This window comes from Silene latifolia, chromosome 6, assembly GCF_048544455.1.
Source record: "Silene latifolia isolate original U9 population chromosome 6, ASM4854445v1, whole genome shotgun sequence".
Taxonomy (NCBI): domain Eukaryota; kingdom Viridiplantae; phylum Streptophyta; class Magnoliopsida; order Caryophyllales; family Caryophyllaceae; genus Silene; species Silene latifolia.
In genome coordinates, this window is record NC_133531.1 from 104,914,074 (window position 1) to 105,058,252 (window position 144,179).

The 144,179-nt window shown below is 37.6% G+C and overlaps 1 protein-coding gene and 2 non-coding genes across 3 annotated transcripts; 1 reads left to right on the forward strand and 2 right to left on the reverse strand.

The window, feature by feature from the left end:
- Positions 1-56,406: 56,406 nt before the first annotated feature.
- On the forward strand, positions 56,407-56,513 carry LOC141589211 (small nucleolar RNA R71). Its single transcript, XR_012520161.1, has one exon. It is a non-coding gene; the product is annotated as a small nucleolar RNA R71 (small nucleolar RNA).
- Positions 56,514-65,704: 9,191 nt separating this feature from the next.
- LOC141588427 (uncharacterized) lies at positions 65,705-69,252 on the reverse strand. The gene is made up of 2 exons (XM_074409870.1): positions 69,146-69,252; positions 65,705-66,587 (listed from the first exon to the last, which is right to left on the reverse strand). Exons 1-2 carry the CDS (start codon positions 69,250-69,252, stop codon positions 65,705-65,707), a joined length of 990 nt encoding a protein of 329 aa, XP_074265971.1.
- Positions 69,253-96,398: 27,146 nt separating this feature from the next.
- On the reverse strand, positions 96,399-96,505 carry LOC141589510 (small nucleolar RNA R71). Its single transcript, XR_012520445.1, has one exon. It is a non-coding gene; the product is annotated as a small nucleolar RNA R71 (small nucleolar RNA).
- Between the last annotated feature and the right edge of the window lie 47,674 nt (positions 96,506-144,179).

Consider the following 144,179-nt stretch of genomic DNA (forward strand, 5'->3'; position numbering starts at 1 on the left):
TTGTTATGATCTCAACTCATGCACATGTTATGTTTGATGAAATGCTAAGCCTATGAATCCTTGCATTTACTACCATCTCTTATCTTTTCAATGAGACTTGTAAGACATAACCCAACTCGAGCCTCATTAGACCATGCATGTTGTTGAGTAGGGGAGATTAAGTCGACTTGTAGGTGTTGTACAATCTAATCGATTCGGCTCCGGGGCCCAAACTTTCCTAGGATTGTAAGATATAACCCAACTCAATCCATCACAACAATAATTGCTTGCTTATAATTTGAGAACATGTTTGTATGATCATATCCCATGATTCCCCTATGATCCCATGACACCCTAGCATTTTTAATCAATTGTTTACATCTTTCCTTTTGTTGCTTGTTTATTGCTTTTATTAGATTAGAATCATCAACCCATTATAATTGTGACAACCCCAAGCATAACCATAATTAGATTGAATAATTTGAGTAACCACCGTCCCATGGATCGACCTCGACTTACCACTAACTAGTTGTATGTTGAGTATTATAAATGTGTTTGATTGGATGTGACCCGACGACATCACCCATCAAAATGGCGCCGTTGCCGGGGACGGTGTTGTTTATTTGAATTGTTCTTTTGTCTAGTTTTAGTTGTGCTTCTTTTTCTTGAGTTTTATTGTACTTGTTCTTTTTCACATGCTCAACATGTCTACATTCACTTTTTGGCAATATGAAAATGAATCATTTGATAAATATGTTGCAAGATTTGAAGATTATATGACTCATGCTTGGCATCATGGTTTTACTCTTTCAAATTATGAAGCATGTTGTGTTGTTTATAATGGCATGAACCTTGAAACCCGCAACTTGGCATTTCACTTGAGTGGTGGTAAGATTTGTGAGATGAGTTGTGAGGAATTTTGGGAATTTGTTGAGTTCATGACCATCCATTGTCTTAAGCAAATTGTACATGACATCTTTGAGAGTGCCAAGGAAGGTATGGAAGCGATAAAAGCCACATTTCAAAACTTCATTGAGGAAAACTATGAAAATGAGACTTGTGAGGATGAGAAACCTTCATATAACCTTGAGCCAACCCACTATGCCCACAAAATTACCCCACCTTGGGATGATGGAGTGCTAGATGAGGAGAGTGATGATGAGGAGGAGTACATTCTTGATTGTGAAACTAATGCTTGGATGCCGTCATCCTACTCTTCTTGTGTTTCAATGAAATCAACCTCCATGGAATTTGATGATTATGGGCAAAGTGAGAATGATATGGATATGAGCTTGAGTGAAAACTCACCCTTTGAGGATGATATATTTGAGGGAGACAATTGTGTTGAACTTGGTGAGCCTTGTTACGACAACCCCTTTGTTAATGGACCTTGTTGGGATGAGGAATATGATGAGGACATTTGGGAACCCCAAATAGACACCCTTAAAATCACCTTGGATGATAATGAGAGTACTTGCATTGAATGTGGTAATTTTGACTATTTGGAGGATGAGTTGAGTGAATTGCCAACCAACTACCCATTTCATGTTCCTTCCATCCATCATTTCTCTTATAATTTTTGTCATAATGTTCTTGACATGCTTGTTCGGTCTTTTACTTGGGCATTATTTCATTGCATAATCTTGTGTTGTTATCCATGCCTATTTATTTCTCACTCCCAAGAATTTGACCGACTTCTACGTGCTTTGAGTGCTAGTGATGATTTTCCATGAAATTGTTAATTAATAATCTTTGGTTTAATGGAGTTCCTCAATAACCGTTAGTTTGTATATATGCATTTAGTATAGTTTGCATTGTAATATATCTCACATGATTCATGTAGTTATTTGCATATAGACTAGAATTCATGCATAGTCACTAATGGCCCAACCTATTCATTTCTACACTAGAAATAGTGTTTAAATCGGTTTGGGGAGGTTTGATCATAAGCGACTTAAGCATTTATCATGCATCATATACTATAGTTTAGATTGCATTCATTTGTTATATATGTCATATAGAATTGCATTTAGTTAGAGCATGCATTCATTCATACCATATCATTGCATTTGTACTTCAATTTCCATAAAATCAAAAATTCAAAAACATGTTTTCCTTTTTATCCCTACTCCTACATGTACATTGAGGACAATGTCCAAAATAAAGTGAGGGATGGGAATTTATATTCCAAAAACACATAAAAATTGAAAAATTTTGAAAAATACAAAAATATGTCTCTTAATTTCATAAAAACAAAATCCATAAAAATTTGAAAATTGAAAAATCCAAAAACATGTTCATTTCCTTTGTAGTATAGTCTTGTATATATATTGTTTGTATATATTGTGTTTGTTCATCCTTTTTCACATTGATTGACTACGCCACATCCGAGACACGAGGATATTGAAGACCGCATGGTATGATCTTTCCAATCTCCTTTTTCCTCTTTATGTTAATGACTATGTGGCTTTATTTTGATTGATGCGGTACAACAATGTGAATTTAGGATTGCATTTAGTTTATTTGGCATACTAGATGGTAGAAGCATATGCATTAGGATGTATATATGTTAGTTGCATCATGGCATGTAGTTGCATGTTAGAAAAACTTTGAGAAACCGTCTATTTGGGAAGCTTGACAAGTGTATATAGGCCCTAGTAGATGCTTTTTGTTCTTAAGACTTTGCTTGTTAGAATACTTGTAAAACACCCTAGGATGTGTCATGCTAGTATCCTTTGACCCATGGATTAAGGCCTAGTCAAGAGTACATTGTGGTGTGATAACTCCTTGGCTACCGTTTATTCCAAGGTGACCCTTGAAACCATGCATCCATCCATCCATCCTTCATCCATGTTCTACCACATTTTTGTCACAAAAGGGAATGGGCACAAAAAGAAATCAATTTGAGTTCAATGAAATGAAAAGTGAAAGAAAGTTTGCAAAAATGCATCAAATGAAAAGAGGAGCAAAAATAGACTCCTAAAGCTTCAAAAATAAGGCACCCTCCCTACATATGGGGTGACTTTGAAAATGTTCAAAAGAAATGCAAAGAAAAGAAAGTTGTCAAGTATTGAAAAGCCAAAAATCAAAGAAATGGCAAAAAGAAAGTGTTCTCAAATGTCAAATGCCACAAGAAATTGGGGGGAAAAACAACAACAAAAAGCAAACTCCCAAATGAAACTCAAATACTATCGATCCCTTTATCCATCGTATCCATTTTTGTGCATGGTAGAGAGGGGACGACCCTTCTTCTTGTCTAGGCAAGAGGGGGAATTCCGCGATCCTCCAGTGTTTCTAACACCATAGGGAGTCTACTCTTGACAAAAGCATCTAACGATTGAGGACAAAGGTACCCTAGCTTGACACAACTTGGAGGTGATTTATTGGTATCCTTCTAGGCTTAGTAGTTTGAAGAAACCGCATCTATGAAGGAATGTGTACCCTTGAATTGCTTCCCTTGTAGATAATTTCCACCACTTAGATGAGGAAAGTGGCTATTCTTTTGTAGATGCATCCATTACTTGATTTTGTGTGCTTTAATGTTTGGATGTGTCGCCATTTTGGCAAGACCCACCTTGCCTTGCAAGAAGGCATCCTACCTCATGGTTGTCTTGTTGTGAGTTGAAGGGGCGGAGTGAGACCCGCAAATTGTCTCATATCGGCTATGTTAGTAGGATAGTTTAAATAAAGGTCTAGTTTTAGTCACCTCTTTACTCGGGACGAGTAAAGGTTCGGTTTGGGGATATTTGATGTGACCATAATTAGCGCACATTTAGTCCCCTAATTGAGCCTATTTTGCATACTATTATAGCATTTCATGGCCATTTTATCCGTCAAAACCTTCCTATTTGCTTTTCTATCGCATTTCATATGTTTTGTAGAAAAGAAGATAATAAGGCGGAAATTCCCGTCTTTCGTGCATATTTGGAAGCTTATTGATGATATTAGATGGACTAGTATGAAGAGGAGGCAAGAATGATGACCAATGATGTAGGAATAAAGAGTATATGGAAGGGTCATAAGGTTTAAAGCAAGGAAGCCATTCATGAAGAAAATTGCTCGGAACGCAAACCAAGAGTTGCTCCTTTGGCTCTGAAAATATGCTAGATGGAACGGCGTCGAAAAAACAAGCGATCTAGGCTTTTGAATCACTCCAATAGGAGTCCGGATGAGAAAATGACGTCCGTTTTACAATCCGAGCTCAAACAAAGAAGCTGTACAGCAATCCGCGCGTCTTACGCTGAAGACGCTCGTCCCCTATAATCCGCTCGGATTGCTCCAAATCCGCTCGGATTCCCTTGGTACAATCCGAGCGTCTTGCTCCAAATCCGCTCGGATTCCCCTGCTACAATCCGCCCGTCCCGACACCAATCCGCCCGGATTCCTTTACAGCAATTTTCGTGTTCTTCAAGCTCCGTGAAAGACGCCCTTCCTTCGAAAAATACCGGCTCCTCCCTGCTCAAAACTCAAAAGTGTAATTACTAGTTTAGCCCTTAGTTAACCCTAATGCATCCACCTAATTTCCACTATAAATACCCCATTTGTAATAATCAAACCATCAAGTTTTCATTAGGTTAAATCAATCCTTCCTTAGATTAGATTAGTAGTAGATTAGAATAGATTATCATTTAATCTTTCCACAAATTACACATTAATCTTTCCTTTAATCATTGTTCAAGTTTATTATTGAGTAATTCAAGTTTATTATTGGGTAATTAGAAGATTATTGGGTTTATTGGGAGATTGACAACCTTCCATCAATCATCAAGTTCTTCTTTTATTCTTTGCATTATTATTTTGGAATCTCCATAGGTATAATTCTCTTAATCCTTGCTTTAATTATTGTTAATCTTTCTTACTTGTTCATCATGTTTGGCTTTGTTAGTATGATTGACAACCTTATTAACATGTTAAACTTGATCATGAGTGAGTAGTTACTTAGCTAGGATTAATGGGTAATTAAGGAAAATAAACATGGGGAATGATTCATGCTTAAATTAATATGCTTTCATGGTTTATTTGCTTGCTTGTTATGATCTCAACTCATGCACATGTTATGTTTGATGAAATGCTAAGCCTATGAATCCTTGCATTTACTACCATCTCTTATCTTTTCAATGAGACTTGTAAGACATAACCCAACTCGAGCCTCATTAGACCATGCATGTTGTTGAGTAGGGGAGATTAAGTCGACTTGTAGGTGTTGTACAATCTAATCGATTCGGCTCCGGGGCCCAAACTTTCCTAGGATTGTAAGATATAACCCAACTCAATCCATCACAACAATAATTGCTTGCTTATAATTTGAGAACATGTTTGTATGATCATATCCCATGATTCCCCTATGATCCCATGACACCCTAGCATTTTTAATCAATTGTTTACATCTTTCCTTTTGTTGCTTGTTTATTGCTTTTATTAGATTAGAATCATCAACCCATTATAATTGTGACAACCCCAAGCATAACCATAATTAGATTGAATAATTTGAGTAACCACCGTCCCATGGATCGACCTCGACTTACCACTAACTAGTTGTATTTTGAGTATTATAAATGTGTTTGATTGGATGTGACCCGACGACATCACCCATAAAAAATGCTAAGGCCAGCGAATTCTAATCAGTGATCCCATTAGCAGCTCGATCCAGGTCTCGGTACCTCTCCCTTGCAGCATCACGAAGAGAGAATATGAACATAGTCTCCTTCACCTGGTCCTGGGTCACACCGGTTGGTGGGGGTATGGAACAGCAATAATCAATGAATGTCTCTATATGTTTGGCTGCATCTTCATTTGCAGCTCCCCCAAATTGGTTCCTCTCAACCAAGTTGATGTAAGACGGTTTTGGCTCGAATTTCCTGTTCGTCCCTGGTAATGCGAATCCCTTATAGAGATTCTCATTGTGTCACTCAGTGTGATCGGGCTATAATTGCTTCTTCAGCCATGTCTGGAGATGTGACGGTCTCAGCTGAGGAAGTAGAAATAGGTGACGAAGGTGGATCCTCCTCAAACAGCTCGTTCTCGTAGTAACTAGACAGAGTACTCAGCTCTTCCTCTGTCGGCAATATTCTAGATGATCGTCTCAACTCACGCAAAGTCTTCTCAATCTCAGGATTGAACGGTAGTAATTCACCACCCTGTGACCTGCCCATAAGAAGAAACTACAAGTAGAATATGAGAATAGTTTAAGTAACAGATGTCCCTTAAACTAAGAGAAAGACTAAAATAGAAACAACTAAAAATTTTAAACAATTGCCTCCCAAGAACGGCGCCAAAATTTGATGCCTGTCGTTGTATGCACCAAAAATAATATTTATAGTCCAAACTACTACTATAGCTAGTGGCAGTCAGGGTCGAACCACAGAGAGGCGATGCAATTAATAGTTGTTTTATTTAAGTCTAAAGTAACAAATGTGAGGGGGATTTGATTTGAGTTGTTCTATAACTAAAGGCAGTAAATGAAAAGTAAACTAAATAAACGGATAAAATCAAATATTAAAAGGGTGCTAAGATGGTCGGTTCACTATAGATTCGGCGGCAGTGTCCTAGGTAAGTCTGAAATAAACACATGAGACGGGAAAATAAGAAGTCCTCTCGGTCCTTTCTTAACAGGTAGCATCTTTCGATCTCGCTACAGGTCCCTAATATCACTAATGCTAACTTTCGTCCTGAAAAGTGATTAAAAAGGCTAAATTAACTTATCTCTCAATCTTATTAAATTAGTCGTCTTAATTAGGCAGTCTATTCCCCTCCCCTATCTTTCGATCTTATCGGGTCGGTCAATTCCTAAACATTCAACTAGTCGCGTGCACTCGATTCGTCAAATATAGCAATTAAATTAATTAAAACGAAGCTAACCTCACGTGGCCAGTCGATCGACCATGGCGCGTTCTAGGTCTTCCTATTCTAATGCCGCCTATACTACAGATTCCCTACATCCTAGCACAAGGGGTTTAGCTACTCATACAGGAAATAATAACAACAATAAACTTAACAATTAAAACATTCGAATTCATGCTTAAATTAACTGAACAAAAGACTAGCATAAAACGATAATTTGGCTTCGGGAGATCTAACCTAGCAATTCTATACTATGAATGAACAAAGTAACGAAACTGAACTAAAGAACAGAAAAATACCGAATGGAAGTAAGGAGAATCGGAAAGCACGAACAAAAATTAAATTGTATTGAATGAATGTAAACTTGAATGCAAACCCTAATTATTTCCCTAAAGTGTTCTATGACAAAAATCTGATAAAAACTTGATAATGTCAGGTTACGTTATATAGGAATATAACATAACCTTATTCCTAAACCTAATATACAATGGGCTTTGGAATTCTTGTTCTATTTCTTTAATTTGCGCGTCAGCTCGTGTGATGGTCGATCGACCATGCAAGGCAGTCGATCGACTGGTCTGCACTAAACAGTAGCTTCTGTAAGTCGTGCTCTGGTCGATCGACCATAGGAGGCAGTTGATCGACCACTATAGCTGGTAGTCCACTTCTAGTTCTTCATAAAGTTGTCTTTCAGGCCTCGAAATGCGCGCCAAGTTCATTTCTTATGTAAATACTTCATGTCAAATGCAATGCAAGGTACTCGGGGACGGATTTAGCTTGATTTCCGCTGGATTCTTCACATTTCTGCAATAATGTACAAAAACACGAAAGTAGACGGAAATAGGGAGAATAGTAGCATAAACTACATAAATGAGCTCTGAAATGCGTGTAAAATGAGGTGTAAAACATCATATTTAGGACACGCATCAGACTACATGTCCATTAAAGGGGTCAAACAGGAGCTTTTCACCCGGATCTTCCCGTCCTCTTTGGAACCGATCCCTCGTTAGTGGTAATACTCCCTCGATCCGAAAAACCTTACTACTTGGGACGAAGTCGCAGTTGAATTCGCCAAACAATACGCCGACAATGTTGAAATCCAAGCCAATACCCGTACCCTTGAGGTTCTAACCCAGAACGACAAGGAGGGATTCACCGAGTTCTTAACCCGTTGGAGGAGGGTAAGTACTCAGCTAGTCAGCAAACCGAGTGAATCAACTTTGGTGGAAAAGTTCGTCAACAACCTCCGCCCAGTATAGGCCAACTTACTGAGATATCAAAATATTAAGACCTTCCAAGATCTGCAAATTCTAGGGACACGCATTGAAGATGACCTCTGGAAGGGTGTCTTGGCCAAGACTACTGGCAGAGGCTACCAAGGATCCACCTCAACCGAATCTCGCCCTTACGGCCAAACGAAAAAGATCGATAAGGTCAACCTCGTCGAACCATCTACTAAGAGACCTGAACGAGAGCATTCACTAATATAGGGTCAACTTATGCAAGTGCCTTGAAGAGGCTCATGGACCAGGGAAAGTTACAACCAATCAGGCCCACCCCGGATCCGACCGATGCTAAGAAATCCCGCTTCTGGAACCCCAATGCCTACTGTCAGTACCATCAAGGGCAAGGGCATGATACAGAAACCTGCTTCAAACTCAAACACATCATCCAAGACATGATTGAGAAAGGGGATTTGCCTTTACCCCCATAGACTAAGCCAAACAACAAAACAAATCCTCTCAGAATCCACGCTATCTCCAAAGATGAGCCAACTCTGGACTGCTCACACCTCATCCTGCCAGTTGATGACGTGGTGAACGCCTTGGAGAAAGTTCCCTCGAACGGGGTATTTGTGTTCAGTGCCACAACTATGCTCACTATGTTCCAACAGGTTGAAGAAGCCATAGCTAGCCTCTCTGAAAGGATTACCCGACTTGACGATGCCTACCGTCGACTTATCTTCAATCCTCCACCACCACGCCCGAGGGAGAGTCCCCCGAGCGCCCAAAACTACCCTCACCAGGACGGATTGCTTCCGCGACCATTCTGGCATGCACCTCACAATAATCAACCCCACAAAAACTGCCTTCGCAATAATCAACCTCACAAAAATTACCCTCACAGAAATATCCCTCACAAAAATTGCCCACCAAGGAATACCCCTCCAAGGTGCCTTTAGGACCCTGAAATCAACGACATCTGGAGAGATGATGTTGAAGATGTCTACCTTGTTCCCAGGAAAGAGAAACGGGCGAAATAGATCGGTCACCTTACCCGGTCCGGACGCCCCTATAGAACCCGAACAATCCAACGGTCGTTCCAACAACAAACGACCAAGTTGTCCCGGACGCGGACACTCAACCAAGAGCTCCTGAGAATTTAATCCTCAAACAGCTTCAGAAGGCAAAAGCCGAAATCTCGATCTGGCAACTGATCGCAACATCCTCTGAGCATCGACAGGCTTTGCTACAGGCCTTGGGAAAATTAACTGTGCCCTCCACCTCTTCCCCTGAAGAAATAGTGGCACATATGACGAGGGACGCCCCTGACTTGAACAACCCAGTCGTCTTCTCTGACGAAGATATCCCTCCCTTCGTAGCTAATCATAATCTTGCCCTGTACATTACCGTACAATGTCTCAAAAAGAATGTGCCCATGGTCCTTGTGGATGACGGATCCGCAGTGAACGTCATTCCCCTCAAGACTGCTCACAAGCTGGATATTAAGGAAGCTGATTTGGTCCCGAAAAATCAAGGAGTACGCGCCTACGACGGCACTCGTCGCAAGGTCGCAGGGCTTATCACTCTGACCGTCACAACCGGACCACTGGAAAGGCAAACCAGTTTTCAGGTGGTCGACATCGACGCCTCCTTCAATATGCTCCTGGGACGTCCCTGGATTCACGCCGTCAAGACGGTTACCTCAACTCTCCACCAGAAAATTAGGGCCCCCTTCAATGGGAAAACAATCACAATTCCTGCTTCCTCGATCAAAGCTGTCATGAGAAAGGGAATAGCCTCCCAGGCCATTGAGGAGGATGATAATGAAATGTGGGGCTTCCAAGCTGTGAATGCCATAACTGATGAATCAACACCCTTTGATTGTGACCCATTTTCCAACCTCACAGTCAACCGCATCATGATGCGCCAGGGTTACTTCCCGGGTTTACCCCTCAATTGATGAAGAAGAAGTATCACCTACTACTTAACCTAACTTCAAACTAATTACAAAGCCCAACTCGAAATAAGGCAAAATCACGCGTACAGGGTATAACCTCTCGATCGAGTGGAGTAAAACCACTCGATCGAGGACAAAGCTAGAAATTCCTCCCGATCGAACATAAATGGGATTCGATCGAGTATTTCTTATATCAGCCTTCTCGATCGAGTATCAAAACAGCTCGATCGAGTGAATCTTCAAAAGATAAAGCATTCGATCAACTAATAAGTGGTCAATCGAGCTATATTTAGCACGTAAGACTTCTTGACACCTTCGAGGTCAGCTCACGCGTCTTTTAAGTGACAGATTCCAAGCTCCGATTCCTTATTCTCCACAAATGCATGCAAATGAGACAAGTTTACGCTCGGTTTATCTTCTTTCTGGTCCGTACCTGCAATTTACACATGACAAACCAAAGTAGACTATTCGGGGGTGTTTGTAGCTAGATGATACACAAATAGTACAGAAATGCGTGTAAAAATGAGGTAAAAACCTTATATAAAATACACACATCAAGTAATTAGGGCGTTATATATTTTCATTAATCGATTTCTATACACTATTTACAAAACCTAAACATCGTAAGACGCTCTAATCACTCTAAATCTCTCCTCTGTGTGTGGACTAGGGGTGCTAACGAGCCGAGTCGAGCGCGAGCCCAGGGGTATTCGGCTCGAGCTTGGAAATGGGAAAGGTGTGCTCAGCTCGAGCTCGAGCTCGTCGAGCTTGAATATCCTAGGCTCGAGCTCGAGCTCGACATGTAAAGAGTGGCTCGAGCTCGGCTCGTGGCTCGTGAACTGCTAAAATTTTGGCTCGTAATGAGCTCGGCTCGCAAACTTACGCTTTAATGTACTTAAGCTTAGTTCTTACTTAGCACAAAAGCAAATTAAAGCATAACAATTCTTAAAAGTTAGAAACGAGTTCATGCATAATACAATAAATTAACTAGTTTGAGTGCAAAAAATCGGAATACAAGTCTTTCTACGTTATTTTGATATAAGTAAATACTCCATTGTTGACTAGAATGACTACAAACTTTATTAAAAACGTCAAAAAAGATAATCCATAACAAAACCATCTTTTCGCCTTTCCTATCTTCTCATATATCTCATTCTTCTTCTACGAACCATCCCTCATAGCCTCGTGGGTTTCATCGCAGCACCTACGACAAAAATATTTACATTGCACAAATAAGTTTATAACGAAAAGAAACAGGTTTAGTGACTTAGGCCACAATTTAATTTAGTACTGTATGAAATTTTAATGAATATAACCCCATCAAGAACTTAATTAACCTACGGAAGTGGAAGTCGAATTTCATTTGATTGATCCTCGATTTTGTTCTGAAAAAAAGCATTTAAAAATCAAACAATGGCTTAATTAAAGTAACTGAAGTAAATAAAATACATTATTGTTGTTACCTTATTCTTTTGTTTCAATCCATGTATTGATCGGCACCAATCGCCTGTGCATAGCAACATTTGTACTGTATCCATTTTCAATGAGGCATGTTAAGAATCAATAACTCTGCTACCAGCACTAAAAGTTGCCTCAGAGGCAACAGTGGTAATGGGAACGACTAAGATATCAGATGCTAACTTGGATAATATACGGAACTTCATTGATTTATCCTTCCACCACTGCAAGGCATCAAAACACTCGTCCTCTTGAGGAACATAACACCCCTCATCAAGATAATCATCTATTTCCGATTTCCTAGACTCAATCGTATCCTCACTTCTCACTACTCTTAAAAGTTCAGACAATCCTGGAGTGTTGCTCCTAACACTGGCATAAGAGCTACTTTCACCTTCATCACTTTGCCCTTTAGGAGAATACATGGTGACATATTCCTTATATAGCTCATACAATGTGTCTTTCACTTTATTGATATTATCTCGAACTTCATCAGATGGGAACATCTTTTTAAAAGTAATCTCCACAACCTTCATCTTCAATCGAGGATCCAACACGGCTCCAATAGCCATAAGCAAATTACACTCGCCCCAATATTTATCAAATCATTGTTTCATATTATCAACCAAACCCTTAACAAAACCATCAGAAGATTCTGAATTTTTATCCAATAGCACTTTGATTTTATAAATTTCAGCGAGAAACAAATTAGAAGTGGGGTACTCAGATCCTGATATAATGTTGGTTGTATCATTAAACACTGCTAATATCTCAATCAACTTTTCAAATTTTGCCCAATCTTCTTCACTAGGACAATACGTATAACGAGGGTCTTCTTGAGCTAGCCTTGCAAAAACCTTTTTGAACTTGATTGCACAAGCTAACATTTCATAAGTGGAATTCTAACGAGTCTTGCATTCAAGAACCAATCTTCTTTCTTTAAGGTTGAACTGTTGTACAAGCTCAGTAAAATTTTGAAACCGTGAATCGCTTTGATTAATGTAATCAACACTATCATGAACATTAGCTTTAATAGTATTCACTTTTTTCAGACCATGTTGTACCATAATGTTCAGAATATGTGCACAACAACGAACATGGAACAACTTACCACCACAAATCAACCTTTTAGTGAGAGAGAAAGTGTCCTTAAGAACATGAATGCAAGTATCATTAGCTGAAGCATTATCAACTGAAATAGTGAAAACCTACAGAAGAAAAAAAAAGATAATAAGGTATACAACAAGTAATGTTCATGAAAACTATAAGAATAATGAAATAATATAGGAAAAATACTTACTTTATTCTCGATATCCCACTCTTTTAGGCATTTGAATATTCAATTCGCTATGTCTCTTCCTTTTCGAGGAGGAGGTAAGTGAACAAAATACAAGACCCTTTTTTGAAGTTTCCACTCAGAATCAACAAAATGACCGATTAGGACCATATACTCAATCTTTTGAGGTTTTGATTTCCATAGATCAGTGGTCAAAGAAATTTTCTCAACACCTTTCAACAACAATTTCAGCTTCTTTTTTTCATTCTCATACACATTCAAAGAATCACTTCTTATGGTATGGCGAGACATACTTTTATATTGCGGAATTCCACGTTTCATCATCAAATTAAAACCCTCTTCCTCCACAATTCTAAAAGGATGCTCATGCATAAGTATCCAGTGTGCAATTCCCTCCCTCATCACTGACATGTCAAGTTGGCCATCATGTAAAGCACTAACAAAAGTAGTTTGTGATGCACTTGCAGTTGAATTAGATGGTAAAAAATTGATAAGCTTTTGCCTCTTAGAAAACATTGCCTTCTTCGCACATTTTGTTGAGTGTCTATTAAAATGAGTTGTTGCTCCAGATTTGAAGTGAGATAAAGCTGTGTCACAATACTTACACTTAGATTTCCATATCCCCTTAACCAAAGCAGGGTCTGAAAAGTCCTTCCAAACTGCAGCTTTCCTTCCTCGTTTGAAAGGATGAGGAGGTGCGCCTTCCTCAACAAGCACATCTTTGATAGAATTAGGATGAGATTCAGGTTCGTCCTCCATTACTTGTGGTTCAATTTCTTCTTCAATGTCCATCTCATCATCAAGATTCACAAAAAATTCTTCTACTCTATTAGTTGAAGGACATGTGTTTGGAGAGGTAGGCTCTGATGGTTCTGTAATACCAACAAGTTGACAACAAATAGACCCGTGTCATTAAATAATTTACATTGAAATTCAACTTACTGAAGTGCAAAACAAGTAGACAATAAATAGAGAATTTACTGGTCATGGTTGTCCCTAGTTCTCCGGCCCTCTTATCCTATACATTTAGAAATTTAAATATCAAACTCAATTCTCAGAAAAATGAAGAAAGGGGACCATTGACACCCAAACATGTGCATTTGACAGAAACAATATTATTGCATTCATGTACATCAATAACCAATTTAAATCACTACTATGGTATTATACATTAACAATGGCAACTCTAGTTAACACCTTTGGAAATAATCCTTAGTACTGTGGCAAGTCCCACAGTTCACTTTCTGATTCGTTCCCTACTGTTCTCCATTACCTCTGAGTTTAATTTTTAGTTGACACATGTTAGCATGATGATTAAGACTTCCAAATAATCTTACCTAAAAACCAAATTGAAACTTCACCGTATAACATTTTGTGTAAATATGAAATGAGTATCATTGAGTCACGCTATCTCATTCTCTTTTTAAAATAAGTAAAAAAAAAGGCTGTCTAGTTTCATGTTAACAGTGGCAACTCTAACTAACTGCATTTTGTTAAATGCCCCTCTAAATTTAGTAACCCGGGTTGCAATAGAACGAGTTTTTATTTCGAAACAATCAGAACAAAGTTTAAGAGATTGAAAAGATGATGACAAGCAATGAATAAATGATGATGACAAACAATGAATAAAAACAGGGGTGACAAACAATCTGGCAAATGATCGGAGTTGGGAAACGTCATATATACATGAGGAGACACAAACAACAAGATAATGTTGAATTTTAATGGCATATAATGTCTAAACAAACAGTGAGCTTAAAATCTAAATTCATGGACACAGTCATAATGACCAACACAGCAATTAGAATGATCAGAGCGCCAGTTACTTACTTACCTATCTAACAGGTCATTTATCTGAACATGGACTCATCTACTCAGTCAAAAAACCAACAATAGATGATCAATTAATGACGTTGGTGATGATTAAAAACAGGAGGTGATGATATGAGGACCGACGATCAAGACGGAATTTGGGTAAAAGACATAACCCATAATTCCATAATTATTCTACAAAATTTACTCAAAAACATGAAATAATGAAGTCATAAACGAGCAATAGAGTACCTGGCTTGAAGGTAGGGGCGTCTTATTAGGGGTACAACTCTCACCAAAACCCCGTTCACATCCTACTCTACGTTTCCTCTCCTTTCTTGTCTTGTTACTTATATGCGAGATCTTGCTCCCGCTGCTAAAGATCTTGTCCAAGGTCCAAGCCAAGCAGGGGCTTCTTACTATTAGTCTATTGTAACCTGGAGAAGATTAAACTTTAAAAAGAGAAATTAGAGCACGGAGTGACGGAGTGACTAGGAAAGAAGATGATGTAAACGACAGTCTGGCAGATGATCGGTTTTTGTTTGTGTAAAGAGTAAAATTGGGTAGGCGGCAGTTTAGGTTTTTTTACTGCTATGATTCCCCATTTCACTATTGGATTAATTGGGTAATGGACTTAATTAATTGAGACTAGTAATAATGGGCTTGGATAAGTGTAAATATAAAATTTAATTATATGACCTTTTTTGTATTGAAACATATTTAAAATGTATTTATATAATTAAAAAAATCGAGCCGCTCGCGAGCTTTTCGAGCCGAGCTAAGCCTTGCTCGGCTTGACTCGAAAAGTATCCGGGCCGAGCCCGAGCCCGAGCCGAGCTCAAACGAGTCGAGCTTTGACCGAGCTTTAACCGAGCCGATCTCGAGCTGTTCGCGAGCTGTCTCGTCTCATTAACAGCCCTAGTGTGGACAATCATAGCAATCGCATTCAGCCCTTTATTCCTTCGTTGGTAAGTCTTTATCCCCATGTTTGTTGATGATTATTTCTAGGGTTTGTCTTTAATCATGATTTTGGGGAAATGGGGTTTTGAAATTAGTAATTATGTTATGTGATTATTGTTTAGGCGAAGACTTCGTAGAGGAGCCGTTCTAGTTGTTTGATTCCTTTCACTGCTGTTGTGCAAAGGTAGGGTTTCCCTACTCAGTTACTATTAATTTAATTAAGATGTGATTGTATTGTGTTTTACTGTTCTCTGCTGATCATCGGAGTGTTGGTGTGGTGGTGGTGGTGATTGTGATGTTGTGTTTGTTGTTGTGGACTCACTTGCGGGAGTGGCTTCACGCCCTAGTTCGCCCTCCGTGGAACCCGTCACGGGAGGGGATTTGCACATTAAGGGACATGGTTATCGCTCGTTGATGAGCGGGACTTTGGTGGGGATTGGCTGCGGTTCCCCACTGGCGGCGTGGACTACCTGTTGTGATGAGTAGTCTGGCAGGGCTACACACTTTGGTGTGTAGTCGGTTACTGTGTGAAATCGGGAGACCGGGCATGGAGGATGATCAGCTGGTTGCTTTATGCACCTGTCTTACTTTGATTATTCAGTAACTGACCCCGTTGTTGTTTTGTAAAACCTGCGGTGATCCAATCGGGGATGGTGAGCAGATTATGACAGGTAATGCAGATGTTTAGCTATGGGACAGTCATGGGGAGTCATCACTTCGAGTCTAGCTTCCGTTGTTATGAGTTTAGCTGTCTTTTATTTCAGTTGTATTGAGGTCCTTACACTTTTATTTTGAGTTGGTCTGAGATAATGTAATCGTTAAACTCTTTATACTTTAATAAAGTTATTTTGGATTGTTGCTTTTGATATACTAACTTCGGGAAACCGAGATGGTAACATCCTTTCATGATAGGGTAGTCCTTGGTAAGGTACCTTGGTATGAGGGGGTGTTACAATTAAATTTTATCTTTTCTTATTCTTTCATTTTCCTTCGTTCTCTTTGTTATTTTCAGTATATAAATTATATTTTAACAAATCTCTTTTTAATTACAATGCTTAATTCTTCCTTAATCCCGAGTAATTCAATACTTGCGGGTTTTCGCCGTTTTAATTCAAATCGATTCATCGGGGTTTCGACTTGTTCATGTCGAGGTTCTGGAGTCCCAATTTGATACATATGTTTTCTTCCGAATATAATTTGTCTAGTTTCGTCTTAATCTAATCTCAAGTTCGCTTTTTTGTATTTCCGACACGAGTTCATCGCATAATCATGTAAACCGTTGTAATTTCTCGTTTTAGTTCGTTTTATGACTTGCCTAGATACATATAATCGGTTAAAGCACTTCAATTCGAATCTAACATAAATAATCCATTTTAAATCTACCAACGAACAATAACAATATTGTGATTCTGACTTCACAGCTAGAACCCAACTCGAGAACAGACGCATGAAGTACTGCGCCTCTTCCAGAGGACGCATCAGATGTTGCGCCTGTTCTAGGTTGGTTTCTGCCCCTGAACCCTTTATCACTTTGACGTAACTCCTAATTATGGCTTAAATCAACTATTATTCATATTATCACCTCTAATCCGACGTATATTCATATTTTAATTCTAATTTTGTTTTCTTTTATTTGCTTCTCCAAAATCCCATTTTTTGAGCGTGATTTTGACATAGATCAAATAAATCTTGTAATTTTAATTCATTTATCGTTGTTATTATGTATGATTTAATTATATGGCATTCACATGTATTGAATCTAACATTTAACTCGACTAAATTGTCTGCTAAAATATGTGTTAACCGACATAGTCTAATTTTACATGCTAAGATTAATCTTTGTTTATTGCATTGCATGCATTACATCGACGACATATATGTAATACCACGGTTTTCTAAGTCTGTTACTCGGTCGAATATGGCTTACTCAGCCGAGTAAGGGTGTCTTCTGTTTCTGGACAGCTTACTGCCCAGGAATACTCAGCCGCGTATGAGCATACTCGACCGAGTATCCGGTCTGACATGTATTATTTCCGCGGTTTGATTTAGAGATGATTAGATTTATATAAGATGCGTTTAACAGTTTCTAATCACCTTTTCAAAGCCTAAACGTTTCAACGTAACACTAATCCTCTCCTAATCTCTCTCAAGTGCGTGGATCGTTAGCGAGTCTTGTTCATCTTTCATTGCATTGTTGGTGTCGGTAAGCCTTTGATTTCATTAATTCTAGTGTTTTACCTTTTAAGGTCTTACCCTAATTTGTGATTTTGGAAAAAAAGGGTTTTGCATATGGTAATTCGAATTATGTGATTGTTGTTAGGTGAGGACTTCGTAGAAGAGCCGTTCTAGATTGCTTTGCTTGTGTATCTCATTGAAGTTGTGCTAAATTAGGGTTTCCCTAATCAGTTTACTGTTTAATTGTTGTAAGATTATGTGGTAATTGTTGTACGTTTGATTATCTGCAATAATCTGCTGATTGTTGTTGGTGTATTGGAGCTGGTGTTGGTGTGGTGATGATTGATGATGATGTTTGCGACGTGCGTCCTCGGCTGAGTGGAGTCACTTGCGGGAGTGGCTTCACGTCCTAGTTTCTCCCTTTGTGGAACCCGCCACAGAAGAGGATGTGCACATTAACGAACAGGGTTATCGTTCGTTGATGAGCGGGGCTTCGGTGGGGAAAGGCTGCGGTCCACCACTAGCGGTGATGATTATCTTTTGCGATGGGTAATATGGCAGGGCTATACACTTTAGTATGTAGTCAGTTACGATATGTGATTGGGAGTTGGAGGTGGATGATGATCAGCATTTTGTCTTTTTTACTTCTCTTATTATAATTATACAGTAACTGACACCGTTGTTGTTTTATAAAATATGTGGTGATCCATTCGGGGTTGGTGAGCAGATTATGATAGGTGATGATGTTCACTAGCTATGGGGCCGTCATGGGGAGTCATCACTCGAGTCTAGGTTCCGCTTTCAAGAGTTTTATTTTTCAGTTTTAATTTTTGAACACTAGTAACATGTACTTTGGTTTTTGGATTTTGGAGCATGTAACCATTAATCTTTTATACTTTAATAATTTGTGTTTTGAATTGGTAACTTTGATATATTAACCCCGGGCATCCGAAATGGTGACGATTTCTCATGCTAAGGTGGTCCTGGTAAGGAACCTTGTTATGTGGGGGTGTCACAATATCAAATATGAACAACTTTCCTAATCATTAGTAGAGGCCGCTATCGAGGCGGACGGGATTAGGAGTTCGAATTAAGGAACTTCCTAATACGTACCCTCACCCCTTACTCCGGCTATCTCTGGACATCCGTGTCCATTGGAATCTCGAGAGTCATTCTACATTGGCATCTAGAGAGTCATTCTAGACATAGAATGCTAAGGGTAACGAGTTCATAGTGTTCATGTCATTACTTTGAGTCTTGACATTACACAAGGTATTCAAACGGTTTTCAATTTTTCCACAATAAATTGGTGGCGACTCCACAAATGCAGGCTTATTCAACCTTTCACCGGTTTCAATGTCTTACAAATCGGTAACGGCCCATGACGTGCTTTGGCAAACCAAGGTTCTGTGGGAGAAGTGCCGCCGCCTCAAAACCACAACGCGCGGGTGCACGCGGCGCGGGCGACCCATGTCCACACACATGTCGATTTCTAACTTAAGAAGTCGGTTTTAGAATGAGGGGTGTATTAAGTTTGCGACGCTTGTTTCTACGATATGCTTACCCTAGATTATCACAATATTTCCAAGATTCATGACATATGTCGACATCTTAGGATATGTTGGACTTGGTTTGTACGAGTTCCCGTTTCGGAGTAAGTTTTGGATTAGTTTGGGATCGGTGTCGAGTGTTATTTTAATGTTATCTCGGTGCTTCTTTATCTTTTTAATTCTCCTTTCTTAGCTTGAAAGCTACTTTTGTAGCTCTAGTCATTGATACTCCTAAACCTAATTTTGGAGTTATCCTTCCGACTCATCTTTGTATCTTACTTTTCTTCCTATGATACCTTTTAAATAACTTCTTTTCATTTTGTTTAATGTTAACTTTGATTGAATAAATTTGACTCTCAACTCTTAGTAATGAGTGATTGCATTGTTTAAGAGTGTGGTGAGACGTGCTTTGGAGATTCTGGTGCTTAGTTACTTGATATGAAGTGAGTGTGATTGATATGTGTGAAGTGAGTGTGTTTGAAACTAAAACCTATGAGCTTGTAGTAGACCTTGTTAATCGCATTTGATGTGAGAGTTTGGGAAAATGAGTGTCATCTTCTGAAACCCGCCCAATGATGATCAGACTATGTGTCTTAATAAGCGTGTATAGATAGGTTATACATGAGACGGTTTAATGTTATGCTCGAAATGAAAAATAATGTCAAAAGATCATTTGAAAAAGAATAAGGCATTGTAAAAAGGAAAAATAAAAGTAAAAACTGATTTGGCAGAACGAAAATAAAAGTAAAATTTTTTACATCAAACTCGAGAGAACGATGAGAGGAGTGTGTCGGATTCCTAAACGAAAAAGTTACGCTTATCTTAGGGTGAGATATAAAAGACGGGTAAAAGGAAATTTAGAAAAGATGGAGAAAGACAATATTTTATTTCATTAGAAGATAAAGGATAATGAGAGGAGAAGAACGTTGCGAAAAGGGAGGAATTCGTTGAGGATAATATTTTATGACCGATCTTAAAAGCTTGAGTTTTTGGGTTGAATAGGGGGTTTTAAGAGGGAGAAAGTTGTAAATTTTTGAGGAAGAAGGTGAAGTAGTGATTTTCTCATAAAATTAGACCTAAAACTTGATCAAACTTGACTAGCTTGACCCATAACTTAATAAGTCGAATTCTACTAAAATTTTGCGCTGGATCCGATTATCTAATCTATTAGGTCAATTTAGAACGGTTTTAACAATTATTTCAAAAATGTGATTTCCCATAAAAATAAAGGCAAATAGTATAAATTAGCGGTTTAAACTAATTTAACTAATAAAATAAATATAAATATTATCAAATTGGCGACTTTAATATATTACCCTTTGAGATAAAATCAAGGGTGTTAGAGTGACTTGGTGGGGGATGGTTAAGATGTAGACCGGCACCTGGGTGATTTTTAGTGGGTTTTTAACGAAAGATAAAAGAAAAAAAATGAAAAAATGATAACGATAAATTTGGGAAGGTTGTATATGACATAGTAGAAGCACAAATACTATCTTATAATCAGTTGTATAATAACATTGTACAACCGGCTTAAAGTTGTTGAGCTCTTGCACAAAGTTGTTAAGCTATTTTACAAGTTATTGAGCTATTTTGTGAAGTTATTGAGCTTAATAATTGTTTTGTTAAGTTCAATAGCTTTGTATCATAACTCGATAATTTTGTTAGTAGAGCTTAATAATTATATGACAAAACTCAACTACATTAAATAAGTTGTATATACAATTAGTTGTATAATACATTAATTGGAGTAGAAGTTATATATGAAAAAACATTGACCATTTTTTTTCATTAAAGTTGTTAATTCAATGGAGTGGTATTCGGTTATTTTTTCCATTAAAGTTGTATATAAAAGTCTTCTCTCTCGATTTTCTATTAAAGTTTTGATTTTGCCGTAATATTCCGTATAACTTATGATAAACCATCTAATAAAGAATGATACTCGTGACAAATGCTTAGTTTACTTATGATAAACCATCTAATAAAGAATGATACTCGTGACGTAGTTTAAATTAGTAATAATAATACAGAGTGTAATTTAATATTTTGAAATAATGTTAAGACTCGTATTAGGTGAGCTTAAATGTCCAGTTGATATTTAATACTCCCTCCGATAATCCGATTCTTTAGAAATACGACATATTCCATTTTATAGTTTATTAAAAATACCTCATTTTTATATATGGAAAAAGAATTAGCGCCACCCGGTGGCGCCCAATCTCGATGCCACCCTCTCAAATGCAATAAATGGGGACCCAAAATAATGTATACATCCTATAGAATAAGTGAGGACCCTAATAATGAGGGGTGCATGTGTAAGGGTGACGCCGAAATTGGGCGCCGCCATCGGTGACGCCGTATCATTATCCTTTTCATATTATGTTTGTTTTTGTTACTAAAATTAAAGCACCTCAGTTTATTGGTGAGATCGAGCATCCGCTCATAACATTAATATTTGAGCAAAAAGTAAATGGAAGCATTTCTAAAAAATGGCAGAGGGTAACTTTTAGCATATGTCATATAGCTTAGTTGGAAGGGATACTCTTGGCTTGGTTTCGAAGCTATCGGCAACGTCTTCTTTCTCATGGCTTGGGTTGAGCAAACCATATCGGATTTTCAGTTTTTAAATCTCCTTTTTTAGTATCCTTATCCGATACGGTTTTTTCGTATGTATGAAAACTGTATACACGGTATCCGGTTTTCATCTCCAATTGTGTAATTTACTAATATCTTTTTTTTTATGTGTGATTTTATGATTTTTGCAGTATCTTAAAGAGTTCTAAAAAGTATAGAAGTAAATAAATTAAAAAGCGTAATAGTAATGAGGCTTATTCACCAAAATATTTGATATTTTGTGATATTTTATAGTGTATCCCTAAGTTTGGTTTTCTATGGTGTATCCCTCTGTTTTTTTTTTTTTTTTTTTTTTTTTTCATATATATATATATATATTCTCAGTCGTATTCCTAAACTTTTTACTTATTTCTCCATCATGACCTCGTTTAACTCTCCATTGATTTTAACTATCAAACAACCGTACTTCAAATTTTATTCTGACTCATTAATGTTATTGTATCTCCATCTTATATGAGAAGCATCACAAATCACTTTTGATAAGCACAAACTATTATTTAAAAATATCCATTATGATTCATGATATGATAATGGAGATTTGATGAATTTTTAATTAGATTGGTATATTATTTGGTGGGTTAATGGGTAATTTGGCGTATTATAAGTAAATGAGTAGGTGATTGTAATTGGAATGGTAAATAAATGATTTACTAGGTTAACTAAGAAACTAAGTTAGCAAAGACAATAAATAAGGTCATGGTATATATTAATGTATCGATTTAGGGGTACACCAAAGAATTTCAAAAATATAGTCGTTTGGTTGATCAAGGAACTTAATTTTCCTAGGAACTTCAATTTCATGGGAATTAAGTTCCTGCATCCAATTCGGGTGAATTTGACAAAAGTGTTTGGTTGCTCATGTTGGAATTAAATTCCATGGGAACTTTCAATGACCAAGGGGGGAGTAGGTAAGCCAATTCCTACATCATGTAGGCATTGAAAGTTCCTGGGAACTTTTAATTCCTCCATTTTCCAAAAAATATGGCAACCAAACAACCCATGTTTTTGCAATTCATGGGATTTTCCAATTCCTGTGTGTTTTCAAGTGTCAACCAAACAACCCCCTAGGAGTACAACATATAAAACCGAAAAATTCGAGGGTACACCGCAGAATATCCATGAATATTTTATTTAGAAAAAAAGGGAATTGTATTGGAATCCGTATAGATTTAAAATTATATCGATATGAACAAAACCGCATCGTTTATTTTTTATCACACCGACTAGTTATGGGTCTCTTTAAACCAAAAAAAATAAAATAATAACTTGTAGATTAGAATTCAGATATAGAACTTGGGTTGCATTATTTCTCTACCATCCGTCCATATCCTTTGAGATAAGGGAAATCAGTATAATCTTTCAATTTATATTAAAATCTTTGATTTTGTTGGATTTGTCACAACTAAGACCAACCAATAAACAATGTCACTCGTGAATGCATGGGTTGGAATTTCATATTACTGCATTTTCTTTTAATCTCTTAAAATATATGAATTTTTTTTATAAAATGTATACTAAAAACTCTTTTTATAAAGTACCAATGGTATAATTTTTATAATTTTTGAGCTCAAAAAATAAAAACGTCATATATATATATATATATATATATATATATATATAGAGGCGGGATCTCGTGAGTTTGGTTCTTATGGTGAGTTGTGAGTTTGGAAAATCTCAGCCATTGAATGAGAAAAAACAGATGGCTCAGATTGAATCAATAACCCAACAACCAAAACACAGACAACCGTACAACACTTCTTCGCTGAAAACATAAGTCCACTGGAAAAAAATCTATTTTCAACATTCTCTCTCTCAATAAACCCAAACAACAAAAACCTAATTTTTTTGATCGACAAATCTATTCGACTTTCCCTATCAATAACCGAGAACAAATTTGGAAGTAATACATCAATGTTTCAAAATTATCTTTCTCCATCCTGCTACTACCGTCCTATCATTGTTTTTTTTAATTAGGTTTGAGGTTAGTTTGCCAGTTGAATGATTTATTCAGTTGGGTTTGGTTTTCATTAGTTTGCTGATTTGAGGTTGAATTTATGGTTATGATGATGATGAGTAATCTTCTTCGAATAATGCTCATCATGTGTTTGATAAAATGCTCCTTACAGTTTGATCCATCTGATAACTATCTCATTAACTGTGGATCACTCACTAATGTTTCAGTTGGTCCCCCAAATTTTCAACCCTAAATTGAAATGACGATGTAATTGTATATGAATAGATGCGGTGCGCGAATCCATGGTTGGATCAAGTTGCTCGAAAATGGAGCTACTATGCGTGCTTGATGGCGAGGTGATGATGTTTGCTAACCTGCTCTTCAAAATCCCGTTTTGTTATCAGTGTTCCTCCCATTATTTGCTCATCTTAATATTTCTATGATTGGTCAAATTACTTGATCAAGAGATTGTTTAAATGTTTGGCATGCAACTATATTTTGGAATTGAGGAGGGTCTCATATAAGACTTGCATTTGAGTCTGCAATCACGCGTTTCATTTTCACTGCATCAGCAGATGGCTCAAAACCCGCCAAGTGTGCCCGCTAGGCATGTCTGCATTCCTTTTCTTTCCGACCTCTTCTTTGTTGGTTTTTCCTTTGACTGCAATTGACCCTATTTACTAAACTTGTGCTATGTGACTGTTGTATCAGACAACAGCGAATGGGAGTTTCAGAAGTACGGTCACTAGAACATGCTGCAATTTGGTTGCTGGAATCCGGAGTTTGTCAAATGTGCAAGAACGATGGAGTGTCGAGCTCTATCATTTCAGTATCTAAATAGTAATTGACTTTTTGCAGAACCATTTAGCGTCTATAACTCCTTATCCTTGGAATGCGAGTCTTTAGAGTTGGCGAAGCTCTTGTCTAAATCCGTTTTGTTTTTGTAATATTCCATCGTTACAGCTGGTTATTCAGATCTGGGAACACACCATTAAGAAAACTGTTGCTTTTATTCGGTTGCAAATGGCAGATTTAACATGATGTTGAAGTGTTATTGGATATAGAGTCAAGTTGTAAGAAGCAGATGATTATTGCTGCTTTGTGACGACACTGTTGTTATTTTCATTACTATTGACACAACAGATGGGTCCTGACTCATGAATCTAACATTGGATTCTTGTAATTTAGAATCAGTTCTACTCTCTTACTACTAGCGACTTGGTGTCTTTTGTCATTTATTTGGCAGGAATAACATTACAGTAATATCAGAATAATAGCACAATAACATGCGGTAAAAAAGAGTAAAATTGGTGTCTTTTGTCATTTATTTGGCAAGAATAACATCACAATAACACCAGAATAACATCACAATAACATGCGGTAAAAAAGAGTAAAAAAATTATAGTAGAAAAAAAATCAAAGTAACACCGGAATAACATCACAATAACAGCAAAATAACAGTTGAATAACAGCACAATAACACGTGGTAAAAAAAAGGAAAAAAAAAACAAAGTCGTAAAAAAAATCAAAGTTGCACCGGAATAACATCACAATAACACCAAAATAACAGCATAATAACATGTAGTAAAAAAAAAGTCAAAAAGTCAAAATAGTAAAAAAATCAAAATAGTAAAAAATCAAAGTGACACCGGAATAACATCACAATAACAACGGAATAACAGTAGAATAACAGCACAATAACACGTGGTAAAAAAAAAAAAATCAAAGTCGTAAAAAAAATCAAAGTAACAGCGGAATAGCATCACAATAACAACGGAATAACAATAATAACACAATAACATGTGGTAAAAAAAAAAGGGAACAAAAAAAATCAAAGTCGTTTAAAAATCAAAGTAGTAAAAAAGCACAATAACAGCATAATAACACGAGGTAAAAAAAATAAGAGTGAAAAAAAATTCAAGCAAAAAAAAATTTGGTACAAAAAGAAAAAGAAAAAAAGGTAACATAATGAGAAAATTAGAGAAAAACATAAGAGAAAAAAAAAATCAAAGTTGTAAAAAAAGCATAATAACACGAGGTAAAAAAAAAAGAGATAAAAAAATTAAAGTAGAAAAAAAAGAGTAGCACTAGAAAAAAGAGAAAATAAACTAAATAACAATGCTTTTATATGACAACTAAGATTAATCTTGACCACTCATCTCTAATTTAATCTAATGGTTGAGATTCCCCCAACTCACAACTCACCATAAGAACCAAAATCACCAAATCCAATTTCTCTATATATATATATATATATATATATATATATATATATATATATATAGAATTAGGATCACATGAGTCCACTCTATCTTTTTGAGTCCGTGAGTCCATGATATAATATCACACGTTATATTAAATAATATCACAACTACTGATCATCACGTTATTATCTAAACAATATCACAAATTGAAAAAAAACTTTTTGAAAAAAAAAATTGAAAAAAATCGTCATATTGTTTTGTAATACAATATCACATGTTATCTAAACAATATCACACATTATACTAAACAATATCACAAATTTCACGAAAAAAATTGTTAAAAAAAATTTGAAAAAAAAATTTGAAAAAAAAATTTCGTGATATTGTTTTGTAATACAATATCACAAGTTATGCTAAACAATATCACACGTTATACTAAACAATATCACAGCTAACACGAAAAAAAAAAATTTTGAAAAAAAAATTCCCGAAAAAAAAAAATTCGAAAAAAAAATTTTCGAAAAAAAAAATTTAAAAAAAAAAAAATATTTGAAAAAAAAATTTTCGAAAAAAAAAATTTCGTGATATTGTTTTGTATAGTGCGTGATATTGTTTTATGGACTCATGGACTCAAATATTTAGGTGGACTCACCTGGATCCTACTCTATATATATATATATATATATATATATATATATATATATATATATATATATATATATATATATATATATATATATATATATATATAAAGAGAGAGAGAGGGGAGTTCTAATGAGTCTTCCTTCCCAATTGAGTCCATAAGTCCTTTTAAGGGCCATTGAATGGACTCATTGGATGGTTGAGATGAATTTGATTAAGGGCTATTAAAAAAAAAAGGAAAAAAATGTGGATGGTTGGATTGAGATGGGTGGTTGAGATTGAAAATTACCAAAAAAAATTACCACTAATCAAATTTCTATACACTAATTAATTTTTCTTTCTCTCTCTAGCCCCTAATTAATCAGTTTTGAGTTTCAGATTTCAAGTGTAAATGTAATGTTGTATGAGTTTTACAAGTGTAAATGTGATGTTTTACGAGTGTAAATGTAACATTTTAAGAGTGTAAATTTGATTTTTTGTGACGGAAATTTTGAATTTATATAATTTTAACATTTTACAAGTGTAAATTTGATATTTTACGAGTGTAAATGTAACATTTTAAGAGTGTAAATTTGATTTTTTGTGACGGAAATTTTGAATTTATATAATTTTAACATTTTACAAGTGTAAATGTGATGTTTTACGAGTGTAATTGTAACATTTTAAGAGTGTAAATTTGATTTTTTGTGACGGAAATTTTTAATTTATATAATTTTAACATATTACAAGTGTAAATTTGATGTTTTACGAGTGTAAATGTAATATTTTAAGAGTGTAAATTTGATTTTTTGTGACGTAAATTTTGAATTTATATAATTTTAACATTTTACTAGTGTAAATTTGATGTTTTACGAGTGTAAATGTAACATTTTAAGAGTGTAAATTTGATTTTTTGTGACGGAAATTTTGAATTTATATAATTTTAACATTTTACAAGTGTAAATGTGATGTTTTCCGAGTGTAAATGTAGTATTTTAAGTGTAAATTTGAAGATTTAAGTGTGTAAATTTGGTCCTTTATAAGTGTAACTTTAGTCCTTTACGAGTAAAACTTTAGTCCGATTACCAACAAACACCACCACCGTCGTCCTCCACCACCAACTCATATCCACAAAAATATATTAGTGCAAATCTATATAAATTTAACAAGTGTAAATGTACAAATATATGAGTGTAAATGTAAAGAAATATGAGTGTAAATGTAAAAATTGCGAGTGTAAATGTAAAGAAGTACGAGTGTAATTGTAAAGAAATATGAGTGTAATTGTAAAGAAATATGAGTGTAAATTTGAAAAATGCGTGTAAATGTAAAGAAATATAAGCGTAAATGTAAAGAAATACGAGTGTAAATGTAAAGAAATATGAGTATAATAAATATATTTATTAGATCTAAGAATACAAATTATTATAATATGATTTGTAAATGTGTAAATGTATAAAAACCAGTGTACAGATCTGAAAAAAAAAGTGTAAATTTAAAGAAAAACGATTGTATCTGTAAAAAAATACAAGTGTAAAAAAACATAAAGAAATATGAGTGTCAATGTGAGAAAATACAAGTGTAAATTTAAAGAAATATGAGTGTAAATGTGAGGAAATACAAGTGTAAATTTAAAGAAATATGAGTGTAAATGTGAGGAAATACGAGTGTAAATGTAATGATTTACGAGTGTAAATGTGAAGAAGTACGATTGTAAATGTAAAAAAATATGAGTATAATAAATATATTTATTAGATCTTGAAAAAAACTACAAAAACCAAAAAAATATTTTATAAAAGAATTATAAAACTAAAAACATAAGAAATACGAGTGTATAATATAGATCTACAAAAACCAAAAAAATGAAAAAGGAACCCAATAAACCAGATCTGAAACACTTTATAAGACGAGATCTAAAAAATGAAAAAGGAACCCAATAAACCAGATCCGAAACATAAATCTGGAAAAAATATATAATAAGACGATTTTTTATAAGACGAGATTTGAAAAATTATAAAACAAGACGATATTTGAAAAATAAACGAGATTTGTGAAAAATTAAAACCAACAAACTCCCATCTGAAAAAAAAAATTATATATAAAAAACAAAAAACTCATTCACAGCTGAAACCCACGAAAACTAAAAAAAAAAAATGGAAAGTGAAGGCTGAATGAACAGCCTGTGGCCGCCAACCACCACGGCCCCCTTATTTTCGATCTTTGGTTGTCGGTCGTTGGTTAAAGGCAGAGAGGGAGGGTGTTGTTGGTCGTTGGTTGTCGGCTTTGGGAGCGGCAGGGATGAATGGCGGTGTGTGGCGGCGTTGTAGGGTTGTCGACTTGCAGATCTGGTGGTGTGGTGTGTGGCTTTGGTGTGGCGGTTGGTGGTGGTAGGTCAGGCGGTAGTGGTGCGTGAGGGTGGCGGTTATGGGGGCGTGAGGGAGGGAGTTCTGGTGCGGGAGTGTGTTGGTGGTGCGTGAGGGTGGCGGTAGGAGAAAGGGAGGCAGGTGGTTGGGTTGGTGGAGGTGGAGCTGTGGGGCCCGGATCTGGACAAAAGGGGAGAAAGGGAGGAAGTTGGTCGGTCGGTTGAAATGGTTGTCCGGTAGTGGTGGTGCGTAATGGTGGATGTATGGTGGTTGGTGGTGGTAGGTGGGTGGGTGAGTGAGGAAAAAGGAGGGAAATATTTTTTGAGTTTTTTTGTTTTTTTGGTAGTGGTGGTGCCAAGATCAAGCCCAAAAAAGTGTGTTTAATAGTTAATCTCACCATCTCTCTCCTTATTCGCTAATCCACTCTAATTAATCACTAATTTACTATATATTTGTTTTCCACTCATCCGTTTCTCTTTTCATCTTACACATTTCACTTCTCTCTTCTCTCAAACTCTCAAAAAAAAAACCCAAAAAATCCAAATAAATAAAAAACCCAAAAATCCAAATAAAAAAAAAAAAAACCCAAAACACCCAAAAAATCAAAAACCCCAAAAATCAAAAATCCAAACAAATAAAAAAGTTCTCTTCCTCTACACCACCACCCCACCAGACACCACCCACCGCCACGACCCACCGTCTCACAACCACCGCCGCAGCCAACCCCCACCGTCGCCGGAACGTTTTTTTTTTTTTTTTTTTTTTTTTTTTTATGTTTTGAGTTGTTTTTTTCATTCGTTATTTTTCTTGTGTTTTTTTCATTCGTTATTTTTGTTGTCTTTTATTTTGTTTATTCTTGTTTTTTTATCTATTTTCTCATTTCTCGCTTTTTTTTCTTAAAATTTTGGGTAAAATAATTCTCATATAATAAGTTAATTTTAATATTTTGAAAAAATAACTTTATTATCTCATTTTGTGGTGGTAGTTTGGTGGTCTAAAGTTATACAAAGAATGGACTAAAGTTATACAAAAATGGACTAAAGTTATACAAATATGGACTAAAGTTATAAAAAAATGGTCTAAAGTTATACAAATATGGATTAAAGTTATACAAATATGGACTAAAGTTGTACAAAATTGGACTAAAGTTATACAAAAATGAACTAAAGTTATACAAAAATGGACTAAAGTTATACAAATATGGACTAAAGTTGTACAAATATGGACTAAAGTTGTACAAAATTGGACTAAAGTTATACAAAAATGAACTAAAGTTATACAAAAATGGACTAAAGTTATACAAAAATGGACTAAAGTTATACAAATATGGACTAAAGTTATACAAATATGGACTAAAGTTATACAAAGAATGGACTAAAGTTATACAAATATGGACTAAAGTTATACAAAAATGAACTAAAGTTATACAAATATGGACTAAAGTTATACAAAACTGGACTAAAGTTATACAAATATGGATTAAAGTTATACAAATATGGACTAAAGTTGTACAAAATTGGACTAAAGTTATACAAAACTGAACTAAAGTTATACAAAAATGGACTAAAGTTATACAAATATGGACTAAAGTTATACAAATATGGACTAAAGTTATACAAATATGGACTAAAGTTATACTCCCTCCAATCCAGACCAAAGGTTACAGTTGCTTTTTGACACTATTCATGGTCGTAGGGAATCTTTGATATTATTCTTAATCTATAAGACAAAATATAGTCATGTGAGTTCTTGTTTGATTTATCATCATGAATCCTATAAGAATATCAATTTTTTATAATTTTTAATAATGTGTAACTAAAGATATGCACGTTACAAAACGTGCCTCGACAAGTGTGATAAAGCAACTGTAATCTTTGGTCTGGATGAGAGGGAGTACAAAAATGGACTAAAGTTATACAAATATGGACTCAGTAAATGTATAACTCTAGTAACGATATGAGTAACTTCTACTCAATGAATGTATAACTCCAGTAGGAATGTGTGTAAATTTTGTATAACTTTGGTCAATTTTTTGTATAACTTTAGTCCAATTTTTGTATAACTTTAGTCCTTTTTTGTATAACTTTAGTCTATTTTTGTATAACTTTAGTCCATTTTTGTACAAAGCGTCTTGCTTGTGACGGGCTAATCCCGTCACAAGCTGAAGACCTCTTACAAAAAGGGAGAGGGGACAAGGTGCGGCACCCCCATGTGCTTTCCCACTCACCTCTCATGGGTAATTTGTGAGAGAAAACGGTATCCGTCACAAGCTTGTGACGGATATCGCCGTCTTCAATGAGATTTGGTGATTTTTGTATAACTTTAGTCATTTTTTGTATAACTTTAGTCCATTTTTATATAACTTTAAGTCCATTTTTGTATAACTTTAGTCCATTCTATGTATAACTTTAGCCCATTTTTAAATAACTTTAGTCAGTTTTTGTATAATTTTAGTCCTTATTTATATAACTTTAGTCATTTTTTTTATAAATTTAGTCCTTATTTGTATAACTTTAATCCTTATTTGTATAACTTTAGTCCTTATTTGTATAACTTCAGTCCAAATTTGTGTAATTTTATTCCAAAATTGTATAACTTTATTCCATAAGAGTATAACTTCAGTCATTTTTTGTATAACTTTAGTCCAAATTTGTATAACTTTAGTTCAAAATTGTATAACTTTAGAACTATAAATTCAAATTTGAAACAACACATAAGAACATGATATTAAAAAAACCAATAAGTCAAAAAAGTACAATAAAAAAACTTCAATAACAATAATAAAAAATTAACCAATAATTAAAAAAAAAAACAAATAACAAAAAAAAAATCAAATAACAAAAAAAAAAAAAAAAAAACCAAAACCAAACCAAACAAAAAAACCAACAAAACAAACTTGAATGGTTGTATAACTTCAATTTATACAATGTATAACTTTAGATGTTAATAGTGTAACTTTAATGTAAAAAGTGTATAACTTTAGTCGTAAATAGTATAACTTTAATGTTTTAAGGGTATAATTTTAGTCGTAAATAGTATAACTTTAACGTTTTAAGGGTATAACTTTAGTCGCAAATAGTGAACTTTTATAAAAAACAAAAAACAAAAACAAGTCAAAAATAAACCCATAAAAAACAACTCTTAACTAAAAAACAAAAAAAAAAAAACAGAAAAAACAGAAAAAACAGAAAAAACAAAAAACCAAAAACAATATATACAAAATCTGAAATAAATGATCACTGAAGTTGCACATAAGGGCATTGAAGTTGTACACAATGACCACTGAAGTTGTACACAATGACCATTGAAGTTGTACGAAATCTGCAATTGTACACAATAACCAATAACCAACAAAAATTAAAAAACCAAATAACAATAACAAAATAAAGTAAATCTGATTAAAACACTAAAAAAACAAAAAAACAAAATAACAATGACTTCATCATCAACAACCAACAAATATAAAAAAATAAAGCAAAAAAAAAATAAACCAATGTAAATAAAAAACCCATACAAAAAACAAAAACGTCCAAAGTAAATCAAAAACCCATACAAAAAATCAAAAATAAACCAAAGTAAATATGAAAAATAAAAAAAAGGGACAATAAAAACCAAAAAAAAAAATAAAAACAAAAAAAAACCCAAAAAAAACAAAAACAAAATTGAAAAACCAAAACCACAATGACAATACACATGGACTGAAAAAAAGGAGAAAGGAAGAGGAAAAGGGGAGAACGGCAGGCGGCAGAGGGAGGGAGAATGGCGTGGGTGAGGCGGCAGCAGGGAGGGAGAAAGGCGGGGGTGAGGTTGTGGATCCGGTGGAGGGAGATTTGGTCGGAGACGAAGGAGGAAGGCGAGGTAGTGTTGTTGTTGTGGTTTGGTCGGAGAGGAAATAGAAGAAGAAGTGGAGTGGTGGTGGGCAGCGGAGGTGAAGAGGAAGTGGAGTGGTGCGGTGCGGTTGTTGTGGGTCCGATGGTGGGCAGCGGAGTGGTGCGGCTGTTATGGGTCCGGTGGTGGGCAGTGGAGTGGTGCGGTTGTTGTGGGTCCGGCGGAGGGAGGGAGGGAGGGGTTTGAATATTTTTTTGTATTTGGTTTTTGGGTTTTGGTTTTTTTGATTTTGGCTTTTTTTATGAGAGAAAAAATGAGAGAGAATGAGAGATAATGAGAAAAATGAATGAATGATATGAGGGAGTGAGGAGAGGGAGATTAGAATGAGGAGGATTGATTAGGGAGATGGATTAGTGAGGATCATTTGTGGCCCTTCAATGAGATGAAATCTCCTCCCTTCATCTCCTCCATCCAAAGGTCCATATTAGGACTTAGGGACTCAATGGATGTAAGGCCTTATAAGAACCCTTCTCTCTCTCTCTCTATATATATATATATATATATATATATATATATATATATATATATATATATATATAGAAATAGGATCCTGTGCGAACCTAAAGTTCGGTGCGAACTGTGCGAACTAAAAATCCCAACCCCTTACTCTATCAGCTTTACACACTCCCGTTACTTTCCCAAATAAATCAAAACCCAACAATTTCAACTCCTCCACGTCTTCTCCCACACACTACTGACTACCCTCTCCCAATTAATTTGGAACTTCCGCTGCTTAACTTTTAATCGACGCCGATGTCGGAGCTCCATCAACAACCGTCAACTGCCGATGTTGACATTCTCGACCGACGAGAACTATTTAGACTCGAAATCTGCCGTCAGACCCGTCTCCTCTTCTCCATTTCGAATTCATATCATTTCCCGACCAACAACCTCCTACGAAAACGATATATATACGTAAAATCGATACTTAATTCTCAAATCGACAAAAAATGGCGATTAATTGTTGAAAACTAAGACGGTCGGGATTGTTGAGTGAGTTGGATCTGATTAGGTTTGACGGTTTTGAGGTGTGTATAAGGGATTATGGGTGGTAGGGGGGTGAGTAGACACCGCACATCGGTGGGTTTGACGACGATCAAAAGAGGACTTTGAGAAATCGGGGAAATGTAGGAGGGATCTGGTCTTGGGTCGGTGATGTGGTCGCCGGTATTGGTGTGAAGTCGGGAGAAGGGAGTAGGTCTTTGGTCTTGGTGATAGTGGTGGTGGGCGGTGGTATGGTGATCTGCGGTGGTGGGTGGTCGATGGCGGATACACTCATTAGGCCCTGTTCTTTTGGACTTAATTTGATTCTAATAAGTTCGATTCGATTGATTCACTCCATTCATTCGATTCGATTCGATTCATTCGATTCGATTGATTCGATTCGATTCGATTCGATTGATTGATTCGATTGATTCATTGATTCGATTCATATTAGTTTATTTCAACATTACTATTATTATTCTTATTGATATCATTATTATTTTTATATTAATGTATTTACTATTGTTATTATTATTATTATTATTATTATATTATTATTTTTATATTTATATTTATTATATTACTATTATATATATTAATAACTAATTCGTATTGTTTATAGTATTATATTTATATTTAATACATTTATTTATATTATTTTTATTATTATTATAATTATTATAATTATTATAATTATTATAATTATTATTATATTATATTTATTATTTTATTAATATATTTAATATTATTAATATTATTAATATTATTCATAACATATTTATTATTATTATTATATTAATAAGTTATTATTTAATATTTATTATTTTATTGATATACTCATTATTATTAATATTATTAATCACATATTTATTATTATTATTATTATTATTATGTTAATAAGTTATTATATTAGACCTATTATTATTATTATTTATTTTTTTGTTATTATTATTATTAATATATTATATTATTATTATTATTATTATTAATAATGTTATCATTTATATTACTAATATATTATTATTATTACTATATTTATTATTATATTAATATTTTATTTTTTATATATGTTATTAGATTATTATTATTAGAATATATTAATATATTATTATTATTATTATTAATGGATAATATTATAATAATATTTATTATTATTATTGGTATTATTTTTATTATAATATTTATTATTATTATTATTATTATCATTATTATTATTATTATTATTATTATTATTATTATTATTATTATTATTATTATTATTAATATAATCTTTTTATTATTATTTCATTCATTCGATTCATTGAATTCGATCGAGATCAATTGATTGATTGATTGATTGATTCGATTCATTCACTCCATTAAGTTGATTCGATTCGATTCACTCCATTAAGTTGATTGATTCGATTCGATACAATTTCAAATCAAAAGAACAGGGCCTAATGAGTGTAGATACATTTGTTAATAAGCCCGGATACACACGATATTACTGTTGGATACACAAATCGATTTGTGTATCTAGTAGTAAGACTATGTGTATCTGAGAGTAGTAATATGGGTATCTTGGTAGTTCATACGATGTCGGGGACTCGTAATCGGCGTAGGTCTAAGAGCATGAGGGGTGATGTCGGCTGTGGAGAAATGAGGGTTGGGAAGATCAAGAAAGGTGATGTGGTGGTGGAGTGAGTGATGGTGATCATGGGGATGGCTGGGCGTAACCAACGATGCTCAATAATGTTGACTCGTGTTTGAAATTCTAAGGTGATGTGGTGGTGGATGTGTTAGTGTGCGTAAGGGGGGAATGTAGACTCGTGTTTGAAATTCGAAGGTGATGCTAGGAAACAAGATTGGAATAAAGAAGGGCTGTTGTGTGTGGCGGCGGTGGTGTTTCTTATGGATACATGAAGTATATTTGTGTATCTACGTTAAGAGACTTGTGTATCTACAGTAAGAGACTTGTGTACCTAGGCTTATTACAAATAGATTTTGTTATGGTAGACTTTCTGTTGTACAAAAGGTCGGATTTTAGAAGCTATTGAAGTTCCGATAGTTGTCATTAATTGTTAAAGACGATGATTCATACAAAAAGCCTAAACTTTGGTTTCGAGTTCTCGCTATAATCAAGATTTGAAAGGGTGTACTACTTGCTAGTGCTCCGTTTGTTGTATGATTAACTTGTAATGAACCGTGAATGTAATAAAGAGTTTCACTTTTATCAGATGCAATACAAAAGTTATTCGCAACAGGCCGACACCTAGTCAATAAACATTTATATAAATTTTCGTAGAAATGCAAATGTAAAAATTAAAAGTCATTTCAAAGAAGATAGAGGATACCCGTCTAATACAATCCTAAACTCTTTTCCGTCCTAAATTTAGGATACCCGTTCCCCTCGTTTGATCCGATTGAGTTGTTAGATACAAACTTTTAGCATGCTAGATACATACCTCTAGCTAGTTAGATAGACTCCACTAACTTGCTAGCTAGATACATACCCCTAGCTAGTTAGATACACTCCTCTAACTTGCTAGATACATACCTCTAACTAACTAGATACACTCCTCTCACTTGCTAGATACATACCCATAGCTAGTTAGATACACTCCTCTAACTTGCTAGATACATACCTCTAGCTAACTAGATACACTCCTCTTACTTGCTAGATACATATCTCTAATTTTCACTTTTGTAGACTCGAGATTATACCTCGGCAATAGTAGACACTGTAAAATTCCACCATCCTTTCAACTCAGGTATGTCATTGAGTGTGAGGTCTGTAAGGGACGGGAATAGGGGAATGAAAGGGTATTCGTCTGCAAGAACTACCATGTTACTTTTGCTGCTACTACCATTTTCTATGTACTCCACCTTATCCAAGTTTAGTAAGACTAGATTTTAAAGATGAGGGAGTCTTCCAAAGGAGCACATATTTATGCATTCTTTGCACTCATATATGTGAATTTCAACCAGATTTGAACGCCAGCTATGTATTCCTTCCCTCATCCAACTTGGCAACCTCTTTCCTCCATAGTTCTTTATACGCAGGTATTCTAGATTAGCACCGGGCTTCAGGTTTTCTAGTACCATCTCATCCTCTATACTGCTCCGTTTAAATTCCATAGTAAAATCCATGATCTCTTTTCTGTCCAGATTTGCAACATTGGCTTCTGAAACTATATCCTTTGAATGATCGACCAAAACTATTTCCAAATTGCCCTCTTTGTGCATGTTTTTTGTGTAGATTTCGGACTCCGGAGAGGGCTACTGATAGGAGAAACTGGGCACGATAGATGTTCCAAGGATCTCTGCACCAAAATAAAGAACATGGCAATCACACAACTTTAGCATTCATGATTTGACTGCAATTATCCGCCAGAGAAAATTAGGCAACATTCCAGTAACACAACATCGTCTGGCAATCACAGCTTCGTAAAAATAATTTTGAAATTTTCTTTAAAAATGATTCAGAATTCGGGAGGAGCAATAATGAGAGAGCAACTTGGATTTTGATGCAAATTTTCTTAAAAAATGTTGGTTGCAGCCTGCAAGTCAGACATGACATGGCACCAGAGTGTCAAATATGGTTATTTTCCGCAAAGATTTCAAGTTAAAATGTCGAGTACATACAGGCAAAACAGGAGCATATCCTAATACGCTAGCACAGTAGCACTTTCTTCTTTTGACAAATCCTTCATACTTTCCAGAGAATCAAAACACCATGATTCCATAATACATATATAAACACAAACAAATAAATAATACATTAAAATCAATCAAATTTCTTAATAAACCAGGAACATAACATATTGCAAAAATATAACGGCTCATTTACATACATTCAACCTTAATTTATATACTAATCCCCACAACAAGCTACTTTATTCAATTCATAATAACTACTAAAACCCAAATTAAGAAGATTAATCGAGCGTATGCACGCATTATATCGCTTAATTAAATTTTGATTGTGGAAAGGACAAGCTCTCACATGCCTTGAAGGTTCTTGAATTAGTATCAAACATATCACCGATGCCATGATGGGTCGGTTCATGTAGGAAGCAGCATAATACTAAGGATTCATCATAAAACTGTTATATGAACTGAAATCAATTCATCCCCATAATCACATCCTCCTCCATACACTCTCATACCTTGATTATGATTAAAACTATGATTATGATTAGCAGATGCACCAAGAACATTGTTAATCTCATTAAGATACTACAACCCAATTAACCCAATTACAGTGTTCAGAAATCGCAAACTATGATGAAATGAAGGTAATGATTAGCAATGAAGCATCAGGAATTGCAAAGCTCAGAACTGTACAAATCAATGTTCTTTTTCCGAAACTACAATCACTGAAGCAAATTCATTTGAATAAGATGAAAAATATAATCGACCATCGTTTACCTGCCGAATTTCCCAATTCGCAGCATCTAACAGTACTGAGCTTGAGAAAGCAACAACTTGCATCCAGAAGCAACAACTTACAACCCAAAATGCTACTTTATTGATATGTTCCATTCAACGCATTCATGTGGTATCATAAATTAATACTCCAGATACACAAGTCGATTTGTGTATCTTGTAGTACTAGCTTGTGTATCTGCAGTCATATATTGTGCAACCACCACTAACCACCTCACGACCACCACCACTGATGAACCCTACCCACAACTAACACCTGACCCACCAATATCAACACCGACCCTCAACGACGAGCTTCCTCCTAGCGGCGACCCTAAATTTAATTAAATTTCATCCATAACAATCAATTTTTTTGATTATAATCTTATGTTTTCGCATTAAACTACTTCTTAAATCATTACAATTGAATAGATTCAAAATACTAAACAAATCTTCAAAGATTAAAATAAGATAAGAATTGAATCTAACCTTCTTGCTATAATAGAATGAAATTCGTTCGTAGGAAGGGTCATCGACGAAACTATTGGTGGTAGAATAGGCGGTGGGAGTGGCGATAGACGGTGGAAGTGACGGCTAGCGGTGGAAGTGGTGGGAGGCGATCAAAGATCAGTGTTTGTGGTGGGAGGCAGGGAGGGTGTCTAATTGTTTCAGGTGGGTAAAGAAATAAGAAAGCGCGCTTGAGAATTGGTTTAATTGCTTAGTTCGTAAGTTCGTACGGAACTTTAGTTCGTACCTGACCCCGACCCTCTATATATATATATATATGAACGGAAGGAAAAACATTTTGAAAATGTTAGAGAATCTTATTCATGGACCAATTGATATTTGATAACTTCCAAGTAAAATATTTTTTTAGTGATTTGTCAATTTCTTTAATTATTTGCAATTCTTAACTTATTTCAGCAATAAAAGAGAGCATTTCAAGTCATTGTCGAATTGAGATAACCTGTTTTACATTTATATCTTATCTTTTGTCCCATTGTTTTTATCTTGGACACATCATCATTTACATAATAAAATTAATAACAATTTCTCTTAAATTAATGACGTGTCACAAAAAATGTACTCCCTCCAAAGTCCAAATAACAATGTTTGTCCCATTTCTTTAATATATGGGTGGAATATTTTACTAAAATGGAGCAAACATAGGTATTAGGAGAGAATAATTAATTAATGGGACACAAAATAAAACATAAAATGGAATAAAAATCCGCTTTCGTCGTTGTCCGTGGGGTAGGATGGATGATGTTTTAGATTTTCTTTGTTCGTTTGTGGTTTAGAATTGTGGTCATGTTAGACAGGTGGTATTGATAATATGATTGCTCGTTATGTTGCACGTTGTATATAAAATATGGTTACGAGGACTGGAGGTGTTTATGATTGTATCAATCTTTCCACCTAACGGTTTTGGCATTGACAGATATTTCCTTTTCCTTTTGAATAGAGTATCCCCACCCCTAATTGTTTTCCAAAAAAAGAAAAAAGAAGTTTAACCACTTTCTGACGAAAATAAAGTTTGGCTCGATTAAAGCTTGTCTTGAGCTCGGACTCATCTCGAGAACTTAACAATCTATACCGAGCTAACGTTAACTCGGTTCGAAAAGCTCAAAAATCAAAAGCAGTTCAAACTTGTATAACTAAATAAAATATTAACCTTATTTTATAAAACTAGTTTTATCATGGTTATAGTTTTGTGTCATCATATCAAATGTTCTTATTAACATGTATTAAAAGAACGAAAGTTATGATATTATTCAAATCTAAGGTATTAAAACTTAAAAGAACGAAAGTTAAATAATTATGTATAGGTTTGAATTGAGCGCGAACTCGGCTCGAGCTTGTGTTTAAGCTAGCTATTTTTAAATGAACTCAAATTTTCAGGCTCGGATGAGCTCGAGATCGATTCGAGCTTGAGGTTTATTTTATGAGAACAGGCCGAGCAAAATATGATAGAAATGAAATTGACACTAAAGTAGGCTAGATTCTCCCATGCTTAAACAAAAAAATGTCGAAAATTATACTTCTTTCATTACTTTAAAAATGGATCTATTTTGATTTTCATGGGGATGTATTAGGTTATGAATTGGCACTATACCTCAAATTGAATGAATGTAATGTATAAAAATTACACTATCAAGCAAAAATAGAATTTTTTGGTTAATTAGCATTAGTGAGCAAAATAATTAGGTAATAAGCGTTCATTTGAAACTATTTAGGTTTATAGTGTCCACATCATCATTTTTTATTTTTTTTTCAATTTTTATATGAAACCGCTAAGAAACCTAGCGGCTTCACTTAGTTTTTTTATATATAAAAGGCAAAACCGCTAAGAATCTTAGCGGCTTATCATATCAGTACGTTATTTTATAGGGTAGTTGATGGAAGTTGTTGAAAATTGTTGGAAACTTGTAGTAAACCGCTGAAGTTCTCAGCGGCCTTGCTCTTCTTTTTTTTTTTTTTTTTTTTTTTGATTAGGTAAGAAAACTAGGTTGATCCTCTAGGGTAGGAACAACCTATCTCGTCCTTTTGAATGAGGGAGGTAAGTTGAAGCCACCGGCTATCAAACCACCTCGAAAGAGTTGGACATGAATGTCCAACAGAAGTCATGAAGTCAGCAACCTTGTTGGCTTCATGAAAGCAATGTTTAATTATCACTTCATCGAAAAAATGAAGGTCTAATTTCACATCCTTGATAATACTAGAAATTTCCCACGGAATTTGCCAAGTACCTCGAATCGAGTTAATAACACATAAGTTATCACCCTCCACAATTAACTTTGAGATTCCTAAGTATTTAGCTGTTAAAATACCTTCTTTTAAAGCAAGTGCTTCCGCAACAAGGATACTATTGGATCCGCACATTTTTGCTCCCAACAAAATGACTTTACCATTGTGATCTCTTATAGAATATCCTAAAGCAGCTTTATTACCTTCTATTCTCGATCCGTCAAAATTTAGCTTTAGAAAACCGTTTGTAGGTTTTTCCCACCAAATCTCTTCCTTACTAGAATTGTTTCTTGCTGACTCTTCTACCTCGGGATTGTTGAGATCCTTAAATCTAGTCACATTCCATGTCTTAGTGCTATTAATACATAAAGTAATAAGTTTGCTGATACATAAATTAACATTATTAAAGATAATATCATTTCCATGGAACCCTGCATTCCACCAAATAAAAATAATCTTTATAAAGTCATCTTTTGGAATTAAATCCTTGAGATAATTAAGTTTCGTTAGAAAACTTTGACTTGTAATAGTACTATAATTTGACAAAAACTCGTTGAAACTAATAATGTTCAGGTCTTGGATGACAGACCCAATTAAAGGACATTCGTAAAAGAAATGATCTTTGTTTTCAATAGGATTGTTGCACAAAACGCAATGAGGTGGGACATCAATATGACTCTTGAGAAGTCTACTTTTTGTTGGAAGGCCGTCAACACAGGCTTTCCAAAGAAAAAATTTCAATTTAAAAGGAATATTCAATTTCCAAATCCACTGAAATTCGCATTTGTCAAGAGCTTGATCGAACAAACCTTGCGCTAACCAAGTTGCTGTTTTGGTAGAGAAATTTCCATCTACGGACAACCCCCAAACGAGAGTATCTGGAATATCATTATGTGGCACTGGAATGTTGGTAATCTGATTAACAATATCATTATTCACTAAACTGGATAATTTACAAACATCCCATTGCTTGTCTGAGGTTATGAAATCTTTAACCAAAAGATTAAGATCATGGTTACTATCATCTTCAACCATACTACTTGTAAGTGGGTGTGAAAAAACCCAATTATCAGACCAAAACTTAATGTTGCTACCATTACCTACCTGCCATCTCAGTCCTTTTCTAAATAGAGTCCGAAGACTCATTAGTTTACGCCATTGCCAAGAAGAGGCTGCATTAGGCTTATGATCAAAGAGTAAACAATTTCTCAAGTATTTTTTCGATACCACTTTGACCGATATACTTTCCTTATCCATAAGAATTTTCCATAAAAGGTTTCATTTGAAGAGCTTTATTAGCTGCTTCAGAATATTTAATTCCTAAACCACCAACCGACTTTGGTAAACAAACTTTATGCGAACCAACCAAATTAGGAGAACGCTGGGAAGGATTCTTATTCCAAATAAAGTCTCTATTAATTTTATCTAATCTATTATGGATCGATGAAGGGAGGAGGAAGCTTTGCATCTGAAAAGTTCCCTTCGCGGCTAAATTAGCATTGACAAGAACTAGTCTACCTGCTTGAGATAGAGAATTCGCTTTCCATTTCAATAATTGAGTTCAAGAAAATTGAATAATGTTCTCGAAAGTATTTTTAGTCACTCTGCTATCAATTATAGGACATCCAAAATATTTACCCAAATGAGCTTCCTCGTTCATATGAAGAATGCCTCTAAAGGATTCACGAAGAGAACACTCAATATTTCTAGTGCATTGAAAAGTGGATTTGTCAAAATTAACAAATTGTCCGGAAATCGTGCAAAATTTATCTAAAATAGGCTTAATAGTTCTACAACTCTGGTTAGAGGCTTTAGCGAAAATGATAGTGTCATCCGCAAAAGTGAGAAAAGGAATTTTCTCCACTCCGGATCCAATTCTAATACCAATATCACTAGAGCTAACATCACTATTTTTTTGTAGAGATCTTGATAAAATCTCGGCGCACATAATAAAAATATATGGCGAAAGTGGGTCTCCTTGTCGAATACCTCGAATAGGTCTAAAAATGTCTCCCGGTGTTCCATTTACTAACACTGAGTAAGAAACGGTGTTTATACATGCCATAATCCAAGAAATCCACTTAGCATTAAAACCCATTTGCCTAAAAGTTTCCTCGATAAAATTCCATTCTAGTCTGTCATATGCTTTCTCCATATCAAGTTTGATTGCAATCCAACCTCCTTTGCCTTTTTTACGTTTAAACGAGTTGAAAATCTCATGTGCTAAAAGAATATTATCTTGAATGAAGCGATTAGGTGTAAAAGCACCTTGAAACGGATGTATAATCTAATGCAAGACACTTCGAAGACGATTAGTCAAGATTTTTGCAATAATTTTATAAATTGTTGAACAAAGACTAATCGGACGAAAATGGTTTGCAGTTTGAGGATTTTCAATTTTAGGAATCAATGCTACGAAAGTATGATTTATTTCTTTTAGTAATTTCTCAGAATGAAAAAATGCTAAAACTGCTTTAGTGACAGAATTTTCTACAATATCCCAGTATTTTTGAAAAAACTCTGCAGGAAATCCATCGGGACCTGGGCATTTATCTGCGGCTAAACTAAATACAGTTTGTTTAACCTCTTCCCTACTAATATTACCTGTAAGAAATTTGTTATCTTCGTCTGTAATTAATCCACAAACAGACTTAATATCCTCATTCTTGTCGAAATTACAAAGATGATTTTTCGCAAACCTAAGTTTAAACTCATCGGATATTTCTTGCTTAATAAGGTTTTGATCAGTAATACAAGCACCATTCTTATTTATAAACTGTTTAATACCATTTCTACTACGTCTAATCGTGGCATGAGTTTGAAAAACTTGATATTATTTCTACTACGTCTAATCAGCGGCCTTGCTCTTCAAATTTTTTTTTATTTAAATAAAACAGATACAAATATTCGGACGATGATATTTTGTAAAGCCGCTAAGTTTCTTAGCGGTTTCATATAAAAATTGGAAAAATATAAAAAGTGATGACATGGACACTATAGACCCAAATAGTTTCAAGTGAACCTTTATTATCTAATTATTTTGCTAATTAACACTCATTAACCAAAAAATTCGCAAAAATATGTGCGATGGTGCTGTATTTAGTTAAATCAACAGAAAGTAGAAGATTTGGAACATTGTAGTTCAGAATGCAGTTGAGATTTGGGAGAGAATTGATAAGCTTTTCTTTATGATGATGCAGTAGTCTGTTTATTGTTTTGTTTACACCAAGTACAAGGGAAGCTCATATACTGCGAAAGCTCATGGACAAAGACTGCTCGGCAAAGCCATGTACAAGGACAATTAGCTGACTCTACTTACCTCCTTTTACAAGTCATGATAAAATAATTCAAATACAATGTACTTAATTGTGATGAAACCTTTAATTCATTCAAGGAGGATCTTTAGTAGAGTCTCCATCTTTTCTACACTCCCCTTTAAGATGTGAGTGTAAATGAGCTGAAACTCCCATCTTGGACAATAAATAATGATGTTGGGACACAGTGCATGACTTGGTAAGGACATCCGCTACCTGATCCATGGTCACTACAAGAATATTCGTTATAGTCATCTAAAGTAGGCGACTGTAAATCCAGTCGCCAAATTGATAACTATAAAATCTTATACCAAAATCCGCATGAAATCCAAGGCGACGGAATAATATCCAAATTGGCGACTGAAAACAGTCGCCAATTGCCAACATAGAGAAGTGACGTGGCCACTAAATGGCGACTGATAACAGTCGCCAAAAATTTGGCGACTGAAGTGTAATATCAGTCGCCAATTTGGCGACTGTTTGTAGTCGCCCGTCTAAAAAAATACAGTCGCCAAATTTGGCGACTATGACCCGTCGCCAAATGCGACTAAACCTTGCTACCAAATGCGGGCGACTATTCTTAGTCGCTAAATTTATAATGGCGACTGAGAACAGTCGCCTTCCTTAGTCGCCCTTGTTGTGATTTCTTGTAGTGGGTATTGACATAGGAAGTGGTGCGGAGCCCTTGTTGAATTTTCTCTCAGATGAAATGACAGTCCACTACAATGTGTTTGGTATGTTCATGGTACACTGGATTGTCAGCAATTGTCAGGACAGCCTGATTATCACATTTAAGTTGTGTAGGTCCCAGATGCTGTAGACCAAGATCCTGAAGCAATTGAAATAACCAGGTGACTACACATGTAGTCATGGCCACAACTCTATATTCAGCCTCAGCTGAGGAGCGTAAGACCACAGTTTGTTTCTTGCACTTCCATGAGATTGGAGAGTCTTCAAGAAATACAGAACACAGTGGTAGACTTTCTGCTAAATGCACAAGATGCCCAGCCCGAGTCACAGTAGGCAGTCAGTTGTGCTGCAGATTTGCTGAAAAATACGACACCTTGACTTGGGGCAGATTTGAGGTATCTCAAAACCCTTCTAGCAGCTTGCATATGATCAGAAGTGGGTTGTTGAAGGAACTGACTCAACAATTAAACTGAGAAGGCAATGTCAGGCCTGGTGATTGTTAAATAAATGAGCTTGCTTACTAACCTCATGTAGATGTCAGGTTAGGGAAGGGGTGTGCCTTTGCCAGGTTCCCATTTGATGATTGGATTGACAGGCAGTTGAATGGCCCCGGACTTATCCACCCCAAAAGTTTTTAGGAGATCCAAGGTATATTTCTTCTGAGAAATAAAAATCCCTGCACTGTTTCTCTTCACCTCTATACCTAAGAAGTAGTGTAACTCACCCAGGTCCTTCATGTGAAATGAAGAATTGAGATGATCTTTGAGAACTTGAATTTCAATAGAGTTATCCCCTGCAATAGTCATATCATCTACATAGATAAGAACAATAGTGATGTTCCCATTATTTTGTTTGACAAAGAGAGAGTGGTCAGCATGATATTGCCTGAAACCATATGTGAGAAAGGCTTGTGACAGTTTGGAGAACCATTATCTGGGTGCCTATTTGAGGCCATAGAGGAATTTCACAAGCTTGCAGATTTGTTGTCCAAGCACTGTTGACCAAACACCCCATGGCTAGGAATGATGAGAGTGTCATCACAATAACCTAAGGGAAGTTTCATGTATACATCCTTAACCAAATCACCATGTAAAAAGGCATTTGCTACATCCATTTAACAGGTTGTCCAATTGTTCATAGATACAATGGTTATGCCCTGTTCTTTCTGACTTTTTAGAGCTGAACTGAACTAAACTGAACTGAATGGAGCTGAGCTGAACTGAACTGAACTGAGCTGGATGAACTTAATGGAGTTGAGCTGAACTGAATAGAGCTAAACTGAACTAAGCTGATTGGAGCTTAATTAAACTGAAATAATAATAATAATAATATTAATACTAATATTAATACTAAGTATAATGAATAATAATGAATAATAATGAGTAATAATAATTAATAATAGTAATTAATAATAATAATAATCATTATTATTGTTATTATTATAAGAAGAACAAGAAAAACATTACTAATAATAATATTAATACTAGTAATTATACTAATTTGAGTGATTAACTAGGTAACCATTATGAAGCACGGTTCATTAATCTAATTAAGTGAAATAATGGAGCACCGATTTGCTAGATTGTTGTTCAAAGTCTAGTCAAGTATAGAAAAGTTGGTTGGTGTGAGTGGTAAGGGCTCTCATCTCTTAAACAATTGGTCAGAGGTTTGATTTCTGACTCTTGCGAATGAAAAAACCAAACTTGGGAAGGGTCTACCTATTAAATTGCCTTCATTACCCCGAAGGAGATTTCCCCTGTAATACTACGGTTTTATGTGTCTTGGGGTACTCTATCGAGTGGGGCTTACTCTGACGAGTAAGTATGGTTTTATGCAAAACAGTAGACTGCCTGTAGGGTACTCAATCGAGTAAGCTTGGCACTCAACCGAGTAAGGGTTACTCGATCGAGTAAGTCACTTACTCGATCGAGTAAGTCGGTTTATGGGTGATTTTTGACGGGATTTGTTAATAATGCATGAATGATATATAAGGCTTTCGTCACTTTTAATAAAACATTTTTCATAACCTAAATCACAAAAAGAGAAGATTAAAGTTATGTTGCTTCATCCTCATCGCATTATTAGCAAATCCCAGAGCTAGGAGTGTCGGTTTTCGTCGTTCTTTACATCCTTGTGATCCTTGTGTCGAGGGTAAGCTTTACATATGATTTTTATATCATTTGGTTAATATTGGTTAAACCCTAATTGGGTGATTTTGGGGTTTTGGTGGTTTATATGATTATGGTAGTAATAATATGTATGTATGTGTAGGAGGAGGGTTCGTTGAGGAGAAATTCTGATTTAGCTGCTTGATCGTCTGATTCTGTGATTGCTTTCCAGGTAGGGTTTCCCTACTCAGTATTAGTTACATAATGTGCGGTGATAGTTGTTGTGATTAAAGATTGATTGTATTGTTAAGTTGATAGACAGTTGTTGTTTTCATACTGTTGATTGGTTTGTATCTGTCAGTGATCTTCGGGGCGCGTCCCTTACGGGAGTGGCTTCACACCTTTGGTTCGCCCTATGTGGAACCCGCCACAGGAGGGGATGTGCACATTAAGGAAACTTGAGTTTATCGTTCAGTGATGATGAGTGGGGATTTGGTGGGTACGGCTGCGGCCCCTCACTGGCGATGTGGAGTACTTGTTGCGATGGGTACTCTGGCAGGACTACACACTTTAGTGTGTAGTCAGTTGTGTGCAGAAAGGCTATGTAGATTGGAGGATTGTTGTGTTGTTGAGCTGTTTATGTACTTGTTTCATTGTGGCTTGGTTGTGTGTAATTAGTACTGACCCCGTTTAAATGTTAAAAATTGTGGTGATCCATTCGGGGGTGGTGAGCAGTTATTGAGTAGGTATGATATGACGCTGGTCGTGATCCCTTGATGGGGTTTTGTTTTCAGTACTTGTCGTTAGGAGCACCTAGACCAAAACACAATTTATAACTTCACAAACAACTCTACAATTAGTAAAGAGGCAAGTAAAGGTCGGATCCCAAGGGACGGGAATTGAGATGAGATTTTCTATTGCAACTAGTGGTGTCTAAGGGTGTCACAATTGGGGTTTGGAGTAGAAGATCACTAAACTAAATAGCAATGAAAGTAAACAAGCAAGATGATTAAAAAGAGATGTAAATAATTGATAAAAGTCACTAGGGTGTCATGGGGTCATAGGGGATTCATGGGAATTGATCATAAAAACATATTCTCAAATTATATGCAAGCAATTATTGTTGTGATGGATCGAGTTGGTTTATATCTTACAATTCTAGGAAAGTTTGGGGCCTGGAGCCGAATCGATTAGATTGTACAACACCTACAAGTCGACTTAATCTTCCCTACTCTACAATATGCATGGTCTAATGAGACTCGAGTTGGTTTATGTCTTACAAGTCTCATTGAAAAGATAGGTGATGGGTAAAAAATGCAAGGATTCATAGGCTCATATTTCATCAAACATAACATGTGCATAAGTTGAGATCACAACAAGCAAGCAAATAAATTATGAAAACATATTAAATTAAGCATGAATCATTCCCCATGCTGGTTTCCCCTATTACTCATTAACCCTAGCTAAGGAAACTACTCACTCATTATCATGTTGAACATGCTAGCAAGGTTGTCAATCATACCAACAAAGTGAAACATGATGAATAAATGAAAGTGATTAACAATAATTAAAAAGGGATTAAGATAATTATACCTACTAATGATTCCAATAATAAAGCAAAGAATAATAGAAGTACTTGATGCTTGATTGGAAGGTTGTCAATCTCCCAATAATAACCCAAATAGTCTTCAATTACCCAAAATAAAGGATGAACAAGATAGAGATTAAGGAAATAAAACTTGTATTAAAACTTGATTAAATGTTGATTACAAGATTAAAGAGAGATTTGATTGATATTAACTACACCAAGGATTGCTAAGAAGAACATGCTCTTCTAATTAGACTAATGGGGTATTTATAGTGGGGATTAGTTACATACATTAGGGTTTACTAAGGGCTTAAATGACGATTAAGTCCTTGAGGAATCGCCGGTCTCTAGGGAGACTCCGGTCTCTTTTTCGCCGGTCTTAGAAAAAGATGCGCATCCTTCCTTGAAGCTTGTAGAAGACGAAAAGACTGTATGGGAATCCGGGCGTCTTAGGCACGGGACGGGCGGATTTGGGTGTTTCTGGACGGGCGTCCAGAGGGGGAAGACGGGCGGATTTGGGAGGTTTTGGCCGAGCGTCTTGTGGAGGAAGACGCTCGGATTGTGGGTGATGGACGGGCGTCTTCAGGGCAATCCGCACGGATTGTCAAACAGCTTCATTCCTTCTTCTTTTCTTCCTTTTTCTTCATAGAATCCTTGAGGATTTCCTCGGGGATGCAAGGATATTTTCTCATCATTGCCCATCTACTATAGTATGTACAAAGGCCTTCTAATCTTGTCTCTCCTTGATACTTGGTCATTGAATTCAATCAATTTAGCTTCATTTGCCATGAAAATGCAAGGTTTGCACTCCTTTCCTACCAAGGACACAAAACATCAAAGAATATGCAAAACAAAGAACTAAAGACAATAAATGACCCAAATATGTACTAAAAAGCATGGGAACAAGGCTAATTCAGGGACTAAATGTGCTTAAATTATGGTCACATCAAATATCCCCAAACCGAACCTTTGCTCGTCCCGAGTAAAGAGGTGACAAAGACTAGGACCATTATTTAAACTAACCTAGTAACATAGCCGATATGAGACAATTAGCGGGTCTCACTCCGCCCCTTCAACTCATAATAAGACAACCATGAGGTAGGATCCCTTCTTGCAAGGCAAGGTGGGTCTTGCCAAAATGGCGACACATCCAAACATTAAGCACACAAAATCAAGTAATGGATGCATCTACTAAAGAATAGCCACTTTTCTCATCTAAGTGGCGGAAATTATCTACAAGGGAAGCAATTCAAGGGTACACACTCCTTCATAGATGCAATTTCTTCAAACTACTAAGCCTAGAAGGATACCAATAAATCACCTCCAAGTCGTGTCAAGCTAGGGTACCTTTGTCCTCAATTGTTAAATGCTTTTGTCAAGAGTAGACTCCCTATGGTGTTAGAAATACTAGAGGATCGCGGAATTCCCCCTCTTGCCTAGACAAGAAGAAGGGTCGTCCCCTCTCTACCATGCACAAAAATGGATACGATGGATAAAGGGATCAATAGATATTTGAGTTTCGTTTGGGAGTTTGCTTTTGTTTTTGTTTTTCCCCCCAATTTCTTGTTGCATATAACATTTGAGAACACTTTCTTTTCCCATTTCTTTTGATTTTTGGCTTTTCAACACTTGACAACTTTCAACTTTTCTTTGCATTTCTTTTGAACATTTTCAAAGTCACCCCATATGTAGTGAGGATGCCTTATATTTGAAGCTTTAGGAGTCTATTTTTGCTCCTCTTTTCATTTGATGCATTTTGCAAACTTTCTTTCACTTTTCATTTCATTGAACTCAAATTGATTTCTTTTTGTACCCATTCCCTTTGATGACAACAATGTGGTAGAACATGGATGATTGATGGTTGCATGGTTTCAAGGGTCACCTTGGAATAAACGGTAGCCAAGGAGTTATCACACCACAAGGTACTCTTGACTAGGCCTTAATCCATGAGTCAAAGGATACTAGCATGACGCATCCTAGGGTGTTTTACAAGTATTCTAACAAGTAAAGTCTTAAGAAGAAAAAGCATCTACTAGGGCCTATATACACTTGTCAAGCTTCCCAAGTAGACGGTTTCAAAATTTTTTTCTAACATGCAACTACATGCCATGATGCAACTAGCATATAAAAATCCTAATGCAAATGATTCTACCAACTAATATGACATATAAACTAAATGCAAGCCCTAAATTCACATTGTTATACCGCATCAATCAAAATAAAGCCACATAGTCATTAACATAAAGAAGAAAAAGGAAATTGGAAAGATCATACCATGCGGTCTTCAATATCCTCATGTCTCGGATGTGGTGTAGTCAATCAATGTGAACAAGGATAGAACAAACACAATATATACAACAATATATACATGACTACACTACAAAGGAAATGAACTTGTTTTTGAATTTTTCAATTTTTCAAATTTTTATGGTTTTTCGATTTTATTTTATTTTTTTTGGATTTTTGAATAAAAGTTAAGTTAGAATTCCCCATCCCCACACTAATATGGGCATTGTCCTCAATGGCCAAAATGATGGGAAATTACGCAAACATGATGCATGAATTCTATACTAAATGCAAGCTACACTAATCTACACTACATGATGCATGAGTTTTTGTTTATGACGGAGAGCGTAATTTAGATTACCTCCAGTTGCGTATGCATGTACTTCCCCAAACCGAGATAGACATTATTTCTAATGTCCTAAAGTTGGGTGTAGTTCATGCACACAAGATGCAATGCATGAAACTAAATTTGTCATTTTGGATTTTCAAAAGTGGGAAAAATGAAACTAAGAACATCTCAATGGGGCCGAGGTGTTAGTCCTCTATGTTGCTAGGACTCTCCAACCATGATCAAGATAAAATAAATAAAACAAAGAAAGAAGTAGACAAACCTCAAGAGGGTAGGAGCCTCCAAAGCTTGTTAGTCTTCCACCATATCATCATTGTCATCATCTTCCTCAATAGAAGTGGACTCATCACCACTTCCCTCTTCACTTACTTGCTCACTTCCTTCATCATCCTCTTCTTCTTCATTAGCCTCTTCATCAACAACCTCATCACCGACAACCTGATCGTCACCCGATATCTCACCCCTAGATGCACTTGGAAAGAAGACTTCCCTATCCGTCCAACTAGGCAAAGGACATGAAGGATCAAGTAGTCCTTTCCTAGCTAAATGAAGAAGGGGTGGATATTGGGCTAAGTATGCATCTTCCCGATCCTTATAAGCTTGTTTGTGCATCTCTTGCATAAGTAGAGTCATGTAGTCATTGCCCGCTTCAACACCTTCGGGTTTGAACTCTTGATACTTGAATGGATAGGGTGGTGTGACAATGGAGGAGGAGGGCATTTCAATTTCACCCCTATGTTGACGGATGATGCATTCGGCTTCCTTTGAGAGAGGAAGAAGGTAGTTTGTTCTATGAACACTCAAACGGCATATCTTGGAAGGCAAAGTAAAAGATCTAGCATCATTAGTGAGCCACCCATATTTGGTGTCAAGAGGATTATGGGTAACCCACTTGTACTTGTTAATCATGGCATCCATGTCAATGAGATGACCCCCTTTTTTCGCCACATACTTGCTATCCTTGTTGAAATTCGGATCAAAGTACTTAGCTAGAAGAGTAACTAGACCTCCGTTTACGATAAAAGCGGTGCCTTGCTTTCCACAATCAACATTGAGCCATCTTTCCACCAAAAGCCTTAGAGAATTGTAAGGCTTGGTGAATTCCCTTCCAATATTTAAGGCCGACTCAAGTAGAACACAATCGAGCTTGGTAAAGTGGTTAGTGTCTTTTCTTGCAATGATAGTATTCCCGATGACCTTGTGCCACACTCTAATGCCCGGATGGTGGACTAATAGAGCGCGACTAGCATGAAAGTTCTAAAATTTCTTCCCGAAAATCACCTCCCAAAGAGGAGCGGGGTCATATTTTTCGGGCTTCTTGTAATAACGAGGTGTATCACTAAGACCTAATGCTTTACCCAAGTCATCAAAGGTGATGCGTCTATTCACATTGGCAAGGCGAAACTCGATGTTTTCTCTAGTCTCTACCTTAGTTACTTTCAAAGAACTCAAGAATTCTAAGGTAAGGGAGGGGTATGTCAATTCTCTTGTAGCAAACAATTTTCCCAACCCCATGGCTTCAAAGAAGGCTTTTGTTTGTTCAAGGACACCCAATTTGTTCAAGGCATCTTCACATATGAATTTGGTGGGTAGAAAGGATTTCCTAGCATACTTGGCAAATGTATCCCTATGGGAGTTAGAAATGAAAATTACCTCCGGATAGTTTGATAATTGAGCAATTTCCGGAGTTGTTGATGTTGTTGCTTCCAAGGGAGGATTTTGTTGTTGTTGAACTTCCAAGTTTGAACTAGCAACCACCATAGCCAATGAGGCTTTCTTTGCTTGAAGACATTGTTGTCTTGTTGAGAGTGCCTTTGCCTTAGGTGCCTTTGTTGATCCTTTTGTTCTTGCCATTGATGAAAATACCAAGAAAAGAGTGAAAATCTTCAATTTCCAAGTATACCATAATCGATTTTAAGATGTAAGGCTTTGCCTTTGTAATTCAAAAATCGACTCAAAGGTTGAAGATTTTGGTGCTTGGTTTGATTATTGTTGGAAAAGGAGTGATTAGTTGTTGTTGTAAGGAAGTTTGGATTTGATTTTGTTGAATTTGGTTGAGGAAATCTTATTTTGGTGATAGAGAGGATGAGGGTTTTGAGTTTTGCGGTTTTTGGTAGTGTTTTGAATGAATGAATGAAGAAATGAATATGGGAGGGGTATTTAAAATACCCGAAAATTTTGAAACTGCAGGGGAAGACGAGCGTCTTTCCTTCGGGACACTCGGATTTTGCCTATTCTGGGTTCAGGATTTCTCGCCTAAAGATGGGCGTCTTTCAGCTGGGACGCTCGGATTCTTTGACTGCGGGATGAGCGTTTTCCTCTGAAGACGGGCGGATTCTGATACAGCAAGCTTTCTTATTTTGCACTGGAAAAAAGACGGGCGTCTTTCTGCAAAGACGAGCGGATTACTGAAGAAGAGCGTCTTCTCTACCAGGACGCTCGGATTCTTCGACAGTCCCAAATTTTCAATTTTTCAGTTAAAATGGACGGACGGGTTTTGACAAAGACGGTCGGATTCCCTAAAGACGAGCGTCTTCCCATCAAGGACGCTCGGATTCTCCCTTGTCTGCCCGGATTCAGTTCCATCCGTGCACTTGCATATCCCTTGTCATTTTTCATTCTTCAAATTCCGTGTTCCTCATTGTAGGGGCACTACTAAGGCATGAGTAGCCTAGACAATTGTTATCCCCACACTAAGCTAAAGCACTACACATCAATTAAATCATTAGTCCCTCCCTCACTTCTCTCAAAAATGATAATTACCTTGATCAAAGCATAAAAATCCAAAAATGACAAACATGCAATGTAAGAATTAAAATGCGAGTTAGGGAGTTAGAAATATTTACAAATGGTGGTTTAGGGAGGACTCCACCAAACTCTCCCTTTTGATGAGATGTCATGGGGGCATGTCCAAGGTGTTGTTGATGTTTCTCAACACCTTGAAGAAGTAGTCAAAAGCCTGTTCATTATCATGATAAAGATCTTCAATAGATCTTTACCCTTATTGTCCTTCATGTTGGTCTTTATCGATAGCATTACCGATATAGAGATTGAAAATCCCTTCAAACTCATCGTCCCAAAGACCACAAACTTCATCTACTTGGTCACTAAAGATCTCTTGAGTTGATAGAGACAACTCTCCCACTTTCTTGTCTTGGCCAATGAGGCCATCCTCTTCATTGCTTGACTTTGGTGAGCTTTTCAAGCTCTCTTTGTTACAATTCACTTGCTCTTTGCATGGAGCATCATCAATTTTCTTCTTCCATTGGAATTCCGACTTCTTCCTATCATCCTTCCGGCTATAATGATCAACCGTAAAACATGGTTCATGCAAACGGGGAGCTCTCATGGTCTTGTCAAGATTGAAAGTTATGCTCTCATCTCCCACTTCTAGAGTGAGCTCTCCATGCTTCACATCAATCACCGCACCCGCGGTGTGCAAGAAAGGTCTTCCTAGAATGATTGGAATGTTGGAGTCTTCTTCCATGTCAACAATGACAAAGTCCACCGGGATGAAAAATTTCCCAACTCTTACGGGAACATCTTCCCATATCCCTAATGGTGTCTTCGTCGATCTATCGGCCATTTGGAGTGTGATATTGGTGCATTTAAGCTCTCCCATCCCTAACCTTTTACTCACCGAGTACGGCATAACACTCAAACTAGCCCCTAGATCACATAAGACTTTGTTGATCGTGGTGTCGCCAATGGTACACGGTATTGAGAAGCTTCCCGGATCTTTAAGTTTTGGAGGTGAACTCCCTTGAAGTATTGCACTACTCACCTTAGTGAAGGCGATAGTCTCAAACTTCCGGATCGACTTCTTCTTTGTGAGGATGTCTTTCATGTATTTTGCATAGGCCGGCACGTGATTGATTAATTCCGTGAAAGGAATCGAGACTTCCAAATTCTTCACAATTTCCATAAATTTTCCAAGTTGGTCATCAAATTTGGGCTTGGCTTGACGACTTGGAAAAGGAAGTCTAATCACAATGGGCTCCTTCTCCTTGACCTTGTCTTCATTTTTCTTTGAAGTTTCTTCTTTTGATGGTTCTCCATCCTTGGAGTTTTGCACAATTTCTTCTTTGTCACTAGCTTCCACAACTTCATCCTCAACTTGCTTCTTCGGTGCTTCATACCTTGTACCACTTCTCAAGTGAATGCCACTAACCGTTTCATGTCTTGGGGGATTACTTTGAGGTGGTAATTGCCCCTTTTGTCTTTGTGAGCTTGAAGATGCTAGTTGAGTCAATTGGGTTTCCAACATTTTGGTGTGAGCTAGGATGTTGTTGATGGTGATTTCCTTTGCTTGACTATCCTTTTGCATTTGAGTGAAAAACTCTTGTTGATTCTTTTGCATTTGGAGGACCGCTTTTTGAACATCAAAACCTTGGTCATTTTGTTGATTGTATGGAGTTTGATTTTGGTAACCTTGGTTTTGGTTGTAAAAGGGTCTTTGATTTTGGTTTCTCATGGGAGGTGGGGTGTATGTTGGTTGAGGGTTTTGAACATTTTGGCTTTTGTATGAGAGATTTGGGTGGAATTTGGTGTTTTCATTGTAATAGTTTGAATAAGGGGTACCACTCTTGTATGCTTGGAAAGCATTCACTTATTCATTTGTTCCCCTACATTCACTTTGGTCATGTCCCAAAGTTCCACAATTCTCACATATCCCACTTGGGATTGATGAAGATGCCGTCATGGCATTAACATGATGCTTTGGTGATTTTGAGGCTTCTTCAAGTCTAGCCATAGCTTTTTCAAACTTCAAATTGATGGTATCAATGTGAGCACTAAGTTGAGCACCCAATTGAGTAATGGAGTCCACTTCATGCTTTCCTCCTCTAGTAGGCTTGCGAGGTCTACTATGTTGTGAGTTATGGACCGCCATTTCCTCAATTTTGTTCCAAGTTTGATCGTCATAACTTCGGTGAACATTCTATTTGATCCCATGTTGAGAATGTTTCTTGAGTCTTCATAAAGACCATTCCAAAATTGTTGTATCAAGAACCACTCGCTAAGTCCATGGTGAGGACATGAGCGACAAATTCCTTTGAATCGCTCCCAAGCTTCATACAAAGATTCTTCATCTCTTTGCTTAAAGCCCGTAATTTGAGCTCTTAGCATATTAGTCTTTTCCGGTGGATAAAACTTTTTGTAGAAAGCTAGAGCCAACTTCTTCCAAGAATCAATTCCGAGAGTAGCCTTATCAAGGCCCTTCAACCGTTGTTTCGCGGTGCCAATTAGAGAAAAAGGAAATAAGACCCATCGAATTTGGTCTTAGGTTACACCGGTTTGAGAAATCGCATCACAATAGTCACAAAAAGTCTCCATATGAGAATGAGGGTCTTCACTAGGCATCCCCCCAAATTGGCTTCTTTCGACTAATTGGATAAATGCGGATTTGGCAATAAAATTTCCGGTTAAGTGTTGTGGTGTGGGAGTACCATTGGGTAGGTTCTCCTCGGTGGGTACGGAATGTGATGAAAATTTAGGCATTGTGGGTTGATTTTGTGTTGGATTTTGTGTTGGGTTCTCCTCACCTTCTCTTGCAAAAGGGTTGATGAACTCAATAGTGTTTGGTTGAATATCTACAACCTCACCAATACCTCTCAAAGTTCTCCTAGCAAGTCTTCTATTGGTTGTCAAAGTCCTTTCAATTTCGTGATCAAAGGGTAACATGTTACCTTGTGACTCTAGACATGCAAAATATCAAACAACTCGAAAATAATTAGAACAAACCTTGAGGAGTTTTACTTCCCCAAGGCAACGAAGGACACAACTAATAACAATACAAGAAAATCTAAATCAAGTTAGCACCGTCCCCGGCAACGGCGCCATTTTTGGTCGTGATCCCTCGATGGGGTTTAGTATTCAGTACTTGTCGTTAGGAGCACCTAGACCAAAACACAATTTTATAACTTCACAAACAACTCTACAATTAGTAAATAGGCAAGTAAAGGTCGGATCCCAAGGGACGGGAATTGAGATGAGATTTTCTATTGCAACTAGTGGTGTCTAAGGGTGTCACAATTGGGGTTTGGAGTAGAAGATCACTAAACTAAATAGCAATGAAAGTAAACAAGCAAGATGATTAAAAAGGGATGTAAACAATTGATAAAAGGCACTAGGGTGTCATGGGGTCATAGGGGATTCATGGGAATTGATCATACAAACATATTCTCAAATTATAAGCAAGCAATTATTGTTGTGATGGACCGAGCTGGTTTATATCTTACAATCCTAGGAAAGTTTGGGTCCCGGAGCCGAATCGATTAGATTGTACAACACCTAGAAGTCGACTTAATCTTCCCTACTCAACAATATGCATGGTCTAATGAGACTCGAGTTGGTTTATGTCTTACAAGTCTCATTGAAAAGATAGGTGATGGGTAAAAAATGCAAGGATTCATAGGCTCACATTTCATCAAACATAACATGTGCATAAGTTGAGATCACAACAAGCAAGCAAATAAATTATGAAAACATATTAATTTAAGCATGAATCATTCCCCATGTTGGTTTTCCCTAATTACCCATTAACCCTAGCTAAGGAAACTACTCACTCATTATCATGTTGAACATGCTAGCAAGGTTGTCAATCATACCAACAAAGTGAAACATGATGAATAAATGAAAGTGATTAATAATAATTAAAAAGGGATTAAGAGAATTATACCTACTAATGATTCCAATAATAAAGCAAAGAATAATAGAAGTACTTGATGCTTGATTGGAAGGTTGTCAATCTCCCAATAATAACCCAAATAGTCTTCTATTACCCAAAATAAAGGATGAACAAGAGAGATATAAAAAAAATAAAATTTGTATTAAAACTTGATTAAATGTTGATTACAAGATTAAAGAGAGATTTGATTGATATTAACTACACTAAGGATTTCTAAGAAGAACATGCTCTTCTAATTAGACTAATGGGGTATTTATAGTGGGGATTAGTTACATAAATTGGGGTTTACTAAGAGCTTAAATGACGATTAAGTCCTTGAGGAATCGCCGGTCTCTAGGGAGACTCCGGTCTCTTTTTCGCCGGTCTTAGAAAAAGATGCGCATCCTTCCTTGAAACTTGTAGAAGACGAAAAGACTGTATGGGAATCCGGGCGTCTTAGGCACGGGACGGGCGGATTTGGGTGTTTCTGAACGGGCGTCCAGAGGGGGAAGACGGGCGGATTTGGGAGGTTTTGGCCGAGCGTCTTGTGGAGGAAGATACTCGGATTGTGGGTGATGGACGGGCGTCTTCAGGGCAATCCGCACGGATTGTCAAACAGCTTCATTCCTTCTTCTTTTCTTCCTTTTTCTTCATAGAATCCTTGAGGATTTCCTCGGGGATGCAAGGTTCTTTTCTCATCATTGCCCATCTACTATAGTATGTACAAAGGCCTTCTAATCTTGTCTCTTCTTGATGCTTGGTCATTGAATTCAATCAATTTAGCTTCATTTTGCCATGAAAATGCAAGGTTTGCACTCCTTTCCTAAGGACACAAAACATCAAAGAATATGCAAAACAAAGAACTAAAGACAATAAATGACCCAAATATGCACTAAAAAGCATGGGAACAAGGCTAATTCGGGGACTAAACGTGCTTAAATTATGGTCACATCAGACGCGTATGGGATAACTGGGACGAGTCATCATGTGGCAGTTAGTAGTCTTCCGCTGTGTCAGACGATGTTTTGTAGTTTTGATAGTTTTATCAGTAAACCGTTTTGAGTACTTTATATTTCAGTTTAACAGTTTTGGAGTTGATATGTAATCACTTTAAACCGTATTTACTTTTAAGTATGTTTCATTATTGTCTTATGATTATCATTGCCTCAGGTAACTGAGATGGTGACGTTTCCATACCTTAAGTGGTCCTGGTAAGGCACTTAGAGTATGAGGGTGTCACAAAGTGGTATCAGAGCGACGATCCTGTAACCTGTAACCAATGAACCTAATGAACATATGGAGTCAAAATAAAATGAACCTGGGGTAGAAGTTGTAGGAGCTAATGCAAAGGCTTGGGAGACATCCTAAAGTCGCGAACTCGCCCTACAATTTTGAACCGGTCACATGGGGTACGTGTCGGGATCGTTGTGTGTTATTCTCTTGTTTGCATATCTATATAATAACATGTGGTGTGAATTGGTGGATCCATGTATGTGGAGGATAGGAGGTATGGAGTAGAAGAGGATGATTATGTGATTTTTATGTTGGTTGATTGAAGGCATGATATTTGATTTATAATGTGGATGTTAGAAATACAGAAGTACGGTTGTTTGTTTGAGTACATAAAGAGTTGCGTATATATATATATATATGTTGTTGTTGTCGTTTTGCTAGTAGTATAGAATGTGGGAAAGTAAGATTAACATGCGGGTAGTGTATATGAGTCTGCATGACTCGATCGAGTGGGGGGGGGGGGCACTCGATCGAGTAGGTGAGAGGCTCGATCGAGATGGTAGTTTTGCGTTTTCTGGGCAGAAGCAAGTTTTTGGGCGCTCGATCGAGTAGGTGGTGGCACTCGATCGAGTGGGGCCTGCTCGATCGAGTGGGTTATAGGCTCGATCGAGTATGTTTTAGAAAAGTTTCTGATAAGGTTCTGGAGTCGAGGCACTCGATCGAGAAGGAGAGGCAACTCGATCGAGTGACCTCAACTCGATCGAGTGGGTTGAGGGGCTCGATCGAGTAGGTTCTATACAGGTCGTATGCGTGTTTTGAGATGTGGGATGAGTGTTTATGTTTACCTTTCTCTTATATAGTTTCAAGATACCGCTAAAGAAAAACGCTTTGTATGCCAGGGCAGAGAGTATGACCGTGGATGATATAGTAAAGATGTTGGAGCAACAGGATGCTCTCACTGATGCTTTGAAAAGAGTGGGAAAGTATAAGGATGTTGATCACTCCAAGATCAGCATCCATATAGCTAGGTTCAACCCTAAGGAGTATGAGGGGACAGGGGTACCAATTCTGCTGGATAATTGGCATAGGGAGATGGAGAATATTCTTGAGTTAGTCCATTGCCCGGAAGAGTTGAAAGTGGAACAAGCTGCGTTCTACTTGAGGGAAGCGTCCGGTGAGTGGTGGGATAAGGTTAAGGTGAGTGCTCGGGAGTTGTATATGAAGTAGGGGCTACCTGCGATACCCTGGGATGAGTTCAGGAAAGCGATGAAGCGTGAGTTTGTGCCACAGCATGTGCGTAGTAAGTTGAGGGAAGAGTGTGATGATTTTAAGATAACATCCGAGATGACGGTGGATGAGTACTACCGCAATTTTAATGAGAAATACAGGTATGCTGAGGACGTGGGGCTGAGTAAAGAGAACTTGGCATTGAGGTTTGAGAAGGGGTTGACCCCCAAGATCACGGAGAAGTTACCGGTGGGAGTCCTGACCGATGTGAAGGAGGTCTATGAGCGTGCTGGGAGAGCTGAGAGGTTGGTTGAGATGACCAAGGAGAGAGGTGGTGAGAAGAGGAAAGCTGAGAGCGAAGATGGTGGTCAGTCCAGCAATAAGAGGGGTGGCCATAACCAGGTAAGAGCATATTCATTGGGCTCGGGGTTTAGTGCTGGGGCTTCTTACGGGCGTGGTCGTGGTAGTGGTGGTAGTAGTTGGGATATGGCCTGTTATAACTGTGGCGGTGTGGTCCACAAGAGACATGAGTGCACCAGTGTGGTGAGTGGGGGTTTTCAGAGACTGTCGCAGGGATGTTTCTCATAGGGTCCTGCGCAGAGTTATGCTAGTAACAGACCAGCTAGGTCGTGGGGGTAACAGGGGTGGTCAGAGTAACAACGGTGGGGCTAACCGCAATGGCGGTAATTCATATCGGAGACCGGCGACGAACAACAACCACAACAACAACCAGGTGTCGGATGCTAAGCCGACTACCTCAGCTAGTACTGTCCAGGGAGGTGGGCAGAAGACCATTGGAAATATGTTTATGATGGAGAAGAAGGCAACTGAGGATGATGCTCATGTTATCACCGGTACATTTCTTGTTAATGGAGTTTTTACCTTTGTTTTGTTTGATTCGGGAGCATCACAGTCGTTTTTATCGTCGAGTCATGTTAAACGGTTGGGTTTAAGTGAGTATGAGTTTGTAAGAGAGGAAGTTTTTATAGCTTCGGGGGAGTCTGTATCTTGTAGGCGGTTGTATAGAGATGTTTCTATGTTAGATGGACAAGTTGATCTACCTGTAGACTTGTTAGAGTTCCCTTTAGATGGTTTTGAGATGATAGTCGGGATGGATTTGTTGGGAAAGTACAAAGCTAAGATAGATTGCCATCAAAAGATGGTTTCTTTGAGAGGTCCTAAAGGGATTTGTGTGTATTATCGTGGGTTTGTTGTCAAACCCAAAGTTAAGTCGATTGCAGCAATGACCTTGAAGTCTTACCTGAGGAAGGGGTGTCCGTTGATCCTGTGTTATGTGAGAGATCACCGTCTGGAGAGTCCGACAGTTGAGCAGATACCAGTGGTGGGAGAGTTTTCAGATATCTTTCCAGAAGAGATACCGGGGTTACCACCGAAGAGGGAGATAGATTTCAGCGTGGAGTTGAAATCGGGGACGGCGCCAATCTCTAAGGCACCGTACCGTATGGGTCCTAAGGAACTAGAGGAGATGAAGAAACAATTGGATGATCTGATTGAGAAGGGGTATATTAGACCTAGTGTATCACCGTGGGGAGCACCAGTCCTGTTTGTAAAGAAGAAAGATGGGAGCTTGAGGTTATGCATAGATTATAGGGAGCTGAATAGAGTGACAGTAAAGAACAAGTATCCTTTGCCGAGGATAGATGATTTGTTTGATCAGTTGAACGGTGCAGCAGTCTTTTCCAAGATTGATTTGAGGTCGGGTTACCATCAGGTGAAGATTAGGGAAGAGGACATACCGAAGACAGCTTTTACATCGAGGTATGGTCATTATGAGTATGTTGTGATGCCGTTTGGGTTGTCTAACGCGCATGCAGTGTTCATGGATTTGATGAACCGGATCTTCAGTCAGTTTTTGGACCGGTTTGTAGTGGTCTTTATAGATGATATCTTAGGCTTTTCTAAGACTAAAGAGGAACATGAGGAGCATTTGAGGATAGTGTTGCAGACATTGAGAGAGAACCAGTTATATACAAAGTTGTTCAAGTGTGAGTTCTGGTTAGAGGAGGTTGCTTTTCTGGGGCATGTGATTTCAAAGAAAGGGGTAGCTGTGGATCCTCCAAAGATTGAAGCAGTTACCAAGTGGGAAGCACCAAAGAATATGGCAGAGATCAGGAGTTTCTTGGGTTTAGCAGGGTATTATCGACGGTTCGTTAAGGATTTCTCCAAGATAGCTAGACCTATGACAGCTTTGATGAGGAAAGAGAACAGGTTTCGTTAGGATGAAAGTTGTGAGACGGCGTTCCAAACCTTAAATGAGCGTTTGACCACAACTCCAATCTTAGCATTGCCTGAGGGGAGTGAGAACTTTGAGGTGTATACAGATGCTTCAAAGAACGGGTTGGGTTGTGTGTTGATGCAGAATGGGAAAGTGATCGCCTATGCTTCTAGGCAATTGAAGCCTTATGAGGAGAATTATCCGACGCATGATCTGGAGTTGGGTGCAGTTGTGTTTGCTCTTAAGATTTGGAGGCATTATCTACATGGGGCGACCTTTAAGGTGTTTTCAGATCACAAGAGTCTCAAGTACATCTTCACTCAAAAGGAGTTGAACATGAGACAGATGAGGTGGATGGAGTTGATTGGGGATTATGACATGGATATTATATACCATGAAGGGAAAGCTAATGTGGTGGCAGATGCTTTGAGCAGGAAGAGCGTGCATTCTCTTTACACGGATGTGTCTTTGATGAGATTGAGAGATGAGGTGGGGAAGTTTGGGATACATATGATCCAGAAAGGGGATGCCATAGGAGATTTGACAGTGGAGCCAGACCTTTATGATGATATTCGCAGTAAACAGGCGTTGGATCCCAAGATTGAGGAGTGGAGAGCTGGAGTAGAGAAAGGGACAGTGTCTAGATTCTCTATTCATACAGATGGTAGTGTGAGATTCGATGGGAGGTGGTGTGTTCCTAGTGATAAGGAGTTGAAAAAGATAATCATGACAGAGGCTCATTTCACACCATACTCAGTACATCCAGGTGGTGACAAGTTATATAAAGATTTAAAGAAGGCCTTCTGGTGGCCGGGGATGAAGAAGGAAACATCTGAGTTCGTGGCTCGTTATTTGACGTGTCAGAGAGTGAAAGGGAGCAGCGAAAACCATAAGGTAAGATTCAGTCTCTTGAGGTACCTGAGTGGAAGTGGGAGTCCATTTCTATGGATTTTATTATGGGTTTACCGAAGAGTCAACAGGGCAATAACATGATATGGGTTATAGTGGATCGTCTGACCAAGTCAGCTCATTTTGTGCCAATGAAAGATACTTGGTCTAAGATACAGTTAGATATGGCTTATCGTAAAAACGTGGTTCGATTGCATGGGGTGCCTAAGGATATAGTGTCTGATAGAGATTCAAGGTTCATCTCACAGTTTTGGAAAGAGTTGCAGGAGTCTTTGGGAATTACCTTAAAAATGAGTACAACATTTCATCCTGTGATAGATGGCCAGACGGAGAGGACCATCAAGACTTTAGAGGGCATGTTGCGAGCTTGTGTTATGGATTTTGGTGGTAGCTTGGAGCAGAGGTTGGATTTGATTGAGTTTTCCTACAACAACAGCTATCACACCAGTATTGGCATGACACCATTTGAGGCTTTGTATGGGATAAGGTGTAGGAGTCCGATTAGTTGGGACGATAGTGCTGAGGCAGTGGTTTTAGGACCAGACATGGTACATGAGATGGTGGAACAGATTAAGCTGATCAGACAGAGGATGACAGCGGCCCAGGATCGACAAAAGAGTTATGCAGATATGCATCGCCGGGATATAGAGTTTCAGGTTGGGGACAAGATTCTTTTGAAAGTGTCTCCTATGCGTGGGGTCATGAGATTTAGTAATAAAGGAAACCTGGGCCAGAAGTTTATAGGACCATATGAGATCTTGGATCGTGTGGGTGAGGTTGCTTATCGGTTAGCTTTACCGTCTGCTTTAGATATAGTGCATAATGTGTTTCATGTGTCTCAGCTGCGGAAGGATGTTAGTGATCTATCACATGTGTTAGACGTTGAGAACATCGAGCTGGATGAGTCCTCGTCTGATCTTGAGGTACCAAAACAGATTCTTGATCGAAAGGTTAGGAAAACTAGACATGGTGAGATAGTGTTGCTTAAGGTTCTTTGGTCTAACCATGAGGTTGAGGAGGCTACATGGGAGGCGAAAGAGGCTATGAGGGATCGGTATCCGTCTCTTTTTTATCAGGTATGTATGGTTACGGGGACGTAACCTTGTTTCTTTTAGGGGGATAGGAGATGGTCGCATAGAGTTTTTGCATGTCCTCATAGAGTTGTGTATGTCTTATGTTGATTTTGGTACAGTTAGTAGTTGTCTTGAGTCGGATTGAGTTGTTTTTGAGGTGTGATAGGAAGTTTGATGTTGAGTTTTGTTTATGTTGTTGTGGGGGGGAGGTGTTAGTATGTTTGGTTTTGTTTGTGGTTTGAACTTCGGGGACGAAGTTATTTTTAAGGAGTGGAGACTGTAATACTACGGTTTTATGTGTCTTGGGGTACTCTATCGGGTGGGGTTTACTCTCTCGAGTAAGTATGGTTTTACGCAAAACAGTAGACTGCCTGTAGGGTACTCGATCGAGTAAGCTTGGCACTCGATCGAGTAAGGGTCACTCGATCGAGTAAGTGACTTACTCGATCGAGTAAGTCGTTTTACGAGTGATTTTTGACGGGTTTTGTTAATAATGCGGGAATGATATATAGGGCTTTAGTCACTTTTACTAAAACACTTTTCATAACCTAAATCACAAAAAGAGAAGATTAAAGTTACGTTGCTTCATCCTCATCGCATTATTAGTAAATCCCGGAGCTAGGATTGTCGGTTTTCGTCGTTCTTTACATCCTTGTGATCCTTGTGTCGAGGGTAAGCTTTACATATGATTTTTATATCATTTGGTTAATGTTGGTTAAACATTAATTGGGTGATTTGGGGGTTTTGGTGGTTTATATGATTATGGTAGTAATAATATGTATGTATGTATAGGAGGAGGGTTCGTTGAGGAGAAATTCTTTTTTTTTTTTTTTTTTGCTAAAATGTAAGCTTCCATTAATAACGGTAATTACAATAGGTTTTTAATACCATACATGATTTGTGCTAATATCAACTAAGATGCACCTTACATAACCAGATTCTATCCTTAGGGCTAACTACTCGAGGCTTACACTCATTGACTGCATACAATCATCCTTCTAATCCGTTGAATTACCAGATCAGGTTTGGTAACACTACCTTCCAGGCGAGCACTATTTATTTGTATCCAGACCATGTACCAGCACGCCAAAACAGCAACAGTACACATCTTCTTACGAATCGAACTCCATCTCTTCCTATTAATAACTTGCAGAACATTCCTCTCTGCTATATCAGAACTCAGCCAGGTACCAGTACCTTGTAACAGACTCTTGCTGAAATGACATTCCTCAAACAAATGCTGATGTGTTTCAGAGGCAGACTGACATAGACAGCATAAATCATCTTGTGAAATCTGAAGCCTAGCCAGTTTATCCTTCAGCTGAAGTGCCCTATTTGAGATTAGCCAGGCAACAAAAGAGTGCTTAGGTAAAGCCATAGTGCACCAGACAGCCTTGTGCCAATCAACCTGAATTCTCTTGTCTCTTAACCAATCATAGCAGCTCTTAACAATATACCCTCTTGATCCTATAGTCCATTGTCCATCAACAAAGCCCTCTTTAATCAGATCCTTGACATGGCACACTTTCCTCCAGCGCCAACTAGTATCTGCAGGAGGACTATAATCAAACCAACTAACTCCTTTTAAGTACACATGATGAACCCATTGTACCCATAGCTTATCAGGATGTGCTGCTATCCACCATACAAGTTTTCCAATATAAGCCTTGTTCCAGAAATGACTTTGCTTAATTCCTAGTCCACCCTCAGACAAAGGCACACAAACCTTTGCCCAACTCAGCAGAGGAATTCTGGTATATTCTGACCTACCTTCCCATAAAAAGGACCTACAAATAGCATCCACCTTAGTCATCACACCTTTAGGTAGGACAAACATTGAGGCCCAATATGTATACCTAGAAGTTAAGACAACATTAACGTTGAGGAGAAATTCTGATTTAGCTGCTTGATCGTCTGATTCTGTGATTGCTTTCCAGGTAGGGTTTCCCTACTCAGTATTAGTTACATAATGTGCGGTGATAGTTGTTATGATTAAAGATTAATTGTATTGTTAAGTTGTTAGACGGTTGTTGTTTTCATACTATTGATTGGTTTGTATCTGTCTGTGATCTTCGGGGAGCGTCCTTGGCTAAGTGGAGTCACTTGCGGGAGTGGCTTCACGCCCTTGGTTCGCCCTCTGTGGAACCTACCACAGGAGGGGATGTGCACATTAAGGAAACTTGGGTTTATCGCTCAGTGATGATGAGCGGGGATTTGGTGGGTACGGCTGCGGTTCCCCACTGACGGTGTGGAGTACTTGTTGCAATGGGTACTCTGGTAGGACTATACACTTTAGTGTGTAGTCAGTTGTGTGGAGATTGGCTATGGAGAATGTAAGATTGCTGTGTTGTTGAGCTGTTTATGTACTTGTTTCGTTGTGTCTTGGTTGTGCATAATTAGTACTGACCCCGTTTAAATGTTTTAAAAACTGTGGTGATCCATTCAGGGGTGGTGAGCAATTATTGAGCAGGTATGATATGACGCGTATGGGATAGCTGGGATGAGTCATCACGTGGCAGTTAGAAGTCTTCCGCTGTGTCAGACGATGTTTTGTAGTTTTGATAGTTTTATCAGTAGAACGTTTTGAGTACTTTGTATTTCAATTTAATAGTTTTGGAGTTGACATGTAATCACTTTAAACCGTATTTACTTTTAAGTATGTTTCATTATTGTCTTATGATTATCATTTCCTCGGGTAACCGAGATGGTGATGTTTCCATACCTAAAGTAGTCCTGATAAGGCACTTGGAGTATGGGGGTGTCACAGCCCCAGTTGTCGGTAGAGGATATTCCTGGTCAACAAACAAAAGTCTAGTCATGTAACATCCTAATTTGACAGATTAAGTAGCCACCAGTCACCATGAACCATCAACAATACTAATTTAATTTATTTGATAAATAAAAATCGACAGACCCTAATTTCATTTTTAACAAACAAATAAAATTTGATTGATTAATTAAAACTCAACAAATAATATTAATAATTGATAAACAAGTAAATTAAGTTATTAATTGGTAAATTATACTCCATATTTTAAGTTTTAAGTGAGCAATTAAATTAAATTTTAGGGAAAATATTGATTTAAGAGTTTTTTTGGGTCAGTTTTGGGTGAAAAGGGTACAAAATAGAACGTTTATGAGATAGTGTATGTGAAAAAGTACAGTATTAATTATATTAATATGAATATTATTGATTTTTAAAATAATATTCATTATAATAACAATAATGAGGATGATTAATTAATAATAAACTAATGATAATAATAATTATAATAATAATAGTAGTAGTAGTAGTAGTAGTAATAATAATAATAATAATAATAATAATAATAATAATAATAATAATAATAATATGCAGGCCTGGTACTTGGATGATAACACCATTGTTGGGGACACTTTGGAGGTGGGGAGGGTTCTGGATTTGATTATGGCGGATGGCCCTCGTTTTGGATTGCATCTCAATGTCCCCAAGACTGAGGTCTTTTGGCCTGTTGAGGATCCTCAGAGTCGGCTTCCCAGGTTTTTCCCCTTCTATTGCTCGACCCTTGCGTAGTGTCTCTGTTTTGGGTGGACCTGTCAGTACTTGTCCTATTGGCAGTGAGATTGTGGCGAAGAGAGTGACTAAGACCATTGAGCTTATGGTCTTGGTCGCGAGGATTGAGGACCCGCAATGTGAGTTGCTTCTACTTAGAGCTTGTACTGGTATTTCTAAGCTCTATTTCTCTCTTCGTACTTGCTCCCCCGTGTTTTTGGTTCGGTCCATCTTCCTTTCGATGCTGCCCTCTGTTCCAGCTTGGAACGTATTGTCACCGCGTCCGGACCTGGTTTTGGGGATTGGCAGTGGCACCTTGCTACACCCTTTTCATCTTGGTGGACTAGGTGTTTATGCAGCGGGAGATGTTTTACACTATGCTTTTCTAGCGTCCCATTTGCAGGCTAAGCTCCTACGACCTTCTGGTATTGTAGATGTTGGTCCTACTTTTGACGATGCCTTGCGGGTGGTTTTTGAGATTACAGGTTCTGCTTTCTTACGTGACCCTAGTGAAATTGCTGCCCCCAAACTTATGAAGAAATTGGCAGACATATATTTCGCGACGGTTGCTGCTGCTTCATAATCTGTTTTCTCTTTGACACTGCGTCATCTTGCGTTGTGGAAGTCTCAGCAGGGTGCCCACTCCTCCGATTGGTTGCGTGTGGTTCCTATCTCTCGGTTAAGCCAATGCTCTTACATAAAGGGTGATGTCTGAACATTTTGTGTCCCTGTATGACTCCCAAAATCCTGCTGAGATACTCAACACAAATCATGAAAAGTAGAGGAGATAAGGGATCCCCTTGTCTCAGGCCTCTTTTCCCATGGAAGAAGCCAAAGATTTCCCCATGTAAAGCTATGGAGTAAGATGGGGTAGTCACGCACTGCATAATAAGAGCAATGGTTTGATCAGGAAAACCTAGGGCAGTTAACATCTCCTGAATAAAATCCCACTCCACTGAGTCATAGGCCTTCTGAAGGTCTAATTTCATCAATAATTTAGGGGATCACGCTCTTCTCTTGTATAACCTGATGAGATCCTGACAAATTAAGATGTTTCCAACTATGTCCCTCCCTTTTATGAATGCACTCTGAGAACCACTAATAATCTCAGGCAGGATATCACTCAACCTATTACAAATTACCTTGGAAAGGCATTTATAGGGGATACAAATCCGAGATCCCCTATATTAGCTGCAATTTGAGTTTGTATGTGTATTAACAAGATTTCACACGGAAGTAAAGTCTTGCCAGGGGTTTATTGTGCAGGGTGATCTAACTCAATTAACAAAGCTTGACTAGTATGACTATTAAACAAAGAATGAAACAATAAAGTGAAATACAAAGATTTGTATGTGGAAAACCTTGAGAATAAGGGAAAAAACTACGGGCACCAAGCTAGGAGGGATTGTTACTATCTTTTAGTGTACCCTGACAGGAAATTTGTATTTCAGGCTAGTATAAGGTATGAATGCTTAGTAGAATTACTTAGAGTGTTTACAATAAAATGAGAGTAAATGCGTGAATAGATGATCCTCCCCTTCCTTTCTGCTCCTTTCTATTTATAGTAGCTCCATTTAGTCTCCAACAGTCTTCCTAATGTCTATTGGAACGTTCCTAGGAAATAGGCCCCGTACCCTATTTACCCAGAGGCAGGTATTTGACTTCCCAAAACCACAGGCACCAAGCTTGGTTGACTGCTCTATCACTATAAAAATAATGCGGGAAACTGACGGAAAAAATAATCCGTTATACGTTTTGAACTAGTGACGGAAAACTGACGGAAAATCCGTCACTACAGCTCTTCTGACGGATTATCCGTCAGGATACGTCAGGATATACAGGCGCGTTAAAAAAATTATAGGCGCCAAAATTTCCTGACGGAAATTCTGTCAGCAAAGGTAATATTCCTGACGGAATTTCCGTCACATGTATCTTTCAAATGACTTAAATGAAAAGCAATAATTGAGAGGAGAATATTGACGGAATTTCCGTCAGGATATTCAACATTATGTTGACTTTCGTGACGGAAATTCAGTCAGGAGTCTCCTCTCAATTATTGCCTCAACGTCAATAATTGACAGAATAGTCCTGACGGAATAACCGTCAGGAACCCGCTTTTTTGAAAACTCCTGACGGAATTTTTGTCAGGAAATTCAACAAAATGTTGACTTTTTTTACGGAAATTCCGTCAGGAGTTTTCTTAAATATCGAGAACTCGCGAATCAGCCCGTCATTCTATCGCTTGTTTTTTTCCCCAAATCAATTTTTTTCCCAAAACGTAACACCAAATCCGACACCACCACCACCACTATTACCATTCTCCTCTCCTTTTGACCACCGCCATCTCCAACCCAGGTTTGTCCTTTCTCTCTTTTTTTCCTTTTCCTTTTCCTTTTTTTTTTCTTGTCTTTATGTTTTTATTTGTATGGGTTGTTGCCGCCGCCGCCGTCCGCCACCGCCACCGTCGACCACCGCCGTCCCCCTCCGCCTTTCTTCTCATCCTTCCTTTTTACTTATTAGTGAAGTTACTTAGGTATTTTTTATTCTCTTTTTAATTAATTATTTTGTTTAATTAGCTTTCCGACCACCGCCATCTCCAACCCAAGATGTTGACTATTGTGACGGAATTTCCGTCACTAATTCTAAATTCCTGACGGTTTTTCCGTCAGAATAGTCAACAAGACGTTGACTTAGACGTAAGCCTAAATGTCCGTTTTGATAGAATAGCCGTCACATATCCGTCACAAGTATCCCTTCTGACGGAAAAACCGTCAAGATATTTTTTTTCTGTGACGAATTGTAGTGACGCGTTTTTCCTGACGGAAAAACCGTCAGGAATGGGAGTTTATGACGGGGAATAGCCGTTTTTGACGGATTTTTTCCGTCAGTTTCCCGTGTTTATTTTGTAGTGTATACTTGTTGTAGTTTTGTTGAATAAGTCCTCCGTGTAAGTAGAAACCTCTTTGTTGTACTTTGGTTGTTGCCTGACTCGTTCTAGTAGAGCCTAATATATGGCAGGTGTGTTATTCCTTCAGATCTGGCCTGATTGGGTGGCCTGATCTATCTTTCCTCTCTGGCTGGCACCTGTCTGTTTATAATATGCTTTGTGCTGAGTTGCTTCCGTTCAGGCCAGACTTGGTGTCTCTTTGCCTGACATTTGTCTGATCAGGCAGGACAAATCTTGGCCCAACAGTATGTATTCAAGATTTTTCAGAGCTAACATAGTACTCCTTTCAATATCACAAAAATGCTCTTTATTATAGCCTCTGAATCCGCTCTTTAATTGCTTGAGTTTGGATACAAGGCAGAACATCTTTGTACCTTGAAATGACATATTCCACCAGCTACTTAAGGTATTAAGATAAACAGAAGCCTTCCCCCACATATTGTAGTATTTGAAAGGCTTCTTATGATGCAATGGCTGATTCCTACTCATCAAAAATGTAAGGACTTTGGTCAAAGTCCCCCTCAGGCAATAAATTAGCATACATTTCCTGCATCTAAGTACTCCAATCCCCATTAATGAATACCTTATCCAGCCTACTATACACCCTAGTAGCAATATCTTGCTTGTTGTTCCAAGTGAACAAAGACCCCAAAGCAGGACTATCAATTAATTCACACTTGGCCACACTGATAAGTACATTTTATATAGACTTTATCTCCTTATTTTGGCTCTAATATACATGTCAATTGCACTAACCTTAGTGATTTTATGACCTAATATTGTATTCTAGTTGTCTTTGCATGTTTTATCGCATTTTATAGGAATTTGAGCTTTTAGAAGCTTATTCCATCACTTGTGCAAGTAACTAGAAGCAAGGCTAAGTAAATAAGAAAACATTGGACCAACCTTGAACTGTTACAAGGATTTGCATGCATAAAGATATGGATTAAAATGAGAATTGTAAAATAAAGTCTTATGCAAAGTCAAGCCCAAGATTTGAAGTCCAACTAAGGTGGAAACTTTGGATGCTTAGTGAAGCTTAGGATGCTAATTGAAGAGCTTAACGTACCGGGTGATTAAACAAGGCATTAAACTTAATTAACATCTTATTTCCACCGTACAATATCACATTTCTTGCATTCTTAAGCACACAAATATTCTCTTAAGTTTTCATAGTTAGTTTACATTTATATGTTATAAACAATTTCCTTCTTAATAGAAGTTCTTATTCAAGTTCCATTTGGTTATTTCATTGTGTTTCAAGTTCAAGCTCTATTCCTTATTCGGTAATTCTAATTCAAACTTTATTTAGTTTACACTTCTATTTTAGTTATTACATACCTTTATCATTAGTATTTAGTTTAATGTATTTTAATTCTATCACATAGTTAATTCTCATATTCCATAATTCACCCTTTAGTCTATATCATTTCTATAATAATGTTTAGCATTTCGTAAATCATACTTTGTAGTTCACATTTCAATATGAGTAGCTAAATCTCCTTAGTCTAGGGATTAGATAAGCCATGCAATAACTAATATTTGTAAAATAATAAATTAGGTTGATATAATATTGTCCAATTTTGTCTATCACATGTTTGTATCGTCACGATTAATCTTCATTTAGTAACCATATTCATCGAATAAGTTTGTTAATTCATTCTATAAGTCGAGAGGCACGGAATCGGATTAGACTAAGCATGTGTAGTAGGACGATCTAGTCATATCGAGAGATCTCTAGGACCCGACCTGTGGTTGACACTAATATCGAGAGGTAGGTATCTTTAGCCTAAATAATTGACAATGTTATTTATTCCGAGTTTAACATGAACATATATATACAATTACTTGTGTGACCCGACTCCCCTAAACTCCTTTAATAATATATTTTACATCGTTTTATTTGCTAGTTAACAAACCAACAAACCAAATTAATCGTTATCGACCTTCATAGAAGTTGTTTTAGCACGAATTCCCCTGAAAGGATCCGGCCTGAAGATTTAATAGTGTAGTTATCTAGTTCTAATATTTAAGGAAAAATGTACAGTGATGAATGAAATAAATTATATAAGAGCAATAATGTTTACGTTTCCTGGATAAGTTGAATGATAATAAAGAAAGTAAGAAGAAAGTATAGTAAGAATAACAAGCTAATTATATATGTTTTTTGTATATTCCTTCGTATCCTTTACAAATGTTCCTCCACTCTATTTATACTCTTTCTATTCTAACGTTACAATTGATTTTACGCTCTCCCTGGTTGTTGAAACCGTCTCCTGATTAATAGAGAATGTGCCCTATTAATCCGGTTGACTTATTCTAACTCAACAACTTCTACTTTTTATCTTCTTGCACGTTGTAGTTTATGGAAATTGCACGTTCTTGTAGTTGGACTTTGTCTTCCGTAAGAATAGAGCATGTGCATAATTGTCTTGTTGATTTGCTGATTATTCATCCTGCTGGAGATTCCCACCAGGCTACTCTACTATTGCTATCAGGCCTCTTGAGCACTTTCTCCCACAAATAATAACCGTAATTGTCCTGGACTCGTTGCCCCAATCACCTAATTAAGTCGAGCTAGATCAAGTCGACCAGCTAAATTGGACCTAACAATTGCCCCTTGACATTTTACCCGTGCTGGATCAGGCCAGGGGTGAGATGTCAATTTACCGGGCTCAAAACTAAAAAAGAATCACAATTACTCAATGACTCTTAGACTTTTAGTGACCGTTAAACACTACAACGGCTAGCAAGATGATGTCACACTGACACTTTTGCAATTTCTAGGGTTTTTGCACCGTTATTTTTCTCTTATAAATACGGTATTGATGGTGAGTTTATTCTTCACCAAAATTCTTCTATTTCTCTCACTATATTCTCTCTGAAATTCTTTCTTATCTTCCCAGAAATTTAGTCTGCTACCTGCAATTCTTCAATAAATCTCATTAATCTTTCACAAAAATATTTATTTAAAGAAACAATAAAGAGTATGGGAGCCAAAAAACATCCTGCTTCTCAGAAGGCTGCAGCTGAACCTGAACCAGCAGATATCCATAAAGAGGAGGTGGTTAAAATTGATCCTCCTGCTCATGCTATAGCGTTGAAATACCAGGATTCTATTTTCTCTGCTCTCCGATCACTTGAATCCTCTTTTCCTGAAGAGAATCTGTTGAAAACGAACTATGATGGGGTTTTAAGGGAGAAAAAATTGATCCCTGATTCAGCTGAGGTTTGGATCCCTGAATCTTATCCGGTCAGAGCTAATTGGGTGTCACCTGGCTGGTTCTGCATCTATGAATGGGCGTTCAAGGCTGGTTGTAAGTTGCCTTTTACTCCTTTGATGATTGATACTATCCGAGCCATGGAAGTATCACCCTTCCAAATTATGCCAATGGTTTGGAAACTTGTCCATTCCATTGAGAATTTATGTGCTAAACATAAACTTACAATTACTGTCAATGACATCAAGGCAGTATATCACCTGAAAAACCCCTCTACTGGTCGTTTTAATTTAAGAATTAAGTCAAAAATGTCTCCATTAATTACTAATCTGGATTCTGGAGACAATAAAGGCTGGGCGAAGACTTACTTATTCATCCGGACTGACACCCTGGGGTCTGGCCTGGATTATCTGAGATATCCTCCTTTGGAGAGTGGTAGGTGTTCTGTATTCTTAATTTGCATTTTATATTGTATGAATTCGAAATATTTAATTTTTACCTGAGTATTTTGGGGGTGTTTGCAGCACCTGACTGGAACTTTGATCCTCTTGATGAGGAATCCGTTTCAAGGATTTAGGCCTTTCTTTATCTTCGCGAGGAAGAAAGGACTTGGCCTGGTAGTCTGAGTAGGGATTTGTTGCCCCGGTACATGAAGCCTAAGCTGAGTGTAGTTAAAGTGCCCAAAGGCAAGCCTAGCTCTACTGCTCTCTCCTGTATGTCTTCTTTATATTTTTGTGTTGACTGCTGTCTTCTTGTTATTTCTTTCCTGCTACTTATTATTAATTTTTTTTATTCAGTATATAGGTCTTCTGCTAGACTGGCTAGCTTCAGTGCAGCCGACTTGAAGGCTGGGGTTGCTAGGATTTCTGAGCAATCTAAGAGTCAAGAGGCTACTGGTAGTGGGAGCGACAAGACTCTTGATATTTTGGTTTCTGGTGTTCAGCCTCATAAGGAGCCGCCCAGGCTTGTGTCCCCAGAGGTTGTCCAACCTTCCAAGAGGAGAAGAGAGGCTACTATCCCTGAGGAAGAAGGGGGAGAAAAGGAGCCTATTCAGGCCCAACCAATAAGAAGCGTCAGGGGGGTGCCTGCCAGTTGGATGATATGGATGCTGCTCGGGCACAGATAAATGATTTTTCTGCCAATGTCAGTGGCCAGCTTTTATCTGATAATGCCCTTGAATCTTCTAATAAGGTTGTGGCTCTCCTGTCTTCTCTTATGGCAAAGACTGTTGCTCTTGCTTCTCAAGCCAAGGAGGTTAGTTATAAAGGGTTTATTACTTTTATTATTATGTATTTTTGTATTGCCTTTTTTCCCTTGGGTTTGGTTAATTGGTTTCCTTTCATCCTTCTATAGGGCTTGGATGCTGGGCTAATTACTGCTTGTCAGCTCAAGGATGCCCGGGCTAGAATCATTGGCTTGGAAGAAAAATTGGACAAGGTTAACCATGATTTGCACACGTCCAGGGGTAATGAGTCAGTACTTCAGTCTCAGCTAGGGTCAGCCAGGGAGGCATCTAGGGCTGCTCAGGTTTGCGAGGTGGCTGCAAAAAATGCTGAGAAAGCAGCTAAGCAAGAGCTCGAAGCTGTAAGGGGAGAGCTTGAATCTGTTAAGAGAGAGTTGGCTACTGAGAAGCAGGCAATGTAGGATCAGCTGAGGAAAAATGAAGATCTTGGTGTTGAGAAGGAGCTGGTGGAGGCACGGCTTGCTGATGCTACTCAGTACTTCTTTGGGAAAGGCCGGGTTGATGCTATGAGGGATCCGGAATCTGACAGGGCTAAGTGGGATCCGGATCGGGAAGAGACAGCCCTGGACACCCAGTATCCTGACTTGGCCAATATGGGTCATGAAGAAGAAGTAGACTCTCCTCCTTCCAAGGAAAAAGAAGATAATCAGGAAATGGTAGAAGGTTGTGGGTCGGTTTCTGATTCGAAACCTGTTTAGACTTGTGTTTTTGTTTTTTTGTTTTGACCCATCTAGGGGGGATGTTCCTGGAATGGATACTTGTTTCTTTTTTTGGGTAATTTTGGGTATGTCGTTTCTGGGGTTGATGTTTTTGGAATGAACATTTTATTTCGATCTTTAAACAATCGATCTTTGATGGTTTTTCTTTGTGTTTTGGATAGTTGGATAAGGCATATTTGTAGTATTGGATGTGTACTGGATCGGGCCAGTTATTTGACTGGATTAGACCAGGTTTCCTTGCACTGGATCTGGCCAGACTTTTGTGTCATGGGTGGGGTTATTGCCTGTCTGGAGGGCTTACGTCCCATGCCTGTCTGGAGGGCTTATAACCCATTTATGATATACAATCCAGGAAAAGTTTTCCCAAGTTTGTATATTTGAACTGAGCTCAGTATTTTAAGGCCTATTTTTACAACTGAAATTTGGATATTTTTTTTATATGAGTAATATGTATGCTAGTGGAGTGGCCCTCAATCTTGAAAATTTGTTTTAAGTAAGGTGTTAATTGAATGCATTATTTTAAACAAATATTGAAGATTCTACTTGGTAGGGGAAAAAAGAGAAACGAGAACATTAACAAGTATTTAGGCACATAATAAGAAGAATCATATAAGACAGTTATTCATATAATGGCAAGTATCATACATTTAGTTGCATATCAGGCCAGGCAAAAAGAGATAAGGTAAAGATTTTACCTGGGCTGGGGGATATATTTTATATGTGAAATAGTTTTAAATGTGCAACATTCCAAGCTCTGGGGATCATTTTGCCATCCAGGGTCTGTAGCCTGTAAGCGCCCTGACCGACTATTGAGTCGATCAGGTAGGGACTTTCCCAGGTTGGGGCCAATTTGCCTGCGTTTTTCTCCTTTGTATTTTGAAAAACTTTTCTGAGGATGAGGTCTCCTATCCTGAATATTTTGGCTTTAACAGTCTTGTTGTAGCTTTTGTCCACTGTTTGCTGATAGGCTGCCATTCTAATGTTGGCTGCATCTCTCAGTTCTTCTGTTAAGTCCAGGCTATCCTCCATCAGAGGTTTATTGCTTGTTATTGTATTCAGGCTGCATCTGGCTGATGGGATGTCGACTTCTGCTGGGATTACTACTTCACACCCATAGACCAAGGAGTAGGGGGTTTGGCATGTGGATGTTTTAGGCATGGTCCGGTCAGCCCAGAGGACCAAAGGGAGTTCTTCAGCCCATCTACCTTTCCTTTTTTCTAGCTTCTTCTTCAGACAACTGATTATTACTTTGTTCTTTGGATTCTGCTGCCATTGGCTTTTGGATAACCTGGTGTGGAGGTCACCAGGTTGATATTCCATTGAGCACAGAAAGCTGTTGTTCTTTTTCCCACGAATTGCGTGCCATTGTCACATACTATTTCTGAGGGTATGCCATATCTGCATATGATGTTACGTTTGATGAATGCTATGACATCCTTCTCTTTGACTTGCCTGTATGAATCGGCCTCTATCCATTTGGAGAAGTAGTTAGTCATTGCTAGCATGAAAACTTTTTGCCCGGGTGCTTGAGGTAGTTTTCCTACTATATCCATGCCCCATTTCATGAATGGCCAGGGAGCGGATATGGAATGTAGCTCCTCAGATGGTTGGTGGATATATGGTCCATGAATTTGGCAGGCTTTGCATTTAGAACTGAATTCCAAGCAATCGGCCCTCAGGGTAGGCCAGAAGTAGCCTGTTTTGAGTACTTTGCTTGCCAGGCTCCTGCCACCTTTATGATTGCCACAGTATCCTCCATGGATTTCTGATAGTATCTGTTCAGCTTCCTGTGGTTCCAGGCATCTGAGGTATGGTCTTGCCTGCGATTTCTTAAAAGTCACATTGTTAATAATATTATATGAAGCAGCTTTGATTTTAAGTGTTGTGGAATCTTGTTTATTCAGGGGAAGGATTCCCTGCTGGAGCCAATCATAGTAAGGTTTTGTCCATGAATTGACGACATATATTGGGAAAGTTTCATCTTGTTTATTTATTGCAGGTTCTAATAAATGTATGATAGGGATTTTATCAAAATCAGGGGGGCTGAAATTGGATCCTAGGCCGGCTAGGGCATCGGCCTGGGTATTCAAGTCTCTAGGTATTTGATCAATATTAAAATTACGAAATTTGCTTTTTAAATTTTGGACAACTTCTAAATAGAGCATCATTTTTTAGTCTTTTGCAGTATAGACTCCATTTACTTGGTTTGAAATAAGGAGGGAATCAGTACGTACCTTTAAGTTTTGTACACCAAGGTCAATACATACCTTTAATCCAGCTATTAGGGCTTCATATTCAGCCTCATTGTTGGTAGCTTCAAATGCACAACTTATAGCATGTACTATCTTATCCCCCTGTGGCGATTTTAGTACTACGCCTAGGCCGGTACCCCTCATGTTGGCTGCATCGTCGACAAACAGGGTCCATTCTAGGTCTTTCTGGTCATTGGTCAGTCTGTTTAATTCTTTTATCAGGTCAGGTTCTAGGGCTGGACTAAAATCAGCCACAAAGTCTGCTAGTGCCCGTGACTTAATTACTGTCCTGGGTTCAAAGGTTATATTGTAGGTACTTAGCTGAACTGACCACTTGCACATTCGTCCGTATAGTTCTGGTTTCCTAAGTATAGACTTAATAGGAAGATTGGTTCTGACTATTATAGGGTGACTTTCGAAGTATTGTCTTAATTTGGTACAACTCATAATTAAAGCTAAAACATATGTTTCAAGTAGGCCATACCTGATCTCTGCATCTAGTAGACTTTTACTTACGTAATAGATAGGGTGTTGCTGTCCGTCCATTTCTTTGACTGAATCACTACGACAAAGTTGATCTCGATGATCGAATATACTCTTCAGGGGTTCGTTTTGACGGGTTTTGCCAAAGGGGTGGAGAGGATAGGTATGCTTTCAAATCTTCAAAGGCGACTTGGTGATCGGGGTCCACTGAAGTCTTTATTCTTCCCGAGCGGGTTGTAAAATGATTTGCACCTCTCTCGATGACCTTGAAATGAACCCGTTCAGTTCAATTTTGTTATTCTTCCTGTCAGCTTTTGTATGTCTTTGACCGTTTTTGGTGGTTCTAGCTCCAGGATGGCTTTGATCTGTTCAGGGCTGGCTTCTATTCCTCTTTTTGTCACCATATAGCCTAAGAATTTGCCTGCTGAGACTCCGAAATGGCATTTTTGTGGATTTAGCTTCATGTTGAATTTCTCCAGTATTTGGAATGCTACTTCTAGGGCTTTGACGTGGTTTTCTGCCTTTTTTTACTTGACTACCATGTCATCAATGTAGACTTCCATGGTGTCTCCAATTTGATCTTTGAACATCATGTTGACTAATCTTTGATAGGTTGCACCTGCATTTTTTAATCCAAAGGGCATGGCAGTATAACAAAATACTCCTCTTTCAGTAATGAAGGTTGTGCTTTCCTGATCCGCGGGGTGCATCTTTATTTGGTTGAATCCACTGGAAGCATCCATGAATGTTAACATCTCGTGGCCTGCAGTGGCGTCTACCATTGCATCAATATGTGGAAGGGGGTATGGATCTTTTGGGCAGTCCTTGTTTAGGTCGGTGTAGTCCACACAGACTCTCCACTTGCCATTCTTCTTTTGGACAACTACTACATTTGCAAGCCAGTCAGGGTACATCACTTCCCTGATCATTCCCATGTCCAATAGCTTGTCGACTTCTTGATTGATAATTTCATTTCTCTCTGAAGCAAATTTTCTCCTCTTTTCTTTGTACATGAGCTTAAACGATTTGTCAATATTTTATTTATGAGTTATAATATCAGCATCTATACCAGTCGTATTAAAATGTGACCAGTCAAAACAAGACATTTTAGTTTTAAGGAAGCTGACCAGATTGGGCCTGACTGAGTCAGGTGCATCTGATCCTACAAGTACCTTCCTATCAGGGAATTCTGGGTCCAGAATGACCTCTCCTGTTTCCATTTGTGATTGGGCAATATATTCTTTCCTGACAGGGGACTTTAGTTGCTATGCGAGAGACTTACCTGACTTTGAAGGTTTCAAAGCCTGGGTGTAACATTCCTGGGCTGCTTTCTGTTCTCCTCTAATGGTGGTTATCCCCCATTCAGTTGGTATTTTCACGCATTGATGATATGTTGACGGGATTGCTTTGACGTTGTGGATCCACGGTCTGCCCAGGATTACGTTCTACGAGGATAGGCAATCCATTACCCCGAATCTTTCATAGGAAGCTACACCTTCCACATAGGTTGGTAGGCTAATTTCTCCCAGGGTGTTCTTTGTTTCTCCGCTGAATCCGACCAGGGCACTGGATTTCTTGATGATTTTCTCTTCATCTATTTTCGTGGCTTTAAGGACGTCGAGCATCACGAAGTTGATTGAACTGCCTCCGTCTATCAGGATTCTTGATACCTTAGCCGTGCCAATTTGCATGGTAATTACCAGGCTATCATGGTCTAAGTCTGGTACTCCCTACAAGTCCGAGTAATCAAAAGTAACGGCAGGTAATAATTTAGATCTAGAAGGGGGTTGAAGTTTAGACTCCCTGGCGATTCTTTTAGCAGCCGAGCTGGTTAAGCCACAGATTTCTGAGCCTCCGTTTATGAACTTGACTTCATAGATGGGGGGAGGAGGAGAGGATCTCTGTTGTTTCCTGGATCTCTCTTGCCCGGTCCTTCATCTTTTTTCTTGGGCTGCTGGATTAAGTCTTTCAGATAGCCCTTCTTTAGGAGGTAAGCCACTTGTTTCCGGAGCTGAATGCATTCTTCTGTGGTGTGTCCGATATCTTGGTGAAAGTCACACCATCTTGTTGGATCTTTTCTGGGGTTGTCAGATTTCTTGGGCCATCTAACCATGTCTCCCAGACTTTCCAAGCGTTTGATCAATCCTGCAGTATTTATAGAAAAATATTCAGGAATAGTTGGTAAGCTAGAAAGGTTACCTTTGTGTTCCTGTGCCATGTTGACTTCATATCGTTCAGGTCTGGAATAAGGTGCTGATCTACGGTTGCTTCCTTTCTGGTAGGAGCTCTTCCTGTTAGTGTGTCCATAGCTTTGCTTTCCTCCTGATGAGTTTGTTCTGAAGTTGAGATCTTCTTCCAATTTGACATGCTCTAAGGCGATGGATTGAACAGTGGCAAAGGTTGGACATGCTTTTTTGGTTAGGTCTGCGTAGATGTCACTGTCAAGCAGAACTCCTTGCCTGAAAGCTTCCACCCCTGTTTCTTCGTCGCATCTGGGAATGGCCACCTTTTCTTTGACAAATTTGGCCAGGAATTCTTTGAGGGATTCTTCAGGAAGCTGTTTTACCCTGAACAAGTTACTGGGTCTCTTAGCCATGTCTCTGCTGCTTGCAAACTGTTGATTGAAGGCATTGACCAGGTCTGCAAATTTCTTGATACTTCCATTTGGGAGATTGATGAACCATTGCAACACTGCTCCAGTCAGGGTAGTACCAAAGCCTTTACACATGCAAACCTGCCTGAGTTCACTGGGTATTGAGGCAGCTAACATCTTCTGTTTGAATATAGCAACGTGGTTTTGTGAATCAGAGGTCCCATCATAAGTTCTCATGGATGGGACGGTAAATTTCTTGGGGAGATCAATCTTTGCAATTTCATCTGCAAAGGGTGAGTCAACGAAGCTATCAATTTCCACCTCAACCACAGGGTCTGGCACCCCGGGTATATTTTCTATCTTGTTATGGAGTTTCTGGATTTCCTGAAGCATAGCCATCATTATTGCTGCTTCAGTCTTGTTTGTTTCGTTGTCAGGAATGATTTGTCGACCAGAGGAGGTATCCTTCTCCGGAGTTCCAAAACTGGAGAAATCAATTTGCTTGAAGATGGATGAGAATGGGGTTCCTGGCTCGAATTTGGTTTTGGAGCCTGAAGCCTGACTTTCCAATTTCTTTCTCAGGTTAGACTCAAATTCCTTAAGCCTAGTGATCTCAGCCTCTGCTTGAGCCGCCTTTTCCTGAATTTTTTCCAATTCTTTGAATCTTAGCCAAGGCGGCTGCCAATTGTTGTTCTGGGGTGAGTTCTGCCATTTTTATATGTGAGTATTAAATGGAAAATGATGAAGGAAATTTTTTGATTAATGAACTAGATGCCCCACGGTAGGCGCCAATTGTTTTAGCACGAATTCCCCTGAAATGATCCGGCCTGAAGATTTAGTAGTGTAGGTATCTAGTTCTAATATTTAAGGAAAAATGTACAGTGATGAATGAAATAAATATATAAGAGCAATAATGTTTACGTTTCCTGGATAAGTTGAATGATAATAAAGAAAGTAAGAAGAAAGTGTAGTAAGAATAACAAGCTAATTATATATGTTTTTTGTATATTCCTTCGTATCCTTTACAAATGTTCCTCCACTCTATTTATACTCTTTATATTCTAACGTTACAATTGATTTTACGCTCTCCCTGGTTGTTGAAATCGTCTCCTGATTAATAGGGAATGTGCCCTATTAATCCGGTTGACTTATTCTAACTCAACAACTTCTCCTTTTTCTCTTCTTGTACGTTGTAGTTTATGGAAATTGCACGTTCTTGTAGTTGGACTTGGTCTTCCGTAAGAATAGAGCATGTGCATAATTGTCTTGTTGATTTGCTGATTATTCATCCTGCCGGAGATTCCCACCAGGCTACTCTACTATTGCTATCAGGCCTCTTGAGCAACTTTCCTGTCAAATAATAACTGTAATTGTCCGGACTCTGGTTGCCCCAATCAGCCTAATTAAGTCAGGCTAGACTGAAGTCAGACAAGGCTAAATTGGACCTAACCGAAGTCTACTTGTAGCATTTCATAGCGCAATTCCCGTCTCCTTGTGTTCGACCCCTCGTACTACATTAATTTGTGTCAAGGGAAAATTATCTTTGTTAGGTGTGCGACATAGCCTATCAAATTTTGGCATCATTGCCGAGGAGCACGGTTTTATTACGTTTAGATTTGTTGATTTCTATCTTGTTTTCTTTTGTCTTAAGGAACACTTCTTCCATGAGACCGTTACTTACAATTTTCTAGAGATTATTGTCTTATGATCAAATGTTCTCATAGTAGAGATTTGCTTTCACCAGATTCTGAGCCCGGGAAAACCTTTCATAGAAGACAACATTTTTGGAAAGAAGTCAAAGAAGCCGCTTCTCCCGTGCACGTTAAAATTACAAGAAAGTCTTACTTAGACGATCTTAAAGATTTTGAAGAGGAGGAGGTTTCTAGTTCATCATCTTCACCACCACCACCACCATCTCCAACTAAAAAGATGGTGAAAATTTCGGATCATTCCAAGCCCACCGCGGCTATGCTTCTGGTCGGTATTACTACTACTGATCAGGCTGTCGCAACCTATCAAAAATAAACCAACCGGTCTCTAAATAATTTAGCTAGGAAAGTCGGGATCGTATCCACAGGGAGACTTTTAGCATTCTACTTGTCAAATTAAGTAAGTCTAGGTAACCAAAAGGGGTTTGTTTGATTTGTGTTCTAAACTAAAACAATAAAATAAAAGGTTTAAAGAGAGAAATTAAGTCGAGAAAAATATAAGAGAAAGGAGCTAGGACATCGGTTCACCATGGATACGGGTCATAGGTAGGGTCAAAGGTCAGTCTCAATTACCGGTTTATAGGGCATTGAAAAGGTCCTCTCGGTCCGCTATTCGACCTAGAATGCTTCTAGCGGGCTCTCGCAACTTACTAGGGCACTCTAATGTGTGTGACAGATCTAACCCTTTCCAGGCTTTCGATCTTAGGTCTGGGTTTACCAATTCAATTTAATTAAATTACGCGCATTAACTAACCAAATTGCAATTAAATGTCACAATTAACAACATAGACCAAATATATCGACCAATCTAATTACCCAATTTATACCGTCTCAATCCATAGCTCCCCTAAATCTTAGCAAAAGGGGGGTTAGCTACTCATAATGGAATTTGCAAAAACAATTGAATAAGACGATAAAGGGGAAGAATTCATGATAAAATTAATTGAAAGACTAATAAGCATAAATTAAACTAATAACTCTAGTAAGAAAAGTAGAAATAATCAACAAAGAAGAACAAAGGGAAAAAAGAAATTAGAATTACCAAATGAATCCGAGTTTGAGCAATAAATAAAACGGGAGAAATTCTAGATCTAAAAATTTGAGAAAGTTTCTACGTAGTAATGTTTTTAATTGCCTGCTTGCATAAAAGAAAGTGTAAAAGTGTAACCTAATTAAAAGATTACAAGAGCTTTTATACTAGGTCCAAATAAAAGAAATAAACTGAGCAAAACCACGTCTGCCCGTCTACTTAGTCGATCGACCTAGGTACAGTGTCGATCGACACTGTATAGAAGTCAATCGACAATGCAGAGGTATCTATCGACAGAGCTGAAAATTCTCCAAAACGGTCTCCTGTGTCGATTGACAATGTCTGTCGACATATGGACCTGTGTCTATCGACAATGGAAGCAAGTCTATCGACAATGTGTAGGGTGGTCGATCGACACTCAGTTGAATGTCGATAGACAGCATATAGGTGTCAATAGACAATATGTATGTTGTTAATAGACAAAGAGTAAAAACTTCAATCTTTGATGGAGTCTGTGTCTATTGGCAATGTCTAACGATATATAACTCCCCGTCTATCGACAATAGCAACAAGTCAATAGACATCATGTATAAAACGCCAGTCCTTGCTATTTTAAGCTCGTCTAAACTCTTCCAAGCTTCTCTCTTGTTCCTTTACCGAACGAAATTGGCTTTTAAATGCATAAGTGGGTCTCAAACCTGCAAGAGACATGAAATACACCCAAAGTAGCAAATACGGGAGGAAATAGATGTTGGGAAATGTGTCCTCAACAATAGTGCGATCACATGATTTAAATATCATTATTAAATCTCATTTTAAGAATACATGTGGGATGTAATATTTTACAGTCAACTGGTCCACACATATCGGTAATGATTGGCTGACTAGAGTTTGACATTACTGTCGTGCGACGGTGGTGATCAGTTGATCCCCTTAGGTCATACATATAGGAAAATACTCTTAATTGATTATTTAATTAATCGTATACCGATACGAGTTAATTAAATTGCTTAAAATTGATGGATGATTTTGTGAGTTTAATTTACGTATCTTATTGTAAATATGATTAAATGAGACACGGTCTAAGTAATCGAATTGTTTTATTACTTAGATGAAATCATTGTTTACAGAAACAATTGAAACGGAATGAATAAATTATTTTAAATACAGAATGTTGTAATTTATAATTTGGAAACATTTTTGGTACGAGTAATTACGAATTACTAGTCGATTTTGTAAATGACATATTTTATGAGTATGTTGATTTTTAATAAGTTAAAAATACATTACATTGTGATATGTTATATGTGACAAATTGACAAATGACAAAATAAAATGGACCATCCATTTTATTTTGAATGTACCGAAATAATGGGGGAAGTGTAAGATATATATTGTGTTTTTATCTTGAGTGGAAAACACAATGATCATATCTAAGTAGTAGCCATGCACACCTAGCTTTTGAGAAGAGCAAAAATAAAAGGCATTGGGCATGCTACCCAAGGCCAATTTTTCGGCCACTTTAAGAGAAAAGAAAAGAGTTTTTTCTTTTCAATTCATTCATTCATCATTTTACACATAACATTTTTCTAGTGTAAGAAATGTATCTTTCTCTACATCTTGTGAAATCTAGAGAAATAAAACACACATAATCTCCTCTCTTGACCGAAATTTTCAAGAGAACAAAATTATTTTTGTGTCATATTTTAATTTAAACTTATATTTTACTAGTTCATAAATATATAAGTTATTAAGAGATTCCTTGGGTATATGCTTTTGTGAGGGATTCTATATTTGAATCCTTGTTCTTCCATTTGGAGAACTCAAGAACTAGTAAGGTAGGTGACCTTACTAGTGCCCAAATATCCGAAACATGCAATGTAAGGAACCGATTTCTTCTCTTAACTATTGATGTTTGCATGCATAAGATCCACCATTTAATTTTATGACAAATTAAATTACAACATATATGAATATGTTGAGTATATAGATCTACTTTTCCTTAAATCGGTATCAAGAGCCATGGTTGTTTGCATGCAAATCGGTTAAAAGTTTTTCCGAGTTATAAAGATTAACATATCAAACTTGTATAATTTGTGTTATTATGATATATCACAAAATTAATTCTTGCATGTTAAAGTTTCTGATCTTAAAATGTATTCAGGATATTTTGGTTAATTTATGGATTTTATTGTTCATTTTATATAATATTGGCATTAAAATGTGATTTTTATGATAAAAAATGTCATTTTTGGACGAAAATTAGCTAAACTTCGAATTTTCCAGTGGTTTTTGGATATGTTTTCACATATATTATTTTTAGATGATCTGGAAATTTTCATAATTTTATGAGTTCTTATGCTCGAAAAATGGATTTTTCATGATAAAAACTCGGATTTAGATGAAAAATAGGTTAATATGAGAAATATTTCGAATATGGTCATAGAAATTTAGTATGTTGTCACATGCAATTTTACAAAATGTGTGTAAAATAATAGGCTATAATGAAGTCTTCATGCATGATTTATGGATTTTTGATGAAAAATAGCATAAATAGTGACTTAATTAGTGAATAATTGCTAAAACATATTTCATGACTAAGGAAAAACGTCACATGTTGCATTTTATTATCTTTTTCATATCTAAAATTGAAAATTTGATGAATATAATTTTTCTCATGTTTTTATGATTTTTATTGATAAATCCGGTAAACCGCAACATTGTTTTTCCCGATAACTTTCGAAATTTTTAACCTAAGTTTTTGAACATTATGAGTGTGATGGTAATTTTCCAGAATGTTCATGAGTTTAAATTTCAAATTTCAAATTTATTTGTAATTTTTGTGATTTATTTGAAGTTTATAGCATTTTATTGTAATTTTGAGTCCTTTTATGAACAATATTTAGAAATATGAGTTAATTATGGTCAAATAGTTAGTGGAGACTAATTTTGAGTCCTAAGAAGTTAGGGTAATTAACTTGTGCATAAATATGAATTTATGTAATTTTTGTGATTATAAAATGTTGAATCACGCAAATACGTAAAAACCGAGTAATATACGATATTGGCTAATTAAAGGCGATTTAGCATAAAATTGGGCATGTTCATACATATTTTAATGCTGCATTTTATTTATGATTGTCATAATTTTATTTTATGTAATTTTTGAATTATGTAATTTTTACTTAGTATGGCCTTAGTTTTTAATTGGTATTGCCCGAAATGTATGGGAATATCGATTCGGTTGTAATTTTATTGTGATCTCGTATCACCGTCTTGTAATTTAATAGATTTATTTTATTATAGTTACAAATGTATAATAGGAAATTATGTAATTTATTATGTAATTTTATTCATTTCGGAGTTCCCAAAGACGGATTTCTTCAAGATGGCGATACATAAAGACGGTGTTACCTCGAGATGTGTGCCACAACCGAAGTTCAAGGGACCAATGGAGTTGGTTTCCGAATATGTAATAGTTAATTAGATTTTCTATTTTAGGAAGGCCATACTAGGATTTAATTTATGCTTTGCATTTTATTTATATGTCGCATGCATCGCTAAATCGCCATAACTAAAACATGCATTATCCTTTTAATCGAGTATATCGACCGTGTCAATTAAAATTATCGTAGTTCACCGCTTTAGTTCACTTAAAACGTGATAGATAATAAATTGACATGACCTCTCGCTAAAACAATCAATTGAGACATAGCCTTACCAAAGAGTAGAAACCATGAAAACCTATTTCGTGAGGGAGTGCACTCGGCCACACCGGGGTACAAACCTTGTTACAGAGGGGAAGTGGGTGATAAATGTCTATCCACCGAATTCATGTTGATAAGGGATGTATCGGCCACACCGTGCCCAAGTTGATGTGGATTTGGATCATGGACACATTTATTCGAAATTTGGGTTGAACTCAACAAAAGTTTTTGATAAGGGATGTATCGGCCACACCGTGCCCTTGTCGGATGTGTTTTGGGCTAAAGATAAATGTTAATGTAATTTTATCGACCAAGAGTTCTAAAAGTAGAATCGATTAAAGAGTTAATCCACCGAGTTATATTGATAAGGGATGTATCGGCCACACCGTGCCCAAGTTAATATGAATTTGGATCTTGGAATCATTTATCATAGTTGGGTAGAGGTCACTATGTAAATGCTTTACTTGTTATTTACAAGTATTAATATAACGATAAATGTTTTGTTTTCATTATTCCGCTATCATTTTGTTCTATTTCTTTACCACAATTCATATACGATATCATTTCGATTTTTGATTCAAATCTCCATTAAAACATCGTAACTAAAGACAAATATGAATTTTCTTCTAAAAACCTCATATTATCCATTGGAAGGATCTCTTGTAAAGAGTATAGATTAAAGTTATTCATTATCAAACTGGTTTTTGATTCTTGACTATCACATCTACTTACAATGGATTGTTTTTCATATACTTAATTGAATTAAGTACCTTGAAATGATAAATTATTTTGGTAATTAGATTTATTGGAATTCGTAATTGACCAAAATATCGCAAACACTTCGATGAAAGTTTTAAGACTAAAACGAACAAATGAAGAGTAATCTTCATGAATTCAATTTTGCTTCTCAAAGCAAAGACTCATTGAAATGAGTGGGAGCATTCTCTTAAACCGTTAAGATGAGAATGAGGTTCAAGAAGTAAAGATTATAATGGAATTGATACAAGGTAATGTTGAAAGTAAAGTTGTTGAGAATAGCAATACTAAGCCTATCAATCCCGACCGATAAAGTTTCCATTGTCTTAAATGTTGGACACAAGAAAGGAAATTACCCCAAATTATTGAAGAATCAACAAGTTAGTTGTGGGACATCTAATGGGACCTTCTTCTTTAAATGTTTATTTGATTAAACATAAATTTTGCTAGTACCACTTCGTCAATATTAGAAACCAGTGGAGGTTTTCATCATTGTATTCGACACATAAGATGATTAGAATATGACGACTAGCAACAATAATGTCGAGAGATAGAGTAATTGTGTACTCAATCTATTTTTTGGATTTAAAGTTGTACTTAATTGTGACTATTAAGTGCATAAACTCTAAATAAGAATATAAACTTGTTAAGATACAAAAGAGGTTTTCACTTTTGTGACCCTATACACCACGATTTGATGTATGGCTAGCCCATTATCAAGGTGATTATATTCTAAACCAAACTAGAATGATATATCATGTAGATGATGTAAGACTCAAATTGGTAACCCAAGATTAAACCTTAAATTCTAGAATGATGAACGCAAAGAGTTATCGAGTACTCTTGAAACCATTAGATTATTAATGGTTTATGCGTATCTTGTATTCAAAGCAAGATGTCTCGTGCCTTTTGGTTAAAAGGAGATCGAGGGTGTAAATCATTGATCCAAAATAGGTTGATCATTTTTCTTTTACCAACGATTTAGCTTGACACTAATGTGTTCACTTAATAAGGTAAATAGAGAAATCTTTGAAGAAGTTCAAATGTTCAAAGAAGCACGATTTAGTCGTGATGGGATTATCAAAGTGAAGACTTTGATATAAGCCAAAGGAAATGTGATATAGTATCACAAGTTAATCTCTCTTATCACGCATTATGGAATAATGTGTGGTTGGATAAGAATTCAAACGCTATTCGATATGGTTTGGACTTCAATCAAGTTACTTTGAGTTACTTGATCCTTTTGGGGATTTTATCATTTTTGTCTAAATCATTTTTCCACTAAATCTAAGACGAATCATATGAGATATGAAATGGTAGGTTACCATATTTTTATGTTTTCACAAGAAACAAATGCTCTTTTTCCCTTTCAATTATCACGAGTACGACGGGTTTGCGGCTCATGAAGCTGTCTTTCTAAAATACAAGTTTATTTAGAAGACAGAGTGGGAGAAATTATTCAAGAGCCACAAAGTATGTTATGTCGCAAGAAACTGGTCTTTCTTGGCTACATGAGACGTTTTGTGTAAAATGTTGGTTCTTCAAAACCTAGGAGGTTAAAGTCGTCACTTGTTAAAGATGATGAATTCATGCTACTTTTAAGAAAGTAAAGAGCTTATAACTTACAAAAGAAATCGTTTGATTCAAGTTGATTACTTCTAGAAAGTAATGAACATATGACTTACATAAGAGTGTTTAAAGTCACAACTCAATACAAGGCTTAGAGCCATGAAATCCAAAATAAAAAGGCTTGATTAGTGACAAAGGGTTTTGCACTAATAAAGAGAGATTTCAAAGCAAGATTGGTTGCAAAGGGTTTTGCACTGGTTGAAATGCTTAAGTCTATTTGGATCTTCTTAGGGATTGTGTTTCATTATTATGAAATACATAGCGAGTGAATCTAAAACCCACTTCTTCAATTAGAAGGAATGTATTCAATACATGTCTTGAGTTTTGTAGATTCTTGCAATCCTAAGATAATGTGAAACTTAAGAGAGAATCTTAAGGGGGACATCAATGATTTGGAATCAACATTTTGATCATGTGATAAAACATTTCTCGATAAGTCGAGAAGTTGTTTTTATACATGAAGTTTAGTGGGAGTTACGGAAATTTTAATTAGTCTTATATGTGGATGACATATTGATCATTGAGAATGATTTAAGACTTTTGGAGTATTATAATACATCTTTAATATCCGGATTTATGAAGATAAATCCACATGATATTAGCGTCAATAAGAAGTCTTACGTTGATAAGATTCATGACTAGTTCAATTAAATTGAACATATTTGATTGATTACATTTGCTTCCGCTGCCGGATCAATTAAATAAGTAATGATGTGTAACACTTCATATACTTTGAGTATGATGAATTGTTTTCAAAATCGAATTTAAGTAATCTTTACCAAGTAAGCCATAAAGATTACCCTTAAGTGCTTGCAGAAGCATTAAGGCTATGATGCAAAGTGTTTATGATGCAATTTTGTGTAAGGGTGTTACACAAGTGACAATTGACAATTGAGATTGCGCATGGTTTCCGACAAAACCATAATCAAAACACATTAGGATGGTTAAGATACCATTGTGGCTATGTTATTTAAGAAATAGATTTTCTAGAATCGTTCTAGGCAATAAAGAACAATGAGAGATATTTATAACGGAAATTGAGTACACTTGCAATCATGAGATGTGCAAGAAGGATGAGTCCCGCACACTGTGAAAATAGTGGGAGCTATTCTTAGGCTAGAGGGCCTATGTCTTGATTGGATCTCGACACGTACTCAGAAAGTTTTGTAATGCAAATGTATACATTACAAAGGAAAACGAGTATGTAGTAAGGTTGAGTAAGGTACAAGAAATTGATAAAACCTACTAACCAAAGCCTTCTCAAAGGCTAAACATGATGAGTCATGTCATTTCAATTGAATTGAAATGAACAATCACAGACAAGATCAAATTAGATTATAGAACATGAAATAGTAATCGGGCATTGACTATTCATATGTGATAATCGCATTTGTCGTTCGAGTTTTACTTTAAAACTCTTTTATTATACTTTGTTACATCCAAACGGGTTGTAGAGACAACGTTGAACCCCGTTAAAGTGAACCCAGATTAACATAGTATTAGCCCATAGTCGCTTGTATGAGGTGACGTCTCGAAGTGACTAGAGTGTGATGCGATTGATGGCAAGTTCAAGTGCCATAGAGTCATGTGAGATGACTAGTCGATCACATAGGCAGACTGTTAGGAACACTTTGTCGGGCCTTATGACCGCTTATAGAGTTCTGGCAATTTATATAGCCTGGTCGTGGCGAGAGCTGCTATAGTATTCTAATGAGTCGATTCTTTTGACTAAAGATTGTTCGCCTAAGATGGCACAGTTTCAGATTAACTTTGATTTGTGTTACTACGACCTTCGTAAATGGGGTCAAATGGGCATATTTTGGGTTATGATGGCTGTGGCTAGTCGAAGGGAATAAGTGCGATAGGAATTGTCCACCCCCTTGTCAGGGTTTAAACAATATCTCAGGGCCACTCGAGGAGTAATGAACTAGAAATGCATGGCCACGCTCGGAAGGTATCTATGATAGATAAATCCGGTCAATCAGTTATTCTCCAGATCGAGGAAACCACTCTCGATATGATCACTTGCAAGTACGACCCGAAAGACACCTTGCATTGAGTGGGAGATAGTAATAGGACAAGAGAATTGGTGACGCACACTTGTCGAGGATAAGTGGGAGATTGTTGGGAAATGTGTCCTCAACAATAGTGCGATCACATGATTTAAATATCATTATTAAATCTCATTTTAATAATACATGTGGGATGTAATATTTTACAGTCAACTGGTCTACACATATCGGTAATGATTGGCTGACTAGAGTTTGACATTACTGTCGTGCGACGGTGGTGATCAGTTGATCCCCTTAGGTCATACCTATAGGGAAATACTCTTAATTGATTATTTAATTAATCGTATACCGATACGAGTTAATTAAATTGCTTAAAATTGACGGATGATTTTGTGAGTTTAATTTACTTATCTTATTGTAAATATGATTAAATGAGACACGGTCTAAGTAATCGAATTGTTTTATTACTTAGATGAAATCATTGTTTACAGAAACAATTGAAACGGAATGAATAAATTATTATAAATACAGAATGTTGTAATTTATAATTTGGAAACATTTTTGGTACGAGTAATTACGAATTACTAGTCGATTTTGTAAATGACATATTACCTAGTAGATGCTTTTTCTTCTTAAGACTTTGCTTGTTAGAATACTTGTAAAACACCCTAGGATATGTCATGCTAGTATCCTTTGACCCATGGATTAAGGCCTAGTCAAGAGTACCTTGTGGTGTGATAACTCCTTGGCTACCGTTTATTCCAAGGTGACCCTTGAAACCATGCATCCATCCATCATCCATGTTCTACCACATTTTTGTCATCAAAGGGAATGGGCACAAAAAGAAATCAATTTGAGTTCAATGAAATGAAAAGTGAAAGAAAGTTTGCAAAAAAATGCATCAAATGAAAAGAGGAGCAAAAATAGAACTCCTAAAGCTTCAAATATAAGCCACCCTCACTACATATGGGGTGACTTTGAAAATGTTCAAAAGAAATGCAAAGAAAAGTTGAAAGTTGTCAAGTGTTGAAATGCCAAAAATAAAAAAGAAATGGCAAGAAAGTGTTCTCAAATGTTATATGCCACAAGAAATTGGGGGGAAAAACAAAAACAAAAGCAAACTCCCAAAGTGAATCTCAAATATCTATTGATCCCTTTATCCATCGTATCCATTTTTGTGCATGGTAGAGAGGGGACGACCCTTCTTCTTGTCTAGGCAAGAGGGGGAATTCCGCGATCCTCCGGTGTTTCTAACACCATAAGGAGCCTATTCTTGACAAAAGCATTTAACGATTGAGGACAAAGGTACCCTAGCTTGACACAACTTGGAGGTGATTTATTGGTATCCTTCTAGGCTTAGTAGTTTGAAGAAATTGCAACTATGAAGGAGTGTGTACCCTTGAATTACTTCCCTTGTAGATAATTTCCGCCACTTAGATGAGGAAAGTGGCTATTCTTTTGTAGATGCATCCATTACTTGTTTTGTGTGCTTAATATTTGGATGTGTCGCCATTTTGGCAAGACCCACCTTGCCTTACAAGAAGGCATCCTACCTCATGGTTGTCTTGTTGTGAGTTGAAGGGGCGGAGTGAGACCCGCTAATTGTCTCATATCGGCTATGTTATTAGGTTAGTTTAAATAATGGTCCTAGTCTTTGTCACCTCTTTACTCGGGATGAGCAAAGGTTCGGTTTGGGGATATTTGATGTGACCATAATTAGAGCATATTTAGTCCTCGAATTAGCCTTGTCCCCATGCTTTTTAGTGCATATTCGGATCATTTATTGTCTTTAGTTCTCTGTTTTGCATATTCTTTGAGGTTTTGTGTCCTTGGTAGGAAAGGAGTGCAAACCTTGCATTTTCATGGCAAAATGAGGCTAAATTGATTGAATTCAATGACCAAGCATCAAGGAGAGACAAGATTAGAAGGCCTTTGTACATACTATAGTAGATGGGCAATGATGAGAAAAGATCCTTGCATCCCCGAGGAAATCCTCAAGGATTTTATGAAGAAAAAGGAAGAAAAGAAGAAGGAACGAGACTGCCTGACAATCCGTGCGGATTGCCTAGAAGACGCCCGTCCACCACGCCACAATCCGAGCGGCTTCTCCAGAAGACGCCCGGGCAAAAGCTCCCAAATCCGCCCGTCTTCACCCTTTGGACGCCCGTCCAGAAGCTGCCAAATTCGCCCGTCCCGTGCTAAAGACGCCCGGATTCCCAGACAGTCCCATTTCGTCTTCTTCGAGCTCCAAAGAAGGATGCACATCTTTTTCTAGAGACCGGAGTCTCCCTAAAGAGACCGGCGATTCCTCAACAAGGGACTTAATCGCCATTTAAGCCCTTAGTTAACCCTAATTCATGCACCTAATCCCCACTATAAATACTCCATTAGTCTAATTAGAAGAACATGTTCTTCTTAGCAATCTTTAGTGTAGTTAATATTAATCAAAATCTCTCTTTAATCTTGTAATCAACATTTAATCAAGTTTTAATACAAGTTTTATTTCCTTAATCTCTCTCTTGTTCATCCTTTATTTTGGGTAATTGAAGATTATTTGGGTTATTATTGGGAGATTGACAACCTTCCAATCAAGCATCAAGTACTTCTTTTATTCTTTGCTTTATTATTGGAATCATTAGTAGGTATAATTCTCTTAATCCCTTTTTAATTATTATTAATCACTTTCATTTATTCATCATGTTTCACTTTGTTGGTATGATTGACAACCTTGCTAGCATGTTCAACATGATAATGAGTGAGTAGTTTCCTTAGCTAGGGTTAATGGGTAATTAGGGGAAACCAACATGGGGAATGATTCATACTTAAATTAATATGCTTTCATAGTTTATTTGCTTGCTTGTTGTGATCTCAACTTATGCACATGTTATGTTTGATGAAATGTGAGCCTATGAATCCTTGCATTTTTTTTACCCATCACCTATCTTTTCAATGAGACTTGTAAGACATAAACCAACTCGAGTCTCATTAGACCATGCATATGGTTGAGTAGGGAAGATTAAGTCGACTTGTAGGTGTTGTACAATCTAATCGATTCGGCTCCGGGACCCAAACTTTCCTAGGATTGTAAGATATAAACCAACTCGATCCATCACAACAATAATTGCTTACTTATAACTTAAGAATATGTTTGTATGATCAATTCCCATGAATCCCCTATGACCCCATGACACCCTAGTGATTTTTATCAATTGTTTACACCCCTTTTAATTCATCTTGCTTGTTTACTTTCATTGCTATTTAGTTTAGTGATCTTCTACTTCAAACCCCAATTGTGACACCCTTAAGACACCACTATTTTCAATAGAAATCTCATCTCAATTCCCGTCCCTTGGGATCCGACCTTTACTTGCCTCTTTACTAATTGTAGAGTTGTTTGTGAAGTTATAAATTGTGTTTTGGTCTAGGTGCTCCTAACGACAAGTACTGAAAAACTAAACCCCACGAGGGAATCACACCGACCAGCCAAACATGTGAATAAACGTATACAAAAGGCACACATCAATTACTCACATTACCGCTTCGGAATTCGAGATCAAGCCGACTTTCTTTAGCCTTGTGGAGAGGAAGCAATTTGGGGGAAGTCCTTTGGAGGATCCGAATTTGTATGTTCAAAATTTTTGTGACTATTGCTCCATAATTCAGCAAACGGGTGTCAATCAAGCCCAAATTAGGGAAATAATTTTCCCTTTCTCTTTGAAGGACAAGGAAAAGCTATGGATCAATATCCTTGATTGCACCGCCATGGGGAGAACAAATTGAGAAACATTGGCTCTTGCTTTCTATCAAAAAAATTTTCCACCGGAGAAAACTCAAACTTTAAGGAGCCAAATCACCGGTTTTCGTCAACAAGCTCTTGAGAGCTTATATGAAGTTTGGGAGAGGTACAAGGAGTTACAAAGGCAATGCCCACATCATTGGTTGGATGCTTGGTTCCTAACTATAACATTCTACAATGGATGTTGTACCGAGTCCCGACGAATTCTTGAATCCGCCAACAATGGGCGGTTTGATCAAACTGACACGGATATTGCTCATGCCACAACTGAATCCATGGCGATTCACGATGCCCAATATGTCAATTCTCGGAGTACACCCATCAAAGGTAAAGAGGAAGCTTCCTTCACAACTATTTTGAAAGCTCAAATCTTATTGCTCCAAGAAAGGTTGGAGGCTCAAGATGCAATCCAACAAATCAATGTCGTGTCCTCTACTAGCTAAATTACTGTATGCGAAGGTTACGGAGGTGCGGGTCATTGCACCGCTCTATGCCAAGCTACTATGGAGGAGGTATGTGCTTATCAAGCTTTTAGACAAAGTTCTTATCCACCGGGTACATTTTCAAATACTTATAACCCGAACTCAAAATTTCACCCAAACTTATCTTACAAAAGCAACAATGTGCTTAACCCTCAACCCTAACAAAATTTTGTGCCCCAACCACAAAATAACTTTATGTCTCAACAACAAAGGTGTGTTAATCCACCGGGTTTTCAAAACCAACAACAAAGACCACCGCAACAAAACTTCCAACAACCAAAAGGTCCACCACCTCAAAATGCCCAACAAAATTACCAAGGAGTCAAACTTGAGGCCTTGGTGATGCAATTGGCTAAGGGTTAATCTGATTTGATGGCTCACTTACAAAAGAGTGATCAAGCCTACACTACCGCTATCAAGATGCTAGAAAATCAAATGGCTCAACTAGCCGCATCTAGCTCTTTAACGAAGACCAGCCAACTTCCGCCCCAAGGTGCGCAACCACATGAGACCGTTAATGCTATTTATTTGAGAAGTGGTACGAGCTATGATGGGCCATCCATGACTTTGGATGATGAAGTGGTTATTAAAAAGTCCAAGCTTGGGGGAGATTCCCAAAAGAAGGCTAGTGAAAAGCTTCCTATTAAGGTTTGTGTGCCATTTCCTCACCGCTAAAAAATGCATAAGAGAAAGATTAAGCTTGATACAGAGAAATTAATGAGGTGATCGTTGAGAAATGGGTCTCTCCTAATGCTAAGGAAGATGTTGTCAATTCAAAGAAGGTGGATGTTGTGGACATGGGCCACGGGGGCGCTGGGGAAACAAGCGTTTACATTTGTGGAGTCGCCACCAATTTATTGTAGAAAATAGGAAACCGTTCGAATACCTCGTGTCATGTCAAGATACAAAGTAGTGACATGAACACCAAGAACTCGTTACCCTTAGCATTCTATGTCTAGAATGACTCTCGTGGATGCCAATGAACACGGATGTTCACAGAGATCTCGAGTAAGGGGTGAGGGTACGTATTAGGAAGCTCTTTTGATCGAACACCTAATCCCGCCCGCCTCGATAGCGGCCTCTACTAATGATTAGGGAAAATCATCTATACTCGATATATTGTCGATTATATGCATGCAATGCAACATCCAACGTTTTAATCCTAACATGTGAAGAATTAATACTAAGTCGGTTATCACGTAATTTATCATACAAGAAATGTCAAATTAGGAATTTAGGTTTATTACATGTGAAAGCATACAATACAATAATAAAAGGGATACAATAATGAAAATTACAATAATTACATCGGATTGATGATTTATGTCGAAAATACTCTTAAAACGGATAATTTAAGAAAGAAATAATAAATAAATTAACGAACAGGAATTAGGGTGATAATACGAATAGTAGTTAATTACGTAATTAATACTAAGTCAAGGCAACACGGGAGTTCAGAGACAGAAGTCAGCCAGGAATAGGCGCAGCAGAGCTGCGTCCTCTGGAAGAGGCGCAGCAGTCGCTGCGTCTGTTCCTTAGCTCAGTTCTGGCTGTGAAGCCGGAATTGCAAGTCGTTATTGTTCGTTGGTGATTTTAATGCTTGATTATACTATTTGACTCGGGTGAAGGTGATTAACAGGTTACTTACATGCGATAAACGGTCGTAAAAGCAATAAACATGGATGAAACTAATTAGGAGGAATTATTTACAAGATTAATGAGGATTAATTAACAAATTAATTAGGTTAACTACGAGGAATTAAGGACAGACTAATGTTGAATACGATAATTAACAGGTGAGAATATATCAAAGATCGAATTCCAGAAACCCAATATGAACGAATCGAATTTCTATAACCCGGATTTGACTTTAATGACGAAAACCCGCAAATATTAGTTATAAGGTATTTAAGTCGGGAATTTAATGATGAACTAAATGTTAACGATGATGAACAATATTGATAATTATCATGTGAACGAAATAAGAACAAACAATGGCGAGAGAAAACAAAAAGATGAAACCAACAGAAGACGAAGGAAGAAGAAGAGAAGCAGGAACGACGGCAACCTCAGGAAGAAGCGCAGCAAGTGCTGCGTCCTTTCCAAGAGGCGCAGCAGTTGCTGCGTCCCTTCTCGACGTATGTCTCCTGTTAATCCGTAAAAAAGGGTTTTAAACAAAGGGTTTTAGAACTCGGTTTTAATTTTATTTTCGACAAAAATCTTACAATATGATTACAATAAATGAATAACAATAAATAAAAGGGAGATTTACACCCTCAGACTTACATGTTTGACGAAACGAGATGAACTAAGTTTATGATTAGTGATGCTCGACTCGAATGCAACGAAAGTGCCCTCGTAAGAGGAAAACGATTAAGATTGATTAGAGTTGATTATGGTGGAGTTGGTCAAATTGGTCGGTCATGCAAAACGAGGCTGGTACTCAGAAAGATCCGAGCTTACGTGGTCGAATGTTCAATCACGTAGGCGCCAAAAAGTAAGAACGTGGTCTAGAATGCAAAGGGGGAAGAGAAGGGCGGACACTCGCGTGAGAAATATGTGAGACCGAAGGTCTCTATTTATACTAATCACACAGAGGAAGTAGGGTTTTCGGAGAAACTTTGGAAGTGAATCTCGAAAGGATATGAAAAGATAAGAAAAATTACGCAGAAAAGGACTTGGGAAGAGGCGCAGCAGGCACTGCGTCTCCTGGAAGAGGCGCAGCACTTGCTGCGTCCTTTCCCAAGTTGTTTCCTCCTGCGGAAGAAAGATTTCCGTGTTTAGTTTATGGAATAACGGAATAATTTGGTTTTCCTTAATATTTTGTGTGAATATTACGGAAAATTGTTTACCAAAGACTAAAGATTTATAAAATATGGAATAGAAATATCCGGAACATTCCAGAACATTCCGACTCGGCATTTTAATGCTTGTCAGAAAATGAAGACGATTTTCGGCCCGGACTCCAAATGTACTCTAATTACTGCCAAAATGACTGTATCGGCACGTAGATGACATTTAAGAGGTAGAAATAAATGTTTGAGCGATCACTTGAAGATAAACTTACGAACTGTCACAAATCATTCCGCATACCAAACACGCGGCCCAATCATCACCGGGTGGTTTGCGGGAGGTGCAGAAATGAGGTATCTACAGAGCCCCCACTTTGACTAAGGCTTGGACAAGGCGAAAGTCAAAGTATAGCCATCAGGTCAATTGAAGATTACAACCTGACGACTATGGCGACGCGAGACGGCTCAAGGGGTCTGAACCAAGGACTTGTCGTCGGGAACATTTTTTAGTCTGTCGACTATCGGGAAGGGTCATTTAAAGTCCATTAGACTACGTAAGGAGGCTCGCCAGCCATAAGAAGAGACCATACCTGAAATTCTTTGGAACTCCAGGGGAAACAAAACGTGATATTGGGAGAAGACAGTAGGACACAGTCTGGAACTCTGGGAGAAATCTGCTTGTGTTCAGCTTCAAACAAACTTCGGAAGAATTTGGGGTCGATGTTGATCTCCATGTCTCGAGAGGAAAGTGACTGTCGGTCGTGAACTCTCGCTGGGGGAACACAATCGGGAATTGATCTCCATGTCTCGAGAGGGAAAGTCTATTCGTGTACTCTCACTGGGGGAACATAATCAGGAACTGATCTCCATGTCTCGAGAGGGAAAGTCTATCCGTGTACTCTCGCTGGGGGAACAGAATAAAGGCGTGTCGAAACACCTGTCAAATAAGGAACGCTCGTTGTGACAAGCTAGGTCTTGGATAAGAAATAAGGCGATAATTTGTTGTTGGCCTGGAAGATGTGGATCTGGGTGAAGAACATACGTGAAACGAACCAAATACGTGATGTGGCATCAAGGAAGAGGCGCACCAAAGATGGGCCCACAAAAATAACGAACTCATAACGAATTTTTGAAAACTCGTAAGAAGGGAAGCTGAGGAAGAAGCGCAGCAAGAGCTGTGTCCCTTGGAAGAGGCGCAGCACCTGCTGCGTCTATTCCTGGGCGCGTCTTTTCTGTGATAAAACCCGATGAAACAGGGGTTTCATTTCATTATTTCAAAACATAAAATCTCAATTACTCTCTCAAATTCCAACCATTTCCGTCAAAATTTGATCCAAAAGCTTGCATTTGCCATGACTAATCGAGGTATGTGTATCAATCTTGCATTTATCTTCCGTATTGCTCAAATGGGATCGACAAAATTAGGGTTTTCGACCCTAATTTGTCGAAAATTTGGGGCTTTTCCCCCAAATGATTTTGCCTTGCGAAATTGACTTTGTAAATGGCTAATTGGTAGTATAAGGATCATAACCATGTACTTGTTTCGAACTTTTGTTGAGTTTTGAGCATTTGAGTGAAATTGAGACGGTTTCACAGCTAAACCGTAAATTGCTCCGAAAATAGCCTTAGGATTGCCCATTTGTGACGAAACTTGATATTTGGAATCCTTGTGTTATGGGTAAACATCCTACCATCTCGGAATTTTGGTTTGTGACGGATTTTTCAGGACACTTTTCTTATGGCATAATCGTCGTTATAACAAAATGCTGCCGAAATTCCGACTCGAACCCATGACTAGGCTTCAACTTAGGCTTGACTTGACCCAAATAACCACATGAGTGGACGGGTTTGTGGGAAAGTTGCCAAAGATGGCGAGAAAAGAGCGATTTCGGAGCTCCGAAAACTCGAAAATCCCCTAATCAAGGCTTGTCGTCCCTTGACGCGGCCTAAATTTACTTTAATTTTGCAGGTGACGAGGCTTCTACGTCTGGGAGGGCTCCTATGGACGTGGACACTATTGTTGACCCTTCTTAGGTGCTTTAGGAGGCGTTGGAGGAGGCTTTCACCGCTGCGGTGATGGCTGCTGAGGACGAGGTCCAGGAGGAGGCTACTGAGGAGGAGGAGGCCCCGAGACGGGCCAACGTTGGATGAGGTGGTCGCCAGCTAAGGGGAGCACCTGCGTGGGCTAAGACCTGGGAGAGTAGGCACCTGCTCTGGGCTGCGGAGGGTCACCTGTCCTACAGGACGGTGAAGAGCTTGGTAAATAAGATTCATCACTCTTCATTCATCTTCTTTTATTTCTGCTTGTTATTCCTTTTCTCCTTTATTCGAGCTAAAGATAGCTTTTGTTTCAAATCAACATAGGAGGCCGGGAACATCAGGTCGTTCTCGGGTTACACGACAGCGATGGGGTGCTACGAGAGGCTGTCGACTGAGGAGCGAGCCATGATCGATCGGGGAGCGTTCGGCGCCTTAGTGCAGGCTTGAAGGGATATTGCGAGGAGGAAGCTTCGGGCTAACCTCAGTCTCGTCCGAGCTTTCCTGGACCGGTTTTGGGACACGGCCTCCACGTTTCACATGCCTTTTGGTGAGGTGGGGGTCACTTTGGAGGACTACGGCATGATTTCTGGTCTGCCGTGTGGGACCGAGGTGGTGGAGTGGCCAGAGAAAGCCATGAGGGTTGACTCGGCGGAGGCCAGGAGGTTGATTGGCTGGAACTTGGCGCCAAAGGTGGCTGCGGTACCTGGCTTGGTGCCTAGTTCTTACATGCGGGACTACTTCGCGGGGAAGACCCCAGCGTTGGTGGTGATCGAGAGGAGGGAGACGGCTCCTCCTCTCTTCACTGCAGAGCAGAGAGTCCGTTTGTGGCTCTGGTGGTTTCTGTCTTCGATTTATCTCGGAGACAAGGGAGAGAGGCTTTCGACGAAGCTTCTTCCCTTTCTTTCTGACCTGAGCTCCCTAGGACGTTGGGACTGGGTCACTGCTGGTTTTGCGGTCCTCATCCGCTTCATGAGGGCCATGGTTCATCCAGAGTTGATGGAGAAGGGGACTTCTCCTGCCGTTGTCGGCCCTGGACTGTTAATGGAGGTATGAACCTTCACTACTTCTCATGAAAGATCATTTCTTGTTCTTATCAAATCACGAAAGATCGTTGTTGATTATCTTGATTTACAGGCGTGGGTGTACTCCTACTTTCCGAGCCTCGCGCCCAAGAGGACGGAGCCGGTGAAGAAGGCCTATCCCGTTGTGAGGGATTGGGTGATGTGCCGCACGAGGAGTCGGCGTTCCTTCCACAACGTCTGTTGGCGGGAGGTGAACGCTCTTCAGCTGGACGGCGGGAGTATTTTACCTTACATTTGACTGTGTTTTCTCTTTCTTTTAGAACTGATCATAAGAATGACCCTTCGTTTGCTTTTCTAGTGGGTGCCTATGTAACATCCCGTATTTTATTAAGTTGGATAAAATTCTTTTAATTGCTATTTTGAATTTAATTACATCATTTAACGATTTATATATTTATGCTTAGCTAATTAATTAATTTCATCATAATTCGATACGTTAATTTTAATAATCATTAATAAGTTTATTTAAAGTTAGTTCGAGTTTATTGAAATTAGTTCGAGTTTATTTATTTAATAATTTCCGTTTCTTTACGAGTCCTTATGAAAGTTGTTTTAAATAAACCCGAGATGGATTTTGGGAACAAAACCGTCCAATTAGCTATTTTGAGCTTATTTCACTAAATTAGCAATTTTTATTAATATCCGTTAGTTTTGTAAAAATCGCTAATAATTCCGATTCAAGCTGATATTGTATTATTTACGTTAACTAGCTGAGTTTATTTTATTTTCACTCATTAAATTTATTTATTATTGATTCCGTTTTATTACTGAAACTTTTACTTAAATCGGTTAAATTTAACTCGAAACGGTTTTAATAACGATCGAAATTTCTTAACGACGAAGAAACGTACGTATCATAAATAGCAGGCTGGCAGGCTGCTGCCTCATTTCTTCATCCCTTCACGTCTTCTTCTTCCCTTCTATGTTCTTCTTTTCCTTCGTTTTAATTTTGATCTTCAAAATTGATACGGATGCTCCGTTTGTCATCCGTTTTCAACTATTTTTGTTCCATAGCGCTCCTTTCGTCGTTCTCGTCAATCCGTTGTAAGTAAAATTCATTTTCGTCATGTATTTTTACAAACCCATTTATATTTTCAGCTTTATTTATGATAAGACGGTTGTATGTACTAAAATAGACGGTCTGGTAGAAGATTAAAAAGGTAACGATAACGGATTACTCAATATTACTTGTAAAATATGTTTATTTCGAATCTTTGGTTAGTCTTTTTATAATTAAGACGGTGTATAATTATATATAGGGATCCTTATGGATGTTAAATAGTCGATTGTATAGTTGAGACGGTGTATACTTGATATGTGGAGATGATTGAGATGGTGTATACTTGACCTCTAGGGATCATTTGGGATGCTAGCTAGTAAGTGGTATATTTAAGACGGTGTATCTTTGACATGTATGGATTGTTTTGGGTGATAATTGGTGTGTTTTATAGTTGAGACGGTGTATACCGACATGTAGGGATTGTTTTGGACTAATTTGGACTCTGTGTTGGGGCGATTTTTGTAGTCTTTAGGGACTGTTTTTGAGTTGCTTTATACTTGTGGATTTCCGCTCTAAAACCGTTTTAAATGCTGACTTAGTTGGCTCAGCTAGGACTGTTTTTTTAGGCGCGAGAATGGAGTCTTAAGGGGACGATTGGTACTGTTTTTTGGGCGAGGGGACGAGAGTCGTCATCGTAGGTTTTCACTTTGCATTTGAGGACTGGAGTTGGGGTCGAACTTAGGCATCTTTTGGGTTCTGTTTTGGACTGATTTTTGGGTCAGGTTATGAAGTAGGGTGAAGGGTGGCTATGGGTAGTCGGGTGGTGGTCGTGTCGGACTCCTTATGGCTTGCTTTTAGGCGAGTTTGATGGCCGTGGCCTAGGCAGTGGCCTAGCTAAGTCACTAGTTTGAGGCCATGTGTAGTTGGTGGTTAGGCCGAGTTTGAGGTTGTCATAATAACTTTTGAGCCGTGTCCATAAATTGTTTTGACGCTAGTTTGGTTTATTTAAAATATAATTAAATTAATTTCCGTCTCATATTTTATATAAAGATAATTCGTTAATATCGTCCTTTCACATAATTATTTTAGGTGGCTCATATGTGGTTGAAGATGAAGAGTAATTTTGGGTTTTAGAAGCTTTCTCAAGTTATTACTTGTCTCTTTGCTAGCGTAAGGTAACTATTCCGAGTTACTCGACGAATTAATGTCACATTAGTAGTTGATGTTGTGTTTGTTGTTTGTTAAGTGTTTAGGTGATTGATAATGTTTTACTTTCGTTTTTCACATGATAGAAATTGGAAATAGCATGAGAATGACATTGTGATACATTTTGTAATTTGGGCCAAAATAGGCCAAGACTCGAGGGCAGTTGACCGAACGAGTTTGGTCAAACTAGGTTTTAACCAGTCAGCCTCGATTTGACCGATGACCCGTCGCGGGACTCGGGTCGAGGGTTTGTCTTTGAGGTGAGATTGATTGTTAGTGGAGGTTTTATGTCATGCCTTGATATTTGTAATTATCATTTCACATGTTGGTTGTTGGATGAATTGGTTGCCTTATACTTGAGTCTTGTTGTCTCTTTGCCATTTTAGCTTGTTCTCATGAATTATGAGATTAACGGTTAGCTGGAATTTGGATTATTATTGATATTGGAGATTTTGTTGGATTATCAGCTGAATATGCTTTTGCGTAGCCTTCCATATGCTAGCTTGTGATCATTTATATGTACAAGTTTGGACTCTTTGTCCCTTTTATGGTTAATTGGGTATCCTACTTGTCTTGTGTGGTGTGGGCTAAAATATTCAAGCTAGGACTAGCTGGGACTAGGTCCTAGGTGAGTATTTCGGCCTTCATCATAGATAGGCCTTTATAGTATTTGACGAGTATATGTTCACTGCTTAATAGCCTCTGTGTTCCTGACTTGGTGGGTTTATATCCAAGTTGGGGCATGACCTCGTTACTTATTTTGAGAGTAAGTGGTCAGCTTAAGTACTAGCCAACCCTTTGGTGGACTCCTTAGGGTACTCACTTTGTTTTAGAAAAATTGTGGGTCTTGGGTGCGGTGGTGTGTATCCGCATGTCTAGGTCTGCGCAGATTTTAGGCTAGGGTTGTGTTGTGTCTTGGCCATGTTTTGATAGAACCTCTTAGCCAAGATACCGGTTCGATTACCTTCCCTACCTCGTGGTATAGACTCGAGTTACAGAGTGACTATTGACCGTACTAAGAACTTATGCCTGTCTTTGATATATTGTCCTTTCTTGTTTGATGATTCTATGAATCATAGAAGGTGAGATGCAAGCCGGCTATGGTTGATAGAGTTTGGATTCCTGGATGTTATATGATTCACATGATAGTGTAGTATGAGTCGGTCTAGTATTCGCATGCTAGGACTATGTGTTGTTATTTTGTTGTTCACATGATAAGCACGATTGTCTAGCATCTATATGCTAAGGTTATGTGTTATTCATATTCATATTCTTATGTTTACATGTTATATTAATTATGACATTTCGTGGCTGGGAGAACTCGGAGTTACTCCCCACTGACTGTGGCTTTCGTATTTGTATAAAATGCGAATGACAGGTAGGTGATGCATATATGGGGTACATGGACGAGCTAGCGAGCAAAGTAACCTTGGGACCTAAATTGGCTTTATTTTATTGTGACCCTTAAACACTTTTTATGTCACATACTTTTTAGGGACATATGTCTCCCTTTCTCATATTTGGTTTGTATAACTTTGTTTCGCGACTTTAGCGATGTTTCATTCATGAGATTTATTTTGGACCTTGCATGTTTGACACCTTCCAATTTGGATATCTTTATAACAGGTTCAGGTTTTAAAAATTACAGGTTTTTACTATAATGAACCTATTACAAACATATCCATGCAGTTTTATTCTAGAATTACGTGTTTACTTTTCCGCGATAAGTGAGGGTGTCACAGTTGGTATCAGAGCATATTTGCTCCCGACGCACGTTTGTGCACCCCAATATAAATAACTTGACCTTGAAATAATAAACTTGAGAGATGGGTAAGATGGGTAGACTTAGGACCTTATGTTGTAGTCTCTTTGTGTTTGCTCTTTGTTAGGTACTAACCTGTTTGTTGATTGTCATTTAATAATTGTTGCGTTCTTGGATCAATGATCGTGAGCTTATCTATAGCTAATGGAGTTATTACCCTTATTATAAAAAAAAATTTTGAACTAAAGGTTTTGAAAATATTTTAATGTTTTTCACTGGTTTTAACGTCAATTAGTGTTAAAGCTTGTTATTGGAGACGTCTGATAATTAGTTTTATCATTTGTTGGTGTAAAAATGTATTTTTATGTCTTTGAATTGGAATATTGATGTTCTTGAGTGATCGCCAAGAGTATCTCCGTTCCATTGAAAGGACACTTATATTTTAAGAAGATCAAGATTTAGTGCCTATTGCCAGAAATTGAAGATTTGTTCAACTTTGAAGAATGTTTCTACTTCCTCGAAGATGTTTCTCATTCTTTGTGTACCTTGCCCTGTTCTTTGCTTCTTAATGCTTATCCCTTCTTCTAAATCCTCTTTTCTTTCTCCTTGTGAGTCACTCTTGTATTTCCTAACTTGTCCTTTGTTCCTTGCTTATCCTTCCTTAACACCTTTTGATAGTACTATTTCTTTTGAGAAATGTTGACCTGGGTTGGAAAATTCGACTTTTGAGGAGATTGTTTGTGTCTGACCCTTAACCCTGGCTTTGAGAAGTCGTGATGTTAGAAAGACTTAGGTCAGGTGATGAGACATACTTAGTGATTCTTATACCTAGTTCCTTGACAAAGTAAGTATAATCGATTGGTGGATTCTTTGTGTTAGGAATGAGTTGCCTATGTGATTAAAGTTATAGAACTTGGCTTTGTTGTTTATGTTTGAGATTTGAAAGCTTAGTATGTTGAGCGTCGTCACCTTAGGAGTAAACATGAGATAAGTTTAGAATTTGAATTTGGAAGAAAACCCATTTTTAGATGTTAACAATCCCGTATAGATTGGGAATGTGATTTGGTGTTAGTTGTTTCTTGAGAACTTTGTTGAGAAGTCTTTGTCAATTTATTCTTTGGTTTTTAAAACATTGAGGTTGTGTCGAGTGCTTGAGATACAGAGATGATTTTATACTTGAGTGGTAGATTTGATTTAGGGAAATCCTAGTATGTGATAAGATAGGTGGAAGAAGTATCTAACCGATTTATCACCCCTTAAACGAGCGTTTATTTTACCTTGACTCTTGTTTGGGATTTGGTCGTTTTGTCATGAAGGTACAATACCCTAATAGGCGTGACCTTGTTAGAGAGAACCTTAAGTTTTAGGAAGCGTATGGATTAAGCCTTAAAATCCTCTTTCATACCTTTAATCGTTTTCCTCCCTTTCGTTCATACCTTGGTTGGATTTGATTCTTAAGTATAAAAGTTTACTCGTTATTTCCTTGTCTTGAATACCTCCCTAATTCTAATATCTCTTACTGGTTGTTAACTAGTTATCTTTATGATTCGACTCTTTTAGTATCACATCTTGACATATTCATATATCCCTTTTTAAATTTCCTATCATTTCCTGACCTGGTTTTTACCCTTTGTTTCCTTAGTGGAGCGATGACATTGTTGTTTGAGATTTGAGTATCTGGCGTTTCCTTGTTGTCTAATTTTCCTTTCTCCTTGATCATAAGCGTTACCGTTCATACCTCATTTCCTCGCTTCATCTTGCTCCTCCTTTAAGTTTGACACTCGTATCTTGTGAAACTCTATCTTTGACATCCTTGTAATTTTGACTTCAATTTCTACCCTATGAAATTCATTATAACTCTCTTGTTGCTTAAGTTTGAGCTCTCTTAACATACTTTGTTTCTATGCTATCTAAGTTACTTTCCTTTTTGTACAACTTCTAAACTTTCAAGCTACCAGTTTCGATTCATTCTTAAAAGTTTATGTCACTTCTGCAAACCTAACCTATTTTAAAGATCTGAAAATGAAAATTTGATTTAGTTCCCTATTCCTTCCTTGAATATAAACTCATTTATCGTAATTTTAATTACTAGACCCGAGATTTCGTTAAGTTTTGTCCAATTTCTGTTAACTTTGATCTATTTATGACTTCTTTGTCAAAGTTTAATGTTACACTTTCAGGGATTTGACCCCCAATTGGGTTTAAAAGTGAAACCTTTATTTCTATTTTGGCTTTTTGCAAAAGAAAATTTGAGTAGATTATCTTTTCTTTTGATTTTAACGTTGATCGGATGTTAGAACTCGTTATTAGAAACGTTTAATAACTTGTTCTACTCTTGTCGACGAGTGATTTTCGGTTTTAAATTTGTCTTTGACTTGGAAGGTTAGCGTTCTTGTGTGCACGACAAGAGCAATTTCGTTCCATGAATGAGACTTATACTTTTGAAAACTTTTCATTAATGTTTCTGAAAGTATTTTGATTTTCGATTTATACAAATAATTTGCTTTTTGACCTTATCTTTGATTTGGAATGTGATGTTCTTGAATTTCATTCGGCCTTCCTAGGCCCAACCCAACCCATTCGACCAATCGTCCCGTCTAAACGGTCCTAATTCCTATTTGGGCCTAAGGATGGATAGCGATTGACGTCATCCATACCATGGTGCTTACTCTTGTTTGTATTAAGGACTTTCACTACTTGAGGAAATGGAATAGGAATCGGCCTTACTCTTGTTTGGTACGAGCCTCTCCACAGACTTCGGGTTTGATTGTTCGGTATGGCAACCCACCCTTTAAACCAAAACCCATTTAAATGCACTCAGCATCCCGTTATAATGCTTGTATATTGTTTGTACCATACGTGATCACCCTTTTCTAAACAAAACCATGACGATTTTTTCAAAATCCTTCTTTAACATGTAAAATTTCGAACTTGGGCCTAATGTTAGCGCAAAATAAGCCGAAACTCTGTCCAATTGTCGAGTCAAAATTCGGGCCTCAAAACCCATTTCTAAACTTCACTTCGAGTCCACTCCTACAACTACACTAAAGTTGACTAGGACCAACATTTTTCAAACTTTGTCATTTCCTCAAAACTCACTGACACAAGTGGCACACTCCCACTTCACGAGTCCAAACATTTCTTTTCAAGTAAGTGTGCTAGAGTGGTCGATCGTGTTTTGATTCATCGTCGATCTCTTATTCAGTTTCCAAGATGCCTGGAACAAGCGACGTGAACTTCAATCAACTCCAGGATAGTAATGATCAAATCCTAACCGCGCTAGCTCGTCTCCAAGTTACTCAAGACCAAGTGTATGATCGCCATCCTCGAGAAAGTGAGATCTTTGATGACTTCGTGAACGACTTCGGGGACGAAAACCCTCCCATGGGTATGACTGCAGCTGAGAAACGACTCCAATACTTAGAGGAGCAATTGATGTATCTCAAAGAGGATGACATTTATAGGGAGAATAATCGCAAATATGAGGCCGTGAGTTCCAAGTTGCCAACCAACTTTAACATGACGGATATCCCTAAATTCAAGGGGCATGAAAACCCTTTGAACCATATCCGTGCCTTCAAGGATTACATGTCTATCAAAGGTATTAAACCCGAGATGTTCTTAAGGATCTTTCCTTCATCTCTTGACACCATCCCAAAACAATGGTTCTATTCGCTAGATCACAAGAAAATCGCTACTTGGAACGATGCCGCAATCGAGTTTGCTAAACAATATGCGGATAATGCTGAGATCCAAGTCAACATGCGTACTTTAGAGGTTCTTACCCAAAATGACAAACAAGGTTTCACCGATTTCCTAAGTCGGTGGAGGAAGACTAGTACTCAACTCGTTGAACGCCCGGATGAGGCTACCCTTGTGGAGAAATTCGTGGACAACCTAAAACCCATCTATGCAAATCATTTGAGGTATCAAAACATCAAGACTTTCAAAGATTTGACCGTACTAGGGACAAGGATCGAAGATGACATTCGTAAAGGGCTCTTGTCCAAAACGATAGGTCGTGGATACCAAGGCTCAACAAGTCGTTCTTACGGCTCTACTAGCAAGATTGATGAAGTTAACCTCCTTGAGCCAGCTAAAAAGAGTACCCCTCCAAGGAAATTCACAAATCTAGGGGACACATATTCCAACGCTCTGAAAAGATTGATGAAACTCGGGAAACTTCAACCCATAGGCCCTACGCCTGAACCAGAAAAGAAATCCAAGTTCTGGGATGAGAACTCGTACTGCGAATATCATAGAGGTAAGGGACATTATACAGAGAAATGCTACAAATTGAAAAATGTACTTCAAGACATGATTGAAGACGGTCGCCTACCGATACCACCTGGAGGTAAGCCTAACAACACTAAGAATCCTCTTGGAGTTCTAGTGATTACAAATAAAGAATCTACCATAGATTGTTCACATCTCATTTCCCCAGTCGAAAACGAAGTTCATGCAGTAGAAAATGAAGGGAACTACTCCACCATTTCCCCAACCATCATTGATTTCATCGCATGGGCAAAAATTGTGGATATGCAAGTCTTGGAACTAGAGAGTGCAGTGTCAACCTTACGTGACCCCAACGCCACACCTAGAGAACGCGCACCACTAGTTTTCTCTCAAAACACTACAATGCAAGAAGTAGTAGCCATGGTTGATGAACTAGTCGACCAAATTTTCCAATTAGAAGCAGAAATCATAAGAATGAGGGAGCTTGCTAGTATAAATGGAATATGGGCTGATGATGACGAAGATCTATATCTCACCGAACACTACTTAGTCAAAGTCAGTGAGGAAATAGTCCAGAATTGTGAAGATCAAGATGTAGATCAACTCACTCGTTCATGTTGGAATTTGTGTCCTCCGACAATAATGCGATCACAGCTGTTGATCATGATGATCACATGTTTAAGTCTCATTTTAAAGAATACAATTGGGAAGTAATATTTTACTGTCAACTGGTCCACACATATCGGTAATGATTTGCTGACTAGAGTTTGACATTACTGTCGTGAGACGGTGGTGACCAGTTGATCCCCTTAGGTCATACCTAAAGGGTAACACTCTTAATTGATCATTTAATTGATCGTATAATGTTACGGGTTAATTAAATTTCTTAAAATATTGACGGACGATTTTGGAAGTAAAATTTACGTATCTCATTATAATCTGATTAAATAAGATACTGTCTAAGTAATCGAATTGTTTCATTACTTAGATGAAATTATTGTTTAAGGAAACAATTGAAATTGAATGAATTATTATAAATACAAGTTATTGTGATTTATAAATTGGTAAAATATTTTGGTACAAGCAATTATGAATTGCTAAGTCGATTTTTGTATATGACGTATTTTATTAATACGTTGATTTTTAATATGTTAAAAATACATAACAAATTTATGTGACATATGACAAGTTACATATGACAAATTGACATTTTGACAAAGATAAAATGGAGTCCATTTTATCCATATGTACCGAAATTAAGGGGAGTATTAGGATGATATTGTGTTGATTATGTTAGTGGTAAACATAATCATTTCCCTAATAAACTAGCCATGCAACCTAGTGGTCATTGTGAAGACAAACTCATGCATGCATTGGCTCCCCTCTCTTCCCCTCTTACCCGGTTTTTCATAAGGCAAAGACAAGGGTTTTTGCCTTATGATTTATCATATACACTAGATAACATTTTAGTGTATTAGTTCATTCATCATCCATCTAAAAATAAGAACTTTTAGAAAGAGAAAAACCTTCCTCTTCCTTCTCTCTTAACCGGTTTTAAGAGACCAAAATCAAATATTTTTGGGTCAATTTTTACACTAAATTAATATTATTCTAGTAATCATAATATTAATTTGATTAAGAGTTTGCCTTGGGTATTTTACTTTGGGAGGGATTCTACACTTGGATCCTAGTTCATCCATTAAGGAGAGCACAAGAACAAGAGAGAAGGAGAACTCTCTTGTGCCCATATAAACCGAAATACCAATGTAAGATGAAGTTTTCTTCTTCAATTGATTATTGTTTGCATGCATAAGATCACCATTTAATTTTATGACTAAATTAACTTAAAACATATATGAATATGTTGAGTTTATAGATCTAGTTTTCTAACAAGCGGTATCAAGAGCCTTGGTTGTTTGCATGCAAATCGGTTATAGTTTTTCCGAGTTATACGAATAACATATAAAACTTGTAAATTTGTGTTATTATGATATATCACAAAAATAATTTATGCATGTTAAAGTTTCTGGTCCTAAAATGTTTTTAGGATATTTTGGTTATTTTATGGATTTTTATTGTTCATATTATACAATAATGACATTAAAATGTGATTTTATGATTAAAATGTCGTTTTCGGACTACAATTAGCTAAACTTCGAATTTTCCAGTGATTTTTGGATATGTTATCACATGTATTATTTTGAGATGACCTGTAAATGTTCATAATTTTTGGAGTTTTTATGCTCGAAAAATGGATTTTTCATGTTTAAAATCGGATTTAGATGAAAAATAGGTTAATATGAGATAAATTTCGAATCTGGTCATAGAAATTTAGTATGTTGTCACATGCAATTTTACAAGATGTGTGTAAAATAATAGGCTATATTGAAGTCTTTTTGCATGATTTATGATTTTTTGAAGAAAAATAGCATAAATAGTGACTTAATTAGTGAATAATTCCTAAAACATACTCAATGACTAAGGAAAAACGTCATATGTTGCATTTTATTATCTTTTTCAGATCTAAAATTGAAAAATTGATGAATATAATTTTTCTCATGTTTTTATGATTTTTATTGATAAATCCGTTAAATCGCAACATAGTTTTTCCGATAATTTTACGAAATTTTAACCTAAGTTTTTAAACATTATGAGTGTCATGGTATTTTTTCCAGAATGTTCACAAGTTTTAAATTTCAAATTTTGAATTGATTTGGAATTTTTGTGATTTATTTGAAGATTATAGCTTATTATTGTAATTTTAGGTCCATTAATGAACAATTATAGAAATATGAGTTAATTATGGTCAAATAGTTAGTGGAGACTAATTTTGAGTCCTAAGAGGTTAGGGTAATTAAATTATGCATAAATATGAATTTATGTATTTTATTGTGATTTTAAAACGTTGAATCACGCAAATCCGTAAAAACCGTATAATATACGATATTGGCTACTTAAAGGCGATTTAGCATAAAATTGGGCATGTTCATACATATTATAATGCTGCATTTTCTTTATGATTGTCATAATTTTATTTTATGTAATTTTTGAATTATGTAATTTTACTTAGTATGGCCTTAGTTTTTAATTGATATTACCCGAAATGTATGGGAATATCGATTCAGTTGTAATTTATTGTGATCTCGTATCACCGTTTTGTAATTTAATAGATTTATTTTATTTTAATTACAAATGTATAATAGGAAATTATGTAATTTTGTTATGTAATTTATTTATTCCGGAGTTCCTTGAAGACGGTGTCATTCAAGAAGGCGATTCATAAAGACGGTGTTACCTCGAGATGCGTGCCTCAACAGAAGTTCAAGGGATCAATGGAGTTGGTTTCCGAATATGTAGTAGTTAAATAGTTTTTCTATTTTAGGAAGGCCATACTAGGATTTATTTTATGTTTTGCATTTTATTATATGTCGCATGCATCGCTAAATCGCCATAACTAAAACATGCATCATCTTTTATCGAGTTTATCGACCGTGTCAATTACAATTATCGTAGTTCACCGCTTTAGTTCACTTAAAACGTGATAGATAATAAATTGACATGACCTCTCGCTAAAATAAACAATTGAGACATAGCCTTACCAAAAAGTAGAAACCATGAAAACCTATTTCGTGAGGGAGTGCACTCGGCCATCCCGGGGTACAAACCTTGTTACATAGGGGAAGTGGGTGATAAATGTCTATCCACCGAATTCGTGTTGATGAGGGTTTCATCGGCCATTCCGTGCCCAAGTTAATGTGAATTTGGATCATGGACACATTTATTCGAAATTTGGATTGACCTCAACAGAAGTATTCGTGACCGTAGTCGCATGTGTTCCGGGCTATAGATAAACATTAGAGTAATTTTATCGACCAAGAATTCTAAAAGTAGAATCGATTAAGCGTTAATCCACCGAGTTATATTGATAAGGGTTTCATCGGCTATCCCGTGCCTAAGTTGATATGAATTTGGGTCTTGGAATCATTTATCTAAGTTGGGTAGAGGTCACTAGATAAATGCAACAAAACTTGTTTAAATTATTTTTACGAGTATTATTATTAAAACGACATATGTTTTATTCCTTCTATATTTTGTTTTGTAGACCGATCTTATTTCTCATAACAAATGGCAAATCCAAACACCAACGCCACGCCTCTTACTAATACTTCATGGCTCCGATCCTTTATGGATCGATGTAAACTTGAAAAGAATGGGTCAAATTTCTTCGATTGGGATGCCCAACTCAAATTAGCCGCCCAAGGTGACGACAAGCTTCGTTACCTTACCGAGGCCTCTCCACCCGAACCTAACACTAGGTCGACCGCCGCAACTAGAGAAGCATATGAGGCTTACCATAAGGAGTCCGCCGCAATGAAAAACGTGTTGATCTTTGCGATGGAGGCGGATCTCCAAAGGAGAGCCTTTAAGATGGGCACCGCTAATGAGATTTACTCCAAGTTTGTGACAATGTTTTCACAAACTCCGCGGATCGTCCAATATGAGGCGGCCGCGACATTCTTTGATCTCGACTTCAAAGAGGGCCAAAAGGTTAGCCCTCACGTGCTCAAATTAATGGAGCTAGTCGAGACCTTGAAGATTCAAAAGGTTGAAATCCCCAAAGAACTCATTGTAGATAGGATTCTACACTCCTTATCCAAAGTCAAGGCGTATGTTCAATTCCGGGTGAATTTTAACATGCAAGACAAGGATGTGTCTCTTGAAGAATTGCACAAGTTACTTGTGCAAGCCGAAAGGGACATGGGGTTAAATGTGAACCCACCCAAGGATGTGCTTGTGGGAAATAATCTGTATACTTCCCTTAAACTAGAAGGATTATAACGAATTTAACAATGATGATTAAAGGTCATAAACAAAATACATAAACAAAGTATAAGGATTTAGAATTAACCTTCGGTCCTAGCAAAATTAGCCTAAGAACAATATCAAAATTGATATTCGCCTATTAGTTGCACCCAAGACGATCTGAGATATGCCCTTTGATTATGCTAGAAATCGATCTAAAATTTTCTGTAAAATTTAGTTATTTTTGTGTTTTTGTGATGAGAGAGAGGAGGCAAGGTCAAGAAAAAGCATTAGGGTAGAAATAATTCTCTCCCTTTCTTTCTTATAGTAGCCGAAATTAGGAGTCAATTAGGAAAGAATAAATCTCTCCTAATTTTCGGCCTAACTGACCGAAATAAGGAGATTATTCTCCTTATTTTTGGTCTTTCCAAAAATATATATAATATGTTGAATTGTCATCTAGTGAGGATCGAACCCATGACCTCTTGGTTTGTGTACCCTCACTATTACCACTATGACACATTCATCTTGTTGATATTAAACATAACTGATTATATTTAATTACGAATTAACAGATTAATTCGTCCAAGCTAACATTAAATATATTTAACTAAATATAACTTATTATATTTAATTTACGAATTGACAGTTAATTCGTCTTAACTTAATATTATTTAATTTTATTAAATAATTATCTCATCAACATATTGACTAACTTTTTAGTCATTTTGGGCATCAATGTGATTATATTTCTATAACCACATTTCTCAAACACATCCTATAGGTGTGACCTTTAGGGACCAGTTGATCACCACCATCTGTATGATAATAACGTCAAACTTTCTAGCAAGCCAACCGTTATTAGGTAAACGTTAATCAACTGATTAAATATACGAAGTATACCCTTGTGAACCTGTAAGAGATTTACAAATGTTATCACACTAATTTGTGGAGGACACAAGCTCCAACAAACTCCCACTTGTCCTCACAAGCATATGTGCGATAACCGATTCTCATATCCTAAAATTTCTCCCACTCAATGTAAAACAATTTGCAAATCCGAATTCACAAAGGTCGTATTTTACAAGCGATCAATATCAAGAGTGGTTTCCCCGACTAGAGAGTAACTTAACTGATAAATGAATCAACATTCGAGCATGGCCATGCATTTCAATTACAACTCCTCGAGTGGCCCTGAGAAATAACTATACCTGATAAAGGTTGGATATTTTCCTCAACTCAAATCCTGCAGATGTAAGCATAGTATGAAATGACCCAGAAAAAATCTACTTAGCCCCAGTTACGGTAGACCGTGAGAAAGAAACCAAAATCACCCAAAAACTGCCTTAATCTCAAGAGACAGTTGATAGTCAAAAGAATCGACTCTAGGAACACAATGGATGTCCTATCCACGACCTGGCACCGAATGTTATTAAACATTTAGGACTCCATTACGTTGTCACCAATAAAATTGTCCTACGAGGTATCGTCATAATCTCGTATCTGTGATCGATTAGTCAACCGTTTAACTTATGGCTCGTTGAACCCACCATCAATCGACTGCACAATATAATAGCCGGAGTTATCAGCTCACATTGGCGATTACGGAACAAAACAAATATAATGTAATTCAGTTCACTTTGTGGCGTTCAATGTTGTCAGTACAATCCACATGAAAACTAAAATATTATATATATAAAACGATGAAGTTATAAATAGTATATGAAAAAGATAATGTATCAAATCCATAATCAAGTACTACAACTCAGGAACATGTTTAATTCCCATGGAGTTAACATGCCCTACATGCTTATCACAATTCAACGGTTTGGTGAGAGGATCCGCGATGTTATCATCCGTCGCAATCTTGTCAATCACTATCTCTTCTTGCTCCACGTAATCACGGATCAGGTGAGCTTTCCGAAGTACATGTCTAGATTTGTTGCTAGACTTTGGCTCCTTAGCCTGGAAGATGGCACCTCTATTGTCACAATAGATGGTGATCGGGTCATTCGAACTAGGAACTACCGAAAGCCCTTGTAAGAATTGACGCATCCATATCGCTTCCTTTGCTTTGCCTCCAAAGCGGCATAGTACTCGGATTCGATAGTAGAATCTGCTACAACACTGCTTTTGGAAATCTTCCAGGTGACCGCAGCACCATTAAGAGTGAAGACGAACCCGGAATGAGATTTTGAATCATCTCGATCCGTTTGGAAGCTAACATCTGCAGAACTTGGTTGCGCATAGCTTAGTATCGCCTCCATAAGTCAATACCCAATCCTTAGTCCTCCGTAGGTACTTGAGGATATTTTTAACAGCTATCCAGTGTGTTTCACCTGGAGTCTTTTGGTACCGATTCGTCATACTCAATGCATATGCCACGTCTGGACGTGTGCATATCATGGCATACATGATCGATCCTATTGCAGATGCATAAGGAACACGACTCATGCGCTCTATCCCTTCAGGCGTCGTGGGTGACTGAGACTTGCTCAACTTCATCCCAGTCGTCATAGGAAGGTTCCCCTTCTTGGAGTTGGTCATGCTGAACCTCTCAAGAACCTTATCCAAATAAGACTCTTGACTAAGTGATAACGTCCGTCGTGATCTGTCTCGATAGATACGGATTCCCAAAATGCGCTGTGCCTCACCCAGATCTTTTATCTGGAAATGGTTCTTCAACCATTCTTTAACCGAAGATAGGAGAGGAATGTCATTCCCAATCAAGAGTATGTCATCGACATACAATATCAAGAATAAAATCTTGCTCCCACTCGACTTGATATATAAGCATGGTTCCTCGACCGATCGAGTGAAGCCATACTCTTTTATCACTTGGTCGAAACGATGATTCCAACTCCGAGAAGCTTGCTTACGTCCATAAATGGAACGCTTAAGCTTGCATACTTTCTTAGGATGCTCAGGATCTATGAAACCTTCGGGTTGCACCATGTACAACTCTTCCTCCAAATAACCGTTTAAGAAGGCGATTTTCACATCCATTTGCCAAATTTCATAATCATGAAATGCGGCAATCGCTAAGATTATCCGAATGGAACGTAGCATGACTACAGGTGCAAAAATCTCATCATAATGCGATCCTTGCACTTGAGTGAAACCTTTTGCCACAAGTCGTGCCTTATAGATATCTGGTTGTGCGTCTACAGAACGCTTTATTTTGTAAAGCCATTTTCACTGTAGAGGTTTTACCTTATTAGGTAAATCAACTAGATCCCATACGTTATTCTCATACATGGAGTCCATCTCGGATTGCATGGCTTCGAGCCGGAACAGGCCATAACACCTTTATAGGTTGCGGGTTCATTACTTTCTAGAAATAAAACATCATTCTCCTCGACCATACCAATGTATCTGTCCGGAGGATGAGAGTATCTACCCGACCTCCTAGGTTCCTCAGGAATATTAACCGTATCATCAGTTGGAGGAACCACTTCCTCCATCCGTTCCTCGGTCGTTGGTTCTGGAATCTCCGACAGCTCGAAGGTTCTATTACTCGTCTTGTTCTCGAGAAATTCTTTTTCTAAGAACGTCGCACTAGCCCAACAAAAACTCGATGTTCGGTAGGCGAATAGAAGTAATGACCAAATGTTCCTTTTGGATAACCTATAAAGTATGTCTTGACCGATCGCGGGCCGAGCTTATCCTCGTGTCTCCACTTGACATAAGCCTCGCAGCCCCAAACCCGAATAAAGGACAAGTTAGGTACTGTTCCCTTCCACATTTCATATGGAGTCTTGTCGACAGCTTTAGACGGACTTCTGTTAAGTATAAGAGCAGCTGACAAAAGAGCATAACCCCATAATGAATCAGACACTACGGTGTGACTCATCATGGATCGAACCATATCAAGTAAGGTTCGATTTCTCCGTTCGGACACACCATTCAATTGAGGTGTTCCAGGTGGAGTTAACTGCAAAACGATTCCACAGTCTTTTAGGTGTTGATCAAACTCATTTGAAAGATATTCGCCACCCTGATCTGAACGAAGTGCTTTAATCTTTCTAACCAGTTGGTTCTGTACCCTATTCTGGTATTCCTTGAATTTCTCAAAGGACTCACTTTTATGCTTCATTAAGTAGACATATCCGAATCTACTCAAATCGTCCGTGAAAGTGATAAAATATCTATAGCCATCTCTAGCGGTAATTGACATAGGTCCACAAACGTCCGTATGTATGAGTCCTAATAGGTCACTAGCGCGCATTCCAACACCTTTGAAGGAAATTCGAGTCATCTTTCCAATGAGACATGATTCACACGTGCCATATGTAGAAAATCCGAATGCGGGAATAGTCCCATTATCGACGAGTTTCTTTACGCGTTTCTCATTTATGTGTCCCATTCGACAATGCCATAGATAGGTTTGATCTTTGTCACCAACCTTTAATTTCTTATTATTCATGTGTAATACTTCCGTGGTTTGATCTAAGATGTAAATTCCATTCATGGAAACTGCTTTGCCATAAATCATTTCATTAAAAGAGAAAATACAACTATTATCCTTTATTGAAAATGTAAAACCGTCTTTAGAAAGTACGAAAACAGAAATAATATTCTTAGATAAACTGGGTACATAGTAACAGTTATTTAAAGATAACTCAAAACCACTAGGGAGTTGGATTACAAATGTTCCCTTCGAGGCAGCAGCAACTCGTGCTCCATTCCCGACTCGCAGGTCCACATCACCTTTTTCGAGAGGTATGATGTTCTTTAGGCCCTGCAAATGATTACACAGATGAGAACCACAACCAGTATCTAGTACCCAAGTTCCAAAACTTGCATGGTTAATCTCAATCATATGAATATAAGATGACATACCAACATGAACGACGCGGCCTGCCTTGATGTCCTCACGGTAGACGGGACAGTTCCTCCTCCAATGTCCAATCTTGTGATAATGGTGGCACTCTATGTCACCGCCCTTGCTCTTTGTCTTGCCCTGTGAGCCACTAGTCTCACCAGGCGCACTCTTACCGTTTCCTGGCTTCTTGAACTTTGGCTTACCTACAGCTAGGTCGCCATGAGCCTTGCCCTTACCTTTACTCTTGTTGTGAATTGTGAGAACATCCTGCTTCATGCTCCCACTCAATTTCATATCCTTCTCGATCTGTACGAGAAGAAAGTGTAGCTCATGAGGACTCTTTTTCAAGTCATTCATGTAGTAGTTCGCCCTGAAAAGGGCAAAACCATCGTGAAGAGAATGAAGCATTCGGTCAATGACAATGCTCTCACTGATTTTACAATTTAGTGCCTCCAGCTTCTCGACATTCTCAATCATGTGAAGAATGTGTGGGCTAACCGGTTGGCCCTTCTGGAGTTTCGCATCAAAGAAGCGACAGGTATGCTCATATGTAACGATTCTCGGTGCCTTTGAGAACTCGTTAGTGAGCGTGGTGAAAATCTTGTTTGCACCTTGGGCAATGAAGCGTCTCTGCAAATTGGTTTCCATTACAAAGATGAGTACGTTCTTTATCGCACCCGCTTCTATAACGAAATCACTATAAGCGAGTGACTCATTGACTCCTGCATTTGGGCCTGGGTTGACCGGTAATGGCTCAGTTAAATACCTGAGCTTACCGTCGGCGATGGCGACATTCCGTAGTCGCCGCCTCCCGATCCATAAATTGGACCCATCATTCTTCAGTCGAGTGGACTGATTCATTTGGTCCATGAACATCTTAAGCCAGGACGAACAATCTAGTGTGGCACTAGGCATTGGGATTGCGTTATTTCCAGCCATTTGTTGTAACAGTATTATTGATAATAAACGTGTTCTACATCAAAAGAAGAAGAATAAAATAATAAGCATGTGCATCGTTTTTATTTTAAGTCTAATGAACTAATGTCATAACGCGAAGACTAAAAAACATTTATACAATTGACCTCCCTCAAGAATTATATAAATGACCCCAAGACTCAATTCTCTGTAAATTGATAAGCTAACCTTTTAGCTAATTCTACCGTTAGAATTCTTGGTCGATAAATTTCTGTAAATTCTATCTATAGTCCATCATAATCACGAGAAACTCTTCGGACTATGATGTTGAGGTAAACTAAGTCAACACAACTACTTACCCAACGTAGAAGGGGTCATATTAGGCCTACCGACGAAGAAGGGATTCATAGATATTTGCCCTTATAAAGACTAATCTCAATTTCCGTTTTAGAGGAAGATCCCATCAACTTTATTTTAATTCATATTAAGTGAACTATAATCTAGCATGCGAGAATGATTAAACTAAGGTGATGGCTTAAAGATCTGTGACATCTCGCATGTCCATGAAAACTAACATACAACCTATATGAGTCAATTTTCATGCATTTTAGTAGTAGGTGGTTTGGTTTTAGGCGGAATATGATGCATAAACTAACATGTGAATGAAAAGCAATAAGAATAAAAAAACGTAAAACAAAAAAAGTCCTAGTGTGGCCTATCCTATCAAAATGAACAATAAATACAAGTTTGGAATCCATCCTTAGACCCGAGAAGCTTGTCTTGATGTTCCATCTTGATCCATGTAGCGGGAGTGAGCTTCAATCTCCATCTTTAGTCTTCTTTGAAATTACAATAAATAAAATTACATAATTGATCTATTAATTACATTCTAATTTCAAAAACCCAAAACTAAAATAAAGGAGATTCGAGATCTCATAATTACATAAGAAATCATGTTTCCTTCATTACGAAAACATAATTTGACTAAGGCCACACTAAGTATTACAAATTACAACCGATTGCAAAAATAAATACGTAAATAAAATTCATTCATTCGATTCATTCAACAAAATTAAAAGCATCAACTAAAATAAATTAAACATACATAACACAATACATTAATTATGTTGATTAATTTATCCAAACCACCTATTTAAATTAAATTAAGTGACAATTCCGCAATTTAATCACATTAATTTCATACTTAATCCATATTAAACTTGTAATATGAATTCTATCCGTCTAAATTTTAAACCGCTTTAAAATAACTCGGTATCTTTAAATTGTGAACTGATTCACAATAACTAATTGGCCAAAACAAAACAAAACAAAAACTCCTTTTTTTTTATTTGTACACGGCTGAAAAATAAACAACAATTTTTTTTTTTTTTTTTTTTAAATTCCAGCTCAAACACGACTGAGGAAAAAAAAACAGCCCCTTGTGTTATTTTTTTCGGCAATTAGGTAAAACAAAAGGAAAACAAAACTTTCCATATCTTTTTCTTTCGGCAATAAGGCAAAAAACAAGGAAAAAAACTTTCCTTTTTTTCTTTTCTCGGTTTACCAAAAAAAAAAAACAAAAACAAAAATAAATTTTTTTTTATACGGCAAACCCTAAAAACGGCCTCCCTTTTTTTTCTTTCTTTTGCGGCAATATGCCCTAAAACAAGATTTGATGACTAAATTGTTTACCTTTGCTATTAGAACATGATTTAGCATATGAAATAATAAACATGAATAATTTATATGCCAAAAACTATATAGCAAAAACAATCTTTTTATCATGAACATGACAATTCCATTTAATTTTAACTTAATCTTCATTAAATCAAAAACTACCAATTCTTCATATGATAATATTAACTGATTAAAAACTATAATATGAAAAATAAAATGGAAAAATATCATCAAACTAAAAGAACAAAAAAAACGGCAGAGGAAAAAAATAAATCGGCACAAAAAAATTTTTGCCGAACCCTAAAAATTCGAAACCCTAAAATTTTTCGAAAATTCTCATTGTTCACATACAAATTTATGAAAATCATCAAGATTAAAAATGTGGCCTAGTGCTCTGATACCACTTGTGGGAAATAATCTGTATACTTCCCTTAAACTAGAAGGATTATAACGAATTTAACAATGATGATTAAAGGTCATAAACAAAATACATAAACAAAGTATAAGGATTTAGAATTAACCTTCGGTCCTAGCAAAATTGGCCTAAGAACAATATCAAAATTGATATTCGCCTATTAGTTGCACCCAAGACGATCTGAGACATGCCCTTTGATTATGCTAGAAATCGATCTAAAATTTTCTGTAAAATTTAGTTGTTTTTGTGTTTTTGTGATGAGAGAGAGGAGGCAAGGTCAAGAAAAAGCATTAGGGTAGAAATAATTCTCTCCCTTTCTTTCTTATAGTAGCCGAAATTAGGAGTCAATTAGGAAAGAATAAATCTCTCCTAATTTTCGGCCTAACTGACCGAAATAAGGAGATTATTCTCCTTATTTTTGGTCTTTCCAAAAATATATAAAATATGTTGAATTGTCATCTAGTGAGGATCGAACCCATGACCTCTTGGTTTGTGTACCCTCACTATTACCACTATGACACATTCATCTTGTTGATATTAAACATAACTGATTATATTTAATTACGAATTAACAGATTAATTCGTCCAAGCTAACATTAAATATATTTAACTAAATATAACTTATTATATTTAATTTACGAATTGACAGTTAATTCGTCTTAACTTAATATTATTTAATTTTATTAAATAATTATTTCATCAACACATTGACTAACTTTTTAGTCATTTTGGGCATCAATGTGATTATATTTCTATAACCACATTTCTCAAACACATCCTATTGGTGTGACCTTTAGGGACCAGTTGATCACCGCCATCTGTATGATTGATGGGTGATGTCGTCGGGTCACATCCAATCAAACACATTTATAATACTCAACAAACTACTAGTTAGCGGTAAGTCGAGGTCGATCCATGGGACGGTGTGCTTTGGGTTCTAAGTCTATCTATATCAATTTATGCTAGTGTCACAATTTGGTTGGGTTTGTAGTTGTGTTCTAGACTAATAAAAGCAATGAAGTAGAACAAGCAATAAAAGGAAGGATGTAAACAATTGATTAAAAGTGCTAGGATATCATGGGGTCATAGGGGATTTATGGTGTTGATCATACAAACATGTTTACAAGGTTTCAAGCAATTAATGTTGTGGAGGAACCGAGTTGGGTTATATCTTACGGTTCTTAGGAAGAGTTGGGTCCCGGAGCCGAATCGATTAGATTGTACAACACCTACAAGTCGACTTACTTTCCTCCTAATCAACTTCTATGCATGGTCTAACAAGACTCGAGTTGGGTTATATCTTACAAGCCAAGTTGAGTAGATAAGAGATGGTAAAAATGCAAGGATTCATAGGCTTAGCATTTCATCAAACATAACATGTGCATAAAGTTGACATCACAACAAGCAAGCAATTTGATTGTGAACATATTAGATTAAGCATGAATCAATCCCATGTTAGTTTCCCTTAATTACCCACTAATCCTAGCTAAGTAACTACTCACTCATCATCATGGGAAACATGTCATTAATGGTGTCAACCATCACAACAAGTACAAACATGATAATAGAATGAAGAAATGAACAATAAAGATTAAAGAGTAAAGGAATTATACCAAACTTGAGGTGATCCAAATAATAATGCAATAAATAATAGAAGAAACTTGATGATTGATGGAAGATTGTCAATCTCCCAATAATAACCCAATAATATTCAATTACCCAATAATAAACTTGAACAATAATTAAGGAGAGATTAATGTGTAATTTGTGGAAAGATTAAAGAGTAATCTATTCTAATCTACTCTAATCTAATCTAAGAGAATTTCCTCCTAAAAACCACACACTTGATTAATTTGCCCAATGGGATATTTATAGTAGAAATTAGGTGGATGCATTAGGGTTAACTAAGGGCTAAACTAGTAATTACACTTTTGAGATCGAGCAAGGAGGAGCCGGTATTTTTCGAGGGAAGGGCTTCTTTCTTTGTAGCTTGGAGAAGACGAAATTGTGTTGTGCAGGAATCCGTGCGTATTGTGGTCGGGACGGGCGGATTCTGGGAGAAGAAGACGAGCGGATTTGATGGAATCCGGGCGGATTCTGGTGGGGCAATCCGAGCGGATTCAAAGCAAGACGCTCGGATTGCGTAGTGTGGAGACGGGCGGATTGGAGACAATCCGCTCGGATTGTTCTTCAACAATGATTCTCCTTCTTTTCTTCCCTTTTGCTCATTCCTATTTTATTCTTGCGGGATTGGTCTTTAGTCTTTGCTTCCTCTTCATACTAGTCCATCTAGTATCATCAATAAGCTTCCAAATATGCACGAAAGACGGGAATTTCCGCCTTATTATCTTCTTTTCTACAAAACATATGAAATGCGATAGAAAACCAAATAGGAAGGTTTTGACGGGTAAAATGGCCATAGAATGTTATAATAGTATGCAAAATAGGCTCAATTAGGGGACTAAATGTGCGCAAATAATGTTTACATCAAATATCCCCAAACCGAACCTTTACTCGTCCCGAGTAAAGAGGTGACTATATCTAGACCTTTATTTAAACTAACCTAATAATAAAGCCGATATGAGACAATTAGCGGGTCTCACTCCGCCCCTTCAACTCACAACAAGACAACCATGAGGTAGGGTGCCTTCTTGCAAGGCAAGGTGGGTCTTGCCAAAATGGCGACACATCCAAACATTAAGCACACAAAATCACATAATGAATGCATCTACAAAAGGAATAGCCACTTTCCTCATCTAAGTGGCGGAAATTATCTACAAGGGAAGCAATTCAAGGGTACACAATCCTTCATAGATGCAACTTGTTCAAACTACTAAGCCTAGAAGGATACCAATAAATCACCTCCAAAATGTGTCAAGCTAGGGTACCTTTGTCCTCAATCGTTAAATGCTTTTGTCAAGAGTTGACTCCCTATGGTGTTAGAAACACTGGAGGATCGCGGAATTCCCCCTCTTGCCTAGACAAGAAGAAGGGTCGTCCCCTCTCTACCATGCACAAAAATGGATACGATGGATAAAGGGATCAATAGATATTTGAGTTTCACTTTGGGAGTTTGCTTTTGTTTTTGTTTTTCCCCCCAATTTCTTGTGGCATTTGACATTTGAGAACACTTTCTTTGCCATTTCTTTTTGATTTTTGGCATTTTAACACTTGACAACTTTCAACTTTTTGCATTTTCTTTTGAACATTTTCAAAGTCACCCCATATGTAGTGAGGGTGCCTTATATTTGAAGCTTTTAGGAGTCTATTTTTGCTCCTCTTTTCATTTGATGCAATTTTGCAAACTTTTTTTTTTTTTTTTTCATTTCATTGAACTCAAATTGATTTCTTTTCGTGCCCATTCCCTTTGATGACAAAATGTATGGTAGAACATGGATGAATGATGGTTGCATGGTTTCAAGGGTCACCTTGGAATAAACGGTAGCCAAGGAGTTATCACACCACAAGGTACTCTTGACTAGGCCTTAATCCATGGGTCAAAGGATACTAGCATGACACATCCTAGGGTGTTTTACAAGTATTCTAACAAGCAAAGTCTTAAGATGAAAAAGCATCTACTAGGGCCTATATACACTTGTCAAGCTTCCCAAGTAGACGGTTTCGCAAAATTTTTCTAACATGCAACTACATGCCATGATGCAACTAACATATAAACATCCTAATGCATATGATTCTACCAACTAGTATGACATATAAACTAAATGCAAGTCCTAGGTTCACATTGTTGTACCGCATCAATCAAAACAAAGCAACATAGTCATTAACATAAAAAGGAAAAAGGAGATTGGAAAGATCATACCATGCGGTCTTCAATATCCTCATGTCTCGGATGTGGCGTAGTCAATCAATGTGAACAAGGATGAACAAACACAATATATACAAGACTATACTACAAAGGAAATGAACTTGTTTTTGGATTTTTCAATTTTTCAAATTTTTATGGTTTTTGTTTTTATGAAATTAAAAGACATATTTTTGTGATTTTTCGAAATTTTTCAATTTTTATGCATTTTTGGAATATAACTTCCCATCCCCCACTTTATTTTGGACATTGTCCTCAATGTACATGTAGGAGTAGGAATAAAAAGGAAATACATGTTTTTGAATTTTTTTTTTTGAAGTACAAATGCAATGATATGGTATGAATGAATGCTCTAACTAAATGCAATTCTATATGAAATATATAACAAATGAATGCAATCTAAACTATACTATATGATGCATGATTTAAACTATGGTCACTTATGATCAAACCTCCCCAAACCGATTTAAACATTATTTCTAGTGTAGAAAAGAATAGGATTGGTCATTAGTGACTATGCATGAATTCTAGTCTATATGCAACTAACTACATGAATCATGTAAGATATATTACAATGCAAACTATACTACATGAACTAACTAATGCAAATGCAATATGAAATATATAATACAATTGCATGCAAAAGCTACACTAAATGCAATGTATATACAAAAGAGAGAGAGGGAGAGATGGGTATCATACAAATGGAAGTGGTGAAGTAGGCCTCTTTTACTCGTCATCCTCATTTTGATCATAGCCATAACCATGAGAGCTTCCGGCTTGATCATATCCGGGTGCTTGGCCCCAATATCCTCCTTGGTCAAATCCTCCTCCTTGACCCGAGTACCCTCCACCTTGGCTAGATTGCCCTCCGTCTCCTCGACCCCAAGCTTGGTCCCCATAATTTGGGAACAAGAGCTCCGGTTGTGCCCAAGAGGGCAAAGGGCCATTAGGGTCAACATACCCTTGTTGAGCCATGTTATAGTATTGGGGGTAGAGGGCCAAGTAGTTGTCTTCCCTTCCTTTATGCACCCCAAGGCCCACTCTATTCATGAGTGCCATCAAATCATTAATACCCGGGGTGTTGGGGATTTCCGGTTGGAATTCGGTATAAGGAGTAGGGTATGGCAGGATGGGTACGTAGGAAGGTGGGCGAATAGGTATTCCCGGCCCTCCATGAGGTGGTTGACGGTGTGGCTCTTCCCTTTGAGGGGGATTGTCAAGAATTTGGATCTCGAGGAGGTAGCTTGGTAGAGGAGAGTATGGACTCAATCTTGGGTCAATGCCCGGTATCTTCCATCCCTCAAGGACCATTGAAGTACATCCCTTGGTGTGCCACTCCACACTCCCATCTCGAGTGTAGTTGCACCATCGGTGACTGTGGAAGATGGTGTGCTCATCAATCAAAGTCCTCCCCTCAAGAGGAATATAGGTTCCTCGGGCATTGAACCCGGGACAAAGGTGTTTGGCCAAAATTGTAATTAGACCTCCCATCACAAAGGTTTTGAGTTGGGTGGTCCCTTGAGCAAAATCATGGAACCTAGTAAGTATCTCAAGTGGCGTGTTGAAGTTATAACGCCTCACCGCTCGAACATTCAAATAAGACTCAAGAAAATTTAAGTCGATGAGAGTACACCGATCTTGCTCGTACCTCCCATTGATGCAACCGGCTACAAAGCGTTCGGTGAATCGAATCACCGGATGTTGGATAGCAAATGTATAGCAACGCTTTATATGGGTAAAGTCCCTCCCGGAGATAGCTTTCCAAAGAAAGTCCACATTAAAATTATCGGGCTTTTCGGTATAGTCGGTGGGTACTTCAAGACCGAAAACATAGGCAAATTCCTCAAGAGAAAGAACATGGTCTAGGTTGCATAACCTAAACTCCATGCCTACATTGTTGTGGGTATCCGCCACAATGCGAAGGCTACTCAAGAATTCAAGTGTGAGACTAAGGTAAGTCTCTTCATGGGCATGGAAAAAGCTCCCAATGCCAAGGCCATTAAAGAACATCTCGGTAGGGTACCTTATCTTAAGGATTTCCAACACCCTAGTATCAACAAATTGAGTAGGTTCGTACTTCTTACCGAGAAGCTCGACGAATTTTTCGCGGTGGTCGTCGGATAGGAAGATCACTTCTTGGAAGTTGTTGAGTTGTTCAATACCTCCCCTCATTAAGGGTCGGGTGTTCCTTGGTAGTACTACCTCTCGTGGTGTTGAAGAGGTTGATCCCTTGCGCTTCTTCCCGAATGATTCAACCAATTTCTTGGCCTTTCCCTTGGTGTTTGTCAATGGTGCCATTTGAATGTTGGTGATGGGGGTGTTTTTGAGGATTGGAGGATGATTTTGAGGGTTGAGATGAGTGTTTTAGGGTTTGGTAAGGTGAGGAAATGAGGGAGAAGGGGGGTGATTATATAGAAGAAGTAGGGAATCCGAACGGATAAGATTGGATCGAACCCGCTTTATCCGAGGGAACAAGATAATCCGAGCGGATTTCATCGAGACGGCCGGATTTCGGGGAAAGAAGACGGGCGTCTTTGGTAGAATCCGCACGGATTCTAGAACAGAGAAATTCTTTGGCTGAGAAGCAGGGAAAAGACGGGCGGATTTTGTTCGGGACGGACGGCTCGATCTGGACGGGCGGATTCACGATAATCCGCACGGATTTTGACACAGTTTAAAATCTCGCTTCTGGACGACATACGGGACGGGCGTCCCGTGGAGAAGACGGACGGATTGTCTGGGACGGGCGGATTTCCTGGAACCCGCACGGATTCTCCTTCAGTTTCAATTTTTGCTTTCCCGTGGGCCCTGGACGGGCGGATTTGCTAGAATCCGGGCGTCTTTCTTCTTCTTTCCTTCTTCTTCTTTCTTTTTTCACGAAACAACATACCCCTTTTCACTGATTTTCTCTTTTTCCTTATCTTTTTCTGAAATTTGCTCATGAAACATATAAGATGACTCTCTCTCTCTCTCTCATGCAAGAAATTAAATGCAAATGTAAATGTACAATATTATACAAAGTAAAGGGGTTCAAGAAATATCTTACAAATGGTGGTTTTGAGGTAGGACTCCACCAAACTAGTTCAATTTGTAGAGACTCTTATCCATAGAGCTCAAAGCTCTTAATAAAAGATCAAAAGCTTGTAAACAAGCTCCAAATAAGCATAAGTATGGGTTGCTCAATTTGAATATGAAATTTGGCCAAGGAGGCTTGTAGAATGCTCTTTTTCTTGGCTTCTCCTTAGCGTTAGAGCTTTCCCGATGCTTCAAACATATACACCCATGATTCTTGTTAAGACTAAGCATGAAGTGTGGTTCATTTTCATCCGTGGACTTCCACTTACCAACTTCTTCTTCAATTTTGGTGATGACGATAGCATTTGAATTTATCAATCCTTCATGAGTAGAAGGAGAATTTTCATGACTTTGATGATCGGATACCATAGGAGTTGAAATTATGGGTGCCAAATCTTCACAAGTAGCCTCACGAGCAATTTTCTCTTTAAGCTTTTTCACCAAATAGCTCTTGTAAGAAACTTTGGCCTTTTGAAGAAGGTCTAACATATCCTCTTCAATGATCATTGGCTCCAAGATAGGTGCCAAGTGGTCTTCATGAAGGATAAAGGAAGGACGTTCTTTTTCATGATAGGGTATCTCAAATGCCTCAAGGATAGGCTCCTCAAGCAAGGTGATTTTATGAATCCCTCCTCTAGGCTCATCATCATTGTTGCTATCCTCACGTGAATCATAAATGTGGTCTCCATGTAACTCTTTTTTCAACACCTCAATATTCACATCAAAAGACTCATACTCACAAAGGTTAAGAGTGTTTGACTTACTCAACCTCATGTCTTCCTCATCGAATACAACACTCTCATAGTCACAAGAGCTCAAGGGACCTGGCTCCTCCCACTTTTCATCTTCCATGTCAAATGTCACTACTTCAAACTCGCATTTATGCTCAATATCCAAAGAACGGTGGTGAGTGTTTGCTTGGAATTCTTTTAATTGGGCAATTTGAATCCTCAACTCCTCTCTTTGGATAACAATGTCTTTAAGAACATTATCTTCTTTTCGGCTCTCTTCTAGCATTTGGTTGAAAAAGTTTTGTTGGTCTCCCATCATTTGGAGAATCATGTTTTGAATGGGTTCATCTTTTTGTTGTGGGTATGTGTGAAAGTGGTTATATTGTGGCAATTGAAGTTCATTGTGAAATGGGTATCGGGTGAGTGGTTGTTTTTGATATTGGGTGTGGTAATTTTGGTGGGAAAAATTGGGGTAGTGGTTAGGATTTTCGTTGTACAAATGATAAGGTAGGTTTGTGTTGACTTGCTCCTCAAACTCCCCATACCCATAGTCATACTCAAAAGATCCACCACATACTCCATATGTTAAGTCTTGCATCATCATGGTCAAGATAAAGATACAACTACAAACATGGGAACTAAACAAAAACGGTAAGAACAATCCTTGAGGAACAAGTCCCTCAAGGTGAAAGCAAAATCAAAATAGACAAACAAGTAAGAACTTAATCACATAGCACCGTCCCCGGCAACGGCGCCATTTTGATGGGTGATGTCGTCGGGTCACATCCAATCAAACACATTTATAATACTCAACAAACTACTAGTTAGCGGTAAGTCGAGGTCGATCCATGGGACGGTGTGCTTTGGGTTCTAAGTCTATCTATATCAATTTATGCTAGTGTCACAATTTGGTTGGGTTTGTAGTTGTGTTCTAGACTAATAAAAGCAATGAAGTAGAACAAGCAATAAAAGGAAGGATGTAAACAATTGATTAAAAGTGCTAGGATATCATGGGGTCATAGGGGATTTATGGTGTTGATCATACAAACATGTTTACAAGGTTGCAAGCAATTAATGTTGTGGAGGAACCGAGTTGGGTTATATCTTACGGTTCTTAGGAAGAGTTGGGTCCCGAAGCCGAATCGATTAGATTGTACAACACCTACAAGTCGACTTACTTTCCTCCTAATCAACTTCTATGCATGGTCTAACAAGACTCGAGTTGGGTTATGTCTTACAAGCCAAGTTGAGTAGATAAGAGATGGTAAAAATGCAAGGATTCATAGGCTTAGCATTTCATCAAACATAACATGTGCATAAAGTTGACATCACAACAAGCAAGCAATTTGATTGTGAACATATTAGATTAAGCATGAATCAATCCCATGTTAGTTTCCCTTAATTACCCACTAATCCTAGCTAAGTAACTACTCACTCATCATCATGGCAAACATGTCACTAATGGTGTCAATCATCACAACAAGTACAAACATGATAATAGAATGAAGAAATGAACAATAAAGATTAAAGAGTAAAGGAATTATACCAAACTTGAGGTGATCCAAATAATAATACAAAGAATAATAGAAGAAACTTGATGATTGATGGAAGATTGTCAATCTCCCAATAATAACCCAATAATCTTCAATTACCCAATAATAAACTTGAACAATAATTAAGGAGAGATTAATGTGTAATTTGTGGAAAGATTAAAGAGTAATATATTCTAATCTACTCCTAATCTAATCTAAGAGAATTTCCTCCTAAAAACCACACACTTGATTAATTTGCCCAATGGGATATTTATAGTAGAAATTAGGTGGATGCATTAGGGTTAACTAAGGGCTAAACTAGTAATTACACTTTTGAGATCGAGCAAGGAGGAGCCAGTATTTTTCGAGGGAAGGGCTTCTTTCTTTGTAGCTTGGAGAAGACGAAATTGTCTTTGTGCGAAATCCGTGCGTATTGTGGTCGGGACGGGCGGATTCTGGGAGAAGAAGACGAGCGGATTTGATGGAATCCGGGCGGATTCTGGTGGGGCAATCCGAGCGGATTCAAAGCAAGACGCTCGGATTGCGTAGTGTGGAGACGGGCGGATTGGAGACAATCCGCTCAGATTGTTCTTCAGCAATGATTCTCCTTCTTTTCTTCCCTTTTGCTCATTCCTATTTTATTCTTGCGAGATTGGTCTTTAGTCTTTGCTTCCTCTTCATACTAGTCCATCTAGTATCATCAATAAGCTTCCAAATATGCACGAAAGACGGGAATTTCCGCCTTATTATCTTCTTTTCTACAAAACATATGAAATGCGATAGAAAAGCAAATAGGAAGGTTTTGACGGGTAAAATGGCCATAGAATGTTATAATAGTATGTAAAATAGGCTCAATTAGGGGACTAAATGTGCGCAAATAATGTTTACATCAATGATAATAACGTCAAACTTTCTAGCAAGCCAACCGTTATTAGGTAAACGTTAATCAACTGATTAAATATACGAAGTATACCCTTGTGAACCTGTAAGAGATTTACAAATGTTATCACACTAATTTGTGGAGGACACAAGCTCCAACAGTGCTTAACATTAGCACCAAAAGCAAGGGGAAGTTCAAGAAGAATGGGAGGAAGGGTAAGAAACAAGCTCCCACTTTCACCAAAGCTAAGACTTATGAAGCTAGCACTTCAAAAATCAAGAAGGGTCCTCTTGATAAATACCATTATTGTAATGGTGTTGGACATTGGAAAAGAAATTGTTCCAAATACCTTGGTGATATTAAGGCTGGAAAGATTACTCCAGTAGGTAAATGACTATCCTTTCTTTTATGTTTCTAATTCAACTATGGTATTGTGATACAAAGTTGTGATAATGTATCTCCCTTTTATTGTAAATAGGGCCTCCACCAAGCAAAGACAAGGGAAAAGAAAAGCAAGCTTGAGAAACCATCAAGAAGCTAGGAATAGCTTTCATGAAGCTTCGTTTTTTATTGTCTTATATTAATTATGTTTCGGATTTTAGAACCTTTTAAGTTTCCGTGTTCGACATGGAAAGGTATTTTGGATAATTGGTTGTATTTTGGATAATGGTGGCTTGGTTTGCAACCCAAGTCACCCGTTTTATCGTTTTATCCTTGTTCTAAAATTCGTCTTTATATGCTTGCTCATAGAAACATATGATTATTCACTTAAAGTGATCTAATAGACAATTATAATGATAAGATTCATTATATGTCCACATGCTTAAGGCTTGTGTATGATCATTTACAAAGTGTCATTGAGTTTATGAACTCTCTTAAAGGAATGTCAATCACCAAGTACACTTACAAAATCTAAAACTATTAGTCAACCTATGAGATAGTTCTCCTTATACTTCAAAATCATTATTTGTGTCTCATATGCTATCTTTGAATCTATAGTGTATTTATTCTAAAGATAGAGTGGGAGAAAAATGAGGACACAACACACACGGAGATAAATTTGTGTACTTGTGTATACGAGATCTACGCAAGGAAGAATGATTTGAGTAAAGGTATATCTATTTATATAGTATACCCAATAGATGAGATCTATGGTCTCGAATAAAACTACATGACAAAAGAGACCAAGTGAAGTAATCAAAGGAATATTTTCTCAAGATAACTACACGAGGAGACCAAAAGAAAGTTTTGGAAGATAAATGACTAATGTAAAGTCTTAACAAGAGTTTTGACTGGTTTATGATAAACTTTGACCAATAGTTTCAACCTTGATATTTACTTAAGAGCCTAAAATGAATCAAAGTAACATCCTAGAAAATAAACAAGATTTATGACTAGAGGTTGAAAGGATTGATATACCGATATCATCAATAGCTATGTTTTAACCACGCAAATGTCATTACTTAACCTCATTGTGAAAATGAAATGGTTAAACCTCCTTCCAAAAGGGTATTTCGAAGGACGTGTTTTAGATATTATTTATATTTGAATAATGACATTGCTACACATCATTATGATATGAATAAGTTAGAGATTAAAATCTCTTTCCATAAGGTTAAGATGAGACCACTTCAAAATAAGTATTTTGAAAGGATATGATGGGAACATATATGGTTTTATCTTAATAACTTGGCAATGCAATATATATTCCAATTCTTGAAATGTTTCGATTGAGTAGTCAATTTCGAAACACGTGGAATTGAGTGGGAGTTGGAAATTATCATGTGAAGACATGGGATTTAATGGGAGCAATCATCTTGTAAAAGTTTATAACTCATCACTCATTGAAGAATGACGAGCTAATACCTTCCTTCACAAAGGAGTATTTGAGTTTTCAATTCTGGATGAAAATGGACTATGATGAATCCAATCACATCATGAGATGTTGGATAAGTATTGAGACATGCACATCGAATCAACGAGAAACGTAGGTTATTCATGTAAATGAAAACGGAATTGCCATTAGCAGTCATGGTCGTTCCTTGAACCTAAGAATGGTTGATCTCATGATTATTAGTTACTAATGTTTCCGCCATTGGAATAATCATGCACATGTTCAAAATGAATCATATGCATAAGAACATGATGATTCATTGGTAAGCCATAGAAGAAATGTCATGAATTCTCGAGGAGAATCCGATGGGCGTTTTTAGTGTTGGACGAAAGACTCTGTTATGTGTCAAGAGGTTGCACATATTAAAGAAATCCAAATACGCGTAAGGATTTATGAAAATCCTAAACTTTTCAAGCTAAAAGGAGAAATAAGAAGTTTGGAAAGATACTTAGTTGAATAAGAAGTTACTCAAAACTAATCTTTCCTAAAATGGTAGGACTTGTGAGAAGTGCTAGGCAAATCATCTTGACAAATTGTTGCAAGACTCTACAAAACATATACCTAGTGCATTGTGTGTGGATGGAGTACTTGACCAGTACAAGTTATATCATTCACCACAAATTCGTTTGTTATGTGATAATCGACAAGGAAGTTCTTTCAAGATAAAGAACTGAAACCGAGGTTGTGAACCTAGATTTGTACTTGGTAAGGTTCATGCTATGATAGGTAACATGAACGTAAAGGAAAATGCGATAAAAAGAAGTTTGAACACATGGACACTTGATAGGTTAAACTTCTATTGCAATTAACAAGTGTTTACACACTTACGATATGCATCACAAGGTTGTAATATAGTATTGACCACCCGAGTGTGATGTCGACATTTGTCGTTTGAGTTATTATTAACTCACCTTATACTTTGTTATATCCAAACGGGTTGTAGAGACAATTGAACCCCGTTAAAGTGAACACGGATTAGCATTGTATTTGCCCATAGTTACTTACATGAGGTGACGTCTCGAAGTGACTAGAGTGTGATGCGATTGATGGCAAGTCCAAGTGCCATAGAGTCATATGAGAATGACTAGTCGATCACATAGGCAGACTGTTAGGAACATTATGTCGGCCCTTATGACCGCTTATAGAGTTCTTGCAAATTTATATAGCCTGGACGTGGCGAGAGCTACTATAGTATTCAAATGAGTCGATTCTTTTGACTAAAGACTATTCGCCTAAGATGGCACAGTTTCAGATTAACTTTGATTTGTGTTACTACGACCTTCGTAAATGGGGTCAAATGGGCACATTTTGGGTTTTGATGGCTGTGGCTAGTCGAAGGGAATGAGTGCGATAGGAATTGTCCACCCCTAGTCAGGGTTATAACAATATCTCAGGGCCACTCGAAGAGTAATGAACTGGAAATGCGTGGCCACGCTCGGAATGTATCCATGGTGGATAAATCCGGTCAATCAGTTGTTCTCCAGATCGAGGAAACCACTCTCGATATGATCACTTGCAAGTACGACCTAAAAGACACCTTGCATTGAGTGGGAGATAGTAATAGGACAAGAGAATTGGTGACGCACACTTGTCGAGGACAAGTGGGAGATTGTTGGAATATGTGTCTTCCGACAATAATGCGATCACAACTGTTGATCATGATGATCACATGTTTAAGTCTCATTTTAAAGAATACAATTGGGAAGTAATATTTTACTGTCAACTGGTCCACACATATCGGTAATGATTGGCTGACTAGAGTTTGACATTACCGTCGTGAGACAAGGTGACCAGTTGATCCCCTTAGGTCATACCTAAAGGGTAACACTCTTAATTGATCATTTAATTGATCGTATAATGTTACGGGTTAATTAAATTTCTTAAAATATTGACGGACGATTTTGGAAGTAAAATTTACGTATCTCATTATAATCTGATTAAATAAGATACGGTTTAAGTAATCGAATTGTTTCATTACTTAGATGAAATTATTGTTTAAGGAAACAATTGAAATTGAATGAATTATTATAAATACAAGTTATTGTGATTTATAAATTGGTAAAATATTTTGGTACAAGCAATTATGAATTGCTAAGTCGATTTTTGTATATGACGTATTTTATTAATACGTTGATTTTTAATATGTTAAAAAATACATAACAAATTTATGTGACATATGACATGTGACATATGACAAATTGACATTTTGACAAAGATAAAATGGAGTCCATTTTATCCATATGTACCGAAATTAAGAGGAGTATTAGGATGATATTGTGTTGATTACGTTAGTGGTAAACATAATCATTTCCCTAATAAACTAGCCATGCAACCTAGTGGTCATTGTGAAGACAAACTCATGCATGCATTGGCTCCCCTTTCTTCCCCTCTTACCAGGTTTTTCATAAGGCAAAGCCAAGGGTTTTTGCCTTATGATTTATCATATACACTAGATAACATTTTAGTGTATTAGTTCATTCATCATCCATCTAAAAATAAGAACTTTTAGAAAGATAAAAACCTTCCTCTTCCTTCTCTCTTAACCGGTTTAAGAGACCAAAATCAAATATTTTTGGGTCAATTTTTACACTAAATTAATATTATTCTAGTAATCATAATATTAATTTGATTAAGAGTTTGCCTTGGGTATTTTACTTTGGGAGGGATTCTACACTTGGATCCTAGTTCATCCATTAAGGAGAGCACAAGAACAAGAGAGAAGGAGAGCTCTCTTGTTCCCATATAAACCGAAATACCAATGTAAGATGAAGTTTTCTTCTTTAATTGATTATTGTTTGCATGCATAAGATCACCATTTAATTTTATGACTAAATTAACTTAAAACATATATGAATATGTTGAGTTTATAGATCTAGTTTTCTAACAGTTCAGGGCGCCCATACCAAAATACTTCCCAAAATGGCCCCATAGCAAACGGTCCAACCAATGTAGTCACACCAAGTGATAATGAAGAAGGCTCTACTGACCATCTACTAAAGCAACTACAAAAGACAAAGGCTGATCTTTCAGTCTGGCAACTAGTGTCAAGCTCATTCCCACATCGCCAAGCTTTACTGCAAGCTTTGGCCAAACTAAATGTGGCACATAACTCCACACCCGACGACGTGGTCAACTTGGTCTTCCAAGAATCACCAAAGCTAAGTAATCCTATTACTTTATCGGATGAGGATTTGCCACCCTTCGGCGCTAGTCATAACTTGGCTCTTTATATCACCGTCATTTGCTTAAAGAAGAATGTGCCAATGACCTTAGTAGATGATGGCTCCGCAGTCAATGTCATACCCTTGAAAACGGCATATAAATTAGGCATGAAAGAATCATATTGGACTCCTACCAATCAAGGTGTTCGCGCATATGATGGTACACGACGAAAGGTGGTGGGACTTGTTGACCTAACCATAGCCACAGGGCCGATTGAGCGAAAGGTCAATTTCCAAATAGTAGACATTGAGGCATCCTTCAACATACTTCTGGGAAGACCCTGGATTCACGCTCCCAAAGAGATAACATCCACACTCCACCAGAAGATCAAAATCCCACTAAATGATAAGGTGGTGACGATCACTTCGTCGCCCATCAAGGCAATCATCGAAAAGAAGTCAAGAAATTAAGTCCTTACAGATCCAGTACATGAACTTGGGGGCTTCCATATCATAAATGGCATAGAGAGTGAATTGGCACCATTATACTTCAATCCATACTCTAACTTAGTGGTCAACCACATACTCAAAACCCAGGAATACTTCCCGGGAATGCCTTTGAATCCTATCCGAAGGAGCACCATTGCCCCCTACAAGGAGGGTAATTCACAAAGAATACCCCTTGGATTAGGATACAAACCCACCAAAGAGGAAGTTCTCGAGATGCTCACCCAAATTCAAAACCGTAAGAATGTGGGAATCCAAATGCGACCCTATCTCCCTACCCTAAATGGATACTTCTTTAGGGAAGGAAGTCAAGAATTCTTTCATGGATTTCCCGAACCTTGGCATTATCTCGAAAGAAAGTTAGTCGGAATCGAGATCTTTCACGATTGCTACTTCATTCCTTCAGAAACGGTTTCTACCGTCAAGACTCGCCACGCACCTTGCCTAGACGAACAAGCCGTGAGTCTACTATTTGGAGAAGATCTATTTGTTAGAGTCGCGCAGGACGAGATCATTACTATGGTACTTCAAGATGATCACTTCAACCCTACCACGTTAATCACAGAAATCAACACCAATCAGCAGAAAGGATGGAGAAAATCGATCAAGTGGACAAACAATTAAGGAAGACTCTTCAAGCTCACTACTGGAGAAGGAGAGATGTTCAAAGGAGAACCAGAAGACGATGAATTCGAGTCAGAGTCAGAGTCGGAGTTAGAGTCGGAGTCTAGAGAAGTTCCTAGAGAGTCTCCTCCTGTCGTCATTCCCACTCCCCTCGTTTCTCCTAGCCTAGTGTCGAATAGAAACAGTAGTTCGGGAAATCTCCCAACCGCTGTCCCTTTACTGCCACTGACCATAGATCAGATGGCTTCTCTTTTTCAACTTTTCTCAAATCTTAATATGAATAAATCAGGTTCTGCTTACTCTTCGTGTTATCTTGAATGCAATTCTGTTTACGATGATGATGAGGATGACCCAGACCCTGACTCAATCGAGATACCTCCCTACATAGCCAAAGAAATACTACAAGAGGGGGAAGGGGGACCAGTGATAGAAGATACCGAACCCATCAACGTAGGAACTGAACTAGAACCCCAAGAACTTAGGATAGGGACAACCCTGAGCCCCGCTGAAAGGGCCAATTTCATAGACCTCCTACACGAGTTCAAAGACGTTTTCGCTTGGTCCTACAAAGATATGCCAGGGATCGCCAGGGAGATTACAGAGCATAGAATCCCAATCAAACCAGGGTTTAAACCCTTGAAACAGAAGCTTCGGAGAATGAGGACAGAATGGGCTCTTAAGATCAAAGAAGAAGTCGATAAACAATTCAAAGCCGGGTTCATCAAAGTTTCCGAGTACTCAGACTGGGTAGCTAACATAGTACCCGTACCCAAAAAGGATGGGAGAATCCCTGTTTGTGTTGATTTTAGAGACTTAAACAAAGCAAGCCCTAAGGATGACTTTCCTCTACCACATATCAACATATTAGTGGATAATACAGCGGATCACGCGTTGCTATCCTTCATGGATGGATACACGGGATATAACCAGATCAAGATAGCCTTAGAGGACATGCATAAGACCGCCTTTGTCACTCAATGAGGGACCTACTACTACACGGTTATGTCGTTTGGGTTAATCAACGCCGGAGCTACATACCAACGCACCGCAACTACGCTCTTACATGACATGATGCATAAAGAAGTTGAGGTATACGTAGATGACATGATTGTCAAGTCCAAGGAAAGAGAGGGACATATTGCGAACCTTCGCAAATTCTTCTCGAGGCTACGGAAGTACAACATGAGGCTCAATCCTCAGAAATGCGCATTCGGAGTGACATCTGGCAAACTCCTGGGATACGTGGTTAGCCAACGAGGTATAGAAATAGACCCTTCAAATATCAAAGCTTTAATCAAAATACCGCAACCTCAAACAGAGAAAGAAGTTAGGGGATTCCTGGGCAAGGTACAATACATTAGTCGATTCATATCGAAACTCACCATGATCTGCGAAACCATATTCAAGAAATTAAAGAAAACAGATCACACCATGTGGGATGATGACTGTCAGAAGGCTTTCGACCGAATCAAGGAAATAATAGCCAAACCGCCAGTACTCATGCCACCCCAACGAGATCAACCTCTTGGTTTATATCTCACGGTAACCGAAATGGCCATGGGCGCCATGCTAGCTCAAACCGTAGGAACAGAAGAAAAAACCCTCTACTACCTTAGTAAGAAGTTCTTGGAGTACGAGTGAAAATACACACCACTCGCGAAGACATGCCTCGCTCTTGTGTGGGCAACGAAGAAGCTACGCCACTACATGCTTAGCTACTCCGTCAAAATATTCTTCAAAATGGATCCTGTCAAATACCTCTTCGAGAAACCCATTCTCAATGGACGTCTAGCGAGATGGACTTTGATGCTCTCTGAGTTCGATCTTAAGTATGTGCCTTTGAAAGTCATAAAGGGGCGCGCCGTCGCCGAATTCTTCGCAGAGAATCCCATCAATGATACACAAACGATAGACACTTGGTCATTTCCGGATGAGGATATACTCCAAACAGATGTAGACTCCTGGGACCTATATTTTGATGGAGCATCGAACTTAAGAGGATTTGGAATAGGGGTGTTGCTCATTTCTCCTGAAGACGAGCATACACCAATCTCTGTCAAACTCGACTTCGAGGTGACAAATAACAATGTAGAATACGAAGCCTGTCTCATTGGATTGCAAGCGGCAGTAAGTTTAGGCATCAAGAATCTTCGAGTACACGGAGATTCCTCTTTGATCATCAATCAAATTACGGGATCTTGGAAAATCCGAAGCGAAAGCTTGACACCTTATCAAGCCAGAATAGACCAAGTGGCCCAATTCTTCGATCAAGTAACCTACTTACATCTACCTCGAGAAGAAAATCAATTCGCGGATACTCTTGCAAAACTCGCATCTTTGATTAACATGCCGGATAGTATGGTAGAAATGCCTTTATGCATCGAACGACGATCAGAGCCAGCTTATGTGCACCAAATCACCGATGAAGAGGAAATTACAGAGGAGCCTTGGTTCCAAGCAATCCTAAACTTCAAACTCAACGACACTTATCCACCGGAAATGGACAAAAGGGGACAACGTGCTATCCGTTTGCTAGCTTCCAAATACGTCCTCATGCAAGGAGAGCTATAAAAAAGAACACCTCTTGGTGTAATCCTACGTTGTCTTGATCATTCACAGGCACGAAAAGTGATGGAAGAAGTCCATGATGGAGAATGTGGCCCTCACATGAGTGGACCCATGATGGCAAAGAAAATCACACGTTTAGGATATTATTGGACCACGATGGAATCTGATTGCATCAAATATGTGAGACATTGCCATAATTGCCAAATCTTCGGGAATGTACAACATGTTCCTCCCTCATTGCTTTACACCATGACATCTCCTTGGCCCTTTTTTGCTTGGGGAATTGACATCATCGGCAAGATCACTCCAGCCGGAACAGGAGGTCACTGTTTCATCCTAGTAGCAATTGATTACTTCACCAAGTGGGTAGAAGCGGCTTCCTACACCAGTCTTACAGCCAAAAATGCGGCAAAGTTCACACAAACCAATATCATCTGTCGATATGGTTGCCTACATGAGATCATCAGTGACAATGGATCACATTTCTAAGCTGAGACTGAACAATTGCTAGCCAAATACAAAATCAAGCATCACCACTCCTCGCCATATAGACCACAAACCAATGGCGCGGTAGAGGCAGCAAACAAAAACGTTGTCACAATTCTCAAGAAAATGATTGAAAACTATAGAGACTGGCCAAGCAAGATACCCTTAGCTTTATGGGGATACCGTACTTCCCTTAGGATGCCCACTGGGGCTACTCCTTTCTATTTGACCTACGACATGGAAGTCGTACAACCAGTCGAGCTACAAATACCATCCTTCCGTATTTTACTCGAAAGTCAAATACCCAAAGACGATTGGAAGAGGGATAGATATGAAGAACTCATTCTCCTGGATGAATGAAGGTTACGTGCATTGCATAATGTGCAGACATATCAGGCGCGTATCAAACGAGCCTTCAAAAAAAGGGTTAAGCCAAGGAACATCAGAGAAGGAGATTTGGTCCTCAAATCCATTAGGGCTCTTTTACCTGTCGATCCATGAGGAAAATTCAAACCCAATTGGGCCGGACCATTCCTAGTCAAGTCCATACTTCCAGGGGGTGCGGTTAGAATCACAGACCTAGACGGGAACGAATTTACCATCCCAACAAACCTTGACCAATTAAAACGTTATTATGCCTAGAATAGGAGCAAAAACGCGCCTCGCGTAACCTCATGTGTCGCTCTTGTGGCACGAAATAAACGGCCCCTGGCCAAGCTGAATCAAGCTAATGTCATCTTGCTCTTGCATTTTGACAATTTGTCATTCTCATATCATCAAATAGACTAAATTGCATTTTCGGAGTTAGTAAAGCACATGCTTATTTTCTAAAGTTCATTACAAGCTCTTGCTTAGAACAATTATTCTTTTACATTTACTCGAACTACGCACAGGGGTTTGATTTCATTTTTTTAATGAATACGTAGGCAATCCTTCACGGGATACAACCAACTTAATCGCTCTAAATGTAAATAGAAGGACATTTGCAAATGCATTTGAAATTCGACAAGAATAATGAAAAGAAAATCACAACGGTTTCATAACCAATCAACCTCTTTTATTTTATTCATAATAATAATACGTTACATAATAAATATAAATAGGATAGGATTCTAAAAACCCCACCTTCTTATTACAATAATAATAATAATAAATAATAATAAAAGACATAAGCTACTCTTCCATTTTCCCTTTGCCTTTGTCATTCTTATCACACTTCTTGTCGCGACCTCGAGCCGGACGCTCCTGTGCCACTTCCGACCTAATCACCAATGGTCTCTCTCGTGGTCTCGCTTTGCCA

Bases quoted from the DNA above. Each gene is read 5' to 3' on its own strand.
- LOC141588427 (XM_074409870.1), bottom strand. From the start codon at position 69,252: ATGAAATTAGACCTTCAGAAGGCCTATGACTCAGTGGAGTGGGATTTT. The intron at 66,588-69,145 runs GTGCGTGACTAC...CTTAACTTCTAG, and splicing joins ACCATTGCTCTTATTATGCA to GTATACATATTGGGCCTCAA.